Source organism: Lygodium microphyllum, chromosome 24, assembly GCF_053477565.2.
Source record: "Lygodium microphyllum isolate KBCC chromosome 24, Lygodium_microphyllum_v1.1.10, whole genome shotgun sequence".
Lineage (NCBI taxonomy): Eukaryota > Viridiplantae > Streptophyta > Polypodiopsida > Schizaeales > Lygodiaceae > Lygodium > Lygodium microphyllum.
This window is the reverse complement of record NC_141158.1, coordinates 56,655,358-56,799,536: the sequence shown is the minus strand read 5'-3', so window position 1 is coordinate 56,799,536 and position 144,179 is coordinate 56,655,358. Positions and strand designations below refer to the sequence as shown.

At 39.5% G+C, this 144,179-nt stretch overlaps 1 protein-coding gene across 4 annotated transcripts; it reads right to left on the bottom strand.

Annotated features, from left to right (window-relative positions):
- Positions 1–71,378: 71,378 nt before the first annotated feature.
- On the bottom strand, positions 71,379–141,224 carry LOC148015120 (uncharacterized). Of its 4 annotated transcripts, XR_015688354.1 has the most exons (16): positions 140,703–141,224; positions 105,382–105,492; positions 105,182–105,297; positions 104,902–105,089; positions 104,245–104,564; positions 81,564–81,643; positions 81,233–81,486; positions 76,716–76,832; positions 74,838–74,978; positions 74,212–74,489; positions 73,790–74,107; positions 73,400–73,691; positions 73,113–73,285; positions 72,788–73,022; positions 71,836–72,027; positions 71,379–71,598 (listed from the first exon to the last, which is right to left on the bottom strand). XR_015688354.1 is itself a non-coding variant. In XM_087665418.1 (15 exons), the coding sequence occupies exons 1-15, from the start codon at positions 141,114–141,116 to the stop codon at positions 71,960–71,962; spliced, it is 3,105 nt and encodes a 1,034-aa protein (XP_087521544.1). In that variant the 5' UTR covers positions 141,117–141,224; the 3' UTR covers positions 71,759–71,959. The 4 variants fall into 4 exon arrangements, 3 of the variants coding, with proteins under 3 accessions (XP_087521544.1, XP_087521545.1, XP_087521546.1); XM_087665418.1 differs by lacking the exon at positions 71,379–71,598 and having other exon boundaries at positions 71,759–72,027; XM_087665419.1 differs by lacking the exons at positions 71,379–71,598; positions 76,716–76,832 and having other exon boundaries at positions 71,759–72,027.
- Between the last annotated feature and the right edge of the window lie 2,955 nt (positions 141,225–144,179).

The following is a 144,179-nucleotide window of genomic DNA, read 5'->3' as shown; positions in this document are numbered from 1 at the left end:
AGAACCATCAGCATTGTGCTTCACCTTATAAACCCACTTACAGCCAATTGCATTCTTACCTTTAGGCAAAGGTACTAACTCCCATGTAGCATTTGCTTCCAAGGCATCCATTTCTTCATCCATGGCTTTCTCCCATTTTTCTTTTCCCATGGCTTGCTCAAAAGATGTGGGTTCTGGTTCCTGTATCACTTTGACCATATATGCATAGTGAATGGCTGTAAATCCATCATATTTCAGCCTATCCACAGGATACCTAGCTCTTGTAGACCTGCGCAAAGTAGGTTCACTCCCAGGTGCTCTCAAAACATCCCTGGTCTTCCTTACTCCAGGTGTAACAATAGAAGGAATACCCAACTCATCATCAATGCTCTGTTCTGAGCCACTGGATTCACCATCCACATAAGAGTGACCTGCATTCACATCAAACATGGGCTGATCAACCTTCTCTTTTCCTTTTCGTGATACCTGCATACCACTATCTGCATTGCTTTGAGAAGATTCTCCTGATCTCAATCTGCCTGTCCATGGCGAAGAATGTGAACCACTGCTAGAGGACGCTCCAGGTCCACTAATATTTTGTGACTGCTGCTGTGAATTCTGTGTAGCATTACCATTTTGTGCATCTTCATCATCAATCACATTTACTGGTTTATACCAGCTACTCATCTCATCAAAAACCACATCTCTGCTCACTGTAAACTTACGAGTAGAGGGGTTATAGCATCTATACCCTTTTTGCTGCAGAGAGTAACCAATAAAGATGCACTTCTCAGCTTTTGGATCCAACTTGGATCTCAGCTCATCTGGCACATGTACATAGGCAATGCAACCAAAAATTTTCAAATGAGAAATATCTGGTTTCCTACCAGTATACCTCTCCTCTGGAGTCATTCCATGTATTGCTGCAGTGGGAGTCCTGTTCATTATGTAGACTGCTGTAGCAACTGCTTCAGCCCAATAAAAATCTGGCAAGTCTTTTTCATTGAGCATGGCACGAGATACCTCTCCAATATGCTTGTTTTTCCTTTCTGCAATTCCATTTTGTTGTGGGGTATGACTGCATGAATATTGCTGCTTTATGCCATGCTCCTGCAAGAACCTTGCAAACTCATTTGAGAGGTACTCTCCCCCTCCATCTGACCTTAGGCATTTTATCTGCAGGCCTGTTTCTTTTTCAACCATAGCTTTAAGAGTTTTGAAATGCCCAAAAACTTCACTTTTCTTTTTCATAAAATACACCCAAACTTTTCTGCTATAGTCATCAATAAAACTGACAAAATAATGACAGCCTCCAAGAGATGCAGCTTTAGTTGTCCACACATCAGAGTGTATTAATTCCAATGGCTTCTCACTCTCTTGAACATGTCTAGGAAATGGTTTCCTTGCCTGTTTTCCAAACTGACAGGCTTCACATACCTTATGCATTTCTGCAACCTTGAATTTGGGCAATCCTGCAACAATATTTTGGGCCTGCATTGATTTAAGTCACTGTACATTAACATGACCAATGCGTTTATGCCAGATATCAATATCTGCAACTACACCGGTCCCATGTGCAAACATTGCTGCACTCAATTCAGACATGTCTGCATCCAATGTAAACATTCTGCCCTTCTTCTTTCCTTTTGCTATCAAGCGACCTTTATTTTTCATATCCTCAACAAAGCATCCATGAGGATTAAATCTGACCTGCAAGCCCTGTTCAACCATTTGACCAACTGAAACCAGATTCTTGGTGATATTCGGGACATGAAATACATCGGACAGGTATTTCTTTTTCCCACCCTGCATAGACAAGGGAATTTTTCCAATCTGCACAATAGGATGTGCAGTATCATCACCAGTCTCCACAAATCCTGGTTTTTCCATTTTCCTTGCATCCTCCATCCATTCTGCATGACCTGTCATGTGGTTTGATGCACCTGAGTCAACATACCATACATCATTGCTTTCTTCTGCACTTGTCATAGAATTGTTCATGTGCTGCACCATGAACAAATGCTCATTTCTATCATCACCCTGTCTACTAGAAGATGCATAATTCCCTTGTTGCAGTTTTCCATTCATGATGTCATTCTGCTTTTTATAGCAGTCTTTAGCCATATGACCCATTTTACCACAGTAGTAGCATTCAACATTACTGTTTGCATTTTGGCCTCTTTGCCATCCACCACGACCTCTTTGGCTCCCCCTACCTCTAGAGTTACCACGTCCTCCTCCATAGGACTGGTTTTCTTGAGTTTGCTGCATATTCTGATTTCTGCCACGGCCTCCAAATCGGCCTCCTCTACCTCTGCCTCTACATCTTCCAGCATTTGAGTAGAAGACAGCTTCTTTTGAAGTTCCTCCTGAAGAAGATGCACCACCATTTCTCTGTTCCTCAGAAATTAGAAGAGCAATCAACTCCTCAAAATCAGGAAATCTTTCACGAACTGAAATGGATGTCCGAAACTGTGCATAATCCTTTCCTAGACCATTCAAGGTCACGGAAACTAAATCATCATCTTCCACTGGCGACCCAATGGAAGCAAGTGCATCTGCAATCTTCTTCACCTTCATGTGGTAGTCGTTGATGCTCATACTTTCTCTTTGCACATTATGCAACTCTTGCTTGAGCTGCATTTTCCTGGCTTGCGTATTTGTGCTATACATTTTTGACAAAGTATCCCATGCCTCCTTTGGTGTACTTGCATCCTGAATATGCACAATCATAGAGTCTGAAATACTGATAGACAGCCAATACATAACTTTCCTGGCTCTCTCATGCCATGTTTTAAATGCCTGCATTTGTTGTTGATTGGGAACATCAGGAAGAACTGGTTCTTCTTCATTTCCTGCAACAAATTCCCAATATCCTTTTCCCATAAGGAAATTCGTCATTCTAAACTTCCATGCTTGGAAGTTGTTCTTGTCAAGCTTTTCAGTGACAATCTGTGAAAGAGAATCAGACGCCATTACAGAATACTGCAAGAAATTCTGTCACTGCAAAAAACACAGCTTCACCCTCACAAGGGCAAATCTGCAAAACTGGCGAAAGTGGTATTTGACCACACAGTCACTTCCTAGTGACGATTTTGCATAAACAGGAACCAAGGATGATTCTGAAACTCCCAATGTCTCTGCGCACAAGCATATGATGCAATTTCTACAGTAACTTTTCACCGACCTGTAGAACAGTGGTCACACAGCATAAAACTGAGCCTTTTCTTGAGTGCGTGCAGAAAACTTCCGTCTGCAAAACAGGCCCCGAAATGGCCTCAAATCAAAAAAACAAGGTCGCCGAGGGCTAAAGGGGAAGACACACAAGGGTGGAGGCTGAAAACAGTTTTTCTCTTCTTAGTTGTGTAAGCCAAAAGAACTCAAGTACAAAGAAATAGAAGAACCCTATATATGGGTCTCAAACCAAACTCAACTAACTAAGGTGGCATACTAACTGAGCCACGAACTAGAGTAGATAAGGATAGCTATCATGTAGCTATTATTCATGGGCGGTGTACCAACCGCGTCTGCAACTGACAAGTCGGTGACATAAATATACAACGGTCACCCTGGCGTATCACGAGTGGAGCTCGATATCTCAACAGGTGCATCATGTTGCCATGGTGAACCTTCTTATTTATGCCAATGCTTGAAGCTTTAGTGTGATTGCAACATTTCAAAATTGTAGGCCTTTTTGTTGTTCACTAGGTTTATATTTTCTGAGTATTGTTATGCTTCTCATGCTTTAAGTGGTGAAAATGTATCATTTCTTTTAGTGAACTAAGCTTCATATTTATCTTATTAGTCAAAAAATGTAGGTTTAGAGGTGTTAAGAGTATTATACTAGGTCTATTACAAGAGCTATAGATAGATTGCTGCAACTCCTATTGCCAATGTCGGCCCTTCCACGAGGAACTTTTAATCATTCCCTACATAAGAAAAAAAATGCATTCCCTATTAAATCCCTAATTAAGAATACACATAAGTAGGAAAAGTAAATGATAGGGAAAATGGAACATTTCCTAGTTAGAGAAAATTCCTACATAGAGAAAATTCCCTACTATGTACAAAAATTCCTACATAGAAAAATTTCCCTATGTAAGATAGGAAAATTTCCTATGGGATTGTTCCATTTTCCCTATCATTTACTTTTCCTACTTATGTATATTTTTAACTAGGAATTGATAGGGAATTTCATTTTTTTTCCTATGTAGGGAATGATTAAAAGTTCCTTGATCGATCTTGCCATGTGATGGTAAATGAGGTTTTAAGTAGTAATTATTGGTGCCTTATACTTTTATGATCATAATTGCTAGTTAAAATCTGTTTTTCATGGTGTAACATTCAAATCTTGTCATAGTGGAATGTAATGCTCATCATTGCCTAAAGGGCTACTATTCAATGGGTGGGATTATGTGGTGTTAGCTTCTTTTATATAAACTTGGGTCACAAAACAACTTTTTTGTGGTTTGTATAATGCTAGAGGAAAGATGAAGAGATTCACTTATGTTAGTGAGGATGTCTAGGGTATTGTGTGAATGCTCATACTAAATGCAAGGAATCTTCTTGGAAAAGGGGTTGAGCTATATGATTGATGGTTGAAGCTTGAATATAAGGGTAGATTATAAGAAACTCTTGCTTAGTGACTCTTACTTTAGGTCAATAACTTTTCTTCTTCCATCATGCTTTATCTCTTTATTCTCTATGGATTGTGGCTTGTCGTTGAACCCCACGATATTTCTAGTAAAAATGACATGAAAGCAACATCATTATTTGGCGAGATGGGAAAGAGTGATCATGAAGGAGAAACTATTAGAAATGAGGAAGGCAATAGAGGTAATGTCTTCAATAGGAACCTCAATGTCACAGATATTCATATGACTCATGAGATTAGTGACTTTATGCAAACTTTGTGAGAAAGTAGAGTTGCAGCATTGGAATGTGTGCATAAGAGGAAGGAGAGAGCTCAAAGTACAAGAACAATATATTGTTTACTAAGTTGCTTACAAGTACAACTTGGGTACACTCCCCCACACATGATAGTGACCCATAGGCTATTTATATAGCCTCTGCCAAGCTAGGATTAGGGTTTCCCCTGCCCCTAAGGCTATTCACACCCATCTGCCCTCATGCACCCTTGCTTACAGTGGGTTCTTATGCCTATCTTCTAACGCCCCCCCTCAATGCTAGGGTGGCATTGGATTACAAGGCATGTAAGATGTCCCCCCCCCCCCCCCCCTTTAAACAACCAGAATGCCTTTATAAATTAGGCCACAAGAGTGTTTTTAGGTAGATGGTTTAAAGACTCAAAAAAGTCTATCTTCAGATGAATTGGAGGCATAATTGGCCACTAGTTCTTTGGGTACATCAGGAGTGTTGGGGCATTTACTAGTGATATGCCTTGTCTTCTTGCATTTGTTACATTTCATTTTACTTCTTCCAAGAGTTCTTTACAAGATGTCTTTTTTTCTTACAAAAAGAACATCTAGTGAGATCTGTATGTACCAATACTTGATCACAGGAAGTTGAAGATGCTTGACTATTGCTGCCTTCTTTGTGGTTCCTCTTATCTTCATCCAAACAAGATTGGAAAGTACTTGCCAATGTAGGATCTGGAATGTTGGTAAGAGTGGTTACAAGAGTAGGAAACACCTATTTTACAGCTTTTAGGAGAATAGCAATATCATCTTCTTCATGTATTGGAGCTTGTACTGAGGCAAGCTGTACCATAAGTCCCTTCATGTGAGAGATGAATTTTCCCAAGTCTTCTCCTGATCAATATTCCAAGATAAAGAATTCAATTTTAATGAAGTTTTACCAGTGTCTCCATAGAGCTTTTCAAGCTCATCCCATTTTTCTTTAGCAGTATTTAGTTGATCAACATGATGAATCAATGACTCATCTAAGTGTAACATAATGATTGACTGGGCACGTTGGTCATCCTCTATATTGACTAGATTTGCAGAGTTAGCAGCTCTAGTGCCTTGAATGAGAGGCCAATACCCTCTCTCCATCATCTTATACTTGATAAGTACCTGCCATGGGTGGAAATCTTTGCCATCAAATTTTCAAATTTGAGGACGGACATTAGCATATGTTGTGGCCATTGGGAAGGTCTTATCACTTGTTAAAACAAGGGTAGTGTCTAGTCCTTTACAAGTTTACCACTAAATGCAAAAGCAATTCAAATTTGTAATGAGGAGAAAGGCTGAAAATCATACATATGTAATATTTCAAAATATGACTTTGGTGGTCCTTTCTTAGAAGCAATCTTCTTCCGAGGTTTAATGGTCTTTTTAGGCTTCAATGATTTGAATCTAGACTAGACTTCGGGCCCCTTCTTGTGGTATGGCTCAATGGATGACCCTTGTGTTGGACAAGGATGGTCTATGATTTCAATTCTTGTTGCTAATGATTCTGAGGAGAGTACAATGACATTCATCCCTCTAATCTCATTGACCAATATACTTAAGAAGAAATCACTCAAGATATGCAATACACTTCTAGTGTATGATGGTCTATGTGTTGTTGTACACATAGCCTTACAACTTGAAGCAAGGTACTTAGTTTTATTTTCCTGATGAAAAACTTTCAGATTATGTAAGTATTAGCAGAAATGATGATTAAGCAATGTGCCTTAGTGCTTACAAGCACTCATGTGTAGCTCATGTTGCTAGAGATTATAAATGTTGGTCTTAATGAGCTTGATGATGACCCTTCGAGTAGAGGAACCTCTAAAATGAAGTTCCTAGGCTCATAACTCACTCTGGAAGAGTTAACTCAGTGATTAAAATCATTGTTGATGACCAAACATTGAAAAAAATTCAAGATGGAAGAAGCTTGAAGCTCCTGGCTATGGCTGCCAGTGACTGAGGTTAGGGTTTGGCTTGTAGCAGCCAATAGAGGTCAAATTTTCCAGAGCCCTCTTAGGAATAGTTGGCCCACTAGGGGGGTTACAAAAGCCCTATGGTGGCCATCTCCCACAACCCGCGGTTCAATACAAATTGGCCGCCTGCCCAGAACTGTGTCGTTCTATGTTTATTGATAATGCTGCTCACCATGACATCCAATGTCAAGGATTAACGTGCCACGCTAATTTTCCCAGTGCTTAGGAGAACATATCCAAAAGAAACCAGAGACTGAAACCCCTTCTATTGCCCACACTAGCTCCTCCAAGGTCAGGGGGTCTGGCTGGCTATGGAGTTTGAAGGTCCAAAATGAGAGAGATGGAGATTGTCTTGTGCACTTAGTGGAGGTGAGATTTGAGGAAGCTGAGAGGATCAAAGGAGGCTCTGATACCATGTGAGAAAGCAGAGTTTCAACATTGGAATGTGTGCACAAGAGGAAGGAGAGGGCTCAAAGTACAAGAACAATATCGTGTTTACTAAGTTGCTTACAAGTACAACTTGGGTACACTCTCCCACACATGATAGTGACCCATAGGTTGTTTATATAGCCTCTTCCAAGCTAGGGTTAGGGTTTCCCATGCCCATACAGCTATTCATACCCATCTGCCCTCATGCGCCCTTACTTACAGTGGGTTCATATGCCTATCTTCTAATATGCTTATGAATAGATAAAGCATGATGAAGCCATGTCTAGGGATCTATAGGCTATTGTTACATAGATGAAGCAATTTGATGGCATGAAAATCTCTAGGCTTCTATGGGTTTACCAAGAGAAACTTGATCTCGCAAGTGTGCTAGTCAACGAGAAGACATGGTATTTCAATGGAGTTATAAGTTATGAGCTACTAAATCACATTCGGACTTCAAAAAGGCTCTGAAAGATGAATTTTCTTAGAAGATGCAAATTATGTAACAAAAAAAATATTCTTGGAGTGGATAATGAAGTGTGGTAAAGGAAATTCATTTCTAGAGATGCAATATGATTATGAACAAAGATACAAGTAGCTTAGTGCCAAGAGCAATTGCTTCTACTTCCCAAAAAGGTTTTGCTTTTTCTACAAGTTGTAGATCCTCCACTACAATCAGAGCTAGAAAAGCTTTTAGGAGATAATTCCATGGAAAATGGGCTGGGGCTGATGTATAAGAAGTAGTTTCAAAGTTAGTAAAGAGGAAATGAGGACATGAGCAGTTGATAGCTTCACAACCCATGATTCCTCCTTTGCGAGCCTTATACCTCCACCTAGACCTCAACCTTCCATACTCGCTCCTCCTGTATTGGTTAAGGATGATATTATTGATGAGCTTGTAAAAGGTATTAGAGATTTGAAGATTTAGGCATCTTTGAAAGATGATTCAAGGCAAGCTAGTCCTTCTCAAGCACCACCTAGGAGAGACTATGTATGCATATGTATGTGGTGCAATAGCATTGACCATGAGCACAAGGAGTGTGAGGCCTTCATAAAGGTTCTAGATAGAATTTAGTATTTTGGAAAGATAGGGATATTTTTTCTATAGAGACAAGTCATCCTTTTGCCCTAAACTTTGGTAAAGGAGATATGAAAAAGCTTTTGAGGATATGTTTATATAGATATCTTATGTAGCCACAGTTAATACTTCAACTTATGGTATTTAGATTGAGAAAAAACCAAAATGTAAGTTAGACTTATGGAAATTTGCTTTGTAGACTATAAGGGCAAAGTGCAACAAGTTGATTTATCTAGTGTAGAGAAGAGTATCATATTAGAGATTGGATGGGACTCTCTAGTTGATACATATTTGGTTTATGCTTATTTAGCAAAGACTAAAGGCACATAGGTGACTATAGAGGAGAAACAGAAGAGCGATGGTGTTCCTAGCATTTCCAAGAATACTAGAGGGGGTGATCCTACTGCACTGCCTTCTATACTAGGGCATAATAAATGTAAAGAAGATATACAAAAGTAAACACCATATTGGAGAATTTGTAAATTTTCCAAGTCTCAATTTCAAATAAGTGATAAATATTTGACCATGTTGCTAAATCTTGATCCATATTTGAAGTGGGATTTGGGAAGGTAGCTTATATAGTATTTAGGGTAGACTCCACCTTTAAGTAAGACAACAAGATTTGACCATGCTGTCCAATAATAAAGGTATTTGGGGGTTTCCAAAGTGCATGGAAATTCTTGAATTCCCTAATATAGTGCTAGAAGGAGAATGCTAGACCAAAGAAACAGCCAAGTTACAAGCTTGCTTTAGATATTGACTCCGTGACAGATCTTAAAAAGGTATTGGAAAAGAGAATCTTGAATAACAATGTTGAATTCACCCTAGGAGAGGTTTTGTAGATTCCAAAGAGAGAATTTCACAAGGAAACTATACATATCATTAAGAGGAAGAAACAGGTGATTCAGACTGTAGAGGAACCTATCATGTAGGGTATCACAATTGAGGAGCTAATACGTGAGGACCGTGATGATGATGTTCTTAATGATAATGTTGCAAAATGTTTGAAGATTGTAAAAAATGTGTAGCTAGGGCACTCTGCAAAGGATGATGTACCTAAATTTAGTCCTCACAATCATTTTTCTAGAAGTCAATAGTGGTTAAGATTGGAGAGATGGAGAACCATGTGTTACATTGTTAGATCATGGACTAGAGATAAATGTCATAGCTTGTAGTCTGTATGAGAGAAAAAAGTGGCCAGTAGATGTAAAGCATGGATGGCAGATGAGAGCTGCTAATAATGCTACATGATTGATATATGCAATACCTTCAAATATGAGATTACTATAGGGGAATGTATATACACAAGTTCAAGGTAAAGATAGAAAAATAGTTGTGTAGTTTATGATAGTCTGTGTGAATCACCCAAGAAAAAGAGATACATTGGGGGATTCCCCTCTCCCTACAAAAGAGCTAGATTTTCAATTAGTACCATTGTCCTACCAGATGAGAGTGGTACGAGGAAAAATAAACTCTCACCTCCTGGAAGCAATGTTTTTTCTTCAAGCTTTAGTACAGTAGTTGAGTGTTCTATTTTTTTTCATAAGGTTGCATAGTTGCCTAGAGTTCCCAGATAGTATGTAGGCAAAAAATAGAGGGAGTAAAGAAAAGTAGATTTATTGTTGGATGATGAGTGTATTCATGGGTTGTATGATGAGCTATATTGTACGGATACTATTGTAAAGATTGAAGCTATGCTAAAAAAAATGAGGTGTAGAGATTTGAGTTTTGTGTTGGTTCATTACTTGAATATGTATCATAAGATTACTACTTTTAGGTAGTAAAAATGATTGGATGTTGAGTATTTTCAATAAAAAGAGTCATTGGCTGATGTATTTTAGCAAACTAAAAAGAGGATTGAATTATTTTAGCCAGCACGATTGTAGGGAACTAAGTTATTTCTTCCAAAAGAGTTTGATGGTCGTTAATGTCAATATCATATAGAGTTTGGGGCTATTTGTATGTAGTCCAAAAGAGAAAAGGGATGATTCATTTTAGCCAACAAATTTGGGGTGCTATGCATTTGTAGTAAGAATTGGGTTTACTAAGGGAAAAGAGGGAAGCTAGGGTTTAATCCAAGTACAAAACAATTGACAAGGAAGTGTCTATTGATTATGCGATACTAAAGTGTATAGACGCTATCGTGTAAGAGAGGGAAGATCCTATGGTTGCAAAAGAAATATGTATTGGGAGAGCATTCAATTGTGCAGCTAGTTGATCCAACCATGGTTTATGTACGGGAAGTTGTAGGTATGAGATTTTGAAATGGGATTTTTGATTACCATTTGATCATGGAGGGCCAAAGAAGTTTGTGGGTGTGGTTGCAGAGGGGTTACATGATAGTTGGATGTCCTAAGGTATCAATGTCTCATGATCCAAGTGGGAATGTTTGGGATTACTATGCATTTTTGAGGATGCTTGTGATTTGGATTTATGATCCTAGTAGGAGGATGATTATGCACATGCTCATTTGGATAAAGATCATATGGGTGTCTGATCCTAGTGGCCTACATAGTGTGGCACATATGGGGGATGTGTAGGTTTAGAGGGGGTAGATGTTGTGATGCTACACGTCCACTCATGAAAAACCTTGGAAGAATAAACTCAACATTGTTTCTAGTGTGTTTTGGGTTGATATGAGAGATATCTTGTAAATATGTCCTCTGTGTCTTTCTTTTTGAAAGGGATACAAGAGATGTGAGAGAGAAGAGCACACACAATGTAGGTGTTGTCAACAATGTTATGAAAGCCTTATTGCACTTTCTTATATATATGAATAAAGAATATGGGCGGTCACTGTACACGAGCAAGCCCAAGGGCCTTTTACCCCAACAACCTCCCACTAAAAGGCCAATGGGCTAGGGAGTGAAAAAAACAAAACAAAACAAAAGAGATAGGGTGAGGAATCATGACATCTCACCCAACGCCCAATCGGAAAGCAAGCTATGTAATAAGTGTCAGGAATCTCCGAGTCCAAGACATCCAGGAGGCAAGTGATCCTGTAGCTCCATACAACGGAGCAATCCAGCACAACTCATGAGCGCAAGGTTGTACATCATCATCATCAGACTAGCACATAGCATCAGCATGGCGCATACAAGACAGCAAAGAGAATCCAAACTCTCCAGAGTCAGGCACAAGTCAAACGGGGTCTCAAGATAGTATGCGGCCTCAGCAAATCGAAAGACTAACATACGGATGTAGCATCAGCCATAAAGCGTACTAAACGCGCATCAAGAGGCATGAGAGGTGCCTGTGTCTCATAAAAGACATAAAAGACAGCATGACGGCTACATAGAACCTGCTGGGCATCTAAATCGCAAAACCTGTAAGCCGTAAAGTCACCATCTCCATAACCAAGGAGTAAGCATCTGTGTGACATAGGCTCATGTGGCATACTACTGGTAGCCAAACATCCTCAAGTGATCATAGGAGGGTCTCATGCCACTCCATGCCTCATGTGGAGTAATAACATCCAAAGAGAAACACGATGTCTGATTAACCAAGTAGACTACCATCATAAGGGCCTCAGCCCAAAGGCCATAAGACAACCTTACCGTGGTAAGCATAGAAGCAATCTTTGCCTGTAAAGTTAGGCACATGCCATGAGCAATCCCATAATACTGTGGGCATAAGAAATCAATGCTATATTGCTGACAAGAGATCCGTAAGCTAGGAGAGATAGCATGACTCTCATAATCCATCTGCAAGTATCTAGGCCTGCTACCAGCAAAATCCATAAGCCTCTCAAGCATAGTAACAGAATCCTCAATCCGTACCAAAGGGTAAGCCCAAACATGGTGGGTAGCATGATCCATGAGGGTCACAAAATACGACGCTCCACCAAGTGGCTGGGAAGGCATAGGTCCATATACTGCAACATGGACTAGATCTAGAGGAGCATGCCTCACACGATCACCATAACCCAAAGAGGCTCTACATGGACCGTGAGTACAATGAGGGCAAGTAGCATGGGGAAGAGCAAGCAATAAGCCCATATCACATAAAGCATCCATCTCAATGTGTTGTACATGGACTAAGCAACAATGCATATGGTATCTGCATAATTGCAACCATAGAATCTCCCACTACATAATCACTACCCTATCTAGCACCTCTGGCCAATACCAAGCAACCATGATAGATTTTCCATGAAGTATCCCCAAGAGAGAAATAATATCTTGCACCATGCAACTGACTGATAGAGATCAAGCTCTCACTGAGCGTAGGTATATGCAAGACATCACGGAGCATAAGAGAAGACCCATTTGGCAAAGCCAAGTGTATATCCCCTATACCAATAACATGACAATCCTACTCAAGGCCCAAAGAAATACATCCGTCAACCTCCCTGTAAGAAGAGAACCGAGCTCTGTGCGGAGTAACATAACAAGATTCCATACTGTCTAAAAGCCAATCAAAGGTATAGGCCATATCACTAAGGAAGTAATCTACAAGGTAGCACGATGTCAGGATTCTAGGCCAGCTACATCATCATGGGTAACTACATGCACCATACCACTATCAACAATGGTCTCACCTACTATATCACTGACGCTGGTCTCATGTCTAGTGCGGCACAATCTTTTCTACTCTCTAATCCACTTGAAGCATTTACGCTTCACATGCCTTGTCTTTCCATAATGAAAGCAAACAGAACCTATAAAACATGTAGAAGAACACAATTTCTCTATAATAGCATGAGTAGGGCTATCCAATACATCCAAGGAGCTCAAAGAATCAAGGGAATTCTCATCAAAGAGAACAGGCTCATCAAGAGGACTATCTACATGACTAGAAGAGCTGGAAATCGTCAAAGCATACTGCAAAAGGGACTCATCCAAACCAGAAGGGAAGAACACAAAGGCATCAACTACGAATGCAAAAGCTCCCACACAGACAAGCCTAGCAGACAAAAGCATGACATATCCAACTACTATAGCTCAATATAGCCATAAAATCATAAGCATGCCTGAGAGCCATAAAACATAGGAGTATGCATAACTTTGCAGTGTCTCATACTACATACTGGCATACATGTCCAGTCAAGAACGGCAGGTGGCAAATAAACCTGCAAGAATCAAGCTCCAATAAAAGCCCAAATATTTGTGTAAAAGCATCCAAGTAAGAGGCTCTGCAAAATACATAGCAGTAGACCAAGTGCATACACGGGTGGCCATAAAGATCAACTGCTCGTTGACATACATGGGCAATAGCAGCCCAAATAGCATAGATGCCATACAACAAAGAAGCAAGACAACCATAATCGTAAATCCCAAGCACTATCCAAGTCCACTGATCAGTAAATATCCTACATATCAAATGCAAATGAGCAATCACATCTCAATAGGAAACTACCAAAATAAGGGAGTAGTCACTGCTCAATACCTGTAAGTGCATCCATCCATAATCGGAGCATCAAATCCCATATAGCATCCAAGGTCGTAATGGAAAAAGCTAAGTCATAATGGAAAAAGCTGGAGTCAATGTCCAACTGCTCAAGGGGATACTCAAATGAGTGTCGAGATGAGGCTCAAACAACTGCATCCACAACCAACCAAAAGCATTTACCAAGACAGCATAATCCACATTGGGTAGCCTAGGCATAAACCATGTCATGATAGTGAAATGCTGGGTGCAAGGAAGTGACAGTGAACCATAAAATCGAGCTCTAATCTCAGCTCAAAAAAGTTTCGGAGCATAGAAGAACCATGTGGCATCATCCAAATGCGTGAATACATCACCCAAGTAGTTGGGAGCACCCCGTACGCAATAGGCACAACCTAGCAAATCATTAAATAGCTTCAACCCTGAAGTTTCCAACAGCATATAACCTTTGTAAACTGAGAAAATCAGTGCTCAATTCAAGCTCAAATCCATAGGCAAACCATATACATACATTCCCGTATGTATAGGCACCAACCGGGCATAATCGGCCATCAAATGCCAAGACCTATAAGCATAAAATTGAAGTAACAGGTGGCTGCCCTATTTTGGACAAATCTGGGACTGTTCAAAAAAGTCAATGGCTGAGCTAAATCAGCGCCAAATGCGTCTCATATAAGAGGCATAATATCCACAAGTAATCTAGTATTAATAGACATCAGTAGAAGCATCACATAAGCCATAGGCATACAAATACATGCTATCTCAAACCTGAAATCTGTAATAGAATATTTTGTCATCAGAATTTGGCAAATCCAACATCACCATCACATCCGGAGCATGCCAAAATCCCAAGTTAGACTCTTACCTTGCCTGAATCGAGCTCTGAATGCCCAAGATATGACAAAATGAGTGATTTTTGAGCCATTTTTGCAAACATGCACAAATAAAATGTTGTTATGCGAGCGGTGATCGAGAGCAAGCCTCACTCACAACCCAATAACGAGACGTTAAGGAGTGCCGATTGGGATAATTTACTTTGTTGGATGCACAACATAACTTGAAAATTTCAAATATTTGACAATACACCACGAAAAACAAAACAATAAAGAACTGCCTCTTGTAGCTCAAACAACTAAAACCCTAATTCGGGTAGAGCATCACACAACCACAACTCAATTTTTAAAAAAATCCAATAATTTGAAAACAAACCAAGTGAAAAATATTCTCGTACCTTAACAACCACGCTCGGTGCTTTGACATCCAAAGGCTCTGACTTTCAAATTAGCATGACAAGAGCTCACTCTAGCATGCGACCCTCCTCTCTCCTCTCTCACAAAATACAATTGTACAAGAGGGGGAAGGCCCTTAACTCTCCATTCTCATCTCCTTATATAGTTTTCTATCCACACTCACATACATTAGGCTTTTTGCTTTCAGCTTTTGGCTTTTGCTTTTCTACTGCTTTTCACTATTTTCGTTTTTTTTGCTATATGCATGTTTGCAACTTGTTTGGATCATAACTTCGTCATTTGAACTCTGAATATAGTTTTTTAGACACTCAAAACGATTGGAACGCATCTAATCGACAAGCCAACTCGGGCAGAATTATGAAATTCCATCAAAAATGGGCAAAAATACCAATATTCGTAAATTGCAACATTTTTATCCATCTTTTATCTTGGACAACTTATTCCCTTCCTTGGCCTATTGTTATTGTAATTGCACACACTTTCAGTACACATGTCCTCTTTTTCTTCAAGAAATACTCGCCGACGATGTAAAACGTAAGATCTTTTCCTTTGATCCTTGAGTCTTCAAAATAAATATTCTCTAGATATGAACCTGTTTTTTATGCAGTGTGCCCTAGCAAGAATATGGTTTTTTGAAATGATCTCCGTACCCAATCATTCATGATTTGAAAAAACATGCAATGTTGGATCCATGATATGCAATCAATCAATCCATGCTCACACAAAAATAATGTATGCATTTGAAGAATTGTGCCTAGTCTATCTACATGTGCCAGTGCATCATGTAAGATGCAAATAAATTTTCTTGATTAATTTAAAATTCCTTATCCTCACCTCTCAACTCTCATCAATAAGATATGATATACTCCGCTCCACCCATCCAAAATCTCACAATCATTCTAGAAAATCATGGTCCTCAAGATGTTGACTAGATAAGAACAACCCATCTCACAATTGATGGCGTCCTTCACGACCCTCTAAACTCACCCAACCTCCTTACACACTCAACCAGAGGTTCCTAACTTTGTGATGCACATCCCAAATATCGCGCGTGTAAGTGTGCTCAATGACAAGTGCTCTCTCATGTGCGCGTGCATCTAAAACTTACTGCATATAGCTGCAGCGGACCTCATGCCATGCTAGTGCTCAATGATGGTGCAAAACATGCATAATCCCAACCCATGGCATGGAAGTATTTGATAAGAACAGGAGACAACCCCCGAGTGTAGTGTATCAACAAGTGCAATGTGAAGTGCTCGTAAACCCATAATCCCAATGATGTGCAAAATTCTCGACAAGAAATACATACCTAGCTCCTCACTATTCGGTAGCTAATAGCAAACTCCAACTTCAACCTATCCAAAAAAATACCAAGCTCAACCAAGGCTATCAAATATCACACTCAACAAATCAAACAAAATAACATAAGCAAATCCTAGGCTAAACAAATACAAGAAATCCAACTACGAAATAACAAAACAAACTGTCACACAAACAACCAAGCTAGCAAAAATCAAACCTAACTACAATTTGACTAGGGCTTTTCAATTTTCATAAAAACACTTGACATATTTAGCCATTCTCGTAGTCTGCAAACATTCATGTGCAGCAGTTGCTTTCATAAAACGATGCAACATTTATGAGCCAATCAAAAATCAAATCCAATGATCTATCCACAATCTTCTCAACAAACACAAATTGCACATTTCTCTCAAACAACTCCTTTACAAGAAGACAAAACTTATCCATGAAATTCTCATCAAAATCCTTGAGACAATCCTCTCTATCTAAGGAAAATACATCATCCTCCAAATTCTTCAAATCCCAACCATAATCCAAAATCTTCATATCCCACCCATCCTCCCTAGGAAAAACCATGTTACTTCTAGAGTCTCTAAATAAAGTTTTGACCCTTTCTTTGTTGCCAATGGCAAATTCATCCACTAATTCATCTACAACTTCTCCTAAAGATACTATGTAAGGATCTCCCAACTCAATCTCCAAATCAAACACAACATCAAAAAGAGTCAACTCCGGACTCGTATCACCATAAAAACCAACAACATCCACAAATGGGGTCACTCCAGGACACCCAATGACATCACTCAACTCATCAACAATACAAGACTCCATTGAGTCTCTCACACACAAAGAGTGGTAAACACCTTCCATAGTATCCTTACAAGAAATTGAAGAAACATTCACATCTTCATCATCACAAATAACATCTTCATAATACAACAATTTTGGGTCTAAAACCTCAACCAAAGACTCCTTAGCTACCAAATCCCCTACTACCTCCTCACAAACCTCTGCCAACTCTATTTTCTTGATTTTAAACCGCTCTTCCCTCAAATTCTCAATTTTTAAAGCCTTACTCAAATTCTCTCTCACATCCTTATCAATGTCACTCTTAAGATCCTCAAAACCCCAATCGGAATCATCACAAACAACATCAAAACCTTTAGGAGAACTCAAAGAAACTAAAAGACTATCAAATGAAGTTTTCTCTTCGTCATTGTTGCCTAAATCAACCAAACAATTATCTACACAACTATCAAGAAGCATGAGGTTAGGTCTACTCAAAACCACATCATCAACACCACAAACAAAAGCCTCTCCAGGGATACTCAAAACATCACCAACCAACTCACAAGACTTATCAGAGTCAACAACACCAACACCAAAATCACAACATGAGTCAGAACCTAAAACCTCCATACTCTTTTGATCATCAAACTCACAGCAAATCTCCACAAACTCATTAGGCAACAAATTTGAACCCTTAACTTCATCTTGAAAACTTACAGTTTCTAAGCCCTCTCCCTCATAGTCTTCTAACAAACTTAAAAATTCATCCTCTATTCTCTCTTCATCTTTCAAGCAATCAGATCCATCTATACTATCACCAAGGCAAATAAGCTCACTCTCTAAATTGTCTTTACTCTCTTCAACACTGCCATGACTATCAGAATTTTCATCACACCTTCCCTCATCGGAAATATCAAAACTTTCTTGACTCTCATCCTCTCCCAAGGAACATGAGAACTCTTGGTCCTTAAAACAATATGGTCTCTCCTTTTCTTCTTTACAACTCAAATCCATCTCTAGCTCATCTCTAAAATACTTAGGCTCCAAAGTATCATCAGTCAATCCCTCTTCTTTAGTTAAATCTCTAATCACTGGACTAGAAGTATCTGTGGTCAATGGGTATGAATCCACACTCCTAGACTCTTCACTCCAATCAATCAAACAAGTATTTTTCTCCTCAACCACCCTAGGGAGTTTCTCCTCACAGGCTTCAATTGATTTCTCACAAGTCAACTCATCTCTCCTAAATAGAGAATATAGTATACCTCTCTCAAGATAGGCATAACTAACTCTCTTCTCCTCAAAAACTTTTCTCTCAACTCGCTTTGAACTCAACCTTTCCCTTGGTTCATCAAACCCTAACTCTTTTTTTCTTTTGGTCTTCCTCTCTTGATATTGAGCTATCTTCACCACTTCTTCAAAAGTCTTAGGGTTTTTTACCTCTAATTTCACTCTCCAATCTTCTAATTTCAACCCATTTACAAAATACATTATCTTCAACATAACTAGGGCTATCTCACCTTCTAACAATGTTAAACTCCATCAATTCCATAATCTTTCAAACTCCCTAGCAAAGTCCTCAACACACTGATCATCTTTTTGAACACAAGTTTCTATTTTCGCCCAAATCTCACTTTGACTTTCTCTTTTTTAAAAAGCTAGATAAAAAAGTATTTTTAATGGTCTCATAGTCCAAATTTTGTCTCTTAAATTGTAGGCTTCTCTCAAAGTCAAGCAACCAATTTCGTGCTTCTCCCTGCAATTGATATCTAAAAATTTAGAGTTTATCCTCAAGATTAGTCACTCTCTCTATCAAACAACACAGCTCTATTTTTTCTAAAAAACTTTCGAGATCTTCAGTATGATTACCATGGAACTCAGGAAATTCATTAGCCATTTTCAACAATCACAAGAAATCAAAAAAAACTCATATTCAAAACAACAACAATGTCAATTTCGTTCACTCCTCAGTGGGGGCACCAAAAAAGAGATGTTATGTGAGCGGTGATCGAGAGCAAGCCTCACTCACAACTCGATAACGAAACGTTAAGGAGTACCGGTTGGGATAATTGACTTTATTGGATGCACAACATAACTTGAAAATTTCAAATATTTGACAATACACCACGAAAAACAAAACAATAAAGAACTGCCTCTTGTAGCTCAAATAACTAAAACCCTAATTCGTGTAGAGCATCACACAACCACAACTCAACAAAAAAAATCCAATAATTTGAAAATAAACCAAGTGAAAAATATTCACGTACCTTAATAACCATGATCCGACGCTCGGCGCTTTGACATCCAAAGGCTCCGACTTTCAAATTAGCATGACAAGAGCTCACTCTAGCATGCGACCCTCCTCTCTCCTCTCTCACAAAATACAATTATACAAGAGGGGGAAGGCTCTTAACTCTCCATTCTCATCTCCTTATATAGTTTTCTATCCACAATCACACATATTAGGATTTTTGCTTTCAGCTTTTGGCTTTTGCTTTTCTACTGTTTTTCACTATTTTCGTTTATTCTGCTTTATGCATGTTTCAACTTGTTTGGATCATAACTTCGTCATTTGAACTCTGAATATAGCTGCTCGGCTACTCAAAACGATTGGAATATATCTGGTCGACAAGCCTACACGGGCAGAATTACGAAATTCCATCAAAAATGGGCAAAAATACCAATATTCATAAATTACATCATTTTTCTCTATCTTTTATTTTGGATGACTTATTCCCTTCCTTGGCCTATTGTTATTGTAATTGCACACACTTTCAGTACACATGTCCTCTTTTTCTTCAAGAAATACTCATCAACAATGTAAAACATACGATATTTTCCTTTTATCCTTGAGTCTTCAAAATAAATATTCTCTATATATGAACCTGTTTTTTATATAATGTGCCCTAGCAGGAATATGGTTTTTTAAAATGAACTCCGTGCCCAATCATTCATGATTTGAAAAAACATGCAATGTTGGATCTATGATATGCAATTAATCAATCCATGCTCACACAAAAATAATGTATGCATTTGAAGAATTGTGCCTAGTCTATCTACATGTGCCAGTGCATCATGCAAGATGCAAACAAAATTTCCTGATTAATTTAAAATTCATTATCCTCACCTCTCAACTCTCATCAATAAGATATGATATACTCCGCTCCACCCATCCAAAATCTCACAATCACTGTAGAAAATGATGGTCCTCAAGATGTTGACCAGATAAGAACAACCCATCTCACAATTGATGGCGTCCTTCACAACCCTCTAAACTCACCCAACCTCCCTACACACTCAACCAGAGGTTCCTAACTTTGTGATGAGCATCCCAAATATCGTGCATGTAAGAAATGTGTGTGATCAATGATAGGTGCTCTCTTATGTGTGTGTGCATCTAAAACTTACTGCATATAGCTACAGCGGACCTCATGCCATGCTAGTGCTCAATGATGGTGCAAAATGTGCATAATCCTAACCCATGACATGGAATTATTTAATAAGAACAGGAGACGACCTCCGAGTGTAGTGTATCAACAAGTGCAATGTGAAGTGCTCGTGAACCCATAATCCCTGTGATGTGCAAACGTCTCGACAAGAAATGCATACCTAACTCCTCAATGTTCGGTAGCTAATAGCAAACTCCAACTTCAACCTTCCAAAAAAATACCAAGCTCGACCAAGGCTATCAAGTATCACACTCAACAAATCAAACAAAATAACATAAGCAAATCCTAGGCTAAACAAACACAAGAAATCCAACCACGAAATAACAAAACAAACTGTCACACAAACAACTAAGCTAGCAAAAATCAAACCTAACTACAATTTAACTAGGGCTTTTCAGTTTTCACAAAAATGCTTGACAACGTGAGCATGATACTGTACTTGAGAGGCCAAATCACAATGGGTAGGGGATAAGCAAGAGCCCAATGAAGGCCTACAATAGGCCTACACAAGCCTAGGACAAGTCCAAGCAAGAGGTGAAGAGAACAAGCTTCAATGATGGAAGCTATGGCTACCTCTTCCTGAAACCCTGCTATTCATGTCAAAGAATGGCTAAGAATTGAGTGAGAAGTAAGCTCTCATACCTCGTGTAGATGCCAAGTAGAGCTCGCGAAGGAGTGGCTCTGATACCAGTTGAAAGGGATGTAGGAGACGTGGGAGAGAAGAGCACACACAATGTAGATGTTGTCAACAATGTTATGACAGCCTTATTGCACTTTCATATATATATGAATAAGGAATATGGGCAGTCACTATACACTGGCAGGCCCAAGGGCCTTTTACCCCAACACTTTTTGTGTGTTGGAAAAATAAGGAGATACCCATTGACAATGTGAACTAGTCATGCTTAAGTGGGATAACTTGGCTCTAGTACAAACTAAGTAAATGACAATTAATCATTGAACATGATTACAAAAAAGGGAAATAGTTTAAACATATGCCTATATAAAACAAAAGACACCACATAATGCATATTCTCATGGATATGCTAGTGGTATTGAAAGATTTTTATATGTTTTTGAAGCTAAGGGACAAGTATTATATTTAAAAATATTGGGACTTTCCATGCTTGGGATGTTTCTTTCTATTCCAATAACTTTTTGAAAGGGGCCGTCTAATTTTGGAAAAGCCTACACTACTTTTGGGGTGGCCATGATGACGAGGAGGGGCATATCTATGAGAGCAGAGGGTAACAGAGAGGGATAAAGCCGAGAAGGAGAGCAATTTTGAATTGGAAAAATATAATCATGAAGAGGCCACTACTAACTGAGGGATGTGGATTGTAGTGTTGTAGTGGGTTTTGTGAGGAAGAAGGAAATTGCAGTATTTCATCTTATTAGGAGTGTTCATATCAAAACTGATGTAGATTTGGAGACAACCGAACATATCATATCCATAGCTGCTACAAGTTTTGAGCTTATGGTATCATATGGAAGCATGCCACATTAGGAGATATCTCGTGTGATTGAAGTGATGGGTGTCTCATCACAAGGAGTACGTTGCAGTTATCATGATTCTAGAGGCTTCGTAATCATCATGCTAAATTGTGTCATGTGGGCTCTATATTGAGTGCAAGATTGTGATCACGTTTAAGGAGGCCACAATAGGAGATATCTCCTGTGATTGAAGCGATGGGTGTCTCATCATAAGGAATGCGTTGCAATTGTCATGATTCTAGAGCCTTCGTAAACATCAGGCTAAATTGTGTCATGTGGGCTCTATATTGAGTACAAGATCATGATCATGTTTAAGAAGAAGGTCTCTAAGGAGAGATCCTCATCAAGAAGAGGGATTCATGTTGAGGGGTTCATCATATAGGAAGTACATTGCTTGGCTATACTACAAAATGGATATTGCAAGCTCAATATAAGTTATTGAGGGATCCACTTACAAATTATCTTGCCATGAGATGGTAAAGGAGGTTACAAGTAGTGATTCTTGGTACCTTATAGTTTGTATGATTACGATTCCCAATTAAAATCTTATGCACATGGTGTAATGTTGAAAGCTTGGTACATTGGAATGTGATGTTGTGGTGTTAGGCTCTTTTATGTAAAGTTGGATCAAGCAATAAGGAATTTGTGGTTTGCATAATGTAGGGGGAAATATAAAAAGATTCACTTATGTCAGTAAGGAGGTCTAGGGTATTGTGTGAATTCTCATAATGAATACAATGAATCTTCTTGGAAAAGGGGTTGAGCTACATGATTGACAATTGAGGCTTGAATATTAGGGGATTTTTTAGTGATTGCAGATCATAAGAACTCTTACTTGATGTCAATTGATGTCCTTCTTCCATTTTTCTTTATCTCTTTATCCTTTGTGGATCGTGGCTTGTCAATGAACCCCAAGACAACAATGCACTTGGTTGCTTGAAGACTTGAAGCATGGGTGTCAATTTGGATACATGAAAGATACTTTACAATTTTTTCATATCTTTAAATCAATGCATAAGAATGCACCCTGGAAAATATTGTTATAACCATTAAATGGAAAAGAGAAGAAAATTTTTAAAAAGTGAAGCTAAATATATTTCTCTATGTAAAAAGGAAACTCATGTTGACATGAATAGAGGAGAGGGCTATTACGTGTATGTTTGTGTGCATGCATGTGTGTTGAATGAGAATGCTACAATAAATTTTCTACTTTGTAGCACTTTTAAAATTTGTAATAAGTTTGAGCAACTTTCATGTTTTTGGAAAAATACGATATGTATTTTTAAGGTTGGTACCAACTTTTGAAAATTTTAGAAATAAATACTCAAAATAAAATTTTGAAAATATTTTAAAATCTAACATTTGAAACCAATAATGATGTACCTTAGATTTTAATGTAAGAAAATTAGATCAATTTCAAAAACTACAAAATCATAGTATCTTATGTATGAATCACACTATAAGTTAGTTGCCACATTCAATACAATTTTACTAAATGATGTCACCTCTACTATCACCTCTCTTAAGAGATAATTTAAATTGTTTACCAAAAGAACCATGTTCACAAAAACCAAAATAAGAAAAGTTCAAACATGAAAGATAATTCAAATGGCACAATGCATTCATTCTACTAATTGACATATGCCCTAAACATTGATGCTATGAAGAAACTAATCATTGTTTGGTGCTAGTTGCAATGGTGGTCTATAATCAAAGAAACATGAAAATGACACAAAGCACTAGATTTATAATCATTGGTGACAATGAGAGACCCTTTGTAAATCTTTCATATATGATCCACAAATAACACCCTATAACCATAGTCATCAAGCTATGCAATACTAATTAGACTCTTAGTTAAGTTTAGAATGTGTCATACATTCAGTAATACAAAAGAAGATCCATTAGGCAATGACAAATGCACATGCTCTTTACTAATAATGCTATATGCATAATTGTTACCAAGATGGATGTATCCCCATCTCCCAACATCATAAATAGTGCACAATTCTCTATGAGAAGTGACACGAAATGACACTCCTAAGTCCAAAATCCAACTCTATGACATGCCATTATCGATGGAAACAAAGAATAAATTACCAAAGTAAGGACATATACAAGATATCTCCATCATCACTAATACATGCATTAACCTCTTCTAACTTTGCCTTGGTCTTCTCTTCATTTTTTTCATCGTCCTCATTGTGCTTTTCTTCCTTGTACTTGTCCTTTCACTTATAGCAATCTTTTTTTATATGTCCCTTCTTATTTTACAAAAGAGAAATTTCACATCCTTCTTGCTACAAGCTGACTTACTCCTTGCATTAACTCTCTCATAGTGAGTATCCTAGAATCTAACCTTCCTCTCACACTGAGTATATTACAGTTCTTTCAACTTGCATTATTCTTTCAATTTGTCTCCTTAGTGAGCAAATTTCTCTCAACATTAGCACCTATAAGGCCACCCATTTTGGTGCTACTAATGGTTGTTTTGAAATTATCTCAACTCTCGCAAAAAGGTGACCAACAATAATATAGCCTTAAAGAAGCATGAAAAGTGATATTCTTTGATGTCAAATTGATGAAAAGTGAGCTTTTTCCCACCTAGAAAGATAAGCCATTAATATGTATAGTGTTTTCCTTACTATGTGATAAATAGAGTACCAAGGCATCAATTCCCCAAGTTCAAAAATTTCATAAGCGAGGATAGAGTCTTGCAACTCATACTATGACCGATAGAGTGACAATGGGAGGAATGCCCCACTTTCAAAAATTTCATAAGTGAGGATGGAGTAGCTCATAAGAAGATGCCACCCCCCATCTTTTGGAATTGTAACAAGACTTCCACCAATTATTTCCATCCCACTGTAGGCTCAACTAGACATAGCCTTCTTACAGGATCTTTTGGAGTGCAGTTCTAAAATCATAATGCCTTCCACTAGTGCAATCATGGCCTTGTTTCAATATATGATGGATTTTCTCCTTCCAAGGGACCCTTATAATATCTTTCATAGACAACTCATTACTAAAATGATTAGAATGTACTTCCTAGATATTCTTTCAAAAACATATATATCTTTTTTAAATAGTTTTTTGAGAACCCTTCCAACTTCTGGGAACTTTTCTTCCTCTTCCAATATTTCTCTCCCTTGACACATTTGAATTACTACGAAAGCACTACAAGTCATAGTATGAGCAGCTTCATGAGCTTCCACATTTTGATACCTTTCAATATGTTGTAAGATCAAGCCTTTGAATTTTATTGCACTTTAGAATAAGCTTTGCATCCTTAACTTTCCATATCCTCAAAACTTGTTTTACAAATTAATGTCCCCTTTAATTCTAATTCTTTTCATTCCCATGGCATGGACTGTTTGTAGGGCCTTTTTCATTATAACATATTTGACTTTGTGGTTATTACTATATGGACTTCCAACTTAAAACCTTGCTATTTTATTAGTGCACCATTTTCATTGTATCAAACAAACCCTATTGAAGCTTGATTGTGCACCTTCTTGTATCAAATAACAAAGCATCTTCAATGTCTCCTACTTCTAGAGGGGTTTGAGAATCTCTCATTCCTTGATCATCCGCACACTTTCTCTACAAGTTAATAGATTTTCCAAAGTGGATCATGTACTCTCTTCCACAAAAGAGTTTTTAAGATAAAATGGGAAAAATCCCATGTTATGGGAAAATTAAAATTTCCAAGGTCAACATTTACTATAGTAAGTTTGTCTAGTATTTGGGTCTAGGAAGGGATAATATGGTTGAGAAGTACCATTTTTAGTATGTTTATTATTCTCTTTTGATTTTGAGCTTGGCTATGTGACGAGGCCATACATCTATTCTTTGAGTATGGTTAGCCCACTTGACTATTACTAGCTATAATATTGTTATTTTATGGTGAATATCAATATTAGCAAGGTCATTGATGATAGTATATGATAAGAAGTATATTAGACTGGCAAGACTTGGTTATTCTATCTTTTAGTAATAAATCTCAAGAAAAAATGGGTGGTGTTTTAAAATGTTGTTGAAACTCCTTCCAATTAGTCGTGAGTATTGGTTTAGGGTTAAATTGCTAGACTATGTCATACAAAGTCTTCACGACCCAAAAGATAAAATAAAACCTGGAAAAAAAACTAATAAATCAAATGAAAACTAAAATTTATTTAATGAAATTTGAATGTACTTGGCATCTTTGTAGTCAAAACTCAGTAATTAATAAAATATAATTTAAGGAAATGTGACATTGAAGGCATTGTTACTCACCCTTCATGTGCTCGTGAACTAAAGTTGCATGGTTCGTAAGCTTGATTATGCCTTCTCACATGCAGCCTTTGGTATGTTCACTCTTTTATGCTAAACTTGTTCATTTGGTTTCCATGCCCAAACAATTGAATCAATATGTTCCCATACATTTGGGTTTGCCGCCTTATTCTCCATCCAATACTTATTCCAACAAACATGATAAACCTATGCATCACTCATACCCTTTCTTTTTGCACATGGTTCCTAATACTGGATTTAAAAAAATTAGTAGTTTGGTGATGTCCTATCCACCTCAACATTTGACTCATCAACCACACAAGCCAAATGGGATAGATGTTGCTATCATTTGGACATAGTAGGAGGAAGTCTCCATGTTGCACATCAATACATGGCTTAAATTCTTCCTTTGGTTTCAAAGAACATGCCCCACAATAGTGTTCATTCCATTGCTCAAATCCTTACCATCTTTCATCTTTTCTTGAGTCTTCATTTTTAGATTTGATGCTAAAATCATGTATTTGATGTATCCTTGGCCAAAAGTCTGCATATGATGCAAAGTTTTGCTTTGCTTGACTAATAAGACTGTCAATCTCTGTAATAACATTATCCCCAAAGTCAATAACATGCTTGAAGTACAAAAGGGATATCATGACCCTTTCATGTGTTCTTCCAAAACCTCATATGAGCCTTTATTCATGATATAACTAACTCATGGTCCTTGACAAAACTAGCCATAGGAAACAATTTAGGACATTTTCTCGGAAGTAGTGATCTACCTTCAGCATCCTTCTTCCATAACTCTATGCCCCCATCCTTGTGCATCCAATCAACTCTACTTTGATGCACTTTATATTCTATGACTACACTAGTTCCCTGCATAAAAAAGTGAAATTGGAGTGGCTTTGAGTGGCCAACAAGGGCAGTTGGTCCATCACAAAGGTATCCATCAACAAAATTCTTAAAGTTGGAAACTCCTGTAAGTAAAAATAGGGCTAGCATTGATGATATAGATGTTTGTAGTACCTCCATCAAATGTGGGAATGTGTATACTATTTATGTTCTCAAGGCTTTTTAATATCAACCAAACATTGTATCTACATCCTCATGTGTATGACCTACCATCAAAAAACCAAGATGTATAGTTTTGAAAACCCCCCTTGCAACAAGAAGTGAGAGATATGATAATACATATCTATTATTATTCTCTGATGCACAATTGTCCATTTGTAGTAACAAATTTTTTGGGAGCTTACAAAATGAGTGCTCCCAGGTGGAGGAAGTACTTTGTTGTTGTTGCTGATCTTTCTTGATATTAATCACCATATTCCCTAGGGAGGTGAGTCATAAATATATGTATGTATTACATGGTTTCAACATAAGGGATTATTAAAATACAAAATTTAAACTTTTTACATACAAAAGGGTCCCATATAAAGGGATTACTTATAGATTGAATAGAAAAGGGTTATGTTTTATTAAGGGAAAATTCTCAAATAAATATATTTATAAATAGGCATTGACGCACGTGATATAGAGGGTATATATATAGTGATTTACCCAAGCAATATCCTCTCCATTTGATGAGCAACCATTTATATATGGCTTAGCACTACAAGGATGTTTATTGGGTGGTTGCAATTGTCATTTGCCACCATGAGCTATATGGTAATCTAGTGCATTTCTACGATTCAAATCATCAAACAAGGAATTTTTACCCCTTTTTAGACCATTGGATACTAGATCCCCAAGCTCATGTCTATCTCCTCTCTCTAAGTTATCTAAACAAAATTGAAGAGATTCAATTGTGAGATTAGGATTAGAAAGCCACAAACCATTTAGTACAAAGTGCCCATAGTCACCTTCTCCATGATTATGAGTGATTCCTTTGTGGCTACTAGTTGAGCTTTTAAAGAGCTACAAATAGCGTGCTTAGAAAAATGACTAGACCCACTCAATGCCACATGGGGATACTCTTTATTCCAAATTCCATTGAATGTTGACTTTGACATTCCTTCTTTCTAGCCTAGTTGTTGCAGTGATGAATTCACCTCACATAAAATGTCAACTTGCTTATATGTGTCTAGAATAATTAATTGAGTTTCTTTGACCCGATCAAGCAATGTCCTACTTTTTTTTGGCATGTGTTCTCCATTTTTTTCAACAAACTCTTTTAAAAATGACATTGCCATCCCCAAATATGCTGGAATTCTCTTCAATCTTTGTACATTTCCATTGACATAACACCTTCCTCCACTCTCAAATTTACTTCTATAATTGGGAATCGCATGCACTGTGTACCATGCCTTGCAACATACTGTGGAATGATCTATCTTGAAAGTGTACTTGATCTTCATTGTATTGTCCATGTAGCCAAGCAGTGAAAAGCATATCATATACATAATTAATTCGAGATTGAGAGTTTTGCTCCCAAAAGTGTTTGTGCATTTGCATCACACTATCATGATTTGTATATTGGCAACATCTATTAGAGCAGCAATCCACAATAGCTACTTGTTGTATTGAACCAAGTGAAGTATATGTGCTAGCAATTGTTGGAGACATGTCCATTGGAACCCTCTTGATGAAAGTATACTTCCTTATATTAGAGAATGGTTTATTAGAAGCCATATCCAGAATTCCACTAGTTAAAGTACCTAAGTTTTCTACTAGTGATTGATCCAAAGAAGAACGTGGTAGTGGACTACCATTCAACAAAGTCACTTGATCAATCATCCATCTAACTATGTCAAGAGTATTCACAACATGCCAATTCTCTTGAGAACCTTTAATGAAAGTATACTCTAGGCTAAACCCAATACAATTCTCTCTCAAAAGCGGTTAAAATTTATAGTGACATGATCAGGATGCACAAATAGTATAACACCCTCATGGCATTTGTGAACCTTAGTCTCATTCCATAGCATGACATGTTGATCCTTCCATGATTGATTAATCCTTAAATCATCTTCTTGGAGTGAGATAGATGACATTGCATCATCTTGGTCTGAGATAGGTGACATTGCATCAAGCACTATAGAACCATTAGAGGGTGTACTTTATCCATACATATTCAAGACATGCATATTTTTTTGTAACACCACGGTGCTTTATTTATTCACAATCATCAATTAGAGATGCTAAAGTTGTAGTATTCTCTTTATCAACTAATAGATTTACACCCAACAAAGGCCATCGAATAGCTCTCCACACAACATGTTTCAACTCTTTCATACATTTTTGAAGCATGCATTCACTATCACAAAAACCTTGCCCCCATCCCAATCTTTGATCCACCATAGATTGCATTTGGACAAGTTGATAATATGGAACCAAAACCAACTTCTAAATTATGCAATACCAAATAAACGTTGTCTCCACCTTGTAAGACATAATCTATAAAACACAAATAATAGTCTTAGACTATGCTAGCATGAAACTAATATAGATATGCAAAACTTCTAAATAACCAAATATAGAATATCAAAATACAATTATTCCTATCATGTTGTTTTGCAGGCATTCGTTGTGATTGTCTGTGTATGTGGTGTGTGTGTGTGTGTGTGTGTAATACATCTAAATGGCACCTCGTACTCCTCCTACAATTTAGAATGTTCCATTGGTATCTCATGACTACTCTTTACTGGATTCAGATCTTATCAGCAAGGCAGGCTTAGCCAAGTTTATAGCACTTTCATTGCTGCTTATCTTGGAGGATATTGATATCTGTGAATCAATTTCTAGCTTCTTATAGTAAGTGGTCTAGTTTCGTAAGAGGAACAGTTATCCAACTAACACCTAAAAGCTTGGGCAAGGCTCTATCTTTACCCTATTGAGGAGACTCTTTCCCTACTACTCAACATTTGTTCTTGAATGATTATATCCTTAAGTTGTTGCAGAAGCAGACACAGGATGCATTTTATCCTAAGAGAGTTATTACTACCTCAGGCACCAATGTCTCCATGATCTCTAATCCTATTTGGAACCAATTTATCACTGCCAAAACACCCTCTAACTACCTTTCAAAGGAGTTTTTCACAGCTTCTAGAATGGTGTTGAAAGGCATTACTATTGATTGGAGTTCCTATCTTTTGTCAAAGATGGATCAATATTTTTTCAGAGCCACAAGGGGTAATGTAACTAATGTTACATTTGGTTCCTACATTTTTGTCTTCTTGACATATGTTGCCCCTCCGAAGGAAGTTCCTACCTTACCACTTGATCCACCAGAAGCTCCTCCTCCTACTACTACTACAAGCACTGATGTTGTCATTGAGGATCTTGATCCCATCCAACCTGTGATAATTCAGAGGAAATGCCTTAAATGAGTGGCTGAATCAACCCCAATTCCTCCTCTTCTCTCCATTCATGTTTGATCTAGCAGTCAACTGCCAGCTTTCCTCACAATGCCGAATCTTTTCAGAGCACATCGTGATGGTACTCTAGAGATTTCTATTCCTTCTGTACAAGAATTGGTAACATGAGATGCAATTCCTTTCTTATGCAAAGACATGCAAAGTTCTATTGAGCTCTCTATGAGACTACCTACATCCAACAACTCTATTCTTGAAGAAGTTCAATAGACCAAAGAAGAGCTGAATAAAGCAAATGATGAGCTAGCTTCTGTTCAAGAAATATTTTTTTATCTTTGTATTCAGATGGAGCAGTAGACTAAGATTATTCATGCTCATAAAGTGGAAATTTCTAGTTTGCAAACTTAATTGGTTGACACTAAATCCCAAGTGGTTAATGTGACCAAGGAGAGGGATAGATTATTGAAGGAATCTCAAGAGCTTCAAGATTTGATAGCTGTCCAAATGAAGGAGATGGGTTCATGGTGGTTGAATATTCGATTTTTTCAAAAGCTATATTTTTGGAGATTGTAGTGATGGTGATGGTGGATGGATAGCCCAATATGAAAAGATGCAAAACCTCTTATATCCTTTACGAATTTATCATGATTCTATGTTTTTTATAAGATATGTTAATGCATAAAGGGTTTTTCTTTCATTGAATTCTTTATTAGATGAAGGTTATAAGGTGGGGTCATGGTTGGATGATTTATTGAAGATGCTAAAGTAAATCCAGTTGAGCTCTTTGATGAACTTGTATTCTTTTTTTCTTAGGTTGTGAGGACACTCCCTTATTAAGTGTGGGGATATGTTGAATGTTGAAATGACTTGATTTTTTTGTTGATTTTTGTTGTTTTTGAGAGCTGAATAGTTGATTTTACATGATGATTGATTGGTTTGGAAGTGGTTTGAGAGTGTTTTGGATAGGGTGGAATGGTTTTGATAAGCTCATGATGTTTTTCAGTAGAGATATGAGGTTCTATTATGTTCTGATGATGTCTTGATAGTATCTAATTGGTTCTGATAGCTTTTTTTTGTTCTGTTTTTCTTCTGTATGAGGGGTTGGGATGATGATTGATGAAGTTTGAGGTTTTTTGAAAGCTCATTGAATGGTTTTTTATTGGTTTTAGTTGAGCTGGATACTTTCTATTGACCTTTTGTAACCCTCTGTTGAGCTTCTGTTGAGCCTCTATTTCTATTTTGTTATGTTCTGTATGCCTCTATAAGTGTTCTGTTGGATGAGAGTGTAGTATGGGAAATTTTTCTAGCATTAGAAAGAGGTGAATGAAAGTTCAAAAGAGCTCAAGAAAGTAGAAGAAGCAGTTGTTGAAGACTCAAGAGAAGGCTGGAGTGAAGCAACAGTAGTGAGCTATGAAGAGTCACTGTAGTGGCTCTGGTCACCTTTCATATCAAGCACACCTCCTGGGAGGGGCATCCATGACCAAAGAAGGATTATTGTGAGTGATTATTGAGCATTGTAGTGAGGATATGATGTACTATTGAGAGAGAGAGAGAGAGAGAGAGAGAAAGAGAGTCAGAGATGGCCAATTCTATGCCAAAAAATGTATCTACATATGAGAGATTGTGAGAGAAAGCTATGGAAACTATGAAGATGAATCATATGTGATATCTTTCCATTAAAAGTGGCATATTCTTTTGTTTTCTCCATCTCTATCAAAGAATTCTATGAATAATATAAAGAGAATGATGGATTTTGTTAAAGTTAAAGTCATGGGAGAATTATTTATATGAAGCTACGTGAAGACTTCTTATTCTTGGTGTTCTTTTCCTTGTTCTGATACATAAAAGATGAAAAATATGGTTGTTGATGATACAAGATAGATTTTCTTGTAGCAGAAACCTCATTTTCTTGGTGTCTCTCTTGGGGCTCCATCTCAATACAGTCAAGTTCATTTGGGAGCATGTAATCTCATGGTTTGGTTGCCCCATAGAGTTGGTTAGTGAGCAAGGCACACATTTCATCAATGAAGTGATCGCTCACCTGTTATCCATCTTTTTAATAATTCAAAAACATTCTTTACCATATTATCCTCAAGCCAACATTCAAGCCAAGTCCACAAACAAGATCTTGATAAGTGTCCTAGCAAAAATAGTCTCTATCTCATGTAGGGAGGACTGGGACAACAAGCTCATGGCAGCCTTGTGGGCATATAGGACGGCTTACAAAATAGCAATAGAACAAACTCCATTCAAATTGACTATGAAACCAAAGCTATTCTACAAGTAGAGTTCTTTGTTCCAATCTTGAGAATACTAGCCTAAGAGAAATGGGAGGGCCAAGAAGCATGGACAAATGTGTTAGTAGATTTAGAATACCTATGTAAGAATCATCTCATTGCAACCCATGCTCTAAAATGTGAAAAGGAATGACATAATATTTGGTTCAACAAACATTTCAAACATCAAGACTTTGGATAAGGAGACCCCGTCATCTTGCTGTACTTTGTCAAGGGACACGAGTAGAAAATGAAATTTAGGAGATTGGGACCTTTCAAGGTTCACAATTTCAGTAGAATGGGGAATGTAGAACTTAAAACCCTAGAAGGAGAAGGCATAGGTTTTTTCAATGGAAGTTACATAAAAAAATATTACCCTTCATTGCATCCACTTCATGAACCTCCAATGATAGATCCATCGATGAATGTGAGAGTTATAACCATCATTGAACTAGAGGAGGAGAATGAGGAAGCAGTAGCACTAGCCTACCTACAAATAACTATAACGTCCCAAAAGGCATACACCCTTGATGCACTAGTTGATGAGAGAGCCAACTCAAATATCTTAATGCATGAACAATGGAGCACCATGGGTCCACCCAATTGCAACCAACCAATGCAAAACTTAGCCCGTTTGGGGGCAGTCCTATCCACTATTGGGGAATTGCAAACTAATGATTTCTGTCGAGAGATTGAGAGCCTACCCATCGTCTTTTACATACTACCTAACAAGAAAAGTGTGGCCAAGGAATCACTATTGGGGTGCATGTTCAAAAAACAAGCTCATTGTAATACTGACTATGCATTGCAGCACATCCACCTTGCCATCGATAATGTTAGAATAGTAATAGCTTTCAGCAAAGGGCACCATGGCCATCCAAAAGCCTGTAGTACCACCAGTAGCTAAATCTAGTATCAACCCTAAGAAGGGGGTAGAACACCACAATGTACTCCCATTGCAAAGTACCACCACCCTCTAGAAACCACACACAAAGCTACAACCCAAATACTCAAGTGGATCCCCAAGCATAGACCATAGTCTCACAAACATCAATCATTGGGAATACATAGTTTCTGTGCCTCAAACTCTAGACCTAGATGGCATTGTTGGTATTCATATAGTTCACACACGATTGGGCATGATGGGTTCCAAAATCCCTATTGTTGCAAGCCCAATGCTAGTACAAAGTGTTAGATATGCTCAATGCCCCACCCTCATAAGGTGCCACCAATGATCCATGGTGCTCAAAGTTGTAAGGCTCCCATTATGAGGAGAAGCTAGATGTGAGCCCGGATATTGACTGAGTTCTAACTTGTATGTCATCAGATGAGGTCCATGTGACCAGATGGAAAAAAGGTGACCATTGTGGGTCTAATCTTTGGGTTAGACAGAGTAGTTAAGCTGGTAGTAACTCGAGGCACATTGCATCGAGTTGCAGGGTAAGGGAGTTATGAAGGGCCCTAGCCAACAGTAAAGGGAAGCCTACTAATGAAGGTGCACATGGAAGGTCAACAAACACATGTGCATATGGAAGGTCAAAAGACACATGTGCACATGGAAGGTCAACATACACATGTGCATATGGAAGGTCATCCATCATAACCCCCTTCACAAGCTATAAAAGGTAAAACCCTTCATAGTTTTCATCATCTGTCTTTCACCCAGTCATCAGTGTTGTTCCTCCACCAAAAACGATGTTGACAAAAAGGAAAATGGAGGTAAGAAGATGTTTCAAGGAGAGTGCTTCTATTGCAAGAAGAAAGGACATGCAATCGCAAATTGTTGTGCAAGAAGGCGGACGAAAAGAATGGCACCCTTAAAAGTAAAGGGAAAGAGACAGCCAATATGGCTTAAGTAGAGTTGGAGTTATTCATGGTGACCATTGAGAAAGTGTGCTCCTCAGCCCAAGAAGAATCTACCACTGACACATGGGTGTTGGATAGTGGGGCCTCTCATCATATGACCACAGTCATATGACCAACAAGAAATGTCTATATAGTTTTATGCAACCTCTACAAGAATCCATCATTGTGATGATTGGAAATGATGCAAAATGCCCTACTATAGGCATTGGTACTATTTCTTTTGTTGTTGCAAATGTTGAAGTCAAAAAGCTTTCAAATTTGTTGTATATTCTCGAAATTAGGAGAAATCTATTATTAGTTGCTGCCATAATTGATATTGGTCATGAAGTGAGGTTTATGAAGACAGGTGCAGAAATTATTGACAGTGCTGGCAAAGTTGTTGGCAAAGGAGAAAGAAGGAACAACCTGTATGAGCTAAGTGGTCTTACAGCCACCGCTGGAGTGGACACAAGTAAGCTTTGGAATAAAAGGGTTGGACACATCAGATTTGCACTATTGAAGGAGATTCACAAGCAAGGTATGGTTTTTCACCTACCTGCAGTGACTCAATTGAAGGAACCATGTGAAGCTTGTATGATGGGCAAGCAACAAAGAAAGGCATTTCCATAGGAAAGCAACAATAGAGCACACGCTCCTCTAGAGTTGGTGCATGTTGACTTGTGCGATAAGATGCCTACACAGGCCTTGGGGGGATCTTCTTATTTTATGTTGATTGTCGACGACTACAGTAGGAAGATGTAGGTGTACTTCCTTTGTGATAAGGCTCAAGCTTTTGTGTAAGTTTAAAGAATGGCTAGATGCATGCTAAAGGGCAAGGGATTGCATTGAAGCTGTTAATACTACAGACTACATTCTAAATCGAAGCTATACAAAGGCTCTCAAGGAAAAAACACCTCATAGGCTAACATTGGTAAGAAACCATCTGTCTCACATTTTAGAATTTTTGGATGGGAATATTATGCACAAACAAATTATGTGACCAAGAGGCAAAGAAGATCATCACGAGTCGTGATGTGGTGTTCAAGGAGCAGCCACATACAGTGGAGGAGGAGAAGGCAAGTTCTTCCACTTTATCATCAAGTGAAGAAGTAGTCCACTATGAACCTGTTCCGAGAGATGTCCCTATCCTTAAGGAGGAGGAAGCATCATCTTCAGATGATGAGGAAAAAGTTCACCAACTTGGCATCACCCCACCAAAAAATCCATTTCCACATTGGGTGAAGCAGCTCTATGACCACAATAATCCTATGCCTATATCTACTGAGGAGAAGGTAGACCACCAAGGAGATCTTAGAGAATAGAGGAGCAAAGTAGGGCTTCTACTCACAATATGGCCTTGATAGCTAAGATTATGAGTGAAGTAAAGGACCCAACTGACTTGGAAGAAGCACTTGCATATCCAGCATGGAAGGCAACTATGCAAACCAAGTATGACATCATAATGAAGAATGACACTTGGTGGATGCGCCAACAAAGGGGAAGGTTATTGGCACCAAGTGGATTTGGAAGGTAAAGTACAAGGCTGATCGTACCTTAGAAAAGTACAAAGCTAGACTAATTGCACAAGGATTTTCACAATTTGAAGGGTTTTATTTTCAAGAGTCATTCACCCCAACTACCAGAATTTTCACTATTCGCACAGTACTTGTAGTGGCTGCCCACAAGTAGTGGCCAGTTTACCAAACGGATATTAAGTCAACATTCTTAAATGGTGACCTCAAGGAGGAGGTGTATGTGGCTCATTCACTAGGGTTTGAAGCTTCCCATTCTAAGAACAAAGTGTGTAAGCTGAAGAAGGCATTGTATGGGCTGAAACAAGCCCCCAAAGCATGGTACCAGGCAAATAGATAAGTTCTTTTAGCTTAAACTTCAAAATATGTGCCTTAGATACTAACTTGTATGTTTAGAAGGATGGTGAAAAGTATGTAGTGATTGTCCTATATGCGAATGACCTTCTTATTATAGGTGACTATGAAGATATGATCAACCAAACTCAAAAGGCTTTGAGTTCTGAGTTTGAAATGACAGACTTGGGCTTACTACACTATTGTTTGGGGATTGAAGTTTGGCAAGAGCCAAGAAATAACTTCATGTCTCAAAATAAGTATACATGTGAGATCTTGAAGGCATTTGGCATAACCGAGTGCAAGGAGATAGCTAGACCTATGCCCCCAACCACCTAAAACCAAACGCACCAAGGGAGACCTACCAGTCCACCTAAGGTGCAGAATGTTGAAGGAGAGAAAAAGGAAACATCCTAAGAATTTGCAAATCGAGGAGCAAAGAAAACCACAAGACATACCAAAGAAATTCACTCAATTTAAGAAAGTCAAGAGAATAGTGGTCTTGCTAGGAGCCAAAAGACAAGGGCAAGTGAGCAAGCCCATAGGAGGACCCGCCAAGGTCAAGGAGGTCAATCTAGCTAAGGAAGGGGAGATGCCCCAACCTGTTTTTATGGTTGATGACTTGACCAAGGAAGAGGAGGCAACCCTTATTGCTCTCTTGCGAGAGTACATGGGCATATTCGCCTAGTCTCTCAATGAGCTAAAAGGGGTAGATCCAAGTATAGTGACTCATAACATCCTAACGACACCTGATGCAATGCTAGTCAAGTAGTGACCATATCCAATGAATCCTAAACACGCTCACGTTGTCAAGGAGGAAATTAATAAGCTACTGAGAGCACGATTTGTTTATGAAATTGAGCACATGGACTAGGTATCACCCGTAGTGATCGTGATGAAGAATGGGAAAATCAGAGTGTGTGTCAATTACAAGAAAGTCAACATTGCCATGAAGAGAGACAATTATCCACTACCATACACTAAGCATATGCTCAAGAGGGTGGCTATTAAAGAGTTCTACAATTTCCTAGATGACTTCTCTAGATACAACCAAGTGCATGTGCATTCGGATGATAGGCACAAGACTGCTTTCACTATAGAGTGGGGTGTCTTTGCCTACATAGTCATGCCCTTCAAGTTGACAAACGCACCAACCACATTTCAAAGGCTCATATGTGCCATCTTCAAACACATGCTTAGGCAAGAGTTAGAGGTATTTTTCACCGATCTGTGTGTCCACTCCAATTGAAAGGCACACCTAAGCAAGCTCCAAGAAGTCTTTGAAAGATGCAGACTATATCATCTCTCGTTGAACCCCTTAAAATGCCAGTTCTGGGTAAAGCACAAATGCATCCTAGGGCATATGGTGTCAAATAATGGCATTGCCACCAACTTTTTGAAAGTTAGAGCCATCTTTGATCTTCTTCCACCAACTAACTACAAGGGAGTTCAGTGCTTCCTTGGCCACACTAGGTACTATCGATGATTTATGTTAAACTATACATTAATTGCTAGGCCTCTATACAAATTGCTGGTGATATTTGAATGGACTGAGGAATGTCAATGTGCGTACAAAGAGTTGAAGAAGGCTCTAACCATAGCCCCAAAATTAAGAGCCCTAAACTATACCATAACCTTCCATTTTCACATTGATGCATCGAAGTATGCCGTGGGAGTTGTGTTGTGCCAGCCTGGTGAACACAATTTAGACTATCCAGTGAGCTTCGCTAGCAAACAACTCATGGATACGGAAATGAACTACTCCATGATAGAGAGAGAGGATTTAGACATGGTGTTTGCCATAAAGAAATTTTGGCATTACCTTTTGGCTACACCTTTTGTCTTCTTTGTTGACCATCAAGCCTTGCTTTATATTACTAACAAACCCTATGTTATGGAACACATTACATGGTGGCTACTTCTGCTTCTTGAATTTGACTTCTCTGTGGTTGTTCACAAAGGGAAGTAGCACTACATGGCCGACCATATGTCTTGCACACCCATAGTAGAAGTCACTAGACAAGGCATTACAAATGACTTGACTAACGCACATTTGTTTAACCTATCTAGCAAAAGGAACTTGTTTAGAGCTGACTTGACACCATACTGGGCTGACAACATAGTCCATGTGATTGAAAATAGACTACCTGAAAGACCCATTGAGAAGGTCCAACATAGGAGACTCATCCTTAAAATACAACCATATCAGTTGATAGCAAGCCAACTCTATAGGTTAGGGTAAGATGGATTGGTGCATAGATATGTATGCAAACATGAGATGCATGATGCACTTGTAGAAGCACACAATGGAATTGTAGAAGGGCACTTCAACGGAGACACGACGGCCTGCAAGGTGCTAGAGTCTAACAACTATGGTGGCCTACTCTTTTTTGAGATGCAGCATGATTTGTAAAGCACTACGATGAGTGCCAATGGACCAAGGTACCCATTCGCAAGGACAAAATGGAGCTCAGTCCAATCATTGCAAGACAACCATTCAAAAAATGGAGAATTGACTTCATTTGGACTATCAGTCCTATGGCACAATACTCGCAGGTCAAGTACATAATCATTGCTACTATAGACTACCTCACCAAGTGGACAGAAATGTGAGCCACTAGGAAAAATGATGCTAGAACCACTGCTAAGTTCGTGTGGGAGCAAGTGATCTCACGATTTGGCTGCCCCATTGAACTAGTTAGTGATCAAGGCACACACTTCATTAATGAAATGATCACTCATCTCCTATCGACCTTCCTAATCATCCATCGAAAATCCTCAACCTACTATCCTCAAGTGAATGGTCATGCTAAGTCTACTAATAAGATCTTAGTGAATGTCGTCACCAAAGTGATCTTAGCCTTGCACAGTGACTGGGACAACAAACTGATGGCAGCCTTATGGGCCTATCGAAGAGCCTACAAAATAGCAATAGGACAAACTCCCTTCAAGTTAACCTACAGAACTAAAGTCATCCTACCTCTAGAGTTCTTTGTTCCAAGCCTGAGAGTAGCCATCCAAGAGTATGGGATGGAAAGGAGGCATGGACAAATTGCCTAATCTAGCTAGAACACTTATTAGAGACTCAACTTCTAGCCACCCATGCACTGATTTGTTTAAAGGCCCACCACAAGAGTTGGTTTGACAAGCACATCAAGTAGCAAGAATTCAAATAAGGTGACTTAGTGTTGTTGTACTCAATCAAAGGGCACAAGTAGAAGATGAAGTTTAGAGGATTATAACCTTGTTGAGCCCACACTATCAACCAAATTGGCAATGTTGAGCTCGAGGCCCTAGATGGAGAGGGCATAGGCTTCTTCAATCGTAGCCGCATAAAGAAGTACTACCCTCCCACGCATCCACTACATGAACCTCCATGCTAGAGTCCCTGTGAAAGTTTGAGTTGCCACAATAACGGAAATTGAGGAGGAAGAGGAAGAGGCAGTAACATCCACTCACCTGCCCAACAAACACATACCTTTGACGCATTGATCGATGAGGGAGATGATTTCAATAACTTAACTCACAATCATTGGACTCAAATTGGCCACCCACAAATACAATCTACTAACGCCAAACTCAATCCATTTGGGGGTCAATTGTATGCACTTCTAGGAAGGTGCAAAGTAGCAGCCCCTATTGAATCTGAAAGCATACCTATAATCTTTTATGTGTTTTCGAACACAATAGATGTTGGTCAGGAATCATTTTGTTAGGACATTCATTTAAAAAGCAAGCACATTGCAATGTCCACTATGTGTCACAAGGTATTCACCTTGCTATCGACAAGGTAATGATAGTCACAACTTTCAGTAAGGGTAGCACGACTCCATCCAAGCTCACAAAGTCACCGGTAGAGAAACCCACCACCAAGTCTTAGAAGGGGGTCAAGACTTATCACAACCCACAACACTGCACTATTAGCACACCATTGAGATTAAAGCTAAGGCCCCTGAACCACAATTCAAGTGAGTGCCTAAACTTTAAGGACTGCCACCTAGGAGCCACAATCATCATGACCATGCAAGTCTAGGAACTCATACTCAAAACCTAGGAGGCAACAAGGAAACTATAGAAACTGATGAACATTCAAGCTACAATGGGTCCCCGAGACCTTGTTGCAAGCACAAGGCTATTACGAGGGCAATCCTTGGATATGGGTTCCTAAAGCTAAGTTGGCCAGCAACACTATTCAAACGCCACCCTCAAACTTAGGCACTAAAGCCGCACAACAAATTAGGCACTAAAGCCGCAAAAAGCTCAAGTTGTGAAGCCCGTAGAGCCTAGCACCGTTGGCCCAAAACCTCAATGAGTCTACTGATCAAAACTGTAGCTTGATGACTCCAAACCAACTCAATCCATCACTATTAGTGCTACTTAAGCCACACAAACATCTACTAGTACAAATTCCAAATCCCAAACCAAGCCTTAAGTGCACAAGAGGCCAAACTACACACTCTAGAGTAGCCCCAACCGTAGATATCACTCGACTGAGTTATTAATTCTAGTCAAACCCCAGCCCCTAGTAGGCCTTGAACCTTCTTACAAACGATGTTCCATTCTTACCTTGGCTGTAGACTTAGATGAAAATACAAGGGATGACTTAGTTTTTTGCCTTTTGTGTTTGGATGCCACAATTACCACACTTGCAAAAGCTACAAGGGATGACTTAGTTTTTTGCCTTTCGCGTTTGGACTCCACATTTACCACACTTGTAAAAGCTATGATCGATTAGACCTAGGTCTCTTAGATGAGCCTTCAACACAACGGAGGTACACACATTGACTTGCTCATGGGAAGAATCGGAACTTGTATTCATCAAGGCTCCCTAGGCAGCTAAAAAATGCATTGCCACTAAGATTTCCCATGAAGAAGCACACAAGCAATGTCTCATTATGTCTTACAACAAAGGCACGATCCTTGCCCCCATCGACTAGAAAATTGAGGAGTTGAAACAACTAGCTGCCAATGACTCCTCTTTCTTGCGACAATGGTACGATCTCAGACTCCAATGGGAGCAAGAAGGCTACCAAATCATGACCAAAGCCGTTGAGCAAAGATGCACAATCAAAACCTCAGAATATGACCCAAATTATGTAGCCCCAACCTCTGCCCCTCAAAGAGCACATCATGACTCACCCCTACTTAGATTGCACATTGACCAAGGAGGAGATACACATCACCATCCAAATGGACTCTGGTGATTTCCTCGTGGATGTCCTCACTTACCTCACCCATATAAGCATCCGACCTATTGACATGGACCATTATGCTCAAATGGAGTACAACCCGCACTTCTACACTTGGCTCTTGTGAAAGTGAAACACAATGAGCACGCGGTGCTAAATGGTCTTCCCCATTCAACCTCTAATCCTAGGAAGGATTCTTCTCATCTCTAAGGGAGGAGGGTGTGAATGATAAAAGGTATGGAACATAAAAACAAACTCGAAAACCTCAAACCTTTAAAACCAAAAAATAATGCATAAAATCAACTCATGATTAAGGATAGGTGCTAAAAAGTTTTGCGAAATGCGTGTATTGTTTAAAGAAAAAATCTATCTTTATATTTAAGCATTTCAATTTTCATAAGCATTGCTTCCATCTTCTATGCGTCTTTCCACAAAAATTATCTAAAGAATACTAATGGTGGGCTATGGCTTCATGTGACAGGCACCTATAATGATAGGACAGGAGGAAACCATCAAGTTGTTGTTCTCAAAGGAAGAGTAGGCTAAGTAGGGCCTCTCAGTGGAGACAAGGGCCTACAGCCAATTCAAATTCAAACACGTATTGAATTTGTTCAAATTCAAACACGTACTGAATTTGGAAGACATAGTCATGGAGGAGCCATCCATCAAGGGACTCCTAAAGCAATGTCAGCTATAGAAGTATGTGGAGAAGGTGGGCCAAGCTATGGACTATGAGAAGTGCGTAGAATTCATCTGAACTTTTCACAAGAACTGTGCACCATCACGATGTGTCAAGAGAATGAGGTCCATCGCGGAAATCAAGCTAAGTCTTGAGTTGGTGCAAAGAGCATCGGGCCTGCCAAACAAAGTTGAAAGATGGCCAAAAAGGGACATCTACAACATGTTGGGAATGGACAAAGTGATGGTCCACACCAACGATAACATCAGCCTAGCTAACATTCCCAACCCCAAAGTCCAACTCCATGAAAAAAATGGTGCACGCCTTGTTCTCTAGCCAAAGGTACAATGCATTGATGAATAGAATCAATATGCCAATGCTGGAAAGCATCGTTGCCAAGTCCTTCGATGAGGTGAACCTAACAACTTCATGCGGAAGATGATAGAAAACATCGACAAAAGCACTCGTCACAAATGAAGACCCGCGGGAGGAGAATCCTCGGCCTCCAAAGCTAGGAAGTTGTCATTGTCAAAGGGCCTCTACCATTAGCTTCAGAGGGATCTTGATGACGGCCATCATAAGAGAGACCTTGGGGGAAATGCAACAAGATGAGGAAGTCCGTGAGATGCCAAAAAATTCTCCTCTGCACCAAGAATAGGATCAATCCAGTGAAAGGACGATGATGAGTGACAAAGAAGGAGATCGAGAAGCACAATCTAGCCAAGGAGGGGCCAAGAAGTCGAAGAAAAGGACTCCACAAAAGAAGGCTAAAGAAGAGAGTAGGAAGAAAGAAAAAGTAGATTGGACAAAAGCCCAAAGTGAGTCCAAAAGTGCCAAAGAAAGAAGAAAAAGAAGAGAAAAGGAGGAGACAAAAAGAATAAAAGAGGAATCCAAAAAATCAGAAGAGGAGAGAAGGAGAAAAGCAAAGCAAGAGGCCGAAGAGTTGAGGAGGAAGGAAGAAGAAGACATAGCCCTCGTCATCTACCTCTCAGTGGAGCAACCTTCAACAGAAAAGGAGCTGGCATCCATGAGCCCCTAGGAAGAGGAACGTCCTGGCATAAGCTCCTAAGCACCCAAGAATATGCAACCCCCAATAGCAGAAAGCAAGGGCAAGGCCCTAATTGACCCAATGCCTGCCACCCCAGTCTCTATGCCCACCTAAGGCTCTTCTACCACAGTGGATGCCAGCAATCTTGTGGCCTGGGTGTAGTTTCTAGTTGACAAGGAAATAGTTTAAGGCAGAAGTGGAGGAACCTCAATGACTCAAACTAAAAGACTAGCAGCTACAGATGTAGAGTCCAAACAAGACCCCAAAAGGCAGAAAGTAGAAGCATCCACAACAATTAATCCCACCACCCTACTGTTGTCTACAAATTACGATGAATATGTCAAGGAACTTCATTCACAGCTAGAAAGGGTGAAAGAAGAAAAGAAAATCATTGTTGCTAAGCTCGAGGCTGAAAAGGAGGCTATGGCGACCTTCCAACTAGAGAAAACACGCCAAGTAGCAAGCTACCAAAAAGAAATAAGTGAGCTAAACGTAGAGCTTAAGGCTAAAAAGGGAGAAGAAGCTAAGTGGCAGAAGGGGCTTGAGGAAGAGCATCAGGAGTTGATCGGCCTACAAAGGCAATACAAATGCCTCATAGTACAAAATTAAGAATTGATAGGGCGAATGGACAAGATCTAATAAGCCATGGATCAACTCGCAGCAGATGAAGCAGCAAACGCCCTAGAAGGGGAGAAGCATCAAAAACAAATGGATGAAATGATAGGTAGGCTGATGATGGAAATGGAAGACCAAGGGAGGTTAGAAAGAGAGATTAAATATTTGAAAAAGGAGAAGGAGACAGTAACTAAAAAATGGAAAGCATAAGAACCGACCATAGTGGCCCTAGCACAAAGACAGAATCAGAGCCTAAAGGAGATGCAACAAAAGGCTAATAAATGGGTGGTGAAGAGAAAGAAAAGGGTGAGAGACTTGGCGAGCCTCCTAGCCATTGCAAAAGGAAATAGAGTGTCTACAGAGAGTAGGAAAGAGGCCGTACAAACAATACTAGAAGCCCAACGGTGTGCCTTCCTCAGTACTATAATGGATGTCACACAATCAAAGAAGGATGAGGCCATTGAATTACTAAAGAAAAAGGTGGAGATCCCCCACAAGGCTTCAAAACATGGGCTACATGTTGTAAACCAGAGTTGCAGCATTGGAATGTGTGCACAAGATGGAGAAGAGAGCTCAAAGTACAAGAACAAAATCTTGCTTACTAAGTTGCTTAGAGTACAACTTAGGTACACTCTCCCACACATGATAGTGACCCATAGGTTGTTTATATAGCCTCTGCCAAGCTAGGGTTAGGGTTTCCCCTGCCCCCTAGGGGTATTCACACTCATCTACCCTTATACTCCCTTGCTTATAGTGGGTTCCTATGCCTGTCTTCTAACACCCCCCCTCAATGCCAGGGTGGCATTGGATTACAAGGCATGTAAGATGTTCCCCCCCTTCTTAGGATGCCTTTATAAATCAGGCTTACAAGGTTTTTTTTAGGTAGATGATTTTAAAGAGTCAAAACAATCGATCTTCAGATGGATTGGAGGCATAGTTGGCCACCAATTATTTGGGTATATCAAGAGTGTTGGGGCATTTACTAGTGATATGCCCTGTCTTCTTGCATTTGTTACATTTCATCTTCTCGGGATACTTCTTCCAGCAGTTGTTTACAAGATGTCCGTTTTTCTTACAGAAAGAACATCTAGTGAGAGCTGTGTGTACCAATACTTGATCACGGGAAGTTGAAGATGCCTGACTGTTGTTGCTTTCTTTGTGGTTCCTCTTTTCTTCATCCAAACATGATTGAATGGTACTTGCCAATGTAGGATCTGGAATGTTGGTGAGAGTGGTTACAAGAGTAAGAAACACCTGTTTTACAGCTTTTAGGAGAATAGCAATAGCATCTTCTTCATGTATTGGAGCTTGTACAAAGGCAAGCTGTGCCACGTGAGATAGTATGGCTGCAAAAGTTATTGGGTGATTTGGATGTGCAAGAAGATGTTCAAGTTGTCATTCACTATGACAACATGAGCAATATATAGTTAGCTAGGAACCAAGTGTTTTGTGCTAGGACAAAACACATTGAGGTATGTTACCACTCTGTGAGAGAGAATGTACTTGTAGGATGTTTAGATGGAAAGCTCAACATGTGTGGACATTAATAATGGACCACATGGTTAGATGTGTCTACATGTCTATACCTAGCACATGAGTGGTCATTATGATCCTCACATGGCCACCATTGACTTATCACTTATTATATTTTGTTGTTAGATATATCTACAGCTGGCATAGTTATAGGGTCAGTCAATTATGCACTATTTGACTTAGTAGAACACTTTCCTTTATATTATATCTTATCTATACTTTTCATACATTGCGTTGTATAGAAAATAAGGAAAAGAAACTAGCAAGAAAATATTTTGGTCTCTATCTCTATTCTTATGTTTTTGAGTGAGCTTTTTCTTGTGTGTATGGTGTGTGTTTGGTATATGAGCTCAAGCAAGTCCCCCCCCCCCTCCTGCCATTCACGACATGGTATCAAATTGATGCCACTCAGAGATACTAGTTATGAGGGATGAAGTGAAGGAGAAGATACAAGGATTTGAGCAAGCAAGAAATGGGTGAGAAGCTCTCCCATTCCTCCATTCTTTCTCTTGGATTTTTCCTATAGAGGCACTAGAAACAAAGCAGAGCAAAGATCTCATATTGCTATCAGATTTGGTGTACAAGTAGAGTAATATATATTCTACCGATAAGCCCTTTGTGTGTCTTACTGCTACTTTTATTTCCATCTAAGACTGTTTTGGGCTTGATTTTAGACCCGCAAGATTGCGGACATCAATTTTAGGGTATACTACAATTCCAATTATATCGATCGAAAAAGTGAGTATACATGTTACAGATTTCAAATCTATAGTTTCTAAGGTGGTTTCCATGAAGCAAACACAAGTTTCATCTACAAATAGGTTATAGATTATAAATAAATGGCTTGAGACCTACCTATGACACTTTTTCCATGATGTACAATACAATTGGGATATCCAACTCCACTTGGCTGAATTTGCATATAACAACTCCATCCACTCTAGCATTGTGGTTTCTCGTTTCGTTTTGAGGTATTATATGAGTATAAGACTCTCCTCACTACAGTCTTGTTCAATGATAAGATCAACCCCTAGAGTAAAGAGGAGTTAAAGCACATGCAGGCACTACTTCAACAATACAAAATGAATCTTTAGAAGACACAATGCCACATGAATCTCTATATTCATAAGAAAATAAGGCATTTGGAATTCCAAGAGAGAGATGTCCTCTTGAAAGTGCCCAAGTCTCATTACTCGACTCTCAAGGAGGGTAGTAGTAGCAAGTTGGCCCACCACTTCTATGGCCCATGCTAGATCCTCAAGAAAATTGGCAACTTGGCTTACTGATTAGAGCTCCCCCCCACTACCAAGATTCACAATGTGTTTTGTGTTAGCCAGCTAAAGCCTTTCATTGACACCTTAGTGGACTATGTGAAAGAGTTATCTCCCATAGACGAAGAAGGCATCATTTAGTATAGAGGCAATCATTGGGCGGTGAGATAAACACTTGAGATCTCAATCCATCAAGGAATACCTCATCAAATGGCAAGGCCTACCCTTGAACGAAGCCTCTTGGTGCCCAACCACCATTGTGGAAGAGTTTTCTCACCTCCAAGAGGCCCAATGCCCGAGATATATCTCATTTTGACCCCACACTATCTACAAACACTGCACCATTTTAGAACAATTTTATACTTATATTAATTACAACCATGTGCTCCTACATAGGTTGAAAGTGCTCATTTGTAAGATCAATTTCAATATGTAACATACCCCATTTGGAGTAGCCTATCAAAAGTTATGGCAAATTTACCTGAGTAGGCCTATAGTGGACAGCATGTTATCCATAGTCTTCACCCAATGTTTTCATTATAATGTGGATCAAAATAGTTTTCTACGCCCCCCACTCCTAGTAGGCCTATATTGGACAGCATCTTGTCCATAGTCTTCACCCAATCTTTTCATTATAATGTGGATCATAGTAGTACTCTACACCCCCCACTCCTTGGCCACTCTATTAACTTTAAGATCTAGGATAGAATGTAATGAGTGTGGGATACACAAGAACTAGGGGTTAAACTCCCAATCACACTGACTAAGGTATACAAGGTATAAGAGAGACCCAATTTAGGGCATCTAGTGTAATAAATCAATTTTTCATGCTACTTTAGTTAGGTAATTAGCCTATTTTAAACCAAAGTATAAAAGGCAAGAGGGTGCCACTGTAAATCATCTTTTAATCTTTTTCACATCTCCACTTCTTGGAGCTTGAAGGTAATTCCTTCCCCACCATTGTAAGGGGTGAGTTCCTTTCAGTAGCTATCATCAAATGATTCTCAAGCTTCCATGGCTTCAACATCTCTTGTAATTCTTGGTTGTAAGACATCCTGAATTAAGAAATGGCAAGCTATGGTTCTCAACATTTCCCGTTGTTTAGCATTTCTTGTTAGTCTTTGTATAATTTCCATTGAAGAGGCAACCTTCATTTCATTCATATCAAAGCACGGACTTTGATCCATGGGAAGAGTCGCTTTCATGGAGAATTAGTCACGAGGACAGGTAGCAGGTAACTGGAGTACCAAGATTTGGTCACAAGGTAAACTGTGACTAGTCGGGATTCTCTGCAACAAGTCGTGATTAATTTTGGAGATTTCCTAAAGGAGATCTTGAGGAAGATGGAGGTTCTTGGCCAAAATAGTAGGTCGTGGTCCAAATGGAGGCCCATTTTAAAGGTTCTTAATCCTAACTGGAGTCTAAACAAGGATTACTATAGTTAAACCTTGGTTATCTTTTTGAGCCAGCTTCTGTCTCTTCTTTCTCTCAAGCTTTCATGGTATCTTGGCTTTTCCTTTCTTTCAAGCCTTTCAATGGCTCAAGTAACCTCTAGGGCTGAAATCTTCATGGAATAAGCTCTCTATAGAGTAGCTTTGAGCTTGCCTTGCTTACTCCTCATTTTGAAGTAGGGGAGTATGTGTTTGCATTGAAAACATACTCCCTTACCTCACGAAAAAATTCAACCATTTAAGCCTTGCCTATGGCTTTTGGCTATGGATTTAGCAAGCTTCAACAAGGATTCATCAAGCTTCCCAGCAAGCACACAGAGCTATTTCTCATTCTCATGATCATTCTTGATCTCCCAAACCCTGGCTATGGAAAATTTTATGATAGTAGTGAAATTTCTTGAAGAGATCAAATGGCTTTTACTCTACCAAGCTTCATGGAGCTTTCTCAACACTCAAGGGACCAACATTGAACCATTCTTAGACTTGAAGCTTCAAGGATAGTTTGCTATGGATTCAAAATAGGGCAGCAAGCTTTAGGCATCAAGTTCTTGGATTATTCTCTTCCATTTATCTTTACGAATTTTTTTGACCCTACAATAAGCAAAGTAGTCAAGTGCTTAGGGTATGAATATTTCTATGTTTAGATTGGATTGGATATTATTTGGAAGGTAATATTAATCGTCTTGTCACAGTTTTGCTATCCTTGTGACAATTTACTTGTCAATCAATACAGTTCAAATTAAACTTCCTTTTTCCTTGCAGATGAACTCATGCCAAATAACAAACATTTCCCTCGCTACGATGTGCAATTAGCAATGATAACTTCCTAGTAATTTGAGCAACGAAAGAAACCTTTCATGAATTTAATCATTTACAATGATTCGTTGCGAAAGGAATAAGACTAATGGTGCAAGATATAATTTCTATACCTTTAGGATTTAACTAAAATATACTACTATAGTAAATGGATAATCTTGCTCGTAATTTATAATGCTTGATGCAATTCGAAGGAAGCTAAGTTCTATACATTATCATTCCTTCAAATAAGCTAAACTCCTTCATTACAAATAACTCGGACAAATATATCCTATCCCTAACAATTTCTCTTTGCATGATCGACTTAAAACCGAATTAAAGCAAAAAAGAAAAACCTGGTTTTGGGGTGAGATATCCACATGGATACCGGGAGATGACCCTCCCGCGGCTACGCCTTGGACTTTCTTAGGAGGCATCACAATTGTAGTTTCATGGGGTTTTTTCTCTAAACCACTCCAGGGACCTCTCTTCTGCTTCAAGTATTCAAGATTTTGAAGAATCCAAGCAATGCATTCAAGATTGAAGGAACTACAAGTATGACATGGATTGAAGAATTTCATTGAAATCTCCATCAAAGAGGTTTCAAATTCCAAGGATTTTTATCTATACTACTCATTGGAGGTGAAGACTTTATGTAGACGTCATTCTTGAATCATATTTGGAGCTAATGTATGGGATTATGGAGTCTATTCTTCTCTTGATCATTTGTTGGATTCAAGAAGACGATCTATCAACCTTGATGGTGGCTGAAGTTTGACTCAAGCAACATCTTCTTCTTCAATCATTGAAAGAGGTACTTCTATTACTCTTCTTTAATCTCTCCAATTCCTCATTCAATTGTTGTTGCATTTCCTATTGCTAAAGGAGAGGTTAAGTAAAGTACTCTTGCATTGAGCTTCAATCTCAGAATTGATTGAATGAACCATAATACTCAAGTATTTATGGCATTGAATCTTGAATCCCAAGCATGAATTGATTGATGAATCGGCCCATTAAAATCGGTGCGTTGAAATTGAGAGTATTATTACTCTTTCCATTGTTTGATTGGTCATTACATAGCATAAACCATGCAATTTCCTTTCAATTACGCTAAAGGATTACTTAACCTCTAACTTTGGGTTCCTTTATTATTCAATCTATTGAGAATACCCAAGAAATTTGTAAAAGGTGAGCACATGATCCCATTATATAGATTATCATCACATTTTTAGCCTTATAACATACTAAAAACTCACAAAATGATATAACAAGTCAACTCCAAAATTGAGAGCAAGTAAGAAGATAATAGGCCATATAACACAGTCAACTCCAAAATTGAGAGCAAGTAAGAAGATAATAGGCCATATAACACTTCAACAAATGCTGCACAAAAATTCTTTTCCATGGATCTCTTTAGAGAGAGGAAAGAAAAAGGCATATGCTTTAACTATAGGGAAAAGTATTTTAGCTGATCTTGCTTCTACAAGAATGCCAAGGTAAAGAATTATAATATGATTTTTCTTAAGGATGTGGAAGAAAAAGTTGAGGATCCAACTGTTGTAGCACATGCTAAAAATAAAGATTATAAAGAGGATTTTGATCAAGACAAAATTTATGATCCTTTGCATGGCTTTCATTTTGATGCAGGTGGGTATGTACCTTTTGATCTAGGTGGGATTAAGTCACATGTTGCCGCCACTACATTGTATTTTGCCTCTATGAATGCATGGACAAGTTCTAGGAGCCCGAATATACTCTAAATTCAGGGCAGCATCCATATGAAAAATATCTTCATTTTCATAGATAATAACATTTAGAGCTTTGTTAAAAAATCAATCATTGAAAGATTTTGTGTTTCCATTGATTTACATCAGCACATTAAGGTACAAGTAACTTATGGAGAAGAGGAAATCAACACCCAAATGCATTCACAAGTTCCCATAGATTTGGCCAAAAACTATGATGCATGAGTGAACTCGATTACTTTGAAAATGGGCCCCATAGATGTGGTATTAGAGTGCAATTAGCCAATGATATTGGGCAAGATTACTATGGACTTGTCAGTGCTTTATATGGAGTTTTTTAGTAGGGGACAACTGATCCCTAGAGTAGATGATTTTCTAGATGAGTTGAAGGGGGAAATTTATTTCATGAAGATATACTTGAGATCAAGCTATCACTAAATTTATATGAGAGAGGGTGATGAAATCAAAATAGTATTCATGATTGATCAAGAGCTCTACCATTTTTTGTTATACCACTTGGATCCAAGCTACCTTCCAAAGCCTTATAAATAATTTAATGTAGCCATTCCTCTTCAAATTTTTCTTTATATTCTTTGATGATACCATTGTTTATAGTAAATCATTGGAGACTTAGTTATACCACATGAGGAAGGTATTTGATGTATTCACACACCACATGCTCTTTGTAAGAGCATGTGCATTATTAGAGATTAGACAACTCCAATAAATACTACTCTCCTTCATGGATTTCTTGGTCTATTATTATTCTACCATAGATTTATTAAGCATTATGTGACTATTGCAACCCTTTTGACTGATAGACTCAAGAAATAAGCCTCCTTTTGGGATACCATTGTAGATGGATTCAACTGAAGGATTTGCTCATTTTTTTCTCCCATTTTGATTTTCCCAGACCTCTCCAAGGAGTTTACCATCAAATGTGAATCCAATAGAAGAGGCATATGTGCAATCTTGTTAGAAAAGCATGAATTTATTGCATTTAAGAGTCGTAAGCTTACAAAGATGGAAATAGCAATGAATGTTTATGAACAAGAAATGTTGACTATCCTCTAGGGAATAAAGAAATTGCTGTCAATTTAGAGTTGAATGATCACAAGGTCCTTACGCATTTCCTCTTCCAATCAAATTTTACTCCCAAGCATCATAAATGGGTGGCTACTATTGAGATGGCAATCTCAACACATGCAGACATTGATGATGGACCACCTGGCTAGATGGGTTCTCACGTCTAGACTTAGCACATTGGTAGTCATTATGATACTCACATGGCCACTAACTTATCACTTATCATATTTAGTTTGTTACACCCACCTACAGCTGGCAAAGATATAGCACCAGTCAATTAGTGTAGTATATTATGCACTGTTTGACTTAGTAGGTCACTTTCCTTTATGTTGTATCTTATCTATACTTTGTGTGCATTGTATTGTGTATGGAAGAAGAAGAAGAAATCAGTAAGAAAACGTTTTGGTCTCCATCTCTCCTCTTGTGTTCTTGAGTGAGCTTACTCTTATGTATACAGTGTGTGTTTGGCACAACAACTCAAGCAAGTCCCCCCACCACACGATTCTTGACATGGTATCAGAGCCACGCCACTAATAGAGGTTGATCTTGAAGGTTGAAGTGAAGAAAAACAAGCAAGGTTCAAGCAAGAAAGCAACGGGTAAGAAGCTCTCCCATTCTTCCACGCCTTCTCTTGGATAGTGCCTATGGTGGTGCGCAGATCGGTCGCAGATAGCTCACGTGGTGAATCCCGGAAGGTCCCCAAGAACAAAGTACTCTACCTTTTTGCACAAAAACCCATGTAAAAGCATGCACGACAAGAGGCAAGAGACAAATTGGGTTCAATCTCCCCCATGCCTTATGTGAGCGCTTCACAAAGCATGTATTTTATGTATATTTCCAATCTTCATGCTCAATAATAGCCCAATTACAAAAATATGACAAGATTTTAGCTTTTGAGTTTGCTTTCTACAAAAATAGGAAAATAAAGCTAATGGACGGTGCCCATAGTGTCTGGCACGCCCAATCTCAATGTCCAAATAGAAATAACATATCCGGGCGCATAAGCGCATACAAAATAATAATAAATAATCGATGTCTCAATAGACATAACAAAATATAGTCGTGGCGCCTATCAAAATCTAGTCCAAGAGTCGAAAACCCGCTAAACTCCAATGCTTTCCTCCGCCATTGCTGCTATCTCTACACATCAACTGAAGCATTCACCTTCGTTAGTAAAATAATACAATTAAACCGACAAAAGTGAATACCTAGCAGTCTTCAGCTACATAAATAAATTAACTGGTTAGAAATAAATCCTAACCTTAATTTATTACGAGTGCGCACTCTAAACTCATAAACGTTTATTAATTTAATATGCATTTTTCGGAATCACCCGCTATGGAATCACCCATATACACACTAAATTAATGAAACGCCCGAAAAGGACAGGCGTCCCCATCAACTTCTCGCACAAAGAATCCTCTTTGTGTATGAGCCCCGGTCATCTAAGTTTACAGAATCCACCGTAAAACCTCACGGAATCCACCGTGGCACGGAATCCACCGTGGAATATGCCTCCTGGCATCATATGGAGGCACCGAAAGCAGGGTAGAGTGAAAATATCAGATTGCTGTGAGATTTGGTATGCGAGAAGAGCACTATATATTCTGCAAATTAGGCCCTTCAGGGATTTTTCACAGGTTTCTTTGGAAATCTGAGGCCGTTTCAGACCCCGTTTTAGAGCTACAAGGTTACAGATAACAGTTTTAGGATACATTGTGATTTCAACTGTGTTGACCGAAAGTGGATGCACAGGTTACAAATTTTGAATCTCTAATTTTTTAGGTGTTTGCTAGGAAGCAAATATAAGGTTTATCTACAAAAAAGTTGTAGATTACATGTATATTGAGCAATCAATGAAAAAGGTTGTTTGGTGTGTTATTGTGCACGTGTTGTGAAAGGTTGTAGAAGAATTGCTTGATGTGTTGTATCCTTTTTTGTGATAATGGGAGAGAATAGTGGAAATCCCATTATTGAGAAGATCGACAAGAACAACTATCCTTTATGGAAGTTTCGTGTGACAAACTTCCTCATTAGAAAGGGCCTTTATGAGTTTGTTTCAGGTGAAGAAAATGAGCCACAGCCAGGTATCCCTCCGACTGCAGATGAATTAAAGACATGGAAAGAATGGAATACAAAAGACAAAAAGGTGATGTACTGGCTATCTACATTCATTGATAATACTATGCTGACATATCAGGAATGTAGAAACTTCACATGTAGCTTGAACAATTTTTGAGAATATGTTTTCAATAAATACAAAGGCATGAAAGATTCAACTCAAGCAAGAGTTGAATACCTTAAAGAAAGGGAAAATGTCTATCAATGAGTATGTTTTGAAGGTGATGAGCATTACAAATGCTTTAGTAGCAATTGATGCAATGCCTAATGATGATGATGTGGTTTCATCCACTTTGAGTGGCCTTAATAATGAGAAGGCATGGAAATCATTTGTTACTTCAGTATACATATGGCAACCATTTCCATATTTTGATGAGCTAGTCTCTCTCATGATTGCCAGAGAGATCAATATGCAGGGTGACTCATCTGAAAGAATTGGTGAACAGGTCAGAAAGTACTCACGAAGGAAAAGAGTAATGTATTTGAGCACTTCAAATCTTTCAAGTCAGTTGTTTAAATAGAAATAGGCTTGAAAGTGAAGTGCCTGAGATCATATGGAGGGGGAGAGTACCTCTCTAATGACTTTAGTGGGTTCTTGAGGACTCGTGGGATAAAGAGACAATTTACTTGCAAGTATATCCCACAACAAAATGGGGTTGTAGAAAGAAAAAATAGGCATATTGTAGAAGTTGCATGGGCATTAATGGCTGAAAAGAATATGCCAAATAATTTTTTGTCTAAAGCTGTCCATACTACTGTCTATATTATGAACAAAACTCCCACAACTGCAGTTCATGGGATGACTCTCGAAGAATGCTTTACTGACAACAAGAAGCCCGATGTATCACACATAAAGATACTTCGATGTGTTGCATATGTTCATGTGCCAGATGAGCTACAGAAGAAGCAAGATCCAAAGACTAAAATTTGTATTTTTATTGAATACTCTTTAGAGCAGGAAGGGTATCGTTATTATATCCCTGTCACAGGTGAGTTCATAATGAGAAGGGATGTTATTTTTTATGAGATCAGCACTTGGTATGCACTTGCTGGTGATGTATTAGATGATGATAATGATCAAGATAGCTATTTGCAGAAAGAAAAGCAAGAATCACAGAGTCTTAGTGGACCAGAAACATCATCTAGTATTACACCTATAGTGAGCCCTTGTTCTGGGAGACTAAGAAGTAGCCCCACATCTTCAGGTGGATCTATAAGTGTTATAGGCAAAGACAAAGGAAAGAAGAAAGTGTTAGATGGTAATGATGCATCTACTAGTCATTTGGGATTTTATGAAGATTATAGTGATTCAAAGAGTTTGGATGATGAGCTTGGTATTCCTTCACTCAGGACACTAGGTGTACAAAGAGCTCATAGTAATATAAAGGCTCCATTGAGTGATCCAGTGGTACGCAGTTATAGCAAGGTGAGATATCTTGTTAAAAGATTTGGTTTTGAAGGTTATGCAGCCCACCATTATGCTTATATGGTGAAACTAGTTGAGGATGTTGAGCCCACTTGCTTTGAGAATGTTGTTGGTCATGCTCATTGGGATGCAGCAATGGATGACGAGATGGCTGTATTAACCATGGATTTCATTATTGGCTTGCCTATGGCCAAGAAGTAATGGAACAGTATCTAGGTAGTGGTGAATGGACTCATCAAGGTAGCCCATTTCATTTCCACCAAGAGTCAATTCATGGAGCATATCATTAAATTACATGGATTACCACATGTCATTGTTCATGGTAGGGTGGAACTAAAATTATGAGTATTTTTTGGCAGGTATTTTTAGCTCAATGGGCACTAAACTAGCACCATCTAAAACTTATTATCCTCAAACTAATTGCCAAATAGAAAAAGCCAATAACTGGCTAGAAACTTATCTTAGGCATTTTTGTTATGATGTGCAGCATACATGGGACTCATGGCTACACCTAGCTGAGTTTGTCTATAATAAATTTACCAATTCTAGTATTGGTATTTCTCCCTTCGAGGCCTTGTATGGCTATAAAGCGTCCCTTTCTATAGTTCTATTCAATGAGAATATTAATCCTCATGGAAGACTTTGAATGTATGGAGGCCCGCTTTGCTCCTAATCTATCATTGACTACTTTATCAAATGGAAGGGTTTACCACTTGAGGATGCTTCTTGGAGGCCTACATCCATATTTGAAAATTTTTCCTATCTCTAGGATGCACTTTTGGCTAAGGGCTAATCACCACATTGTATTGTAGATAGCACCTAGACATCATTCTATTTTTTAATAAATTTTATTCTGCCATACTTATAGCAAATAGAAACCTACATACACTGAAAGTACTACAAAAGAGCTTTGTTTTAATGTGTACCATGCCTCATTTGGATTGATCTGTTAAAACTTATGTCAAATTTTGTCCAACAAGGTTTATTTTATGCAATAAGTTGTCTACTAGATGCATGCATTTTTTCATGAAAATTTTGTGGCCAAGAATTCCTTTTGAATACATCTAAATATTGTACACCGAAGAGGCTTATACTTTAGTCTTCATTTCTGTCAAAATTATGTAAAGGACTAGAAAGTTTTAATATTTGGAAAAAATAAATTACCAAGTCACACTTACTAGGCATAAGATGTAAGAGAGACATATGTTTTTCATCACTCATGAATAATTAGAAAAGTCTCTTTAACTCTCCTTCTCTTGTAGGTTTCATGGCTTCTCTCTAATTCTAGTCTTTCTCTCTCCTCGTTAGTCTTCCTCTCTTCTCTTTTCTCTCTATTTTACACTCTTCTCTCTTCTCTCGAGTCCCCCTTCCTAACATGATTAATATATCCATTGGTTTGGAAGTAGTTACTACACAATCAATGGTTTTAACTATGATAGCAATTGAGATTAACTAGTCCTTGGATAGTTTGGAAGTATTCTTGAGTCGACAAGTTTTTGGCATGCATGTGGTGACATATTTGGCTTCTTTCTATTATATGTCCTACACTTGTTTCCCTTTAGGATCCATTTTGATGGATTGAGTAGCAAAATGTTGTTGGTCATTTTTGTTTTTTGATTTTGTTTAGGTGACAAAGGTTTTGATTTAGAAGAATTTGGTAGTCTAATTGAAGTATCAACTAGGGTCAATCAACTCTTGGTTATCCAGATTTGATATTTCTACCATCTTCTTATCTGGTTTTTCTTGACTAGACTAAATGGTATTGTTGGCACTTAAAAGTCTTGTCTCTTCATCTTGAGGAGATGATTTGTTAGAAATTTTAAGCTAAGTAGCATTATTCAATCCAAATAATGGCTTCTAAATATTTTCTACATCTTTATTTAGAGTTTTCTCACATTTTGGTCAAAGATTTGTATTTAACACTTTTTTATTGAAAGGTTTTTTATGAAAATGATTTAGATCAAAAGACTTTCAATAGAATCAAAATTAAAATCATTTTGATTTTTTTGCTCACCTCTTGGTTTCCAAGTCTTCCCATCCTCTACCCTCTTTTAATGCACTAGAAATTTTTACTTTTTTTTTAAGAATTTTAAATTGTATGTATTATATTAGATATTTTATTTTATTTTTTATTTTTTATTTAATCACCCATTCTTTGTGTGTTTGAGGCTTGCTCACACTCCACGATCAAGATATTAGGATAAAAAGTTTTTTGTTTTTTATTTTTTCATTCTATGTGTATTTAAGTCTTACCTTACACTTTAGAATTGGGACATTATGATAAAAGTGTTTTTTCGATTTTCTTCTAGTTTATGTGTGTTAAAGGCTTACCTCATACTCCAAATCTAGAATATCATTAAAAAGGAATTTTTATTTTGTCTTTTAATTTGTGCATATTAAAGGCTTGCCTCACACTTTGGACTTAGAATATTACTAAAAAGTATTTTCTAATTCAATCTTCTGTTCTATGTATGTTAGAGGCTTGCCTCATATTCTAGAGCTAGGATCTCATGACAATAGTACTTTCTAATTGACTCTCCCATTGTGTGTGTGTTAGAGCTTGTCTCACACTCTAGAATTGGAATAATAAGATTTTATAATGTAGTCCCATGTTCTATATGAGGCTTGCCTCACACCCCAAACCTAGGATTTCATGGCAAGAGTATTTTTGAATTTAGTCTCCCTATGTGTTAAAGGCTTGGCTCACACTCTAGAATTTGATCAAAGGACCAATCACTTGTGTTGTGATGTGTTAGATCTTTGTACTTACTCACAATGAAAGCAAAGAAGTTTCTTGGATTTGCTATCGCCAGTACTAGAGGCTCACAATTGCACTTTAATAGTAAGTTAAAGTAATCACATGTTTACTTTTACATGCATTATAGGTTCATTAATTTAAATACTTGTAGAAAATTATTGACTACTTTATCTAACTATTAACCAATTTAGTACTTATACTAATTTAATTATTTAACTATTTTAATTATTTTGCATAACTATTAAATACCATTTAACACTGTATCCAAATAATTAAAAAAACCTCACTTAAATTTAACTAGTTAGCTATTTTAGCTCATCATATTTTTATTTGAAAGTGTTAGATAACATCTAATATAATAACCAAATAATATTAAAAATCCAATTTGGATTTTCCAATTTGTAAGCTTCATGCCAATTCAAGCTAGATGATTGAATATAAGTGCTTACAAATCTTGCCAAAATACAAGTTTTCTACTATAACACATAAAGAGCATTATTCAATCGAAAGCTTTTGGATTGAAAGGTTTTTAGTTGAAAATCTTTTCAGTCAAAATGTGAGCATTATTTGGCCACTTTTTTAAAGCAGTGCTGTGACACCAAATAATATGGCAAAATTTTAGGGTCTAACGTAAACTTTGACACTATTCACATAAAAAAGGCTTTCCAAATAATGTATAATGCAATCTAGATTTCAAGTGTAAGCATTATTTGGCCACTTTTTTAAAGCAGTGATGTGACACCAAATAATATGGTAGAATTTTAGGGTCTAACGTAAACTTTGACACTATTCACATAAAAAATGTTTTCCAAATAATGTATAATGCAATCTAGATTTCAAGTGTAACTTTGTATACTCCTAGAGAGAGGTCATTTATCCATGGAAGCATCTTCGGCTATCCCTTGCAAATCCATTATCTTAGATTGAGCAATTGTATTAGGATGTTTCTTTTTTGCTTACATGATGAAGGTTTCTTGGATTTTGGGCACTTTGAGATCTTATATTGACTAGAACCACCTGGAACTACTACCCGTCTTCCTTGGATGGCTCGATCCTCTCCTCCTTTGGACTCACTTTCTTAGCTTGAACTCCATCATGAAGGTATCATCTTGTCTTCTCCTTCAGAGTTGATGGCTCATTAGATACCATTAGTTTCTCTTTTGAATTGGCAACTACATCACAAGATTGCGCCCCAATGGTTGTAGGTGGAGGTGTCACCTATCAATAGATAAGATTTGGCTTTTGGGTGTCTAACCTAGTTGGTTTGGTCTCCTCAATTTTGGTCCTTAACCTTGATTGATGTTTTGGTCTTTTTCTTCTTTTCTTTGTTTTGGGTAAAACTTGGGCTAAGGTCAACGGAGGTTGTTGTGTGGGAGGTTTTGGTAGCCACATTCATTGATTTTCCACATATTACCCTTAAGCACACAATAGTGCTTTGAAAACCCATTGTAGTGTGGTGGGTAACTCTCCATCGATGCTTCCAATTATATGCCTTCGGTTTTTTCTACCTTATGGCTGAATTTCTTTTCTTGATATTCATAGTGTTGTGCTTAGAAGCTTTAGTCTTCTCTCTTGGACTTAGAGGATCCCTACTAAGGGGTTCCCTTTTCTTCAACTATGCCTAGAGCAGTTTGTTAAGAACTTCCTTGTTATCCTTTGTCACGCATTTGTTCGAGTCAAAGGAAGACTTCTTACCCTTTCCTTGAGGATTGGAAAGGGTGCCTTTGATGAGAGTCATAAACTTTTTAATTTGAAGCAAACCTAGCAGTTGGAACTAAAAAGGATCTAGACAAGCCAGACACCTTCTCCTTCTTTGTTTTGCATCTAAGGTTTTGGAACCATAATCAAGTGAAAACACTATAACCATTGCAAAAGGGCTTACATCAACTTGCATAGGTGGCAACGAGAGTTAGAGATGTGGCTATATATGAATTTTCATGCATGAAATAAGTCATAAATTTGCACAAATGCGTGCTGGGAGATACTCTCAAAGTAAGCTCATGGCTCCATGGAGAGAGGTGATGCAATCAAGTGAGACCTTGTGGATGCATGGACAGGATTAAGTTCAAAGGAAGGACAGCTAGAAGAGCAGGCTGGAGCAGACAGCGCAAATCAAGTGGAAGCTGCCATCATGAGCTGCTTGAGGGGAGGATTTCTACTACTGAGAGAGCTGGGCATTCCTGCTCTCCGAGCTTCTATGCTGTGGTATGTGATTGAGGCTTATGGTTACCTCCCTTCTCTCACTTCAGAATTGTAAGGTGATTTTCTTGGATCACGCCTCTTGTATACGCAGTGAATTCGAATACTGTTACTGCCACAGACCCATTCTCAGCTTGAACGGAGACTAGTCACAACAACAGATTTTGGGGATCCACAGGAGTTCCTGTAGCCGAGCATTGCAGGAGCAGATCTGAGCGGTAGCCATAGCAGCGACAAATTATGCTGTATTGCGCTCCAAATGTGCATGAAAAGGCAGGTCTGCTTATGGGCTGACAGCAGGAAAGATCTACAATGGGTTACAGCAGCTACAGTAGATCCCAGTGGCAGCAATAGAGGATAATTAGGTTCTGCCCTCTTCTTACAGGAATATCTGAGCAGATCGGAGCAGTACAAGATTGACTGTAGGGGCATACATCAGCTGCAGCATTGATCAAGATCATCTAACCAGCAGCTCTGTCTGTTCAGGGTTTGCTACTAGCCTTCGCATCGGTCTTTTATCATTGCCTTAACATCAGAATCTCCAATAAACGTATGAATATTGCATTTAAGCAAGAAAATCCGCCTAGTAACCTTATCTGATGTGATCGTGCTCCATGCCATGCAAGCATAGTAAAGCTTTATTGATTGTATGTGATTATGCTCCACTCCATGCAAACATAAGTTTTTGTATTATATTACTCTTTCAGCTCTGATCTCACCTCTCAATTTGACATGCCAGGGAAGAGACACCTCCATTACCACCCCTCTTGCATCCACTTTCTACATTGAAATGAACCCTTCACATGACAAATCATACGACCCTCCAATCACCAACCACCCCTCATTCTCAACCCCTAGATTCCTACACTAGTGGCAAACGACCCTAGTCTATGATCAAATATGAGCGCTCATTGAATTGAATGGTGCTCCCTCATTGTGCACATTATTCTATGCTTCTAGCCCCAAGGTCTCTAATATGCCACACATAAGCTTTGCAACCTTAAGCTTGTGTTTCCAATAGCATGTTAGAGACAATTAGAGATAAGATTTATGCTAATGACAATATGGCATGCACACCAAAAGAAAAAAAGGAAACCTTAAATTATGGGTGCAATGAGTAGTCCCTCCAAATTTATGCAAACTAAGTAAACATGTTTTGTTTGTGCTGCCAATTTGACCCTAGCTATTGAGAGAACATGTGTCTCATATCGAACATGTATAATGCCTATTACTAGTATAAGAAACTATGTAAAGAGCTCTAACTTAACCTGTGTGCGGTGCCCTTAAGGCAACCTACAATGGTGTACCTAGACTAGTTTATGGTAGCTTTGATATCTATAGGAGTAAGATATACTAATTTTTACGATAAGATATGAACTTGAATATGATTATTACATTATATGAACTTGCACATGTGGCAATCCTAACCATATCTAGTACATTAATATAGTATATCCATAATATGTTCTTGTGCAACACATCACCAAGTGTGTGCCTTATTCAATGCTTGTATTTTCCATTTTTTGCTTTGTATTTTCATAGTAGCTTCAAAGCAACTTGTCACTAAAATGGTGACAAAGCAAAAAATGTAAGAATAACATTAAAGGTAGTCCAATGGAGTACATAACATAAACATGGAAGGTCAAACATACTAAAACTATTTGAGCTCAAATGTTGGAGGTAAATTGGTGGAGTCTTTCCAAAACATGTCCTCTTGCTACACCACCAAAATTGTTAAAATTTTTGCTATCATAACAATATGTATCCAATAAATTTATTATTTTTCCAGCTCTATCATAAATTTCCCATCGTTAATAACCTTTAAATGCCCATGCAAACCGAATGAGATAGTGTGCCCCAACAATATAACCTCCCAAATTGGCAAATGAAGGAAGGATTAAGGTGACCTCCATCATTATTTAACTACTTTTGTTTTATCCTTGATACTCTTGTTTATGCTTTGCATTGTCTTGTTATTAACTAAGCGCATGTGCTTGTGATGTTGTAAAAACACACCTTCTCTTTTGCTACCAACCTCTCTTGAGCCTCCACCACATTTCCAACATGGTATCAAAGCTTTTGGCTTTCAATTCTTCATGCAGAAAAGATTGGAGTTGAGTTATTGTAGTTTGCTTCATTATTGCTTCATGCGGAAAAGTAGAAATCCAAAGCATGGAGTCAAACATCACTTACAATCTCTGATCAAATACACTTGATCTTTTAGGAGTGCCACAAAAACTTGAAACCAATGTTTCAGAATTGCCCTCTTGTTGTAGCTTTCACAGAAACAAATGTTTCAGAATTGCCTTCATGTTGCAGCTTACAATTCTCTGATGCAATTTGAGTGATTGATTACTTGTTGATAATTGGAGTATTGCCACAAAAAGTGTCCTTCAATGCTTGATAACAAAACTTGTACTGAGCAGTTGATGACTACAACACAAGCGTCCATCCCAGGCAATCGGGGGGTGTGGTGAACAAGGATGATATTGTGTACATGCAAGAACAATGTGTAGTAACACAAACATATAGATGCAAAGCTCACAAGGTCATTCAATCTACAATTGAACTTCACTTTTCTTTTTCTTCTCATTATTCTGACATGGTTTTCATGCAAAAATGCATGCTTATGATCTTCAACTTATGCATGAATTATCGTTGCTCATATTTAGATATGGATTCAGTCTTACTGCGTATTTTTTTGCATTCCACCACAACACAACATGATTTATGCATAGTCTTTACTACATATTTAGTCACGGATTCAATCTTACTACATATTTTTTTTCATTCCGCCATGTCACAACATGATTTATGCATTGTCCTTACTAATACTAGGTTGTAGTCTAAAATGCAGTTTGTAGTGATCCAACAAGCAATTCATGCCTACACTTGTCACTTGTCATGATCACTCACATAATAATCTAATTTGTAACCTCATATGTCTAACAATTTCTCTCTATGATATGAAGTGAACCAAGTTTTGGAACGCCCACCTATTTTCTAGATAAGTAGTAGGTTTATATTACACACTTAGAACCATAGGTTTTATTATCTAAGGATACCAACTCTATAGGTCTAGGTGAAGTTGAACCACTATAATACAAACATTTTAGGTAAAGTAGTGAGGGTAACATTACATATTTATTATGGTTTTGAAAAATAAAGTAATTATATTCAAAGTCATATAATTAAATTAAATTAGTGGACAAAGAGAATATTGCATTACAAATTGGATGAAGAAAATGTCATATAGACAAACATAAAAAGTGTTAGATATTGTGTCATCTAGATATTCACTGGTACTAATTGTCATGTTGAGGATGTTGATGTTGCTCTACTAGTGGTCAAATGAATGTCGATGTGGGCGATTGGTCAAGTGCTAAAGATGCAACTGTGATGTCACTACCTTTGTTTTATCAAATGATCCTGCTAGTAGGGGGCCTAAATTTGACAATTGACATGCTTATTCTTGGCTATTTTGCCTATCAAAACAAGTAAAAACATTTTGTATCAGTCAACAAGATGTCTTATTAAAGATGTTGATTGACATTTTTCACACTATTATGTATAACATATTTGAATCCTACATAGTTTGAGATTCAATAAAGAAACATATGTCAAAAAACTTTGTTGTCGAACGAAATATTGGGTACCCTATCAAATTTAGGTCTATGTTGCTACACAATATGCATTACTTCCAAAAAAAGGAGAATGGAGTCCACCATCCACCACTAAGCATTACCTTAGCACAATGCTTTAAAAAAACTTCACCCCATGGATTTTAGTTTGCTAGTTGTATTGAGTCAACCAAGATTGAAACAAGTTACATTTGCTATGTTTGATGCTTGATGAGAAAGAAAGAAAGAGAGAAAGAAGAAAGAAGAAAGAAGAAAGAAAGAATGTTGTATTAACTTCTTTTAAGATATCTCAAAAGTGCATCTAACAAAGAGACACACATCCAAATTTTAGATACAATCCACTTAGATGTGCCTTAGGCACATAAAGAAAACTGTCTACTAAAGCTATAAAAGGCACTTAATACATGCTAACCTTAAAGCAACTCAATGCTTAAGACTCCATAAGCTCCTCTATGATGGCTTCACTACCTCAATAGACTACCCATTTCCCTTTTCTCCAACTACCTATATCTTGGTGATTTCATTTGGTTTTGCTTTAAGTCATGCTAGTATAAGTTTATTTGTAATCCAGCTTTTTTTTGTTTCCTTGAACATTTTGATTGCTTTAATACTAGAACTTTACCTTCGATATCTCCAAACACCTTAATTGCTTGATTATTTTCTTGCTTGGTGATTTTCCATGTCACCCTACTCCCTTTGTGTTTCTTCATGTCACCCATCAAGGAGGCTACCTAAATGTTCATGCAATCCAATCTTCCTTTGCAATGTAGCTTCATTAACTACTAAAATGGTAATGTCTGCCAAACCTTTTGAGCTATCTTCTTCTTGTTTCAATTACCTTATATACCTCCTCTTGGACTTTGTTGTCAGATTTCCTTAACTTCTATTCAATCTTCTTATTGGCAATAGCCACCTTTGTTGCTTTCTCACTAGGTCTATCATGCAAATAAGCACTTTGGTAAGTGATGCCTTCAAAACCACATTCTACACTTCTAGGTTGCAAACTCACTAGCATAGGTATCCCTCCTATGGGCTCAACATCTCGAGTTGGTTAGGAGGTCTTGCCAAGACTATTTAGAAAGAATTTGGATACATCTCGTTGTTAGGACAAGAGCTCATGTCTAACCCTTACCCGTAGGTGCTTACCAAAACTATTGATAAAAACTTTAGATACATCTCATTGTTAGGGCAAGAGCTCATGTCTAACCCTTACCCCTAGGTGTTTCCTTTGAATTATGAGGAGGTGATTAGAAGAATTAGAAAAAGCTACTTGTGCATGCAAATAAACACTTATGTAAAGGATGGGATAAAGTGTGAGATGCTAAAGAAAAGGACTTTGGTTAGAAACACATGTACTAATGTTGGAAATATGCATCTGACTAGTATTAGATTCTTGTTAAGAGCATTGATTGGTGCAAGAGGAAGATTGACAAGTTGAAAACTTTTGCTACCACAAGAGGGAGACTGATGCAATAGAAAGATTGGTTGTCATCACAAGAAACACACACACATAGAGAAACAAAGTTGTATTAACATCTACAAAAGGTCAAATGACCTAAGAGAAAACTAAAATCTATTTAAACCATAAATAACTAAAAGGACTAAAAAATAAGGGATCTAATATAATGCAAAACCAATATGACATGCTAGAAGGAAAATATGAGGATCAATATCATCTCATAATCTCTCTCATGGTCTATCCAACATAAATAAGTTGAAGCTTCAAGGTATGGCTCCTAGATCATATACCAGATCATCTACTCAATGGTCTTATCTAAAGGAACTCCCCATGGTAGAACTATAAGCTAAACTAGAGTGTGCTCTATAATGTCAAATGAAGCTATACCTCTAAAAGGATAGTGAGAATATCCTACTACATGTTCTCAAGGTGCCTCCCAATGGATGGTAAAAGATATTCTCTATGTCAATGCAACTCCAAGCAATGTTGATCATGGAAGTCACCCTAGACAGTGGTCCAAATCCCTCTTAAAATAGGTAATGGGAATGCCCTTTGATTGTATAGTATATTGAACACCTATATCTGTAGTACTCCTCAATCGACAACTCAAGCTAGCAAAGCTAGCAAATCCACTCCTCCAAGTGGAGGAAATCTGCTCCATAACAACTAATCTCTATTTACAATTGATGTGAGGGTGTGTGAAGGTGACCAATGGTATACAATATTCATGGAACAAGTGTGTGTCCATATATCTTGGTCAAATCACAAAGCCATTATGGGGGATATGTAGAAGATCCTTTCAATAGAAAGCCATCTTCCTCCCTAGATATGTGATAGGTTTCAACCAAGTCATAGTTGTGTATAGCTAAATAATGCCCATCATAATGTTATTTAGCTCATCTTGAGTAAGCTCTTAAAAAATGAGGTCCAAGTACTATTATAACGATGGAAGGTGATCAATACATTGCCCATGTAACTATAACCATGTGGTCCTATAAGCATACCAACACTCAAAACCACCATGCAATGCTAGATGTCTAATTGACTAAGAGCAAGTCTAGAGTTTTGTCTATCTCAGAAGGCTCCAAAGCCTAGCATAAATATCACCATCTAGAAAAGAGTCTCAACCGTAATCAATGGTGCTCCCATCTCTACGTAATCTCATGTGGCATTGATAACCACCTACACCTCCTATGCAATGGTGACCCCTCCTTAACCAAAAAAAAAAAAAAGATCAAGGTAAGAGGCTATAAGTATCTCTCTTCTACCTCTAAGCTTGAATGAGTTAGAATAGAAAGTAGACAATAAGAAAAAATTACAACATTTAAGGACTGGCGAGCAAAGGAGCCAACTAAAAAATTATATACACATCTATATAAGATTCGATTGGGTTCGTGAGTCCTAGTCTAAATCTCTTTAAGAGAGACTTCAATAATAATGGCAACTACATCTTCAATCTAGATCTCTTCCACCAAGCTAGCATGATGATGCTCATCTCTTCCACCAAGCTAGTATGATGTTGCTCCTATTGCTCGATCAATACTCTTAAGCATTGAATTTCCTTGTGCCCAATGCAACCACAATAACAAAACTTGACCTCTTATGAACCCTTCCAATCTAACAAAGTGACAAACAATTTTTCAACAAGTGTATTATACTATAGAGCCTCATGTCTCTTTCATGCACCTATCTTTCTCAAGAACTAAAGCCACCAAATTTCAAAGTGTGGTTAAAACCAAGCCCAAGAATTCAACAATTGATTGAAACCAAACAACATTTTGCATACCTTTGTCAACATGGTCATATTTCTTTATCATCATGTGTACTAGAAGGCCAATGAGTTGAACTAAAATATTGGACTTAGTAATCGCTTAGTTTCTCATTGTTATCCATGAAATTTAACCTAAGATTTTCCATCACTAGAGATACCATCTCATGACTTCTCACATGAGTAATAATCATATTTTTGCCTACCAAGTTGGAAACTCAATTCCTAAATTCTTTCACACAAAGAAAAGGATACATGTTGATGGTGCAACCATAAGAGGAAAGCCAAGTTAAAGAAGATATAACGTTTATTCAAAGATAGAGCCATGCTTTTATGTGTTAATGGCCTCAATGTATGCCTTGTGTTAAGGATGATGTTGTTGATTGTTGTTTTGAAGAGGTGCTAAATTTAGCTTAAAAAGTGTTTCATACTAGCAATTAACTTATTGGTGCATTAAGGGACAAGTGATAAAGAGATTTGCAAAAAGATGACTAAAAATGTTAAACCATCTGTGATCTAGAGACAAAGGCAGTCATATACAAACACATAATGCATAACCCTGCACCCTATGTGATTACATGGACCTACTTTGTGGATCTGCAATCAATTGGGATGCTAATGTGACACAATGTGACGCAAGATTTGAATATAGAAATTCTAATATAGGCAATCAAGGCTAATCACGCCATGTAGAGAGAGACAAAAACAAAGAGTTGTTGTGACTTTGAGATCTCGGTAGGCAAATAGTCCTCTGCATCTCAATCTTATGTAGCTAATACAGATCAACGATGGTGACAACAAGATTAGGAAAAAACAATGGCTGGCCTTAAAACGACCTTCATAAACCACGTGGTGGAAGCCCTTAATCCAAATTCTAAAGCTAAAGAACAGTACATGGTTCCTTACACAAACGAGATGGCGCCTTGTTCTGATATTTTGTTTGCAAGTAAGCACCCTAAACATGCTTTGGATGAAACTATGGACCAAAAGTTCACTCTTGTATGCAAGATACATCTACTCCTAATGAATCTTAGGGTTTAGACAAGGAGCACCTATTGGAGTTTGCCAACACATGGCCAAGTGAGTGTGTCCAATATAATCAAGGAGTTTTTTCTTATTAGGATAAAGATGGTGCCTTGGATGGTACTGCAGATAAACAAGATGTCCTACATTCTTTTTCAATGTTTTATAAAAGAGGAGTTATCCTCTTTACACAAGTAAGATCATGATCCCTTCTTGGATCTATCAATGGTTGCAATCCTTGCAAGGGGGTTGTGTGAATGAATTTTTTGTAGGACCAAATTTTTTATAAGATGTGGCTAAAATTAGCAAAGTATATGTGCTCTCTAATTCGCATTTAGTATATGTAGGACCAATTAAAGAGCCACATATACTTTGCTAAAATCTACTATTTCTTTAATTGGCATTTAGTATATGTGCTCTTTAATTGGCATTTAGTATATGTGACACGAAAGCCAATCACGAATTTCCAATGTTTGCTTCAATGGAAAAACCCGGTGTGAGTGGAAGTGGAGGGTTGTCAGCCATGTATTGGCCTCTGCGAAAAGATGCTATGGCAATTGTTGGCATTATCTTGGTTTCCCCCAATTCGAGGGCCACAAATCACAACCATGTGTGCAATATTGTGGGCTACTTCTCATAAAAGGCCTATTTGGTTGCATCTAAACTATTCCACAATGCATCCTTTAAATTCTCACTTGAAACAGGACATTGTTGTGCTGAACTATTCCACAATGCATCCTTTGAATTCTTGCTTGAAATGGGACACTGTTGTGGGCCATTTGCTTCTCTTTTAGAAAGTTGGACCGTTTTATATTTGAGTGTCTAGACGAAATGCAACTTCAAATGCCAAGATTGCTCAACCCGTGAATGAAGATCTCATGGTTGAAGGGTCTCAAGACGATGAGGCCCCTTTATGTTGAAAACTCTAGATAAAGAGAAAGAGACTGTGCAATCTTTAGACCATCTTTAACATGTTGTGTTGATATTCCTCCTAAAAGAAGCAAAAAGACTAGATGGTCTCACTAATGAATTCTTTGAGGCTTATGTTGCTTGCTTGGTAAAACCCCTTGCAACCATGTGTCAACAAGTCTGGGAGATGGGAATCATGGATGAATCTTGAAAGGAAGAGGTTATCCGAAAGTCATCTCTCTCTCTATGTTGAAGCGTTGGAAACCAATCTCTTTCGTGGGATCTACATATATAACTCTTTCAAAAGTCATGGCTAATCGTCTTCATAAGCATCTTCCTACCATTATGCATCCCCATCATTATCACATCATCAAGGTTAGAAATATTTTGCACAATGTGTTGAATGTGCAAATGGATATTGACTAAGCAAATAATTCCAACTAAGAGGCGATCATGGTTCAACTAGTTGGAAAAAGCTTTCAACTACTTGGGACTGGTCTTTTCTTATGGAACTTATGCACATCATGAGCTTTAATTCACATGTATTGCAATTGATTACACACTATTAGTGTATATGCTTTTTAGTATATTTTACTAAATGGTGGTATCATTGAGCCCATTGCCCTTGCACACTCCATCGAATAGAGTAGTCCTTTGAGCCGTTGGATTTTTACTCTTAGTGGCCCATCTAATCCTCGCCGTTTTATCTCATCCAACTGATAATTGGACAATTGGTTGGCTCATCCCATTCTTTACGTCAACACTTTCTTGGCCAATCATTGGCTAAAGATACTTTCATGATCTTAAAACTAAAAATAACCATCTTCTCAAGGAAATTGGATGTTTGGAACCTTTTGGGGCATGCTTTTGGCCTCCACATTAATGCAACAATATCCTCCATAATCAATTATACTAAATGGGACTTCCAAACATTGGAATGGTAGGGCATAATGATGCCCCTTGGCAATGTCACCAAGCATCTAGGGCATTCTTTTGGTGTCGATATTCAACCAAAGCACTTGCTATAAAGGATTTTGCACGATTTGAAGGCAAAGTCTATTCATTACAAGTCTTAGACCTAGCCATTGCATGTTCATCTCAAAGCCACCCACTATCATGTTACTTATACTTGCTTATTATTTGCTACAACTACCTTGAATGACCTTACCCAACACATCCACTTCATGCTATTAAAAAGAGACCTGGCATGTGAGTATTTCTTGGATTCCTTGGAGCCATGTTTGCACCCCTAGAATCATGGGAGGAGCTATTTTGGATGGCAACTCGTATGGTGGCTATTGGTAGGTCACTTTTTCAAACCATATGTACTATTCATCAACCTTGGGTCTTCCATTGTCCATTTCTTTCTAGAAGACCAATGACTTATGCATGATAATACCATCATCCAAGGCTCATGGTGACATCCTAAACACTATTGGTCAATTTTTCACATCTCTTTCTTAGTGAATCATTTGATCTCCTCATGAAAGTTGGTCCTATAGAAAATGCAATGAAGCGCAATATAAGATCATTTGGCTATCAACTCTTTTCAAATGAAATTGCTAGTTGTGCCTAGGTTGCTCTCTTGGGATGGGAAACATGAGGTCTAACCCAAACTTAACTACATTGGTGCATTTGGGCTTTAATTTATGTCATTGATGCCACCCTCACTTCACTAGAACGTTCAAGTGTCTTGATGTTTTTCCACAAAGTGAAGAGGCTTCTTCGAATCCCTCGAAGATACTGTGATTTATGGGGTCAAATTTTAATGATGTTGCAATATAAACACCCCTTTTTCCTACACTCAACTCTTATCCTCCTCGGTTGGATATTATCTAGACATTCAGCCTTATAGAGGCTATTCGTGCACACAAAAAACAACGAAAAAGTACACTCTAATGTCTAGACCAATCCACCACCTTACATGTCCATAACACTCCCATCTACGCTTCACAGTTTAACCACAAGAACCTCACGTTCATCTTCATTTAAATGCTTGTTTGCAACTAATGACTTGTCTAGATCGTCAACCTGCTTCACGACCAGGAAATTCACTAACTGTTCCGAAATCAGGTGCCCGGTTTCTGTAATAATAACTATATAATCCACAGATGACATTTCAATAACCTAAAGCCAAAAAACCACAAAAATCATACAGCTAACTAAAATCATCACATAAACCTAAAGCCAAAAACCACAAGATCATACAGCTAGCTACTGACTCGTAGGAGCACAGGACTTTTGTACAACCCACTTCCTTCTGCCCTCTGCACATTGAACAACAAGAATATGGAAAATCTGAGTTTCAACTCAGAAAATAGACCTTACTCCTAAATATTTTACTCAATGCAGCTCAAATTTCCCTGAGGCACTACCTCGACATCTATGAAATGGCAGAAATACTAATCTACCCTTGACCATGATATCATAAGGCACGAAACAAGAGGATTTTTCATATTGCATGAACCACATCCATAGTACTGCATGAAACAAAAAATACTTACTCTGGCACCAAAAAAATATTAACTGCATAATGTTCTCTCCTTTGGAACAAATGCTCGAACCCTAAGATTACATGCCGCAACAAATATACAACTGACACCTTGTCATAATTGATGGTGTCGACTCTCAAAAACTTTTCAAAGCTTCAGCAGAAGTCACTGTTTGGCAGACTCCCGAAAAAACTCTCATCAAATCTGCAAACGACAGCATTCCTCAGAATTGAAACCACATGCATGTTGCTTAACCAATGGAGCATCAAAAGAACTTTCCCAATTTATTATGTTTGCGAAAACCAGAAATCTGCCAAGCTCTAGTATTTAGTTGTGAAAGATGGCAGTCCTTTAAAGTTGTTTTTTCTTATTACACATGCTATTCCTAAGCACCTCTAGATAGGAGCAGGCATTCAGTTTTACTGGTAGAGAAGCAATGCAAGTAAGATTACTAGATGACAAAGAAAATATTAGAGCTACACCCCCTTTCTAATAATGTGTGGTGTGCATGAGACACACACACACACACAAGAATGAGAAATACTCAGCCTAAAGTAGCTATTTAAAATATAATTCGCTTATAATCCATCCTAATCAGAGATGTTCATCTTTTCTTTTCAATGTACCATGAACAATGGAAGAAAATGAAGGTGTCAATTTACAGTAACTATCCAAAATACTATACCATCAAATCCTCAATGACACTTCACTGTTTATGGCTTGCACATCCATAATGCCACAGCATGATGTGTCAACATTAATTATGCTTGCATTTTTCATGACTGAAACTTTGCAAGATCTCATAATGCCCAAGTGCTGACAACATCATATCATATCAAAATATTATGGAAATCCTTTTTTTTTTAAAACACACACACACACGATTTGCCACTCTGCAAAACAAGCCACACAAATCTAGGAGACAAAATAAGGTCACTCTTCACTCGAGAGTAAAGAACTGCACCTTGAAATCTAACCCTAGGATGGGTGGGCTGACGAAGCACTGCAGCTAGAAATTGCTTCTTATCAGCATCAGTTGAGAATCCCAGTCTTCCAGGGAACTCAGGTGCATTCAATGTGGAAATCAATGCAGCTTCTGTAATTACAGGATAGCATATGCAAAGTCCATACAGAACATCAACAAGGGCTTCCTTCAAAGATTCCACAACTCCACTGGCAGCAAGCCTTCTTAACAATGCCTGCAAACAGCAAAAGCTTGGAGTCAAAAAGTAAATTATCCGAATCAATGAGCTTTATTGATCCATTTTCATGATAAGTTACTCCAGTACCTGAACTATTAAAATCCCATAATAACCAACTACTTGATCCACCTGAACCATCAAATCTTGGGAAAGCTTCCATGTTCTCAACCCCTTCTCTGCCCCCTCAGGACCTAAAATACTATCTAATAGAAAATTTGATGCAGCAAGCGCTACATCTGAATCTGCTCTACTCAAAGAACCTGCACTTGGAGGAAACATCATTACTGAAAGTTGCAACTCCTACTCAAGTGAGGGTTTTTCCAGCTGTTTTGATTATAGATAACATGAGGCACGACTGAAGGAATGCTTCTAACCTGTTGCCGAGCAGAACACCTGAAAAAAGGAACCTGATGCTAAAATTAGAGCAGGAAAACGCCGCAGAAATTCCCGCCCTAACTCATACACCATACACAAACTGCTCCCTAAATCAAAATATTGACTCTCTTCTTGGTTGTCAGTATCAGCTGTCCCTGTTGCATGCCTGCGTTGATCTGCTTCATCCATTATCCTATCAATACCCTGAAGCATGCTTGCAACATCCATCAGCATTACTGACAAACATTTCTCCAGTTCTGGTGTGGACCTCAAGAACACGACATCCACCACCTGTCAATTGAACATATTCTTCTATGACATCAAAAACATCCACTCAAGAAAAACGCACACAACCTTGGTACACAAAATCCCTTATGCCAGAGACATACTTTCGACAAGCACATCAACGGTGATGCAACTCGATGTAACTTGAACATTGAAGAAGCTGTCCCAATGATTCCAGGCAGAACCTCTACAAATGATACCCCCACTTTGCTTGCAACTATCCCCCACAAGTCACAGAGTGCTGCTGCAACAACAGCATTTGAAGCCCAGGTCACAGTCAAGGACTCTAAAACTGGCCAAATGTCTTGTAATAAGTGCAGTGCTGGGTGTGCTCCTCCAGCATTTCCAAAAGCAAATTCAACAGCAGCTGAAACCACCCTCAATGCAGAATCTAAAGCGCCAACCATGTGGTCATGATTTCCCTGCATTCACCCATGTTCTTAAGAAAGCCATCACACAGTACACTCCAGCAGAAACAGCATGACAGAAAAGCAGGTACACAACAAGCAATTGCCTCTTCTGCTACCTTGGTTAAATCTATGTTTTTAATCATGGAAACTGCACCAAACGTCAGTCTTGCTAGAGATCTTTCTGCATCAGTAGACGGCAGGGTAGCAATCACAGAAGCAAGCCCTTGAACCACTGCAATGTGCACCTGATGTTCTTCCTCTTTTGACAATTCTGTTGGCACAGATAAGGCTGCTTCACAGCTTCCTATAAGCATATCCAGTGGCCAGGAAACAGCAAGATACTGAGCAGAACTGCAACATATTGTCTTTAACACACAGGCTGCTTTCACTCGAACTGCACAGACAGTACATTTCATTATAAAAGCAACATTGATAAAAAGGCCGATCATCTTTCTTCTCTGGATTACTTTATTAGTTGGCCATTCTTAAAGTTGCTTGAAGGTCTTTTCCCTGTAACATGATTGCATGTACATATATTAGCTCACATGCTTGGTTCAAATTGAAGACTATCATTGGCTGACAGTTCCTATAGATCAAAAAAATACAATAAAGCAACAGAGATACTTTGTTGTCAGTATATGTTTATCTAGAAAGATGCATCAGCATATCCACTTGTCTTTTGTTCTTTGAATACTTCAGCCTCTATCCCTTTGATCATACAAGACATCAAAAGCAGCCTTACCTTTCTCCACAGACAAAGCGGCAATCATGTATTGTATAGTTTGTTGTAAAAGGCTTCCCTGGGATGCAACCCATTCCGCATAGCTTTCAAGCAATGTAATTGACGTCTCCAAAAAATTCTCATTCTGGATGTAAGGACAACCTGTCATGCAAAAAGTATGTATAATGTGTGAATTTTCCCCAGAACTTAACAAACAGTTTGCCCTTCAGTAAATGTGAACTACAAGGAATTCCAGTTCTTACAAACTCTACAACCTCTAAGATTTGTGAACAACGGATGGCATTGTTACACAGTCAGCTGTTCAGAAGGCTTTAACCTTCAACACATTATCTCAGAAGTATTTGAAGTCTTTGCACTGTGAGCAGTCATTAGGGAGACTATTCTGGCTTTTCATATGATGATCAAATGAATTCTAAGGAATTAACCTTCATCAATTACACAGATTATACACACACATTCCACCTTAAACTTGTTAATTCCATTATGTCATATAACATAAATAAGAAAGCAAATCAAGTTCCAACTTTCCCACATCATGACATAAATTCTAATACAAAAAGAGAGCTAGCCAAGTTCCAACTTGCCATTGAGTAATTGATTCATAGTACACCTGAAAAAGAGAAAAAGGTCTTAAAAACTCTGAAAACAGCTTTGAAAACGTTTACTTTTTCGGACAGGCATGGTCAATTTTTTGAAACAACTATATTGTACAGATTGTACAGAATGGCTTCAGATATGTATGGAACACAACTATCCTCCTGTTCTGCAGAAGGTGAAGGTTTCTAAAAACCAATATAACATTCTTAATGATTAGCAGGTATTGGTTTGTGCAATTTCCCACCTTAGCCTCAGTCTTGTCTCGTAAGTGTAGCAACTATAGGACCTTGCATATGCTTTCATGTTAACCATCATTGGTATCCAACATTAGAAGAAAAGTTAAAGATGATATCGTATTCCTCAAGTCAATGATATATTGGCATCCTACCTTAGAAGAAAAATTCAACATTCAAGATGATATTATATTCAGCAAGCCAATGATCCCCATGGCATCCTACACTTCATGATGTTCTTACAACACTCTTTGTGCTCACTTCCACAGATGTGACTACATCATATGCACTGGCAAATAATCCCTTTGTACCATTTTGATGGCTGGATTCACAGTAGACTCTATTGATTTTGCTTCAAATTGCAGTCAAGCCTTACTTCAAATATGACTCGCTTTCACTGTTATTTGGTGGATGATAAGACTGAAATGTTGGTTGTCAAAGAAATACAACATTTATGGAAAGAGTATAAATTTTACCAGCCACATGCCCCAGCACAACGCTGAAGGGATCCTAAAGAGAATGACAATCTCGTGCATGGGCAATTCATAAGAACTCTTCTGAGCTTGGATTATTGACTTTTCCAATTTAATTAGAAAATGGTTGACGCACAAGGGCATCAATGGCTCTCTTTTTTGCAGATCATGGTTCCATAGAAGCAACATTGAAAACAAGCAATACATACAATTCTTGTATTCAAACATGAACCCACCATTACTATTTGTCCGTAAATTATCGTTAGTGGTAAACTATCGGTAGTAACACAAACAACTGTTTTCGCAATTATCCATATCTGTGAGAACTCATTGGATAGAGTTGATGCAAGATTAAACAAAGAATTTACCTAACAAGGGTAGATGCTGTGGTCATTAGCAAATAACATGAACTTTTTAGTGTAGCAAAGATTACAGAAGATATCTGAAATGATGAATCAAGCTAATTTTTCACCACAACATCTCAGCACGTAAAATTTTTACCACTTAGAAAAGAGGAACAAGAAGGTTTACATCTAGAACTTTAAACTGAATGCATAGAGGTGCATGCATCTTACCTAGCTTGTGGAGAAAAAGGTGAATACTGGAGAGATTCTTGTAAGTTGTGCTGACAAGGAAAATCAGATAAGTATGAGCCAAACGAAAGACAGCCATGGGAGCTGCTTTGATATGACCTGCAAATTCTAGGTGTCATGCCCCCATACACTGCATGGTCCAAGATACATATGAACTAGTTTGACCTTTACTCTATGTGGAACCAGCCTTACTTCTTGGCAAGGGTGATGATAACCAAATTTAACTCAAAGTTGGACAAGTGTCATCAAACAAGTGTTAAATACACACATCTAGAAATATACACTTTACCACTTAGCCTTGGACAGCCAACACGCAACTGGCCCCAACAATTGACACCCCTTGCCGTGTTTCTCTATCTCATATTCCTATGATTTTGTACACTGAGATATGAGATGATCTCCTTCGATCTTCAATGCAATGACTGTCATAAATGACCAGCACTTCTTGGGCACAAATTGCCCCTTGATTGTACAACAATCCGGGCTCATTTTGAGTCTCCAATCTCTTGCATGCAGGCCACAATAATTCGAGGATCAGCTACCCCTTGGATCAGCTGCAAATTAATGCCTTCAGCTGCTATATGGAGTACCTAGGTCTTAACTAATTGAGCACAAATCCAAAGGTGGCAGTGCAAACAATAATGGCTACTTCAAATTAGGGTTTCAGCAACAATTTCTTCAATTGCTCTTCACCATGATTGAAATATGCAAAGAATTGCTGAGGGTTGAGAGAGAAAATCAGCTGAAAAGAGTAGGTTTTGAATGGTAGCTTTAATGGCAATTCTGATGGTATCAACAACTTCAAAAAGGGATGAAATCCCAATGCAATTGACGAGCCCTTCTCCTCTACCACCATCTCTCATTGAGGTGGAGAAGGAAACCTGCTGCCCCCATCCTGTCACACTGCACGATCAACTCTCACCTCTCTTGGAGCTCATGCAGTGGCAGCTCCTTCCTCCCTCTGTCTTTGAATCCTGGAATGACCCTCAGCCAACCCTCTCTTAGGTTGCAAGGGTAACTTTGACAAGTGGCAGCCTCTTTTGCCACTTAGCAACCGTCTAATTGTAATTTCTAACTTTAAGTGATTAATTTTCAGAATCTAAATTCTGAAAATTAACTAAATATCTATTTGACCTGCCAAGAACTGGCTAATGCCCATTGCCTGTTCACAATTAATGTGCTAGCCCCCATGGAACATTTAATGGTCCCAACATTAATTGGCCTTGGACTAGCATTAATTTATTAATTTATGCCTAGTTCAATAATGTCACCATTGGACATTTAATGGCCTTGATCCCAAACTGACACCAAGTACCCACAAGTACATATCGAGCATAACTTTGTACAACTTTTGACAATGTCGCCCACTGTTCACTAGGGTTACTTAGGTTGTGACCGTTGACTTGATTGACTTGCACCTCACATGTGCACAACTTAATCACACCATAGCTAAGCATTAAAAATACACATTCTCATGACACTATGCATCTAAGAACATGTGAAACCCAAACTTAAAAGCATCTTCACGCACAGAAGTAAGATTACACACTCTTGGAGACTAACACGCAAATAGAAGGGGATAGAAAACCCAAACTTAAAGGCATCTTCACACACAAAAGTAAGATTACACACTCCTGGAGACTAACACACAAATAGAAGGGGATAGATCTTACTCCCAATTGAAGCTATGTCCATTCCCAATTGACCAATTGACAAGACAAGAAGCTTCATTATGGTGTATTCATTGAAAACGGTATTACTTAAGTTCACAAGTGCCTTCTGATTGAAAAGCCTCCTTCCCCCTCCTTAAACGTTTGTTAGTGCATCCAACATCTGTAGCATCAAAATGCAAACTCTTTGATACATCGTTACTGGTGATCTCCATGACGTCATGAGAAATGGGGACCCTCAAAGAAGAATGGAAATCGAAACAGAAATGCAAACAAGAACGAGCAAAAAGGCAGAGTTTTAGTAATAACTATGGGACTCCATGCTGATGGTCAAATGAGTGATAAATGATTGACCAACTAGACGCATCATTTAGAGGTTGAAATTCAAGTGAGCCACAAGTGAAGGACATGTAAAGAAAGAACATTCTTCAAGTCGTGATTGGCACAGCACTAGATATGTTGTGCCCCCTATGACCTCACGTTGTGCCCCTTATGACCTCTCAATAGGTCATAGGAACTTGAATTTTAAAGCACCCCTGATGCTTGGAGAGTTTGTATCTTTTACAACAAAGTGCCATGGCCAATGTTCAACCATACTGCAATGAACACGCTTTCTTTTGTAGCTCTAAGATTAAGTGCGAAGGAGCAAGTCATGCTCTATCATGTCTTCAGCATCGATTAGTATTCTTCTTTGCATCACATTAGATCCTATAGCTTTCTCATATGATTGCTTAGAATAATAGAACATTCCAAATCACTCATAAAATGTATCCCTACCTCAAATATAGGTTAATAAAGCTTCTCCCTTGGAGTAGAGCATGCGGCCCTAACAAGCCACCTCTTAGCCCATCTAATACATTCTAGTATCTTCATCTTGCATTTCTCAAATAACCTGAATTAGGAAGACAATTACATGATTGGCATAACTTCCATAGCAAGTGTTTCACATCCTTGCAAACATCCATAGAAAGCGCTTTCAAAACTCAATCTAGACCCAATGGCTCTCATAGAAATTCCAATTAAAATGGTCATTACATGGTGCTTTGATATTGGATTAATTAACTGATTCACAATGTTAGTTCAAAGGTTGTAGCCATTTAGTCATAAATGGTTTGAGAATGAAGTGAGTCCGCAAACTATTAGTGTGAGGGAAGTGCAATGAAAGGATTTTCAGACATCAACATAGACAGCATGTTGCAATGAAGAATACACAGTCTTGCAATAGTATAGTAGACCTTTAGGGCAGTCAAGATAGATACAATTGACCTCAACTATCTGACCTGTTATGGGGCAAAATTATTTCAGTCTTGCAATAAATCACAAGGATCGCATCCATTACATCTCTTTTGGAGGCTGACGGATTCAAAAGATCCCTTAGGTTTCAGATATGGTGTTAAGGTCTAAAACAGCATACTAGGCCTATTAAATAGCACTTGTTTGCTTCCTAGACCTTGTATTGTAAGGAAAATGAGATGGAATCAAGAGCTTGCTTGCACTCTCTTTTGTGCACTTGTGCTTCTTGAGCTTAAGTGTGAAAGTGAGGAAAGCAGTGAGTGGAGGTCTCCACTCTTCTCTTCATCTCTTCTCCTTCTTCCTACATGCATACATAACACTTGGAGGATCATATGCACAAGAAGCTTGCTCAAGAAGATCCAAGCGAGGAGCAAGCTGAGAAAGCAAGAATTTAAGAAAAGAGTGATATACCACTGAAGTTGGTGAAGCTGTTGGTGAAGGTAGGCTTATCTCCCATGCCACACCATCAGGAGGTAAGACCTAAAGGATCACGTGTACTGGATCAGCTTAGTGTGCTTGCAAGTACATGAGGAAGCCATCCAATAGATGGTAAGAAGTAGTACACACTCGTATATATGAGAGGAACACAAGTGCAGAGCACAGTCGCCAGCCATTGGCATCATACATTGTCTTAAGAATTGAGTTATAAGCACATTGGACAGAAAGAAAAACTTCCAAAATTCAAAATTCAAGCCCCATCACTACCAAGAGATGTTTGCTAACAACTATGTGCAGGTGGTCTGTAAGGACATTCCTGGTACATAATTGCTGCAGTAAGCACTGGGTCTGTAAACTTCACTTAGGATGTGTTAATTATCTGGGAAGAGAACTTTTGACTTGGCAAGCACGCTATGTTTGAAGAAACTAAGACGAATGGTTTAAAATCTTGTCCTCGCCACCTTGGTGAGCATTGGGTCTCTTGGCTCTCATCTTCCCTTAGAACATGTTAATCATTCTAACAGCCTTTGGAATGCCAAGCATCCCTCACATACTCCTTTTTAGAAACCAAGATAAATGGTCTTTTTCCAAACAGAACTAAGATAAATGGTTCAACCCCACAACTTTGGTGAATTTAGAAGAACACTCTCAAATCACATCGGCAATCCTATAATGTCATATGTGTAGCTTTTGCAAGACACTTTTGGGAATGTAACTAAAGACTCACATTGTCAGATATTCTTTACTGAAACGGCTGATCTTGCATGCCCTCGATGTAATGTGCAATCGCAGACAGTGTTTCATCATATGTGGCATTTCTACGGATCCTTTTCTTGTATGAGATCACTGCTGCATTTCTTGAAAAACTTCCACAGGTCTTATTGTTCTCACACTAAAGCTACTTAAGTCACACTTGCTTCCCTCTGGATGCATGTTCAAGTGAGCAAAACATCCATTTTTCTATAGCTCCAAATACCTACACTTCCATCTAGCAAAAAAACTTCGCTTCCAGCTCAATAGCACTCAAATTAACATTTCTTAATCTAGTATGCTCAAGCATTGTTTCAAATAGTATCATGAGGAATGGGGACAACACACCTCCACTGGAGGATAGACCCAGCAACCAAGTAAACATCCTTGTTAAAAAGGATGTCTCAACAAGTCCATTGTGATTTTGATACTTTAGAATGGCCATCACTTCCTGGCTTATAGATGTGGTGGCGAAAAGACAGACTTCTGTTTCTTGCCATGTGGTTGCACCATTGAGAATCTCTGACAGAAGAGACAAAAATGTTCCACCAAGCTCTTTAAATACGGTAACCAGAGCACCTTCAGCAATTTGAAGGCGAAACCTGCCAGACATGCATCTCTTGTTAAGAGCAAACAGTCTCTTTATTCAAGCAATAGAGAATATAAGGAAAAAACTTACCGAGAAAAGTACTCCTCCTCAAGTGACATATCATCCCAACTTTCAAAGGCTTGTGGATATTTAGCAGCTTGCAGAATTGCCTGCTTTGTTTGCAAAAATGTGAGACATCAGAACACCCTCAAGCACCCCATCATCAAACTCTATACAATAAATGACCCCTATAATATGTTGTAAATAATGAGACGAAACATAAGGACAAAATGAAAGGCTAGCTAAGGTTTCAGTAAAATTCTATATGTTTTACCAAAAAGACTATGATTAAAAACAGAGTTCCATGTGCAACCTTCTGACATTGGAAGAGACGACATCTGGCCTTTAAAATTCTGGAAATGTTTTCAAGCTAGCATCAATGAAATACTTTGAAAGTCCTGACTGGATACTAGATGTGTTTCATAAGAATGAAAGTTTCTGAATGTTTGATACAAAGTCAACCAGCATCAAAACCTATACACACAAACATGAACAGCAACAAGGCGCACATCCATACAATGACACATGCAGAAAAAGGTCCTATCCCTACCCAGGACACACATTACATGTGGAGAGTTGTAGCTTTGTAAAGACCAACACCGCATGGTTCATAAAGGCAATAAAAACACTTAAATGATCATATAATCACCATAGCAGTGGACATGAAAGACATCACATTACAGATGTTCGGTGCTGTCCTCCATTGGACACCAAACAATTAAAAAATAATTGTTTCACTCTTGAAGTGTTCTAAACTGCTGGAGTACTTAGAAGTTTGATGGCACCTTGAATTTTAGAGCATTTCTGCAGTCCAGAGCCTTCAGACTTGACGACCTACAACACAGATTTCACCTACTCAATTGTTTCACTCTCAAGATCAAAAGTACTTGAGTACTCAAAAGTTTTATGGCAACTTGAGTTTTAAGGGTTAAGGGCATGCAGTCAAGAGCCTTCAGACTTGAAAAACTACAACACAGATATCACCTACTCAACAGAGCCCATTCATGCACAAACTTCAAAGACCCTTTCACAAGCCAACAACTCTAACACTGCATAGAATGGAGATATCCAGACCATTATATAAAATATAATATCATCACCAAATGGAGATATTGCGTGGTTCATGTCAATCATACCTTCAATGAGCAATGCTCGAAAACCTGGCCCTTTCTCTGTTTTTTCAAGAATGTACATATATAAAATCAAAGTAAAGGTGAAATTCATGTGCCAAGTGACTGGAGATCATCAAAAATAGTGTGGAGATCAAAAGGGAGACTCTTCCTGGGACCTGAAAGCAAGATCTGAGCTTTCGTCAAGGTCTATGATCAAAACAAGCATGAAGAGAACCAACTTCCAGAAGACTCCCCTGATGAAGAGGATTATGACAATTTAATCCAAAGTTGGATCTTGAACTTTGCAAAGAGAGGTTTCCAAGTTGGATCAAGGATAACAAAACAAGAGTTGCATGGGAAAAAGGAAAGAAGTCCAAGTTGGATCAGAAAGAGGAAGCAGGTCTAATTTCCTGAAAGAGGAAAGATAACTATTGTGCTATTTGTTAGATATACACTTCACCTAAGCTTGCAGCTCATGAAATCCTAGAGGTGACACTAAAATCAGCTAATCTTTTCAGAAAATAAATCACTTATTTAGAACTGAAGGTTTCTACTACAGAGAGAATTGAAATGATTGCATTGATAATGTTTTGTAATAGCCAATACTGCAGGTGGAGATACATCTCCATTATTTATCAAGATTTACAATCTTTCTTTTAGAAACCCATCAAAGACTACTACACAATGTGAACTTACAGCGAAGCTAACCTTCCTTCTCAGATAGGATGGTAAAACCTAATCAAGCACTTAATTACAACAATTAATAATTGAGCATAAACTGAAATGCACACATTACTTTAACAATCTTGGACAATCAACACCTTGTTGGCCCCAAAATTGGCACCCCTTTCAATATTTCTTTAACTTCGATTGCCAATGGATCAATTAAAGGCAAGATTCTCTGATCTCCTTGGCTAATCCAAAAGCCCCTTGCTATACAAACAATCAACAAGCAATTTGGGTCAATTGCCCCTTGATTTTAACCCAGGGCTTGCACAAATGAAACCACCAATTGGCCAAATGCTGCCCCAATTCAGAATGGATGGCCTAGCATCTGAAATCCGTGTCAATACAACAAATTGCAAGTGCTGAATTCAATGAATGATGCCTTATCTTGTTGGCATGGTTGCCAAGGTGGCTGTTAAAACCTAATTTCTATAAAAATTCGGGATTTACAACAAAGATACCTTTGTTGTCCAACCAATCTGGCTGAGATTTGCTCAAAATGGCTGAGAAATGCTGAGATCTCTTGAGAATGGGTTGGAGGAGGAGAGAGAACGCCATGATGAGATAGAAATCTGATTTTTAACCCTAAAATTTGCTTGCAGCCTGCTCCAGCCTACATGTATTGCAGTCACCTACTACCACGCACCTCCAAAATGCTATCACCTAATTGATAATGTTGTTGCCAACCCCTAGAAGGCACCTCCTTGTTGCCCCGCTTGCTAAGGCCCCCAAATGGCTATCTTCTGCACCAAATTGTTGTTCTCTGATCAAAAAATGGACCAACAGGTCCATCTCTCTCCCCCCCCAAGTTGTAAACTATTTGAATGGTTGTGACCTTTTCCCCAAAAGCATTTCATCAATTCGTATGGGCATTTTTGCCAAGTGGCAACATTTTAAACCCATTTTTCAGCATTATCCAACCATAATTAATTTTCAGAAGTAAATGATCCTGAACATTGATTTCAGCCCTTCTAACCCTGCCCAAAATACGCCCATCATCTATAATTATATTGACCATGCCATTTGTAACTTGAGTGGTCCCCAACCTCTATTAACCCTTAGAGTAACATAAATTATTTAATTTATGCTAGACCCTGGTCTCACAACTGACAGTTATTCGCCAAAAAACTATCCTAGGGTCAAAACTGACACCACCTGACCACCAAAACCCAATTGGCATGACTCATCAAAACTTTACCTTTGACACCCACTGTAGCCTGGAGATCCTTGACCACCAAAACCCAACTAGCATAATTTATCAAAACTTTTGCCTTTTGACACCCACTGCATCCTCAAGGTTCTTGGCTTATTACCATAAAATAATTGCCATGTGCATCACATATGCTAAACAACCTTGCACATGAGAATAAGGTATGCACACTAGATTAATAACTTAATCAAATATTATCGGCAAGATTAAAGCATCTCAAAATTTAACATCCCCATGATAGAGCTACATACGATACATGTCCTGACAAACTGCTCTACATCATGTCTCAAAGCTGGCCAATAAAAGAAATGCTCCACTACCTTGATTATGGCATCAAATACCTCTATGTTCTACATACGGAGGAGTATGACTTTCAGTGATAACTCTACGCCTTAATTGCTTCATGTCACACAGTCATCTATGCATCATCAAAAATCCACCTCTAAGCACAAAGTGCTCATGCCTCTAGCCTTTACAAAGTTAATCATAAACATTAGCAAAGTCTAAATTAGTAACATATTGCTCTTTCATGGCACGTCAGCTCAGTGTAATAAACCATGCTAATGGCTGAAACTTGTGGCTTACGTAACAGTGCATCAGCCACAACATTCTTTTTACCATCAATATGTATAATCTGAAAATGAAATATAGAGACAAACTTTGTCCATCTCATATGTTTCTCTGACAACTTTGTCTATGTCAAAAAGTACCTCAAAGTTTGATGGTCTGTCTGCACTATAAAATCAGTCCCCCAACATATAATATTTCCATGTAGACAATGCATGAATTACAGCCAAGAGCTCTTTCTCATAAACTTGCAAATTCTTCTCTGCACAGAGGAGAATTCGGCTCTCATATACCACAACTCGACCATCCTGCATTAAAACAGCCCCAATGCTATTACCACATACATCATACTAAATGACAAATGACTTCCTTAGATCGAGCAACACAAGTACAGGATCTGAAGTCATCTTTTTCTTTAACTATTCAAATGCTGAAATTCCACTTCTATCTATCTAAATGGCATGTTCTTCTTCTGTAAAGCATGCAATGGAGATGCAATTTTTATGTACATACTTCATGTAGTAAGAACATAAACCCAAGAAGCTACGGATCTCATGTACATTTCTCAAAGGTAGACCTGATTGTATTGCCTCAACCTTTGCAGGATCCATATGAATACCATCAGCTAATACAATATGCCTTAAAAGTAAATTTTATGTAAAATTCACTTTTCTTGTCATTAATAACCAATCTATGCTTATGCAATTCATTAAACACAATATCCAAGTATCTTCTATGCTCTGCCTCATTTTTTGAATAGACGATCATGTCATCAAACAAAGCTCCCACCTTACCAAAGCAGATACACAAATCCTTTGTGCCCTTAAGGTACCTCATGATACCCTTCACTGCTTCCCAATGCTTTTTACCAAGATATGTCATATTTACTAACCATTCCCGCCGCAAATACAATGTCAAGACATGTAGCAATCATAGCATACATCAAGCTACAACACAGCTGAAGCATAAGGCATCTTCGCCATTTCAACATTTCCATCACCACATGTGGAGCTATCATTTACACTAAGTTTCACATATAGAGGCGATGGTACACCCATGGCTTTCCCCCCTCCATATTGAAGCACTGCAAAAGCTTAGTGACATACTCTTGCTGTGACAAATAAAAAAGACCCTTCAATCTGTCTCTGAATATACGCATGCCAAGAATGTGATTGGCCTCACCAAGATCCTTCATATCAAAACTATTGTGTAAACTCTGCTTCAAGGAGTCCAAGGCATAAACATCCTTGCCTACAATCAGCATGTCATCCACATACAGAACCAAGAGAATAACCTTCCATCTGCTACATTCTTGGTGTATAAGAAATGATCAACTTAAGAGTGATGAAATCCTTGAGATTGCACAAATGTATCAAATGTATGATATCATTCTTATGGTGCCTACTTCAACCCATACAAACTCTTGTTGAGCTTAAATACTATGTGCTCTTTCCCCTCTGCAGTAAAACCCTTAGGTTGCTGCATATAGATCTCCTAATGCAAATCACCATGTAAGAAAGCAGTTTTCACATCCATCTGTATGAGCTCCATATCTTCAGATGCAACTAGGCCCAAGATGGTTCGCAACATAGTCATTTTGACTACATGAGAAAAGATTTCATCAAAATCAATTCCATGTTCTTGCTTATACCCTTTAGTAACCAGCCATGCCTTGTAGTTTGGCAAAGAACCAAAAGTGACTTTCATTTTGTAAACCCATTTGCATGGTAGCACTTTCTGCCCTTTAGGCAACTGCACTAAATCCCAAGTGTCATTTTTCATAAGAGATTCCATCTTTGACAACATAGCCTTATGCCATTTCTTGCTATCTTTTCTGTCCATTGCTTCCTGGAAGCATGACGGCTCGCCACAATTTGTCAACATGACATAATCAGCCCCATAATTGACACCACGAACAAACCTATCTAGCTATCTTTGCACTCTGGTCGACCTACGGACCCAATGGTCAAGATTTGCTAGCCATTCAGTCTGCAAATCTGCATTAACTTCTTGCTGTTCTACAGGTTCAACATGTTATACAATCGGTTCTGGTTGTTCCAAAGGCATCCGTTCTTGTTGAATTTGTGGTACATCATGGGCAAGATCTTGTTAAAAATTTTCAGCATCATTCCCTGCATTTTCAGGGACATTTACCGCAGGTATTTGCTGTTGTCTAATGGGCATTCTTTGTTGTCCAATCGATACATCCTCCCGGAATACAACCCTTCTAACCTCCTCTATCTTTTCAGATTGTTTATGCATGCGATCTTCCCGAAAAATAACATCATTTCTACGTATTTTTCTTTTCTAGGGATCCCATAATCAATACCCCATCTCACCTTCATCACCATATCCTAGAAAAATACATTTACAAGACTTTGGCTCAAGTTTGCTATGTTCTTCCTTGCGAATGCGCACAAAGGCCTCACAACCAAACACTCTTAAGTGAGCATATGAAGGTGGCTTGCCCGACCACACTTCTTGAGGAACACTGTCCCCCCTCCCCCCCCGCCCCAAGCCCTGTTTGGTGATCGATTAATCAAGTGTACGGTTGTCATAACAACCTTTGCTCAAAATCCATGGGGTAAAGCAACATGTGACAACATTGTACGGACCTTGTCTTGAATGATCCTGCTCATACGCTCTACAACACCATTTTGGGATGGATTATGAGGAGCAGTGAGTTTCCTTTTAATCCCTTTGCTGTCACAAAACTCTTGAAAGACTTTGGACACATATTCCCCACTATTGTTATGGCGAAGACATTTTAATGTCTTGCTGGTCTAATTTTCAACAAGTGCCAAGAGTTTTTTTAATTTATCCAAGGCCTCATCTTTGTGACAAATTGAATAAACCCATACTTTGTGTGTGGCATCATCAACAAAGGTAATGAAATACTTCTTCTCCCCTAGAGATAATCCTGGCATTTAACATACGTTTGAATGTACCAACTCTAAGGGTGAAGTCTTTAGAGAGAGATTTTTTATGTGACGTTTAAGCATGTTTACCATAAATACAATGATCACACTATTCAAAATCAACATATCTCAAAGATGACAAATAACCCGAGCGAGAAAGCACTTTCATTCCAGTTTGACTCATGTGTCCCAACCGGCTATGCCACAAAGAAATACTTGGCTGCTCCTCAATTATAGTGACTACATGGTCATGCACACTAGATACATACAAAGGATACAAAGTATCACTTTTGAGCCCTTGGCAACAATGCGAGAGCCCTTACAAATTTTCCACTTGCTATCCCCAAAGGTGGTGTGATAGCCTTCATCATCTAGCTACCCTATGCTTATCAAGCTCTTCTTGAGCAAAGGTACATCTCTCACATTATGCAAAACAAACATGGAGCCATGCTGAAATTCTAGTTTTACACTATCAATGCCTGCAATTTTATATGCATAGTTATTCCCCAAGTAGACAATACCGCGTGCACCACCATTGCAGTCAGAAAACCACTCATGATGTGGTGTGACATGAAATGACGCACCTGAATCAAGTATCCAATCCTCAGAATTTGCAATCAATGCATGTGCACTCAAAGAAAAAGCAAGGCATACATCACTGTCACTGTCATTCTCATGAGTGACTACATTGACCTCTTCTATTTTTACATTGCTCTTCTTTGAAGGCGGCTATCCTTTTTCTCAGCCTTGTTGTCTTCAGTGTTTTTGTTTTTTACCTTTCTCTTTCTTCAATTGAAAACATTTCCGTTTATAGTGCCCTTTTTTGCTACAATGATGACACTCCACATTTTTGCCACGATACTATTTTCAGAACGCCCTTTTGCTGAAATCTGCCTCTAGTGTGCAATGCATTAGAAGACTTGTTTGCTAAATTATTTTGCCTATTGAGTTCTTCCATCATCAGAATATAACAGTTGAGCATTCAAGTTACTCAAAGTTGTCCTAAAAGTATCCCAACTTTCAAGCAAAGTGCATAGCAAGAAAGTAGCCTTGAACTCATCATCAATATGGAAATCCAAAGCAATCAGCTGACTGAAAATTGAGTTGAACTCGTTCAAATGTAACCAAGTACACTGTAAGTACCAACCAGTAATGAAAATCTCGAGATTGCAGAAATTTCAGATCTGCAAATGCATTTTCAGAATTAAAGTGTGTCTGTTGCTACACTCATCAAGCAATAACTGACACATTTAGAGACCAAGGCACCAATTACATGCGAAATCCCCAAATTTTCATTGCAATTTCTACTCTAAAAGCATTACCAAGCACAAATTGACAATTTTGATCAAAAGCCCCAATTTTTCAAAAAGAAATCCATCCAGATTGCATCAATACATGTACCCAAAGCCCCAATTTTCTTAAGTCAAGCACAGATTTTAGTGAAATTAAAGAAATTCCACTGTAATGTGAAAAACCCCAAAATTTCTCTGGCAAATGTGCACCAAATGTGCAATTTCTGAGTCAGATCGAGAAAAGCCCTAATTTTCTTGGTCAAAATTGCACAGTGTGCCTATGCATGTGAATGCCCGACAAAGGGGAGAAAGAAAAATGGCAGAAATGTAAAAAAATTTGTGGAAAAAAAAAGCAAGTCTGTATTGGTGTTAACCAAGACCCATCTCCCGCCAATCGGATCTGCTCCTGTTGTCGTGCCACTATACAGACACAGTGTGAAAAACTCTAGAGTACATCATCATCCAACTTTCTTATTGATGTAGAGAGTCAATGTGATCTGAGTCATTAGTGCTAGTGTCCCTAGCATGGATGGTCCAAAAATACTAGATTTTGGACAATTTTAACCTATTTTTATATTATTTATTGTAAAAATCCTAAAAAGTTAAGAAAGCTTCTAGATTAGGATGGCATCCAAAAAGCAAGTTGCTTTTTCATCTAATTTTGGGATTTTTCATAAAAGAGAAAAGATGGGCAAAATCGCGCGCGTCGTGATCACAGTTGACACGCCAAAATAGCACTTTGAACTGGAAGGAGGAGTGAACTGAGAGATCCTGGACCAGGTGTCCTAGAATTTTTCCTCCTTTCGAAGCCAATGGAGTCATCACATTTGGGTTCCAAGCAGCAGAGAGGAAGCTATTGTATGATCCACGTTTTTGGTCTACGAGGGAGCTCCAAGAGATCTAATGCTTAGAGATTACTTCTAAGTACTACCAGACAAGGGATTTCAAGTTTTGTCAATACATATTAATTCGATTCATTGTGCTTTGTCTTTATCGTGTTTACCTCTTGTCTATTCTTTTTCTTCTCTTCCATCTCCTATCTATACTTCCTTCTATCTCTGATCCCCGGTGGATACGACCTTTCAACAAAAACCCCTCCGACATTGGTGAACCCAACGTGAAAGGTCATTCAAAAGGAAAGACAAGATGGAGAAACTGTCAAATACAATTTCTAGTGATGTTTTGCAACAGTTAATGCAGAATATGAATATGCTTATGCAGGTACAACAATAACATCAAGTGATATAGGCTTTTGCTCAAATGGAAACTGTTGTGATGAATGCTTTGCAAGCCGTTGAGCGTGAGATGAAGTTGTTCAATGGCAGGAATGTTATCTACATATATACATACCTATGCTCAAAAGATGAAATTCTTTGGAGTGGCTCAACTTGCATGGAGTTGTATTTTGTTCGGATCACTGTAGATAAACTGAAAGCGCGAATTACTGAATTGTACATGCATGATGTTGACTGGGTAGCTTTCAAAAAGACACTCAAGGAATAATTTTACATTGAAGACGCCAATTTGATTACGCACAAGACTTTTCAATGATTCGTGATGTACAAGAAGAGCAACACTTCTTTGTACAAGATAATTCCTCGTATGCAGTGATTTTGGGACAGCCCTATATTACAAGAGTGCATATGGAAATAAAGGTACTTGATGATGGTTCTGCTTATGCAAGAGTTAGAAGCAAGGATGGGATAATTCTTCAAGAGAGCTCTATGTTACATATCCTAATCTAAAAGTGATGATTCGTGATATACAAGAAGAGCAACACTTCTTTGTACAAGATAATTCCTCATATGCAGTAATTTTGGGACAGCCCTATATTACAAAAGTGCGTATGGAAATAAAGGTGCTTGATGATGGTTCTGCTTATGCAAGAGTCAAAAGCAAGGATGGGAGGAAGGCAATGCAATTTCTTACTGTTTGTGTTAACCATCCCAGAAATCGGGATACGCTTCGAGAGTCTTCTTTGCCTCCAAATGCAAGGGAATTCAAAGACCTGGATTTCCATTAAGCACTGCTGTAATGCGAGGCTACAATAGTGTATGTATTCGCCTCTTGATGGAATGAAGCATGTATTTACTATTGGTTATTCTCAGTTTACAACAAACAGTTCATGTAGTTTTAAGCCTATGGAAGCTATGTGCAAGGCTGAACGCATATCTATGAAGCAGGCTACTAAGGAACTGAGAGCATTGAGGCTATTAGTTGAAAATGAAGGCATTTCAAGCATCTTTTATGGGCTGAATATTAATGACACTATGGCTGAAATTTCAACAACTATACATGCAAAAAATGAGGCTGAAAAATGTGTTGGCAGTATGTTCTTTGGACATGTATGATGTTATAGCATTGTGTGCTCGGGAGGAAGGATTACAATGGGCTGAAGCACTTGTGGAGACAAAGTATAAGACAGTTGACAAAAAGGTAAAACCAATTGCTTTGCCGCTTCTACAAGAAAGTGAGGGTCTATGAAAAAGTATCAAGACAGCCAAGCTTACGGGATCCTAAAGATATAGGTCATCAGTTTACATCTGAGACATTACAGGAATTGAACGTTGATACAGAAGGGTTTCTTTTGCCTGCTGAAAGAGACTATTTTATGCAGATGTTGCCTAGACATGGAAAGGCATTTGCATTCCAACCAACTGAAATAGGTTGTATGGATCCAAATTTTGTCTCTCCTATGGTAATATTTATTGTGCCACATGTACCATGGAACTTGAGGCCTATTCCAATGCCTAAAGCTTACTTGCCAAAGCTAATGGATTTGCTAAATGAAAAGATTCGCATGAAGATCTTGGAGCCCTCTTCAGTCCTGTACTCAAATCATTGGTTTACTATGCTCAAAAAGAATGGGGCTTTGAGATTTATTCAAGACATGCAACCGGTCAATAAAGTGACTATAATAAATATGGGCGCATGTCTTGTGGTTGATGAATTTGCAGAGGCTTTTGCGAGCAGAGCGATCTATTCTTTGGGTGATCTTTACTCGGGGTATGATCAATTTCAGCTTGCAATTGAGAATAAGGATATCACAACCATGAAGACTCCTTTGGGGTTAGTACGGATGTGTACTCTCCCGCAAGGTGCAACAAACTCAGTGGCACACATGACAAATGCTATGAATAGGGTACTCATGGATTTTATACCACAATTGACAATGCCCTTCTTGGATGATGTTCCAATCAAAGGGTGTGCAGTGGATGAAAAGAATGAAGAGATGGATGCTCATGGGTGCAGACAATTTGTTGCAGACCATATTGTGGATTGTGAGAGGATTTTGACGCATCTAGAAGAGGTGCATTTAACTCTTTCTAGACAAAAGTTTGTCTTTGAAGTTGAAGAGGTTTTGATTGTTGGGCATATGTGTGAGCCCTATGGGTGAAGACCATCACCAACAAAAATAGATGGGATTGATAGAATGCAAGATGTATGCACGAATGTATCAGAGGTGCGTAGATTCTTGGGTGCATGTGTGTTCTATTTGATATGGATTCCTCACTTTCCACATGTAGTTGATGCTCTATATCAGCTTCTAAGGAAAGGTCAGAGATTTCATCGGGAAAGGAAGCATCAAAAAGCAATGAAGAAATTGAAGCAGCTCTTAAAATCTGTTCCTACATTGAGAAAGGCCGATTATTCACATGGAAAGCCTATCATTATTACTGTTGATACAAGCCCAATTGGGATTGGATGGGCAACTGGACAAGATGATGAGAAAGGGCAAAGATATGCAATTCGCTTTGGTACTAAAGTATTGACTGAACGACAGAGAAGGTATCCACATGTAAAAAGAGAATTATGGAAAATTGTGACAGCACTTAAATGTGATAAGGAGTATTCTATGGGTACTCTTGTAGTCATTGAGACCGATTGTTTGCCGATATTGGGTATGATTACTAGTTGTGCTACCCCGGACATTGCTATGCTCCAGTGGATTGCATACATCAAATCTTTGAACCCTGAATTTCAACATATCGCAAGAAGAGATAACCCAGTGGCAGACATGTTATCTCGGGCACGCTATGAGAATGAAGATGGGATGATGGATGAGGAGGAAGAAGATGACTTTCTTGCGGCTGAAAATGATGTTGTAAGAGTGAATTTAGCAATGCAAGGAGTTGCTACAGCATTAACAGAAGCTTGGACAACAAAGAAAAGACACTTTAGATGTTTTGTATCTTGTGTAGAAGTGCTTCTGGAAGACAAATATGCAGGAGAATGGTTAAGAATTGGTTAATACCTCAGTACATTAACAAAGAGAGACGAATGGTTAGATGAGGAGTTTAAGAAGATCAAGAGCAAAGCCTATGGGTTTTTCTTAAAAGATGGATACTTAAGAAAACATGCTAAAAAGAAACAGGGTATGCCATTGCGAGTTTTTGGTGACAGAGCTTCACAAATAAATGCTATATAAGAATTTCATAAAAGCTTGTGGGCTGGCCATAGCGGTGTTTGGGGTACTTTTGCAAAGATCAAAGAAAGATATTGGTAACAGGGTATGTATAAGGATGTTGCTTACTTTATGGAAACACATACGACATGTCAAATGTATTCATCTGTGGGACATTGAGATGGATTGCAGTCCACATATCCATTGTCTCTTCATTTTAAGTGGGTGGTGGATTTAGTCACGATGCCTACAGGTCTTTGGCAAATGAGATATCTAGTATTTGCTCGTGAAGACTTGATTAATCAAGTAGAAGGAAGAGCTCTACGTACTAAGATAACAAATGCAGTGTGTACCTTTCTCTTAGAAGAGATCTTTTATTGGTATGGCTGTGTGGGAAAAATTACAGTAGATAGGGGTGAGATGCAGATGAAGCTCATGATTTCTTTGCACGGTTGGGGATAAAGCTTGCCTTAACTTTAGCTTATAACCCTAAAGGAAATGGCAAAAGTGAAAGAGGCCATCCACCTATTGTGAAGGCATTGGCAAAAGCATATGGAGAGAAGGTAAAAGAGTGGCCACGATTGCTCCCTTATGCTTTGTGGGCTGACAAAACAACTCATAGTGCCGTTACAAGATATATGTCTGCTGAATTGATACATGGTCAAAAACCTATCATGCTGATAGAAGAGATGACACTCACATAGAGTGTGCTACCTTGGGAAGAGGAGTTGAATCGAGAGGAGTTGTTGGCCTTGCACATTAGACAGTTGCAAAGACAGTCAGAAGACATAGCGGCAACAATTGCAAAATTAAGGGCAGCAAGGATACAAAACAAGAAACGGTTTGACAAAAGACATAGACTGAGGCCAAGAACCATACAAGATAGGGATTGGGTATTGGTTTATGATAGCAGTTTAGACAACCAACATAGTGCCATGCGTTAAGTTTCCAAAAGATGGTTGGACCCTATGTGGTAAGACACGTGTTTGATAATGCTACTTATGCATTAAATGAGTTGGATGGAACAGCCATAAAACTTCCGATAGCAAGGAAAAGAATCAAATTATTCAAGAGACGGGAATCTACTACCTATGAGTTGCCACAATTGGAAGAAAATAGTGGCCATAATACAAGAGCTAGCCAGAAAAAAATGAGAGATAAAGAAGCAAAGGATATGGTTGCAGAGGAGGATGAGGACTCAGAATCTAGTGACAACTAGGACTTTGGCACATACCGAAGGATGTGCAAGTTCAGAGGGGATGGATGTCGTGCCACTACGCAGGCACTGTGTGAAAAACTCTGGAATACATCATCATCCAACTTTCTTATTGATGTAGAGAGTCAATGTGATCTAAGTCATTAGTGCTAGTGTCCGTGGCATGGATGGTCCAGAAATACTAGATTTTTGGACAATTTTAGCCTATTTTTTATATTGTTTATTGTAAAAATCCTAAAAAGTTAAGTAAGCTTCTAGATTAGAATGGTATACAAAAAGCAAGTTGCTTTTTCAATCAATTTAGGATTTTTCATAATAATAAAAATGGGCACAATTGCGCACGTCGCGATCGCAGTTGACAGGCTGAAAAGAGCACTTTGAACTGGAAGAAGGAGGAGTGAACTGAGAGATCCAGGACCATGCGTCCTAGGGTTTTACCCCCCCCCCCCCCCTTCGAAGCCAACGGAGCCATCAGATTTGGGTTCCGAGCGGTAGAGACGAAGCTGTTATTTCGTCCACGCTTTTTGTCTACGAGGGCTTGGAGATTGCTTCTGAGTACTGCCAGACAAGGGATTTCAAGTTCTGTCAATACATATTGATTCGATTCATTGTACTTTGTCTTTATCGTATTTACCTCTTGTCTATTATTTTTCTTCTCTTTCATCTCCTATCTCCTACCCGACGATCCTATGCTGCGTGTCTGCCAGTAACCTGTCACCTGTGCCGGACCACACTTCGTCTCCTGCTAGTACTGCACGTTGCATGTCTACTCGTCAACTACTCGCCTGTCTGCTCCCACAACCCATCACATGCTCGCCTGCACTCCGCTATGATACCAATTTGATAGCCTAGCTAGGATAAAGGCTGAGTGCTATGCAGATTGAGTGCAAAAAGAAAAGTAGAAAAAGTGAGCAGCGGGGGTGAGAGCACGACACAATCAGTACTTGGTACAATGACAGGTGTACCACTTTAGGTTTAGATAATATATAAAGTACAAGAGCGTAAGGGTGTGTTCACACCCGAATACCCTAAAAGGCACAATGGAGTCTTTATTTCCAACATGCCCGATACCCTAGCTGCTTTGGGATGAGACGCCTTGGGGTAAAAGAAAATATATATCAAAGGCTTATTTCTCATGGCTCAGTCTTGGGCTTGAGAGGGAATGTTGAGCCTAAAATGTATTAGTCTGCCTTAAACGGCCTAAAAAACACTTAATTAATGAAGAAAATCTCTTATTTTTTAAAAAACGTGATCCTAGAGTGTTATTGTATCCAATTGCAAAACCCTTATTTGGGTGTCCCAAACTTTCTATAAATAGGCATGCAACCCACCACTCTCCCTTAATCTCGTTTTTGCAAGTCTCAAGAACTACATCTCTACTATCCATACCCCATTCGCAGAGGACATTGCAATTAGAGCTTCTACCAGCCACCTGCTACCACTGATTTCAGCTTTCCATACCTATTTGCAGCTATTACAAAGTTTCAAGAGCTAACAAGTTGTTGTCGTCGCCATCAACTCGCAACTATCGCCTGGATCTTCTCTCTCCTCTGAATGTTGCATTTGCAATTTCTCACTGCCACCCTGACATTCTCTCACCTCTATCTGCTACATTTTGCACCTAGCAGCTATCATGAAGATTTTCTCTCTCCTCAAGTGCTTGCATGTTTAGTCTCTCTCTCTCTCTCTCTCTCTCTCTCTCTCTCTCTCTCTCTCTCTCTCTCTCTCTCTCTCTCTCGTCTACATCAAATCCAACATTCCTTGGCTCCATTTGCTAGTATTTGACACTCATAAGCTGCCTTTGCTGTGATTTGGGATCTCGGAGTAGGGCACACTCTACAACTCATAACCTCTGCCCTGATTCCAAAGATAAGAGAGTTCAAGGTTTAGTATTCAATGCATAGTGAGTTTGCTACATGAGCACTATATATTCATTATTCATTCACTTTATTATTCATTGTATTTATTGTCTCTGAGTTACCCTAACCCTAACTGTGTTCCGAATTTATTAGTATGTGCTTTGTTGATTGCTTTTGTGCTTTTTGTGTTTACCAGGAAAGCTAGCATTTATTAGGGCAACTTGTTTTGCATTTTTTTGCCCAACCTTACTTTATTGTTTTGTACAAGTCAGCCAACAGTTTACTAGCCAACTGCAACTATCAACCATATTTAGTTGTGGGTTGTTACGAGGTAGTTTCCTACGTTTAGTACGATACATTCAGTACGACAATATGTATGGTATGGAACATACACAAAAATTTTGAAAATAAAATACAATGTTTCGTACGTTTATTTAAAAAATACAAATAAAACTTCATATATAATTGTATTCAGCCTTCCATTCAGATTCAATGCAAATTTATCACTTCATTCTCTTCTTTTTTGTTATCTCTCTCTTCTGTTTCCTCTTTGTGTTGGTGTTTCTCTTCCATTGAGCACTCTTACACAAGATCCAATTGACATTCGAAACTAGACTCGTGAGAATATAGTGACAAGGTTGTGTACAAAATCTAGTTAAGACTTTCTATTTGCATAAATGAAAGGTTTTATTGAGAACTAATAGTTCAAATGCCAATTTTGTCAAGCTAACAAGGCCAAAGAAAGACTCAAGTAGGTTGGGAATTTACATCCTTCAAAAATTCAAAAAGATGATTGGAAATGTTTCCATGGACTTATAAAATAAAGCTCTTAGCCATCATATTTGCTTCAATACTTGTTGATAAGAAGATATTTGCAAACTCACACTTGTAATACTTACAAAAACAAGATCTGATTAACTCGAGAATCAATTATCTAAGCTTTAGATTGTATGGGTTGCCTTCTGACACAAGGATTCTAATATAAGTTACTATTGAAGGCTTTTGATTCAAAAGCTAAAAACAACTTTGCATTTGAGTTCCTCAGATTACCCTCTAATTAAGTAGCCAAATGGAGAGAACAAATCAAGTTTTGAAAGATATGCAGCATGCTTCATACATATGTGTCCAAGAGACAAGAGTGTCAGAGTGCAGCAATGCATAAGCGTAGGACAAAGACTGAGAGAGAGTGAACATAGAGAGAAGAGAGAGAGAAAAGGAGACAGTGTAACGCAAAAAATCTGCAGTGTAGTATGTTATATAGGAATGCAGAAATATACATGGGTGCAGAGAAAATATATATGTGTGTCTCCACCTTGAGGACCTCGATCTCCATCAGCCCGGGTGCAGTCCGTCTCTACAGTCTGTCTCTGTCAGATCTCAAGATGTCTGTCTCTGTCAAATCTCAAGATCAAAATATGTGCAAGTGCTGACCAATCTGCTATAAATAGCATAAAATACCACAAATATAGGCAGAAAACAGGTTGGCTGCAATTAATGCAGCCAATTGCCCAAAAACCTGTCCGACTACTGATGTGCCACGTGGCACCTGTCCGACCTGCTGACATGGCATCCTGCGCTGCTGACGTGTCCTGCTGGCATGGCTCTTGCGCTGTCCGTACTGCTGACGTGGCCAAGGAATGACTCTCTAACACCCCCTCTCAAATCGTGGACGGGGCAGAAGACTGAGGGATTTGGAATGTTGCCGAAGAGGAGCATGGGAAAGCGCCTTCATGAACAAATCTGCAAGATTATCCTCTGTCTTACAGTACTCCACATCAATGGTCCCATCCACAAGCTTCTCACGAATGAAGTGACGTTGGATCTCAATGTGCTTCGTCTAGGCATGGAATACAGGATTCCGTACCAAAGCAATGCAACTCTCATCGTCGCACCGCAAAAGAGTAGGACGAGTCTAGAAGTAGCCAAGCTCCTCCTCAACAATCTCTGAAGCCACACAACCTCACATGTGGTAGAAGACGCAGCCCGATACTCCACCTCAGTAGAAGAAAGGGCTACCGTGGGCTACTTCTTGCAACTCCACGAGATAACACCTATACCCAAGGTAAAGCAATAGCCTGTAGTAGACCACCAGTGGTCCACATCACCAGCCCAATCCAAGTCACTCCAACCTACAAGAACAAGATCTAAAGCACTTGCACTTGCTAGATAAGAAATCCCTAAGTCAGAGGGCCCCCTCAAATACCGAAGAATCCTTAGGGCAGCCTGCCAATGCACCTGTTTGGGTTCACTCATGAACCCCACCAAAAGACTCACAGCAAATCAAAGATCAACACGAGTGTTGAGGAGCCAAATCAAGGATCCAATCAACTGACGGTAGCAGGAAGCATCCGTCAATGGAGAATATGAGTGTGAAGTGGCCTTCCAATTTGCATCCATAGAAGTAGAAACGGTCCGACAAGTCTCCATCTCAAAAGCCACCAAAAGCTCCAGAATGTATCTCTGTTGAGAGATGAAGATCCCCCTCTGAGATTGATAAATCTCGTGACCCAAGAAGAAATGAAGAAGCCCCAAATCTGTCATCCAGAACGTCTGATGTAAAGTTGTCTTGGCCTCTTGGACCTTATGTGCATGATCCCTTGTCAGAATCAAATCATCAACATACAACACAAACAACACATGACCAGCCTTGGAAGTGTGCACATAAAGCTACGAATCGGCCTTGCAACGCCGATATCCCAACTTCGACTGAAGAAATGAGTTAATCTTCTCGTTCCATGTACGTTGTACGCGGAGCCTGCTTGAGGCCATACAAGGCCTTCTTCAACCTATGAACTTTTCCATCCGGGGATCCAAAGCCAGGAGGCTGCTCAACATAGATCTCCAAAGCCAGGAGGCTGCTCAACATAGATCTCCTCCTGCAAGTCACCATTGAGAAAGGCCGACTTCACATCCGACTGATAGACAGGCCATCTCCTATGGCCAACCAAGGCAAGAATAGCTCAAATAGTCGCCATACAAGTAGTGGGGGCAAAAGTATCATGGAAATCAATGCTTGGGTGCTGAGCAAAACCTTTAACAACAAGACAAGCCTTGTGCTTGTCCAAAGAACCATCGCTAAGGTACGTGGTCTTGAAGACCCACTTAATGCCAATCATCTTCTTCTAAGAGGGAGGAGGCACAAGTGTCATTCCTCTTAATAGCCTCCAACTCGGCTTCCATAGCCTTCTGCCAATGGTCAGACTGCAAAGCCTCCTTCACTGAAGTGGGCTCTTGATCTTGCATAACACAGATCATCAAACAATAGTTAGAGCAAACAATCTCCGTAGAGTATGCCTGATTCCTCCGTGACCTCCACAGTCCATCCAACGGTTCCCACTCCTCAGGAACCACCTCGATCCCTAAATCTCGGAGTGTGTCACGGGCCCAACGAGGAGGAGACCGGACCTCTCCCTATCTCTCTCCAACTACTGAAGAATCACGTATATCCACCGGCAGAAGCTCCACTGGGGTGGCCGGTGGAAAAAAAGACTCGAAATCAGAAGAAGAATCCCCATCAAAAGGCTCTGGCTCCAAAGGAACTGTCTCGGGAGACCAACTCTCCCTTGGATCTCCAAGGACGGGGTGCTCCTCACCCCCTTTTGTGGCCAAAACTTCCATGAACCGCACATCTTGGCTTGTGTAGACATCCAGCTTGACGGGATCAAACAGACGATAACCTTGGGACTAGGAGTTGTAGCCAACAAAAACCTGTCGTCGGAAAGCCGCCTTGAACTTGTCACGCTGCGTCTTCAGGATGTGCACATAAGCGTCACACCCAAAGATCCTGAAGTAAGAGACATCTGGCTTAGTCCCAAAGTAAGTCTCAAAAGGTGTATCCTGTCAATAGCCAAAGTGGGAGATCTATTGAGGATGTGAACTTTTGTAGCCACGGCCTCGGCCCACAGAAACTGAGGTGTCTGTCAGTGCTCCATCATGGTACGCCCCTTCTCAATCACACTTCTATTCTTCCGCTCCAAAATGTCATTCTCTTGGGGAGTATTGGTATTAGCAAACTCCTGGTGAATGCCCCTATTTGCACAAAAATGAGCAAACTCATTAGACAATTTCACCACCCTTGTCTGAGTGCAAGGTCTTCAGGCGCCAGCCAAATCGGTTCTCCTCAAAGACAAGCCAACCCTTGAAGTGAGAGAAAGCCTCTGACTTCAATGTCAAGAAATAGACCCATGTCGTCCTGATGTAGTCATCTATGATTAACATGAAGTACAAGCTCCCCTTCAAGGACTCAATCCTCATCAGGCCACACAAATCCGTAGATGTCTGAGAGGTAAGAAGAAGAGAGGTAAGAGCTATAGAAGACTTCAATTTGTAGATGTCATTCTCTTCACGATCAAAGACTCAAACAGTATTACTGTCAAACTCCACTAAGAGACCAAGAGCACAAATCTTATGGACCGAAAGCAAATGATACCCCAAGCCTGGCACATGCAACACCTTGGAAGTGTGGGTACCACCACATCCATCTGGAATCAGCTGCATCTCACCCCGCACAGCAATAGATACAAAAGAGTTGTCACCAATGAGAATCTGCCCACGCGAAGGACACAAATGGGCAACACCAATGGGAGAAAGAGTCTTGTGCCGTGAGGCACTATTATCCACAATCCACTCTCAAGCCTAGAGAGTTGTCATCGCAGCATCAGAATTCTTCAGTGTAGAGTTCTCAATGACTCCTAAGTGAAGAAAAATAGCAGATGAGGGTGCAACCACCGCTCCAGAATCCTTCGTATCCTTCTTCTTGGTGTCCTTGTCTTTATCGAGGCAATCTTTCTTCCAATGACCGGTCTTATCACAAATATGGCAAGTCGATTCCTTCTTCTTGTCCTTCTCGGATTTGTTGTCCTCCTCCTTTTTCTTTTGGTCCTTCCCCTTCTTCTAAGAGACTTGACCAACCAAAGCCTCCGATTTGGAAACATTCTGTCCCTTCAATTATTCCTCTTGGTCCAAGACCATAGGAACCAACTCTTCCCATCGAAGAGTCGAATCCCGCCCTGATGCAATAAGAGCGGAATAAAAAGTACCGAATCGTAACGACAACTGGGACAATAAAGTAATCGCCATGTCTTCAGAGAAAATAGGCTTCCCCGCATTTTAAACCTGCATCTGAAACTGTCGAAGCTTGTTGATGTGTTCCCGAAGCGAAGAAGACTTATTCACAGACATGGTCCACATCTGCACCTCCAAAGAAACCCTCTTCATCAGGGTCATCCGGTTATACATTTGGTTGAGCTCCAACCATATCTCTCGAGCCACCGTCAAGTGCTCGATGTGAGCCATCACGATTGCAATATAAGACAAAAAAAGAAAAGAACAAATCCTAGCATTCAATTTGTCCCAATGAGACTACGCCTTGGTCAACTCCACATGAGTATTGGAAGAGATTTTGAACTCATCTCTCACCGAGGGCCTATTAATCTCCTCCATCACAAGCTCCACCAAATCATAAGACTCCAGAATTTCCAACATCATCACTTGCCAGATGTAGTAATTGTCACCATCAAGCTTCTGATCTGATGGAAGAGCCAGTAGGACAAGCACCTTCGTGTCCATGATCGCCCGGAACTCCAAATCAATCTCTATAGACATGTTCACTTGCAATGCCTGCACAAACGCAAAAGCAACTCCCTCTGACTGTGTAAATGCAGCCTATTAGGGCTGTTTGCTCCGCTTCCCGAACCTTCTTCAGTCGCTGGAAGCAATGAAAAGGTAAAATCTGTAGTGGAAGGCCTAAAACACAACCTTCCTCCCCTTTGAACAACAATAACCTACAGCAAATTCACCAGCTGGACTCCTTTCCAGCACGCTCACACTCGATTCAGCCTTGTTCCGATGCGCAGCCCTCCTGCTCGCCCTCGAATGCTGAAAACGCAGCCTTGTGTCGCGGTAAAATCTCCTCTTGAGGTAGGTGCTTCAATCAATCTGTCCGATTTCACCGCTCTGATACCATGTCAGAGTGTAACGATGCAGAAGCATAGGACAAAGACTGAGAGAGAGTGAACACAGAGAAAAGAGAGAGAGAGAGAGAGAGAAAAGGAGACAGTGTAACGCAGAAAATCTGCAGTGTAGTATGCTATATCGGAATGCAGAAATATACACGCGTGCAGAGAAAATATCTGTGTGTGTCTCCGCCTTGAAGACCTCAATCTCCGTCAGCCCGGCCGTCTCTGCAATCTGTCTCTGTCAGATCTCAAGATCAAAATATGTGCAAGTGCTGGACCAGTTTGCTATAAATAGCAGAAAATATCACAAAAAATAGGCAGAAAACAGGTCGGCTGCAATTAATGCAGCCAACTGCCCAAAAACCTGTCCAACTGCTGCTGTGCCATGTGGCACCTGTCCGACCTGCTGACGTGGCATCCTGCGCTGCTGACATGTCCTGCTGATGTGGCTCCTGCGCTGTCTGTACTGCTGACGTGGCCAGGGAATGACTCTCTAACAAAGAGTTCACAGAAGGAAATGTCACCATGTCACAAGTGCTAATGGGTTCACATGACATCATGAAACAAGCATGTGATGTAATTGTTACATAGAACCTTAACAACTTGTTTACATTTCACAAACATGTTTTCTATTTACTAGCACCCCTTTCAGGTTGGAAGGTCTATCGAACTATCGTGAATTATCTAAACAATTCACAAAAACGTTTTCTTTTTTTAGGAGTGCTCTCAGGTTGGAAGGCTTGCCAAATTTCAGGGAATCATCTAACTCTTTGATTTTTCCAAGTGGGCTAATTAAGGTAGATTGCCCAACTTGGCAAATTCGATTGAATATATGGGAAGTTTGCCAAGATGCTGATTCATAATATTGTGACCCTTTCAAGGCTGGAAATATTTTACAATGGAGAAATAATTGTCCCAAGCACTCCAACTGACATGTTCATGCTGACATTGAGATGTCTCAATATGACCTTAATGAGTATATGTATAACAGTAATTAGCCAACCTCATGGAGCTAAAATAAGATTGTTTGTCAAAATCTATGTGCATCTCAAGGACAGAATATTGGATATATTCACTATACTAGAAGGCATTTCTTCAAAAAATACATGGTCTCTAAGTAACAGCTGCCAATCAAACCTAGCTCTTGAACCATAAAGAGTCTTGAGGAGATACTTGATCAAGCTATGCTTTCCAAAATAATAAAGTGTTGTGTACAAGTTTTCTTCGAACATTGCATGAACTGCAAAACTCTTGTTAGGAACATGATTTGATTCTTTAGTAGCCTCTTTTTTTCAGTCCCATGTTCCTAGCACACTTGCACCATTCAACCTCCTCAGTAAGCGCACAAAAAATCTTGACCTTGTAGATGATCATATCTCATCATTCAACACAGATTTGAGCTCTCATTAAGCTACAGCAATAATCATTTTGGTAGGTTAGACAGCTCACCTGTGCAACAGCTCCAAAAAGGGAGGCTTGCAGCAGCTCACCACGCCTTGCATGTTGAATAGATGCAAGTCGAGGCCAAGCCTCGACAGCCATTAAGGCACCTTCTAAGCCCAAACCACCACCTCCTCTGGAAGCATCCACAAGCCACTCTAGAATGTTTACTCCATAAACCCCTGACCTGCAAAGTAGTGCACCTTCTATCGATCCAAGCTCGCTTACCAATAAGCAAAAACCACGAGCACGCACGAGTAATCCTGCTCTTTGGTCTGTGTCCTGTGTTCTAGCTGCAGCATCATACTGCCACTTATTTGCGAGAAGAGCTGCCAGCTTAACAGAGCAGAAGCATCCATTCCATGACCATGACAGCCAGTGCAAAAACCATGACAACAAATTTCAAAAAGCCATGATCAAACTCTAGTAAAGAAACTGCATGACAGTATAATGATAAAAAATCAAAAGTGTCCACATCAAAAGAAAGTTAATGTCACTTATTTAAAGATAAGGTGCTCCAAAAAACAATCTCCCAAGGTAATAAGGTATTTGGCTAGCTTTGGAAAAGGTCATATGAAAGGATAAAAATATAGTCGTGAGAGAGAGAAATCTTCAAGACCAAATTGGCCTGATAAACACATTTAGTTTTGAAGCACACAAAGATACCTTTAACAATAGTAGTAATGGCTGCTTCTCTGCCAGGAAGAATGTCAACTTGGGATATCAGCTCTGAAAGAGCCCACACTGCTGGTTGGAATACAGCTTCAGCAGGGGATCCAAAGCTTTCCAATAAAGAAGTAAACAATGGCATATGCTCATTGTACAGTTCTGACAGAACAACACCTGCTGGAATCCTGAAACCCCCTAAATCAAAACCATCAGTTCAGTTCACAATGAAAAGGTGGAGACAACTCAAGCTGCCTATCACAAGGACCCAAAATCTCACCAGCGTTCAAAGCAAGTAAAGACATGGCCCAAAATCTCACTATGCCCACACGATGCTACAACTGACTTTAGAAAGCCAAGAACTTGGGGACAACAATCTTGCATGCAGTCTCTGACCTGTGAAGTGAAGGGATAACAAGTTTTGTTACTTTCTTTTCCAAAACATAGCATCATTCCCATAGTATTACTGCCTAAACTCACCATCCATGACAAGCCATGTCCCCGATGCAAGGTTTCCTCAGCAAGAGCAGTTAAAAGATCGACCTTCAGGGCCATTTCAAGCTGAGACTCTCCAACAGCATTTTCTACAAGCTGCAGACAGAGAAAACGGATTAATTATAGCAGCTGCACATTGCCTGCCATTGATGAGCGTTCAATACCAACTTTAGAAATCTAATAAGAGCTTGCAAAACTGCGAAGATTGTAAGCACAATAAATCACTCTCTTCGTGAAGGAAAAGGTGGTAAAGTACTCAACATGGAGAATACATACACTTAACACCTCAGTATAATAAGATGGGAGGGCTTTGGGGACAGGGACGGGAATGGGATAGGGGACAGGGACAGGGACAGGGACGGGGAGGGGGAGGGGGATTGCCATCCCTGTCACCATCAGAGGGTTTATGGATATGCACACATAAGATATCATGATTTTAGACCATGAAAGCAGAAACCTCAGCGCTACAACCCACCTAAATAACCAATTGTTGATCATGAAGGGACTTCAATACACAAGACTGGCCAGTGCAGTTAGGGGAAAACAGGTGAAAACAGTTTTGCTTTGCTTGGATACCTAGAATATCTTGATCCTTGAAATGGGACATCTAGATTGAGATTTCATGTTTTCAATGCTCATCTAGATGTAGATTTTCTTTCACCCTTGCAGATACATGGCATTGATTCGGTAATGGCACTTTGACTAAGCTATTCCCAACAAATCGGACTATTCCCAAGAGCCCAATGCATGCAGCATCGGTACTTCAAATTTTTATGCTACTGAGTTGGTAATCGTTTTTATGTCCAACCTTGGCAAACAGGTTTAGTTTTATGAATCAAGAAAAAGCATATATTTCCAAGATTCAGAGACCACCAATTTCCAGGGTTTGGGAACAAACTTGTTCCAATTTTGTTGGACAATATGCAAAGCTCTCATATGCACGAGAGAGAGAGAGAGAGAGAGAGAGAGATCTCCCAATTCAAGGTGGTACAGTACAAGGTGTTCCATACATTAAGTACAGCATATGGAACAGTCCAAGATTTTAACTACATAAAATTTGGAAGGTACATAGAATTTATTAAAATACATAAACCATATGCATTGTAAATACTATGCATGTGAGAAAAAGAGGAACCATTCCACATTGTGTCTAACTCTTTTTTTTTTTTTTAACATCATTGAACCATGGCATTGCTACCAGAGTAGTAGTGACTCTGAGCCCTACTTGGTTTCCACTCTACGTGTGTTTCCCTATACCCAGTGGTGAACCCTCTTATGTGCGACATCACGAGGGTGTAGTCCTGGGATGTGCCTATGTTGTACCATTTCTTTGATTGAATAATACAAGAGTATACATTGCTCTCACATAGTGTTACCTTGCTATGTCATGTTGAGTGAGTGAACGCGTACAAGTGCATCACACTTGGTATCAGAGCAACTCTTGCTCGAAGTGAAGGAGTGCTGAAACCAGCCTTCCTCCTTGGAATGGGTGGTGATAACCTGATTTAAGAGTTAATTACAGCAATAAATAAATGCACATAAAATAAACTACACACTTTACCATAACATTCCTGGACAGTGGACACCTTGTTGGCCCCAAAATTGGTGCCCCTTAAGGTATTTCTTTAGCTTTCATTCAATTGGAAGGAGTACAACTTGAGATTCTTCAATCTCCTCCTGCTAACCAATTGCTCTTGCTGCCATAAATGTCCAGCAAGCCTTTTGGGTCATTTGCCCCTTGTTTCACCCAGAACTTCTTCTCCAATTTGACCCTTGGCTGGCCAAATACTGCCCCAAATCAATTCGGGATGGGCTAGCTCCTGAAATCCCTTGATAATCTTCAATTATCAGCTGCTGATTTCAGTCCCTTGAGCTTTCAATCTCTGGCACGGATCCCAAGGTGGCTGCTAAACCCTAATTTCTGCTGTGAATTAGGGTTTACTGTAGAAATTACAGATCAGCCCACCAAAAATGGCTGAGATCTCCTCCGAATGGCTGAGAATTGCTGAGAATGGCTGAGCATAGGCTGAAGGAGATGAGAGAATGCTGTAGAGAGAAAATTTTGAGATTTGTCGCGAAGAACTGAATAAAATCAGTTGCTGCCCTGCTGTACCAGCCCCAAACGGATGCACCAACAACAATAGGAGCATCAAAGACTGTGATCTTCAAGAGAAAGTGCATCAGCAGCAATTGTCAGCTTCCCAAGGTCAAGAATATGCAATCTCCATCACCAAAATGGTCTCCAATGGCTGGGAATTGGCCCCAAAAGCTGGCAGCAACAGTCCAACACCTCTTTCCAACAGCTCCAAAATGAAAAAAACGACATTGCCCTCTCCCTTCAGCCCTATTTAGCCTTTCCCCCACTTGCATGGGAAAGTTTGCCAAGTGGCAGCTTTCTTAATCCATTTTCAGTAATTTCCAGCCATTTAATTAATTTTTAGAATTAATTAATTCTGAAAATTAATTCAGCCCTTAATCCATGCCCAAAAAATTGACCTTGGCTAGGCCATTTGCAACCCAAAGTGGTCCCATGCATTAATTGACCCTTGGACAAACATTAATCCATTAATTAATGCCTAGTCCCTAGTGTCACCAGTGACACTTAATGGCCAATTAATGGTCCTAGGGGCAAATTGACACCAAAATTCACCTAGAATCTAACAAGTGTAACTTGTTACAACTTTTGCCTTTGACACCCATCTTCTTCACAGGGTCCTTCGGTCTTCAACTATGAGAAAGTAGCTTGCACCTCACATGTACAACACATGTGCATCTTTTAATTGCACATTTGATTAATCCTTTAATCAAATGTCAATTAAACATAAGCAAAGCATCAAATTTTCACATCCTCGTGACAAGTGCTCACGCAAGCAAGAGAGGAGATCCAGTGACCCAAAGAAATCGTGCCGAAACGACCCACGTCGTGTCGCCCCATGTTGCGACGCCCCACAACACATCGACCCCCTGTGCGGTGACCCCAACACCAGCCAACACCTAAAGACGTGACACAACTTTCCCACGGCACAACCACCGCCCGAAGGCAAAACACAGCTTCCTCAACCTTGAAAGCTGAGGCACGACTCCCCACAACCACATGGAGGACGACAAAGAGAACGCACCCATCCCAACAATGGAAGAGAGGAAGAAGAGCAAAGGGCAAGAATGGAGATTAGCTCAAGAGGAGAAGAAAGTCGGACTGGAGAGACAGTTGGAGAGCATGTTAGGCCTATTGGACTCAATTTGGAGGAACATGCAAATGAAAGAGAAGGAAAAGGAAAGGTTAAGGCTACATTCTTGCTTTGCACTCTGCCAGAGAGTTGGGATACATTCAAGACCGCTATGAGCAATTCTAATGCGATACTTTTGTATGCTGATGTAGAGAGTGCTCTACTCATGGAAGAAATGAATCGGCAGAACAATGCATCCAGTAAGTCTTCCAGGGCTTTGCATACTAGGAGCAGATCACAGCAGAAAGGCAAATCTGATAGCAAGGGACACATTAAATCACATGGTAAGGATGTTGAATGCCATCATTGTGGCAAGAAGGGTTACTTTAAATGTGACTGCTACAAATGGAAAAAAGAGGAAGGAAAGGGCAAGAAGACAGATGATACCAAGGAAGAGAAGAAAGAGAGTCAACCTAAAAAGAGCAGTGTCAAAATTGAAGAGGTGAATGTAATCACTCATGACAGTGACAGTGGGAATGGCATACTCTTTATCTCTTTACACTTTAGTACACACGCTTTACTTGCAGATATGGATGATGACATGCACACTTGGATTCTAGATTCAGGTGCTTCCTTTCATGTCACCCCTCATTGTGAGTGGTTTTCTGACTATACAGGGGGTCGGTATGGTATTGTCCAGCTTGGGGATAACTATGAATGTGACATTGCACGTATTGGCAGTGTGTAGTTGCAGTTTCAACATGGTTTTGCCTTCACACTTCAGCATATACGGCTGTACCTCAGCTCAAGAAGATCTTGATAAGCACAAGGCAACTAGATGACGATGGATTTTATACCACCTTTGGTGATGGGAAATGGAAGATTTGTAAGGAATCTAGAGTGATTGCCAGAGGTTGTAAAAGTGATACCTTGTACCCTCTCCATGTATCTGTTGTTGCCGTGACCGAGCAACCAAGTGTTTCTTTGTGGCATGGCCGGTTGGGACACACGAGTCAAACTGGAATGAAAGTGTTTTCTCATTTGGGTTACTTGCCTTGTCTTCGTTATGCTGATTTTGAGCATTGTGATCATTGTGTTTATGGTAAACATGCACAGACATCTCATAAGAAGTCTCTTTCATTGAAATCTTCTTCTCTAAAGTTAGTATATTCCAATGTATGTCAAATGCCAGGGTTATCTTTAGGGGAAAAGAAATACTTTGTCACCTTTGTCGATGATGCTACACAAAAGGTATGGGTTTATCCTATTCATAGCAAGGACAAAGTGCTTGACAAGTTTCCAAATTTCTTGGCATTGGTTGAAAATCAGACTGATAAGACACTTAAGTATCTTCACTCTAACAATGGTGGAAAATATGTGTCCAAGACATTTCCGGCATTTTGTGATAGCAAAGGGATAAAAAGAGAGCTCACTGCACCTCATAATCCACCCCAAAATGGAGTTGCAGAGCATATGAATCAGACCATACAAGATAAAATCCATACTATGTTGTCTCATGCTACATTACCCCATGGCTTTTGGGCAAAGGCTATTATGACAAATGTTCACTTGATTAATCGATCACCAAATAGGTCCTTCGGAGAGAGAATCCCTCAAGAAGTGTGGTCGAGCAAGCCACCTTCATATGCTCACCTGAAAGTGCTTGGCTGCGAGGCTTTTTTGCACATTCATAAAGAAGAACGCAGCAAACTTGCGCCAAAGTCCTGTAAATGCATTTTCCTAGGATATGGTGACGAGGGTAAAATGGGGCATAGATTATGGGATCCCGAGAAAAGCAAAATAGTACGCAACAATGATGTTATCTTCTGGGAAGATTGCATGCATAAATAGCCAGAAAAGATTAAGGAGGTCCGTAGGGTTGTATTCCGGGAAGAAATACCTTTTGGACAGCAAAATGTGCCCGCTGTACAGCAACAAATACCTGCTGTAAATGAAACTACAAATCATCTAGGGCTACTAGACAACCTGATAGATTCGTTCCTGGTGCAAACAATGTGGCTGCTTATGTCATGTTGACAAACTGTGGTGAACCGTCTTACTTCAAAGAAGCAATGGACAGACAGGACAGCAAGAAATGGTATAAAGCCATGTTGTCAGAGATGAAATCTCTTGAGAAAAATGGCACTTGGGACTTGGTGCAGTTGCCTAAAGGGCAAAAAACCCTTCCATGCAAATGGGTTTACAATATGAAGGTCACTTCTAGTTCCTCGCCAAAGTACAAAGCAAGATCGGTTGCAAAGAGATACAAGCAAGAACATGGAGTTCACTTTAATGAGATCTTCTCTCCTGTAGTCAAGATGACTACATTGAGAACCATTTTGGGGCTTGGTTGCAGCTGAAGATATGGAGCTCATACAGATGGATGTAAAGACTACACTCTTACATGGTGATCTACAATAAGACATATATATGCAACAGCTTGAAGGGTTTGTGGCAAAAAGGAAAGAGAAGATGGTATGTAAACTCAAAGGGAATTTGTATGGGCTGAAACAAGCACCAAGAGAATGATATCATAAGTTTGATACATTTATGTAGTCTCAAGGTCTTCATAGAAATCAAGTGAATCACTACTTGTACACCAAGAAGGCAACAGATAGCAACCTGACTATCTTGGTTCTGTAAATAGATGACATGCTGATTGCCGGCAGGGATACTCATGCCTTAGACTCACTGAAGCTAAATCTTCATGGCAGCTTTGACATGAAGGATCTTGGTGACGCAAATCACATTCTTGGCATGCGAATACTCAGAGATAGGTCAAAAGGATTCCTCTATCTATCTCAGCAGGAGTATATCTCCAAGATTTTGTAGTATTTCAATATGGAGGGGGAAAAAACAATCAGGGTTTCATTACCTCCATATGTGAAACTCAGTGCAAAGGACAGCCCTATACCTGATGATGAGAAGGCTGAAATGGCCAAGATACCATATGCTTTAGCTGTTGGCAATTTGATGTATGCTATGGTTGCTACACGTCTTGACATTGCCTTTGCAATGGGAATGGTTAGCAAATACATGGCAAACCCTGGTAAAAAGCATTGGGAAGCAATGAAAGGTATTATGAGATACCTCAAAGGCACAAAGGATTTGTGCATCTGTTTTGAAAAGCAGAAGGCATCTATCATTGGTTTTACGGATGTAGACTATGTTGGTTATGCGGACTACAGAAAGTCCACTTCTGGGTATGTGTTTACCTTCACAGGAGGAGAAGTCTCTTGGATCGCTAGGCTACAAAAGTGTGTTGCATTGTCTACTACAGAGGCAGAGTATGTGGCTGCTACTGAGGCATGCAAGGAGGCTTTATGGCTTTCACGTCTGGTGGGAGATCTTGGCATTACAGAGTTACCCGTTCTTCATTGTGATAGTCAGAGTGCTATCATGCTAGCACGGAATCCCGTCTTTTCATGCAAAGACGAAGCACATACAGGTGAAGTATCACTTCATTAGAGATGTACTTGACAACAAGAGCATTGAGCTCATCAAAGTGCATACAAATGATAATCCTACAGAGCTTCTCACGAAGGGTCTTCCAACAAAGCCGTTTGCTCGTTGCCGACAAATGATGGGAGTTAGATAGGTGTATGTATTTCAACCTTGTACATACCTAGACTTAGCTGATTCTTTTCTCCTCTTAAGACACATTGCCTTTAGGTGGGAGGTTGTTGGAAATAAAGGGCCATCGTGCCTTTTATATGTACACGGGTGTGAATACACCCTTAGCGCATTTGTACTTTCATATATATCTATCTAAAACCTAAAGAGGTACATACAACAAATTGTACCCAAGAACATCGTGCATCTCTCTCTCTGACTCTGACTCTCACTCTCTACTCTTGCTCACGTTTTGCTCTCTACCTGATATTTTCATCGCCGAACATTGTATCGCCACTGCACATCACTCACTTTATGTGTAGATTATAGGGCCCTTAATAAGATCACTATAAAAAACAAATATCCCATGCCCTGAAGTGAGTGATGCGCTGCGGAGATGCAATGTCCGGCGATGAAATGTCAGGTAAAGAGCAAACACGTGAGCAACAGCAGCGAGTGAGAGCGAGAGATGCAAGATGTTCTTGGGTACAATTGGAGTGTGTACCACTTTAGGTTTTTAGATAGATATATATGAAAGTACAAGTGTGCTAAGGGTGCGTTCACACCCGTGCACATATAAAAGGCATGATGGCCCTTTATTCCCAACAACCTCCCACCTAAAGGCAATGTGCCTTAAGAGAAGAAAAGAATCAGCTAAGTCTAAGTATGTACAAAGCTGAAATACATATATCTATCCAACTCCCATCATCTGTCGGCAATGAGCAAACCGCTCTGCTGGAAGACCCTTCGTGAGAAGATCTGCAGGATTATCATCTGTATGCACTTTGACAAGCTCAATGCTCTTGCTGTCAAGTACATCTCTGATGAAGTGATACTTCACCTGTATGTGCTTCGTCTTTGCATGAAAGACGGGATTCCGTGCTAGCATGATAGCACTCTGACTATCACAATGAAGAACGGGTAACTCTGTAATGCCAAGATCTCCCACCAGACGTGAAAGCCATAAAGCCTCCTTGCATGCCTCAGTAGCAGCCACATACTCTGCCTCTGTAGTAGACAATGCAACACACTTCTGTAGCCTGGAGATCCAAGAGACTGCTCCTCCTGTGAAGGTAAACACATACCCAGAAGTGGACTTTCTACAGTCCGCATGACCAGCATAGTCTGCATCCGTAAAGCCAACGACAGATGCCTTCTGCTTTTCAAAGCAGATGCACAAATCACTTGTGCCTTTGAGGTATCTCATAATACCTTTCACTGCTTTCCAATGCTTTTTGCGAGGGTTTGCCATATATCTGCTAACCACTCCCACTGCAAAGGCAATGTCAGGACGTGTAGCAACCATAGCATACATCAAGCTGACAACAGCTGAAGCATATGGAATCTTGGCCATTTCAGCCTTTTCATCATCAGATGTAGGGCTGTCCTCTGCACTGAGTTTCACATATGAAGGCAATGAAACACCAATTGCTTTCCCCCCCTCCATATTGAAACGCTCCAAAACCTTAGAGACATACTCCTGTTGAGATAGAAAGAGTAATCCTTTGGACCTATCTCTGAGTATTCGCATGCCAAGAATGTGATTTGCATCACCAAGATCCTTCATGTCAAAGCTGCCATGAAGACTTTGCTTCAACGAATCCAAGGCATGAGTATCCCTGCCAGCAATCAGCATGTCATCAACATACAGAACCAAGATAATTAGGCTGCCATCTGCGGCCTTCTTGGTGTACAAGCAGTGATCCACTTGACTTCTTTGAAAACCTTGAGATTGCATAAATGTATCAAACTTATGATACCATTCTCTTGGTGCTTGCTTCAGCATACAAACTCCGTTTGAGCTTACATACCATCTTCTCTTTGCCTTTAGCCACAAACCCTTCAGGCTGCTGCATATATATGTCTTCATGCAGATCACCATGTAAAAATGCAGTCTTTACATCCATCTGTATGAGCTCCATATCTTCAGCTGCAACCAAGCCCAAAATGGTTCTCAATGTAGTCATTTTAACTACAGGAGAGAAGATCTCATCAAAATCAACTCCATGTTCCTGCTTGTACCCCTTAGCAACCAATCTGGCTTTGTACTTTGGCGAGGAACCAGAAGTGACCTTCATCTTATAAACCCATTTGCATGGAAGCGTTTTCTGCCCTTTAGGCAACTGCACCAAGTCCCAAGTGCCGTTTTTCTCAAGAGATTCCATCTCTGACAGCATGGCTTTATACAATTTCTTGTTGTCTTGTCTATCCATTGCTTCCTTGAAGCATGACGGCTCACCACAGTCAGTGATCATGACATAATCAGCCACATTATTTGCACCAGGAACGAATCTGTCGGGCTGTCTAGTAGCCCTAGACGATCTCCTAACCCAGTGATCATTGTTTGCTGGCTGTTCAGCCTGCATATTATAATTTACAGCTTGCTGTCCTGGCTGTTCCTGCACATTTAGTGGCTCATCATTATGGGCAATGGCTGGCTGATCATTTCCAGCATCATTTTCTGCATTCGCAGGTTCATTTACAGCAGGTATTTGCTGCTGTACAGCGGGCACATTTTGCTGTCCAAAAGGTACTTCTTCCCGGAATACAACCCTAAGAACCTCCTCAGTCTTTTCGGGCTGTTTATGCATGCGACCTTCCCGGAAGATAACATCATTGCTGCGCACTGTTTTCCTTTTCACGGGATCCCACAATCTATACCCCATTTCACCCTCGTCACCATATCCTAGGAATATGCATTTACAGGACTTTGGCTCAAGTTTGCTGCGGTCTTCCTTACGAATGTGCACAAAAGCCTCGCAGCCAAACACTCGTAAATGAGCATAAGAAGGTGGCTTGCCCGACCACGCTTCCTGAGGGACTCCCCCCCCCAAAGACCTGTTTGGTGACCGATTGATCAAGTGAACGGCTGTCATAACAGCTTCTGCCCAAAAACCATGGGGTAATGCAGCATGAGACAGCATAGTACGGACTTTATCCTGTATAGTCCTGTTCATACGCTCTGCAACTCCATTCTGGGGTGGATTATGAGGGGCAGTGAGCTCCCTTTTTTATCCCTTTGCTGTCACAAAATGCCTGAAAGGCCTTGGACACATATTCCCCACCATTGTCCGAGCGAAGACACTTAAGTGTCTTATCAGTCTGATTTTCAACCAATGCCAATAAGTTTTTAAACTTGTCAAGTACTTCATCCTTGCTACGAATGGGGTAAACCCATACCTTCCGTGTAGCATCATCGACAAAGGTAACAAAGTACTTCTTCCCCCCCAAAGACAATCCTGGCATCTGACATACATCTGAATGTACTAACTCTAGAGGTGAAGATTTCAAAGAAAGAGATTTCTTATGAGATGTCTGCGCATGCTTACCATAGACACAATGATCACAATGCTCAAAATCAGCATAACGGAGACAAGGCAAGTAACCCAAACGAGAAAGAACTTTCATTCCTGTTTGACTCATGTGTCCTAACCGGCCATGCCACAAAGAAACACTTGGCTGCTCGGTTACTGCGACAACATGGTCACGCACACTAGATACATGAAGAGGATACAGAGTATCACTCTTTGAACCCCTGGCAATGACTCTAGATCCTGTACTGATCTTCCATTTTCCATCGCCAAATGTGGTATGATAACCATCATCATCTAGCTGCCTAGTACTGATTAAGCTCTTCTTGAGCTCAGGTACATGACGAACATTCTGAAGAGTAAAGACAGAACCATGCTGAAACTGAAGCTGCACACTGCCAATGCCTGCAATATCACATGCTGAGTTGTCCCCGAGATGGACAACACCATGTCGACCGCCTGTATAATCGGAAAACCAATCTCTGTAAGGGGTGACATGAAAGGAGGCACCCGAATCTAAAATCCAGGTATGCATGTCATCAGCCGAATCGGCAACCAATGCATGGGCATCAAAACATGAAGACACGAAGAGTACATCGTTCCCACTGTCACTGTCCTGAGTGACTACATTCACCTCTTCGATCTTGACGCTGCTCTTCTTGGGCTGGCTCTCTTTCTTCTCTTCCTTGCTGTCCTCTGTCTTCTTGCCTTTCCCTTTCTCTTTCTTCCACTTGTAACAGTCACGTTTGAAGTGACCCTTCTTGCCACAGTGGTGGCATTCCACATTCTTGCCGCGAGACATGCTGCGACCCTTGCCATCAGATTTTCCCTTCTGCTGTGATCTGCCCCTGGTATGCAAGGCACTAGACGACTTACTTGATGCATTATTTTGCCTATTCATCTCTTCCATAAGCAAAGAGCTTTCCACGTCAGAATACATAAGCATAGCATTCGAGTTACTCAAGGCAGTCCTGAATGTATCCCAACTCTCTAGTAGAGTGCAAAGCAGAAAGGTAGCTTTAAACTCGTCATCAATGACAAACTTCAAAGCAACCAGCTGGCTGAAAATTGAGTTGAATTCACTCAGATGATTTGACATAGCAGTTCCTTCTTTCATCCGCAAATCCATAAGCTTTTTTAGCCAATACACCTTACTAGCTGCACTCTTCTGAGCATACAATTCCTCCAATCTAGTCCAAATGGCATAGGCAGTGTCCAAACCCTCTATGTTAAACAGCAGAGCATCAGAGACAGATAGCTCAATGGTCGAGCGTGCAAGCTCGTTCAACTCATCCCAGTCATCTTGTTCCACATCTGCGGGCTTTACCCCTTTGGCCTTGATCGGCTTAGCCTGCTTCTTCTGCAACAGGATATTGTAGCATTGCTTTTGCCACACTGCAAAATTATGTGCACCCTCAAGTTTCTTGATGTGCATAAGATGGCTGCTATCGCTGCTGCCAGCCATGATTTTTAGTCCAAAATATGACCACAAATTCAGCAAATGCAGGCCCAAACTGTCAAACAAGTGACCAAGGTACAAACAAGTACCAACCAGCAATAAGTACCAGTTAAAAGCAGAAATTTCAGATCTGCAAATCAATTTTCAGAAGCACCAAATGTTGTGCTACAGCACTCCACAACTGATGACAGCTGTTCCAAGGACAAATACATCACATTACATGAGAAGTCCCAAATTTTAGCTGCAATTTCTGCTGTACATGCACCCACGGGCATAAAATTTGACCCGCACGGTCAAAAGCCCCAAAGTTTTGTGCTCAAAACATCAACCATACACCTGCACTGTCTCTGACATGCATAGAATAGACCAATTTTGCCAAAATGAAGCAATTTCAGCAAAACCCCCAAATTTTTCAAGTGTCGGGCGTCCAAATTGCATGAAATTAAACCCGCATGTACATAAAATGACCAATTTGTGCACAAATTTTGCTCAAACAGCAAAAGCCCCAAATTGCACGGGGTCCAATGTGCATCAATGTCAAGAAATTGGGTCAATTTCAGCCCAATTTTAACATGTACATGAAAAGCCCCAAATTTCGGAGGCAAAATGTCACAAATTCCTGCAATTTCTGAGACAGAATCTCACTGTGTGTCTTGCTCGTGTCAAATCCGGACAAATCCCCAAATTTGTGGCTCAAATCTGCCCAAAACACAGAACTGTGCTTACACGCGCGAACTCCCGTCAGTGGGCAAAGGGGGCAGCTTGCAGTAAACCTTTGAAAATTAAAAAATTTTGCAAGAGAAATTTGACGAAAACTGTCCCGTAACGTGACGACTGCTGCGTTTTGACCTGCCGCCAGCGTTTTGACCTGCTGCCAGCTGCACGTGGCCTGGAAAGTCACGAACTGACCTGGCGTGACCTGCATGACCAGCGCCTGTGCAAAACACGTCACTTCTGACCTGCGCCTGACCTGCACGCTGCCTGGAACTGCACGCCTGACTGCACACTGTCCAAGAACAGTGACGAGCTGACCAGAAAATGACTGACTGACCTGCGCACAACCTGGGAAATGTCGCCTGGCTGAAAAACGTGACCTGTGGACTGCGAGAAGCACGAACAACTTAACCGAAGCTCTGCACGGACTGCGAGAAGCGTGAACACCTTAGCCGAAGGTCTGATACCAGTTTGAAGTGAGTGATGCGCTACGGAGATGCAATGTCCGGCGATGAAATGTCAGGTAAAGAGCAAACACGTGAGCAACAGCAGCGAGTGAGAGCGAGAGATGCAAGATGTTCTTGGGTACAATTGGAGTGTGTACCACTTTAGGTTTTTAGATAGATATATATGAAAGTACAAGTGTGCTAAGGGTGCGTTCACACCCGTGCACATATAAAAGGCACGATGGCCCTTTATTCCCAACATGCCCCTAGTTGAGGACCTCTTAGATAGGCTACATGGAGCCAAATACTTTAGCCGCATAGACCTTAGATCAAGGTACCATCAAATTCGCATAGCAAAAGAAGATATCCCCAAAACAGCTTTCCATACCCGATATGGCAATTTGAATGGCTAGTCTTAGGTTTTGGACTGAGTAATGGGCCAAGCACCTTTTGTGGCCTCATGGATGAAGTCTTTAGGTCCGAAATAAATGTCATCATCATTATCTACATCAATGATCTCCTAGTGTATAGCAAAACTCTAGAGCAACACAAAATACACTTACACCTAGTTTTTGAGAAGCTAAGACAACATAAGCTATATGCCAAGCCAAAAAAATGCGAGTTTACAATAAAGGAACTAGAATTTCTAGGATTCATTGTAGGAGAGGCCGGTATTAAAGTGGACCCCAGGATAGGCTTCACAATATTTTGTAGAAGATTATCAAGGATTATAGTCTCATCACTGCACCACTATCCCACCTCACCAAAGAAGATAACACATTTGCATGTGAAGCAAGCAACAAGCTACTTTTGCACTGATAAAGAAATGTATAAGTCAAACCCCTATTCTAAAAGTACCCAACTTCACCAAGCCCTTCGAGATCTCCACAAAAACATCAAATTATGGCATTGGAGGCATGTTGGTGCAAGAAGGCCAACCCATAGCTTATGAATCCAAGAAGTTCACAAATGCTGAAACTAGATGGACCACACACGAGAAGAAGATGCTAGCAGTAATCCATTGCCTTAGAAAATGGAAACATTATGTCTAGGACAAATACATAGTAGTCTTCATTGACAATAGACTCCCTGTTGGCCCCAAAACTTGCTAGCCATAAATGCTGAGTTATCACCATAGGACAAATACATAGTAGTCTTCATTGACAATAGACTCCCTGTTGGTGATAACTTTACTCCCTGTTGGCCCCAAAACTGGCGCCCCTTGCGGTATTTCTTTAGCTTTCATTCAATTGGAAGGAGTACAACTTGAGATTCTTCAATCTCCTCTTGCTAACCAATTGCTCTTGCTGTCATGAATGACCAGCAAGCATTTTGAGTCATTTGCCCCTTGATTCACCCAGGACTTCTTCTCCAATTTGACCCTTGGCTAGCCAAATGCTGCCCCAAATCAATTCGGGATGGGCTAGCCCCTGAAATCCCTTGATAATCTTCAATTATCAGCTGCTGATTTCAGTCCCTTGAGCCTTCAATCTCTGGCACGGATCCCAAGGTGGCTGCTAAACCCTAATTTTTGCTGTAAATTAGGGTTTACTGCAGAAATTACAGATCAGCCCACCAAAAATGGCTGAGATCTCCTCCGAATGGCTAAGAATTGCTGAGAATGGTTGAGCATAGGCTAAAGGAGATGAGAGAATGCTGTAGGAAGAGAAAATCCTGAGATTTGTCACGAAGAACTGATCAAAAATCAGCTGCTGCCCTGCTGTACCAGCCCCAAACGGATGCACCAACAACAATAGAAGTATCGAAGACTGTGATCTTCAGGAAAAAATGCATCAGCAGCAATTGTCAACTTCCCAAGGTCAAGAATATGCAATCTCCATCACCAAAATGGTCTCCAATGGCTGGGAAATGGCCCCAAAGCTAGCAGCAACAGTCCAACACCTCTTTCCAACAACTTCAAAATGAAAAAAACGAGATTTCCCTCTCCCTTCAGCCCTTTTTAGCCTTTCCCCCACTTGCATGGGAAAGTTTTGCCAAGTGGCGGCTTTCTTAATCCATTTTCAGCAATTTCCAGCCATTTAATTAAATTTTAGAATTGATTAATTCTGAAAATTAATTTAGCCCTTAATCTATGCCCAAAAAATTAACCTTGCCCATCCAAAAATTAATTGGCTAGGCCATTTGCAACCCAAAGTGGTCCCATGCATTAATTGACCCTTGGACAAGCATTAATCCATTAATTAATGCCTAGTCCCTAGTGTCACCGCTGACACTTAATGGCCAATTAATGGTCCTAGGGGCAAACTGATACCAAAATTCACCTAGAATCTAACAAGTGAAACTCGTTACAACTTTTGCCTTTGACACCCATCTTTTTCACACGGTCCTTCGGCCTTCAACTGTGAAAAAGTAGCTTGCACCTCACATGTGCAACACATGTGCATCTTTTAATTGCACATTTGATTAATCCTTTAATCAAATACCAATTAAATATAAGCAAAGCATCAAAGTTTCACGTCCTCGTGACAACCCAAATCCCATGGATACACCATCATTTTTGTAGTGGTGGACTATTTCTCTAAGCAAGCTCACTTCATACATGCCAAGCCACCATTGAATGTCAAAGAGGTAGCCCGCCTCTTCTCTTCACACATGTTTTCAAGCTGCATGGTCTACCCTTAGCCATCATGTTAGATACAGATGGAAGATTCATGAGTGGCATGTGAAAGAAACTCTTCAAGACCTTGGAAACACAATTGAGATTCTCATCATCCTTCCACCCCAAGACAGATGAGCAAACAAAGGGAGTCAACAAAGACATTGAAACTATCTCAGGAGCTACGCCCGGGTGGACCAAAAGGATTGGGCCTTGTGCCTCGATGTGCTAGAGTTTGACTACAACAACTCAATCCACTCCACCACCCGCTACACACCCTTTGAATTAGCCACAGGAAAAGAAGTTATCACATCCCTTGCCTTAGCCTCCGAAGCGGCCAAAGCTAAAGATCAAGATGCAAAAGAATTCTTAAAGAAATGGAGAGACCGCAATGGTGCAACTAAGCAAAGCCTAGAACCGAGCAAAATCATCATGACAAAACAAGCCAACAAAAAGCGAAAGGCAAACTCTTTACCAAGGGAGACGTGGTCCTAGTCAGCTCCAAGTATATGTCACTCCCAAAGAATATGAGCCCCAAATTCAATCACTGCTACTATGGACCTTACCACATTACTCGAGTGTTGAATGAAGTCACATACAAAATTGACCTGCCTAAAAGTATTTGTGTTCATAAAGCATTTCATACTCGACTTCTACGCAGATTCTATCGACAACCAATGGGGGCAGCATATACCAAAGCTTCATTCCAATGGCCCCTTCAAAGTAGAAGTATTCCTTCGGCGTAGGGAACACAAGGGATACCCTGAGTATCTCACCAAGTGGAAAGGTCGCCCTCTCAAGAAAGCCACTTGGATTTCGAAAGTGGAGGTGCACAAATGTGGCAAAGACGCCTTCGCCATCTAGATCAAGGAGAATCCCACCAATTCTTCCAATGTTCCTTGAGTCATCCTAACGGAACTCATCATAGGCCCAATAACACCTACAATAGCAAACAATAAATGTAAATCTGAAAATACAAATTTACCTGCTGATCTTGGACAATGCACACCCAATTGGCACCCATTTCGGTATTTCTTTAGCTTTATTGAAGAAGAAGTTGATTTACAATGGGATTCTCCCAATCCCCTTCGCAATCCAAACTCCCCTTGTTGTCCAAAGTGACTAGCAAATCTTCAATCTGATTTGCCCCTTGATTCGGGCATTTAATTGGCCTTTACCCCCTTCATAGATGATGGAAAATGCCCTAAATTCAATGGCTTGCTAGTCCTCCACCTGAATTTAGCTGAAATTCATCTTCAGCCCTAAAAATCCAAGTCTTTCAGACTCCAATTTTTGGCAGGCTTCCCAAGGTTGCTGCTAATCCCTAATTTCTTACAGTAAGTTAGGGTTTACAGCAAAGAAATATGCAATTTCTTAGCCTCCAAGGGTCCAAATGCTAAGATCTTTAGAGTAAGACTATGAAATGGCTGGGAGATGAGAGAGAAAGTTGTAGAGAGAGAAAGTTGTAGAGAGAGAAAATTCAGAATTTTGTCGCAAAGAATGACTAAAAACCAATCAAACACAGCTGCTACCCTGCCATAATAGAGTTAATTGTTGTCGCCTACAGCTGAGACATCCAAATTAGCTGTCATCTTGTACCTAGATGCAATCACCCAACTGTGGAGGGTCCAAATCTGCAATCACCTCCCCAAAACTCATGGCTGGCTGCAATGGCTGAAAATAGGCTGGTCATGGCTACTCACAGCTCTCCCACATTTGCTACAATAAGAATGATCTCGTTTTTTCTCTTCTTTAGCCTTTTACCAACCTTTATGGGCAAGTTTGCCAAGTGGCAACGTTCCCAAATGGTTTTTCCAACATTATCCATCATTAAATATTAATTTTCAATCTTTAATTATTGAAAATTAATCTAATAATTATTTCGATATCCAAAACAATAATTTGACTAGCCAATAATTAAATTGGCTAGGCATCTTCCACTCCCAAGCCTCTCTGCGCCATCTTTGACCATTAGATCGGCATTAGCTACCATTAAACGCCACATCTCTAATGTCACTAACTGACACTTATGGCCAAATGAATAACTTAGGCTAACAACTAACACCAGATACCACTAAATACTTGTGCAACATAACTTATAGCAACTTTAGCATTGACATCCCGTGATTTTCTCAAATCCCAGACTCGTAAATTGACTCTAATCCCAATTGCACCTCACATGTGCAACATTTACTTAATCATGTGACTAAAAATTAATCCACATCTTAAGTGAGGTTTTAAAAATACATGTCCTCATAATAGTAGTCCTTGAATGTGCCTATGTTGTATTGTTTCTTTGATTGAGTAATACAAAAAGTATACCTTGCGCTCACATATCCTGTTACCTTGCTCTCACATATCCTGTTACCTTGCTATGCCATGTTGAGTGAGTGAACAAGTGCAAGTGCATCACAGGGGAAAGAGAGAGAGAGAGAAGCGTATAGAAAATTTTATAAAAGACATCATCGCAATGGACATCTAACATATCAAAAAGAAGGAAAAACGAGGGAGAGCACTCCAAAGTCTTATCATACATATAGTGTTTATTAAGCTTAAAAATAGACGTTACACATTAAATCTTAATTGGCTCATTAAATAACCCCAAATCTCTTCATCGATTGATGCAACATCATCCACATCAACTCGTGATCTTTCTACAACTGTAACCTACTACCTTCATCAACAGATTGGCGACTTGTTCTACAGGTCTGTCAAGTTTAGTCGGACTATATATTAATAATCAATGCTTAAAAAGCAACAAATGCTATGAACCAAGGAACCATTAAAACGTGTCAATTGTGGCAACGTGGACTACTGCAATTCGTATGTTTGTGGATATGGATGTGGACAACATCAATCGACGATAACACAATTTTGCGACCAGTTGGTTGCGTGTACAGTGTGACAAGTGACAAGTCACAACTCAGCCCACAGGACAACAACTTGTCAATCCAAATTCCAACGTCCACCAGCTTGTGCAATCAAGTTGGCCCAATTTCCAAAAATCTCTCTCTCTCTCTCTCTCTCTCTCTCTCTCTCTCTCTCTCTCTCTCTCTCTCTCTCTCTCTCTCATATTCTTCAAATCAAAAACTTAAACATTTTGCTCCAATTACACCAAAATCGCCCGAAGTCTAATAAATTTAACTTTAATTTGATAATTTTGCTCCAATTTTTGTTTCAATTCTAGGAATTTTTGCCCCAAGTCTACATGCTTATGCCCAATTTTGCTCAAGTTTCGAATGGAAAAAAAAATTCCCCCAATTATTGAAATGTTGGTCCAATTCTTTTCCCAAGTGTGAAAATTGAACCTTTTGCCCCAATTTGAATGTTGCCCAATCTTATTTGTTGGCCCAAATTCTACCTGAAATTGCCCAAAATTTGAGAAATTTTGCTCCAAATCTTTGAATTTATTCCCATATGTGAAAACTTTTGCCCTAAATCTGAAATTTCATCTCAATTTCTTTCCCAAATGCTGAAATTTTGCCCCAATTCTTTCCTTAAGTCTCAAATTTGAACATTTTTCCCCAATTTGAATGTTGCCGAATCAAAATGTTAATCCATTCTATCTAGATTTGCCCCAAATTTGCAAAATTTAGAAATTGGACCCAAATCTGAACCAAATTTGGACTTTGAAAGTTTGCCCCAAATCTTAAGTTGATCCAAATTTCCAAATCTAAAAACTATATCCCAAATCTGAAAATTGTATCTCCAAACATTCCCAAATCTGAATAATTCAATTTGGGAATTATCTACAAGTTTCTCATTTCTTAAATTTTGTAGATGCTCTTTTTAAATAGTAATTTGTCTCATAATTTTTTTATTATTTTCATCTTTTGTTTGCTAGCTAAACATGGGTAGGGAAACTACTCAAGGGAATCAAGCAAGTGGCGTCCAAGACAATACTCCCGATGTTTGGCAAGAATTAATTGTAATTAAAAGGTATCCCAAATTCAACTCTAAGAAGTGGGTATGCAAGCATTGCAGAGAGGTACTTGCAAGTGGTGTCACTCGAACAAAAGCCCATTTTACATGGGTAATTGGTGAGCAAATAGGCAGACGCATGGGGGTCTCTAAATCCATATTTTTGGCCTATGGTGGAGAACAATCAAGGTGGTTGAGAATTTTGGGAGAGCCAAAAAGTCCTATTGATCAAGACAGTCTCAACATGATAGTAGAGAGAGAGTGTGTCATAGTGAGAGGCCAAGGTTCTCAAACTCAAACACAAGCAAGTGGTGAGGCAGTAGCTACATCAACTCATGAGCCTGGCTCTCCTAGCACTATGGATGTGTCATCAATTGGGGCCGATACTCCATGTGCTAATACTAGAGCACCATTAATTACCACTCTTGCTGGTTTAAAGGCTCTAGGGACCACCATATTGAACCGTGAGATTGATCAATTCACACGAGCTTGGAGGGTCATAGAGCATCATGGGAAAAATATGGATGCACAATTATCTTAGATGGATGGAAAGACACTTGTAAGCGTAACTTAATGAATATTTTGGTATCTTCTTGCACTGGAACAACATTTCTAAGATCTATCAAGCCATGGTATGCGGATCGCAGGTACTTCTACTCCCAACTTCTAAGTACACTTTAGTTTTTGTTAATTTCGTATTTAGCCTGACTGCTACTAAGTTATGTATAATGTAACAAGAGACGTAATATTTAATCATATCAATGAAGCAATCCAGGAGATTGAGCCAAACCACGTTGTACAAGTTGTTACAAATAATGCAAGCAATTGCAAGAGTATGGGAGAGCTTTTGGAGGCCCATTTCCCACATATTGTATGGACACCATGCACAGCCCACTCCATAGACTTGATGATGGAGGACATTGGCTTGATTCCATGGGTTGGATCTATTGTGGAGAAGGATTTAGGGCTGATCAACTTTGTTCTTTGAAAGTCATTTGTTCATAGCCTATTTAGACATCATTGCCAATGGGAGCTTGTAAGACTCACCAAAACAAGATTTTGCTATATTTTTCTAGTTTTGTGCAAGTATGTGAGTTACAAATTGGATTATGTGTCTTATCTTTATTACAAATTGTAATCATGATTTATAACTTACGACTATAACTTATGCCATATTCCCTTAATAAACACATGGTTAACCTCGAGTTAGTGAAATGCAAGGACACAATGAGACGCATGGTAGTGGATCAGGAGTGGCTGGATTGGTCAAAATGTTCCACTTCGAATACCTTAAATATTACGCACACAATCTACAACATTTGAGTTTTGGAGAGATACAGATGGACTCAAATGTGCACTACTTCCTATAGTATCAATGTTGCAAATGTGTGATAGTGAAGGAGCTACCATGGGCCTTCTATATGAGTTTATGGAAAGGCTTCGTAATGCTATCCGTGACTACACTGTATTGTCAACTAACAAGTAAGGAAATATAAGTTGTTCTTTAATTCTATAACATATGTCGTAAACTACCTCTTTAGTTTAAAAATTGAGACTTTATTCAAGTCTTGACGCTTGAGTCTTCCATCTTTTGACTATATGTACAATGTCTCCCAAATGACTCAAATCTTTGAGTGTAGATGGAATTGGTTTCAACTTTCAACGTCCCATCCATTCTATTGCACATATTCTCCACCCATAAATTTTCTTTTCTTAGGGGAAAAAAACATTGATGTTAGGGTGGACGCAATACCTGGAGAGAGTATATCCAACATCTACTATGCGAAATAGCATTGAGGATGACCTCCTAACTTATAGGGGGAATGCAAACTCACAATTTGCAAGACAAATAACAAAGGATGAGGATAATCTTCCCCTTCCAGTATCTTGGTGGGAGAAGTTTAGGGTTTTAACTCCAACCCTTCAAATGGTGGCTTTGCAAGTACTATCACAACCAGTTAGTTCTTCAACAGCAAAGCATCTTTGGAGTATTATGGGTGATATTCACACCAAAGATCACAATAGGTAATGGTAGATATAAAGCTTCAAAATAAAGTAGTGATTTACGAAGTATCCTAAACATTATAATTTATATGTATATCCTTTGTGTTTGCAGGCTTAGCACTGGCCAATTGAATAAGTTGGCATATGCAAATGCCAAACTTCAAGTGTTTGAGAAAAAAGGAGTGTTGGATGGTAAGGGATCAACAAGTTGGACACCACACAAGCTTGACCCTAGAAAGATTGTTGTGTGAGCAACAGATATGACTATGTTGCAACCTCAAACCCCCGAAGATGATGTCTATGACTTCATTCGTGAGGACATTGAGAGGATGAAGCACCAAATCTTATCCTCTACACGTCAGGGTCGTGAAGTTGCAGAGTCATCTACTGCAGCTACTTCTCATGTTCCTCATCACGATACACTAAGAGGCTAAGAGCCTTTGAGATTAACTCCAAGTTCATCTAAGTGTGATAGTGAAAGTGATGGTAGTTCTAGTGAGAGTACTAGAGAGCAGTGCTTTTGAGATCTAAGAACTTGAAATTAGGGATTTTGAACCATTCACTTTTTAAGAGATGTGTGCATTGTATTTTGTAGTTAATCATGATTTTACATTCTCACGGACTCTCTGAGTCTCAACTCTTGGCTTGGAAGTTGAAAGTATTGTTTATGATTTGTATTCTTTGAACCTTCGATTAATTAAATCCGTAGTGCATATGAAGTTTGAACTCGTAAGTTGCTTGATTCTTCAACTAACCAATTTAATGTCCGAACGCTTGACTCTCAACTCTTTAGCTTGTGATTGTAGTTTATTAAAATTTAAATGTTGTTTGTAAGTGTAAATTGGACACTTGCATGCCATGATTCTGGAGTCTTAGTACTTGTATAGAATACTATAGAGTGACTCATGAGTAGTAATATTTATAAGAAAATATATATTACATATATTATTCAACCATTTCAGTTCGTGTTCACTTGGGACCTTCTTGGACGTGAAACGTTTCGAAGTGAAATGTTTCACAATTATCTTGTTTTGACGACCCCGTCCAAATTTCCTATTCCATGTTTTATGTTTCTAACCAAAAGCTATCTATAGCACTTAATGTACAACCAAATTTAGTAGTGGACCAATACACCAAATTGTCATCCTTCTTGGTAGCCTAAAGAAATACCACAAGGTGCACTAAAATTGGGGCCAAAATTCCAAATCAATGCCTATGGTTGAGAAACCAAGTCAATTCCTCTACTTCATTTATATTTTTCCATTTAGAACCCCAAAAAGGCTTTATTTGGATCATTAGTTAGTGTATGCGGCGCCACCCAAGAGACTTCAATAGACACCACTCAAGAGAGTTGAGGTGCCACTCAAGAGAGTCTGCACCTATAAGTACGATCTAACCTCCCTCATTCTTCATCCCCCACATTCATTTCTTCTAACACTGTCACTCTCTTCCATATTATTCCCTCCTCCTCTAAGGGGGTTTCATAGGGGACTCATCCTTGTTTTACTTCAGGGGAATCCTAAAACCAACATTTCTCCTTGCAAAGAGTGGTAATGACCTGATTAATCAACAATTACAACGAGCACCAAATTCACATAAATTGAAAATCCACACTTTACTACTTTATTCTTGGACAATGGCAGCTTGTTGGCCCCAAAAGTGGCACCCATTACGGTATTTCTTTAGCTTTTATTGCAAACAAATGGAGTATATCTAAGACCTTGCTACCAGAACTAACCAACAAGCCTCCAAACCAATCAATTTACCCCTTGGTTTGCTAAGGGATTGGCCTTCATACTACGCCTTGAAAGAAACATTAAGCCCCAAATCAAATATTGGCTGGCTGGCCTTTTGAATCTCCCTAAAATTCTTTAATTTTAAGCTGCTAGAATTCAAGTCCTAGGCTCTCGATTTTGAGCCCATGTCCCCAGGTGGCTGTCAAACCCTAATTTTTATTGTAAATTAGAGTGTACAACAAAGATTGACTAAAACCTCTTCCTCCGATAACTCAAATAGCTAGAAAATGCTGAGAGGAGTTGCGAAATGGCTGGGAAATGAGAGAGAATTCTATAGAGAGAAATTTCAGAGTTTCATCATAAGAAAGACTGAAAACTTACTGCTACCTTGCTCAAACAGACAGCCATGGAAGCTGTCACCTACAGCTTAGGGCCACTAAAAAGACTATTGCCCCTCTTGTACGCTATCATCTACATCAAAAGAACCTTGGGATGTTGTCACCTATACTTAGGGGCTCCAAACAACTGTCACCTATTGTAAGACCGGTTCCTAGTGGCTACAAACTACATCAGCAGCATCTCCTTGCTCTCTAATAGCCTCCTCTCTACAATAGCTGAAATAGACTTCCTCCAACCCCCAAAAACGTTTTTCCCACTTGCATGGAGATGTTCTGCCAAGTGGCAGTCTTCTAATCTCATTTTTCAACATTATTCAACTTATTGAATTAATATATTTTAAGTTAATAATTATTCTAGAACCCAAAATAACAATTCCACTGGCCAATAATTAATTTGGCTAAGCTAATTTAATTATTATCCAATTCGTCTTCCAAATATCCTTGAGCAATTATTAGCCCTTACATTGACATTAATCAATTAATTAATGCCTAGTCTCTAATGTCATCACTGACATTAGTGGCCAATAAATTGGTCTAGGCCAAAATCTAAAACCAAGTACCACCTAGTTATTGAGCTAAAACCTGTTTTACAACTGATTAGCATTTTTAAATAGCCCCAAAACTCAATTAATGAAAAACACAAATTTGGTGCACAATTCGAGAGATTTTCAATGGTCTCCTGAAACCCTAATTTTTTGGGGCACCCTTCAACATCTATAAATAGACAGGCTGCTGTCCACTATTCAACCTCATTTCTTTGTATAGGTTTCTCATTCTTTTAGTGCGAATTTCAACCATCAACCTTCACCCACGTGGTGGTCTACGCTTTGCAATTGCTCCACTATTCCATTAGCCCTTGCAGTGCTTAGTGCCTTCCTCCCTGGTTGTTGCCCACTATCTAGCACCCTCCTCCCTAATGTGTTTGGACTCTTCTGCCATCACCAATACAGTGTGTCTCCAACTTGCGTTTGAACCCTCCTCTACCAGGCAACAGTGGACATTGATCTCCCACAGCTTCTGCAGTCCTTCTACAACTTGTGTTTAGTCTTCACCACTCCAAGCAGCAGCAGCTAGCGACACTCCTCATCTAGACATCTTCTACTCAGCTATGTTTGCAAGCTTCTGGTATTGCCACCTTCCTCTTCCATTAAAACAGTTGTCACCAACATCTCCAGCATTTGTTGGGATCTGCAATTAACAATCTTCCTCTCTTTGGCACTCCAACTAGTGGTCACAATACTTAAGATCTATCTTCGATGGACGTCACTCTCTAACATTGAATTGCTCTACCCTTGGCCATTTTGTACACTCTTACATTCATTTACAGTATTTGTTCACTTCAAAGTTTCTTCTCTCTATGTTTGAGTTTTATGCTTTGCGTTTAGGATTTGAGTTTTGCTTCTCTCTATCTGAGTCTTTGTATTTCAATCTTGGTCATACATGCTATGTTTTCTTAGTGCAAACCCTAGCATACATTCACACTAGTATCTATCAAACATAACTTATTACAACTTTTGCCTTTGGCATCAACTAATATTTTGGGATCCTAGATCCCACATTGTGAAATAATTAAGGTACGCATCCCATATGCAAGTCTCGTTAGCACATTTGACTAATCTTTTAGTCAAATGCTAAGCAAAGCAAAGCAAAGCCACTAGCTCGTGCATCCATGCTGGAAGGAATACGAAGGCCTTGTCACCAAGTCGCGGCTTAACCTCCGACGTCCCGATCTAGGTGGTACCTGAAGATCCTAGGTATCAGTAGAAGAGATGACTGGTCAAAGACAACCACCCCAAGATCCCGCTCTAAATCCCCCTCTAAAGTAGATAAGAAATCCAAAAACTCATGGATCACGGACACCGAAATGTCTGATGACGAAGGAAGTGCCGCGGGTCGTGCTGAAAAAGGTATCTAGGGTGCTGAAGAGCTCCCAGAGGTAGCCTCTCAAACCTGAGTAGTCGAGGGTGGGGAAGGGTGGGGATCTGAATGAGCAAGAGGTGGGCAACAATCGTTGTCTCTCAGTGGAGCGGACTAGGTAGCCAAAGAATAGAAAGGAGTAGAGCAACCACTGTCTCTCGAAAGAGCGGATTGACGAGGAGACCGTATCAAACAATCATCGTTTCTCGATGAAGCAAATTGTAGAACCGCGGACTATGGTAGCCACTATACCCGAAAATAGATGGAAGAAGATTGCCACTAGCATTGCAACGATCTCCAAGAGGTCGTAGCGCCAATCGATCCTCCATGTGCTCGAAAGAACCTAGTGCGCATCGGATCCGTCTTATGGCCTTAAGCATAGTACTCTGATACCCGATGCAAAACGATCTCTATGGCCCAGAAAAGAGAGGTGGCACAAGGAGCGCCTAGTGGAAAACGCATATACTCCCGGGGGTGGAGAGCAAAGGTTGATGTCGACAGTCATCAGTGGAATGACCGTTCTTGCCACAATAGGAGCACCTAGTAGTCTGGTCATCTGTTGGTAAAGAAGCCATGGATACCAGTGTGCCTTGATGAAGAAGAAAGAGATCAGCCATGAACCATGAACTGCAATGTCTGCCTTAAGGGTAGAGAGGGCAGTGGAAGGGCTAGAAGTGAATTGTCAGTGGGAGGATGCGACCATCAATAAGAGGTTGCAACCATTAGAAAAAGCAGGTGAGGAGAGAGAAATATTAAAAACGCAAGTGAGGAGAGAGAAAGACTAAAAATGTAGGTTGTAGGGGAGAGAGAGAGACTAAAAACGCAGGAAAAAAACCAACAGTAACAATCAGCATGCTAAAATCAGCTCCGAACAGTGTGTGGTAGGCTGGAAACAGGCACCAGACTGTTGTAAAGAGCAATGGCCAACTTGGACCGCAATGTCCTCTGCGTCCAAGGTGTGCGCAGCAAGCTGAAATACTTGAAATCTGCAAAAATGACATTATTTTCTAGATGGAGAGTGATCAGCAATAGTCACTCTACTGTAAATAGCTACAAACTGTGGGTGAAAGGCTGGAAACAGGCGCCAGACTGTAGATGACAGCAAGGGACAGCTGAGACTACGATGTCCTCCCCGAAAGGGGTGTGGGCAGTAAGCTGAAAACCTTGAAATTTGCAAAAACGAGATTTTGATGCAACGGAAGAAGGAGAGAAGCGGATGCCAAACCCGACACCGGTCTTTGCCTTCACTGGAGTGGAGGATCTTCGCTACTAGATGAGTAGATCAAGCTTTGTTACCATGTCAAAAGATGACGTACCAACGAGATAGTAGGGTTGCGGGGAGGAACACGGAGTGAGCTTGGTAAACACTAAGAAGAGAAGAGAGGGGAGAAGAAACTCTGATGAATGGAACGATAAAGATTTGAATCATGGAGTGAATGTGATACAAGGGAACAAGGGTGCCGTAGCACAAGGAAGATGATGATGACAGCCACGAACCACGAACCGCAATGTCCTCTTGAAGGGGTGTGAGGGTAGTGGAGAGGCTGGAGAGAAGAGGTGACGAACTAAATGAATCAGCCGTAAGGAATGAATGAGAGAGTAGCCTATCAATAGGCATAGTCAGTCTAGGATGGCGCCCCTTTTTGGGGCTACAAACCCTAAACACAAAACGCAGAAATGCAAAAACACAAACTGCATGTGGTAGGTTTCTCAATAGGTGGTTGATATCTCCATGCCATTTCACCCATTAATTCCCATTCCCATTGATAACCAAGATCTATAAGTCCTTCCTAGTTCGAGACTTTAGATGTTTCAGCAATAGCTTAACTAGGCCTTCATACACCTTCCAACATGGAGTAACAAAGCTTGTGGCTTCTCTCCTAAGATTGAGTTTCGAATACTATTAGCTCATCATGTCTACTATTCTTCACTATAAGTTACCTCTTTTTCCCTCCTTTTTGGGCTTGAGAGGGGGTGTTTCAACAATGGCTTGGTAACTAGGCCTTTGTATTCCTTCCAACATGGAGTAGCAGAGCTTGTGGCTTCCCTCCTAAGATTGAGTTTCAAATACTATTAGCTCATCATGTCTACCATTCTTCACTGTAAGTTACCTTATAAGTGGAATATCAAGATTTCATGATTGATCTTCTCTCTCTCACACCTCTTTTTCACTCCTTTTTGGGCCTAAGGGGGGTATTGAGAAACCAAGTCATTCAATATATTTTCTCTACCTATTTCCTAGTTTGATTTTCCATTTACAACCACAAAAAGGTTTTCTTTGGATCATTAGTTAGCGTGTAGGCACCACTCGAGAGAGTTGGGACATCACTCCACACTGTTTGTGCCTATAAATAAAACACTCACTTCCCACACATTCATTTCTTCTAACACTCACTCTTACATATTCTTCTCTCCTTTCTCCATCCTCTCCACTACCATTCACACCCTACAAGGAGAACATTGCACTTCATGGCTTCTGTTATTAGCAAATAAGACAATTCATGGTTGAGTCTGTGCATGCCAAAGAGAGCTAGGCACGTTCTAGACTATTTAGGCATTTTATCTAGCATTTTATATTGGCCAACCTGACATCATTTTTGCCTATTTATTCAAGCTCCTTCTCTAGAGTCATTATCGTCATGCATCATCTATCATTCATCATCTCGCGGGTTCTGGTGGAGGGAGAGAAGTAGATGCTAGTGCCTTCATAGTCCGTGACTCACATTGGTTCTATATTGTCCCATATCTTGGTATATGGATTCCATTTCTCAAGCATCTCTTTGCTTCTAAGTTCTTTGTGTAGCGTTCTTTTCTTTTGCAATGTTTCTCTTTCCTTTCTCTTATGTTCAACTATCTATTACAGCAATTTTCCATGCATCCATCGCTGCACCCACTTCTGACATGGTATTAGATTGCAGGATCCTTGTTCCTACTATTGTTTTACACTGTTTTAAGTCGAGTTTGACTTCTCGTCTGCTAATTAAACTTGTTTCTGACTGCTGCCCTTGATTTGCAGCCTGGGCAACCATCTTCTACTAATATTTGGTTTATTTTTCTGCTATTTTCTCAGTATCTTGCAATCTGCCATTTCCATTTACAAATTTCTAGGATTGTTTCAAGGCTAGGAACCTGTTATTGACTCTTCCAAATCTGTGTTTTGGTGTCTGCTGGCTAAGGCAACCTGTTTTCCTGCAAGTCGACTGAATTTACTACAGCTATTGTCTGCATTTTGCTCTTTTGCTTCTATACAGGGCCGGGCGATAGGTTATAGGTTGTTTTTTGGTTGTGATCGGTTTGTATTTTCCTTTTGTAATACACTACTCAGCTTTAGAGAGGGTTCATGTGCCTCCGGTTGTCGTATTCTCATCATTACACTCTGATTACTCTTGAACTTTTCTCTATGTGCTTTCTTTACTACAAAGAACTCGTGCAATCCTTGTGAGTTTGTATTTTTGGCATACTTTTCTCCCTAAAGATTCCTTTGTCTTTCTTCATCTTCTCTATATTTCCCTCATCATGGCTCCTCCCACGTCTTCTCCTAATGATCAGCATGCTGATATTATTTCCTCATCTACAAGTGTTATGTTGGAGACTTGTTGTGTTCAGCTTCAAGTTACTGTGAGGATGCTATCTCTTGGTGCTTTAGATGTTCCAATTTCAAAGAGGGGTGCCATACGGTGAAAGAAGAAGTCTTAGTGCTATTATTGTGGCAAGAAGAGCGGCCTCCAAAAGGACCATAGGACATTAGCAAATTTATGACATGTGCAAGCACAGATGATGATGAAGTGTGATGACTCTCTTGGCAAGTCTTCCTCACCTCTAGGTCCATGTTTAGGCCCTGATGATGGCTACAAGAGCCTCTCTTCCAAGTTGCTAGTATAGATGATGTGATCATCCCTCAACTCTCCAACGCCACAGGGGGAGTGTGAGAGGGTGGTGAGATGGGGTTGGTACACCTCAAATATACATGTATACAAGTGCACAAGTTCCCAAGAGGGTTTTCCCTAATGCATCAACCGAAGCCTAGCAAGTTCAAATCCTGGACCTAGGATTGACATCTAGGTTCATGATGAGCTAGTTCTTTGACAAAGAGCGGGATTGGCTCTCATTTTGAGCTCACATGAGGGGAAACTTTGGTGGTCTTGCCAAAGGTAGGGGATCCATGGTCACATATATTGAAGGCATTTTTGACATGATGGTCTTGTGTGCTACTGCAACACATTGTTGACAGATATTGAGAGGTGCTATGATTCTTCTCTATTTTTAGGCATTGATATGATCAACATCGACATTAGTTTCTTCTTTGCTTTTAGGCATTTATACATTCGACATCGACATCAGATTCTCTACAAGGCACCTTTGGTGGCTTACGCACCCACTACTTGGGTATCCATGGTTCTACTCCGGTAGTCCTTGTTGTATAAACTATGATGGAACATTATCATTGTATATTGTATTGTGTTAGATCATCCATGATCTAAGAGAGTATTAGCAAATTCGTAAATTCAAGGTTGAGACTGTGCATGCCAAAGAGGGCTAGGCACATTCTAGATTATTTAGGCATTTTATGATGGTCATTTTAGCATTTTATGTTGGCTAGCTTGCATAGGAACATGAAACGGGAAACAGGCACAGGAAACGAAAACAAGGACAAGACGGAGACCAATTAAATTTTTTTCATGAATTTTAATTTTTTAAATATTGTTCCCATTCCCATGTCATCGTTCCCTTTACTCATAGTCCATGTCGAGTGTTAAAACCAAGGTATATAATCCACAAGGACAAATCATTTTAAGTTTTTTAACTTTAAAGATATCATGCACCATTCTAAAACTAGTTGTTACAAATTGAATTACAACTAACAAGGCTCAAGAGTTAAGCTAGCCAATTATAAAACACATAACACATATGTCATAAAACAATGAACAATGAATTAAACATTAAAATATAAGCTAAAAGAGCATGCCCATTGCCAAAAAAACTTAAAAGACTACAAATATGAAGTCCAATCTTTGTTAGAACATGCTCCTTGCCCCAAAAAAGACTACAAATATGAAGTTTAATCTCTAGATTGAAGCAAAATGCAGCATGCCAAAATAGCCCAAAAGGCAACTACAAGATTGCAAGTATAAATATAATGTCGACATGGCACAACTGCCCAAGTGTTAGACTATCATCAATATCATAATATCATATACAATGTACATGTGTCATGAGATTCATGATAAGCAAACTAAATCAAAGATCGTCACAATCTAAGGCTGCTCTAGCTACGCTTGCAGTGCGAATCTCATCAACATGTGTACCATGAACAGTTGCATCTCCCTCAACATTAGAATGTATCTCCTCTTCTTGCTACATCTCCCACTCTGTGAATGATTCAAGCTTTGTTGTCGTACTGTTACATAACATCCTCAAATCAGCACAAACAAATACCAAATTGTTTGCCCTCTCCACACCAAGGTGGTTCCTCTTCTTTGAAGCAATGTAAGCATATGTACTCCACAATGTCAGAGTGCAGCGATGCGGAAGCGTGGGACCAAGACTGAGAGTAAACACGCAGAGGAGAGAGAGAGAGAGAGAGAGAGAGACACACAATAAAACGCAGAAAATCTGCAGTGTAGAATGTTGTATAGGAATGCAGAAATATACATGGGTGCAAAGAGAATATCTGCGTATGTCTCCGCCTTGAGGACCTCGATCTCCATCAGTCCGTGTGCTGTCAATCACCATCAGGTTGTCTCTGTCAGATGTCAGATGTGTGTGTATCCAAGTGCTGGACTGGATTGCTATAAATAGCAGTGAAAAAATACCAAAAAAATGACCAGAATCAGGTCGATTGCCTGAAACTGTCCAACTATTGTTGTACCTGACCAACTGTGCTAACGTGGCAACTATCCGATTGGTCTAGCCGTACTGCACCTGCCAACGTGGCTCCTGCGACTGCTGATGTGGCACTCTGGCCGTACTGCTCTACACACTACTATCCAAGGAATGACTCTCTAACACAAAATTACTCCAAACAAGAGAAGCTAACTCATTGACTCAAAATACAGATGGCTAGTAGTTGCGACTCAAGACCATCCAAACCATAGTCATCCCAACACAAAGCTATCCCAATCTTACAACGATCCTCCAATGCATCCCCACAACCAAAAGAACCCCGAAAGGTCCTATAACATGAAAGCTGGTCTATAATCTTTCGTCTAGTACCATGATCAAGCATTAGACGAGACAATACAAGCCTCCATGCATCCATAACCTCAGTGTCATTCTCCTGACCCTTGCCTTGAAACTCAGGATCCACAACAAATGCAACTGCATGCATGGGTGAGCTATAGGAGGTTCACCTTGTCACAACTAAATGGCGTGATCTCATATGTCTCATCATTTGGTGCCAACTCCTACAACTTTTCATTCAGCCCATCTATAGCCTCATATACCTAGCCAATGCAAGGTTGCACAACATCCATAATACTCAATAAATGCACAATAGGTGATACCATAGCATCTATCCGCTTTACATCATCCGAAAAAGCAAAGTTATTTGCTTTCTCCAAACATAAGATACCTGAAGGAGTATCTGCCAATGCTGATGAGGTGAACTCGTGACTAAGAAATAACTCCCTCAAGGCACCCCTGCATTCTCTTAATCTGCCTAGCATCAAGAAGTTAAAACAAATCTAATATCAAAGTATTTTAGAAGTGTCTTCTTCGACCGCAAAGAGAACTCATAACAAAGAAACTGGTGAATCAAAACAAAGCTAACCATTTGAGCTCCTTGGTCTATGAAAAGTGCAATCCATGACAAGTTACCAACATCCTTAGTAGGTTATTCAAGCAATGAGCTATACAATATGAAACTATGATATACAGATAATATACGTGGATAATAGCACTTGTTACCCTATTTACAAGCTCTCCATCTGCAATGAATCCCACAACATGCTCTGGGCCAATAAGCTCAATATCTATAACCCAATCTGCTGCAAGTACATTTGTCAACTTTCCTGTCTCCGATGCATCATGTGAAGATATGAAATACATTTCCCCTCAAGAATAAGCAACCATGCTATGAATGGATGGCTTGCGTGTATCATCCAACCATCAACAATCAACAAAACTCCATTTTTAGCTAAAAGGCTCTTTCTAGTCATTATTGCATGCTCAACAATGCACTTTTCCTTGTGGAGCAAAGTGGTGCGTAAGGTCTCCAATGATGGAGGTACATGCGAAGAGCCATACTCACCAATCTTTGTGCACATCAATTTAAACTACTCTGATCTGGCTACACAAAACTAAATATGGTCATGGTAGAAAAAGCATGCCACTAATGTATCCACTTCTTTCTTGGGATTCCAACTAGCATCAAGTATGCTCTATCTACGCGCAACATGTGACATTGATGCCATGGCCGATACAATGCCTACAGTGGGTGTGGAGGTAGCACTTCTTGATATTGATCCTAATCTAGACACATCTAATGGGGATGGTGTCACAAAAGTTAATTTCAGCACATCGTGGTCTAGACACAAGATAAGCTTGTTGACCTGCTACATGGTCACAAAGCTCCCTTTGCTTCTCCAACGTCACATTAGGACAAAACTGTAGCTCTAAATTTGGCTCATATAGGAGATGAGCTCGGACCTAACTATGCATAAGACAAAACAAGTGGCAATTGCTATTCTCTATTCTAATATTTATGTAACTTTGAAAAATTAAAATCAATAAAAATTCAAAATAGAAATACTCGGTTCAATGGATTATCTTGTTTGCTCCACTAGTTTGCTTGTATGGGCAAAGCTTGCAAGTACATGATCAAGATCCTTCACCACTCAATGAACAGTCAACATTTACTTCTTTCCACCATGACCAATCATCGGATCTTCTTTCTTAATCACTGGCACAACGAGCGAGGCGCGAAGATGAAGCCATTTCAAGCTAAAAACTGAAATAAAAATGGCTGAAGAAAATCCTAGAGGATTGGCTACTACGAAGAGACTCGAGAGAAGGGAGAAGGCTCAAGAGTGAGAAAGAAGTTGAGAACCTAGAACTTAAAAGAGAAAAGTAAAAAGAAGAAAAGGGAGAAGGAAAAAGAAAATAGGAAAAAAATGGAGAACTCGGAAGAGAGAGAAGAGGAAAGTATCGGAAGAAGAGGGAAGTTGGAGAAGCAAGAAGAGTGATGAGGTGATGGTGTTGGCCGCTACAAGCAGATGGGAGCAGACCGCAAGCAACGGGGGCAACAGGCTAGGCTGGAAACAGTTGCACGCGGGTAGGAGCAAACCGAACAAGAGCACCAGAACAGACCAACGAGGGTTGAAGGTAGAGGAGCAAAACAAGCACGTAAGAGCAAAACCAAGTGCAAGGGCGAGAGGGTAAGTGGCATGCCACATGGCATGCCCTATCCGAAATGGGACATACAGTGTTTCACAATTTGGAGACGCAATTCGTGACGGCGAATTCGTGCCAGGGACGACGTTGCGACATGCCAATCATCATGCATCATCTATCATTCATCGCCTGACAAGTTCTGGTGAAGGGAGAGGAGCAAGTGTTAGTGCCTTCATAAGCGATGACTCGCATTGATTCTATACTATCTCATATCTTGGTATATAGATTACATTTCTCGATTATCTCTTTGCTTCTAAGTTCTTTGTGCAACATTCTTTCCTTTTGCAGTGTTTCTCTTTCCTTTGTCTCTTATGTTCGGTACTCTATTACAACAGTTTTCCATGCTTCCATCTCTACATCCACTTCTCCACCTGCCATTTTGCAGCCTATATGATTTGGTATCAACCCTCCTCACTAGCACCACCATCAAGCTTGCATTTATAGTAGTTTTAGGCTGTCTACAACAAATTATGCTCTCTTTATCAACCCTGCACCAAATACTTGCGTTTTTGCAACTTCTTCACTCCTAAAGGGCTGGCTGCCCAACAATCACCTATCTATAGCCACTTACACAAACAGATTTTCATCAAATATTCTTGCATCTTCTTCTCCAATTGGCTACCCAACACTCGCCTTGATAGCAGCCATCATCTTGAAGAGATTTCAGCATGTCCTTCATCTCTCACAACTCTTGAGAACTACATTTTGCTCCCTTACAACTATCTTCCTTTCCTTTTACCATTCAGCATTACCTTTGACATCTTACTACCAAAGAACTACGTCATTCAAGTGCTACGGCCTGATCAAACAAGATAATGCAGTCATCTTCAGGGCTTTAGCTCTGCTGTATCAGCTTAATTCACTTAGCATAATTCACTGATTCATCATTCATCTTGTTCTTCTTCTGTTTTTTCTTTGAGTTTCTTCTGCTCTCAGAGTTTGTCATACATTCTGTGTTTCTACTCACAAACCCTACTCTCTTTGATATGGTGTGAATGCATACTGTTTCGTCACACTATTTTAACACATGTGCCTTGGACTAGGGCCATTCTAGCTCCTATGTTAATGAGCATTTCATTTGCTAATTTACTAGTTTAAGTTGTTTGAGCTTGCTAAGTCTTTAGTTCTCAGAAAGCCAGTTGCAATATTCATTCATACAAGTGATGTGAAGGAAATAATAACTAGCTACATGAGATGATGATGAGATCACCATCATCATGTTAAACTTATCAAGATGCTGCATATAGTCTAGTTTGGCCAAGAGGATCTAACTATCCTCAGCCAATCTGATTCGGGTTCTTTAGTTAAGAAAATGTGTTGAGATCCCTGATTGTTTGAGAAGGTGAGCCAAAAGTAGCCGAGGGTAACTTTATTTTGGAGAACAACCTCTTAACAAGCCTACATACAAATAAAAGTAACCACATTTTGAGATCGAATACTAGCTAGTCCTGATAACTACTTGACCAATATACAGAATTCCTCTCTCTTAATATGAAAGCAACGTATGTATCAAAGTTCTATATGAGATGATCAACAACTAGCTAATAAGCTAACGTACTTGGCATTGTTTAATGCTCAAGCCAATAGCTCAATGCTTCTTGCTGGACTCGTACCTCATAACAAGCATCTGCACCGACGAGTGCAGCAGCTGCTGCAACGACGACACAAAGCCTAGGGCCGACTATTTTATCATGTCTGTGGAGAGGCAACTGCCTTAGCAATACGTCGTAAATCTCCTGGGCATCGGCAGCCTCAATCTGGAGCCAATCGGTCCTGATTTTGGAAAGCAACAAGTTGAGGGAGAAAAACCGGACCTCCTGCTGGGAGCCAATGTCCGCTCCCTGGGGGGGAAACGCCAAGTAGAGCGAAACGGACCACGCCAGGGGAGAGGACAGGAATGTTGTGATCCAGCCATTAGCAGCTCGCAGCTGGCCAGGGTTGTTCTGGAAAAAGAGAACTGTGGCTATGGCGGTTTGAAGCTCCTCCGCTGTTTTGTAGAGGCTGTGCTCCTCTTCTCTTACGTCCATCTGTTGCTTTCTGAAAGGGAAGAAATGGCGTCTCAGTGAATGCCGAAGTGAAATGCTCTCCCCTCGGCGTGAGAAAACTCTGGAATTAGTCGAAAAACCCTACACGGGTTTGTTAATGCACTTTGTTACCTCAAAGGGCTCGTCTTGTAGCAAAGGCTTATCATATGGCCTAACCATTCTCTTAAACACTAGTGGGCCTCCAGCCAAAACCACTAACCATACCATTGCACGCTTGCAAAGCTCATGAGGTTTCATCTCACTCATTTTGTATTTATAAGCCAATGACAAAAGGGACGCGCTACAATGGACATAACACTGCACTTTGCATGTGCACGTTGTAATATCCCATGTACACATGTGGAAGTGGTTATGTGCGTGTGTATGTGTGGGCATGAAAAGGAGTGCTTATGTGCAGGTATGGTTGTAGATTTTTTGAGTGTGTCCATGGATATTACATGCATGTGCATTGTAAAAGAAGAGCATGATGCAACTTATAACACATTCCAATGCATACCATTGTCATAAACATATAGTCAATTTGATATGAATTTGATTGCATGATAAATGTTAAAGGAAATGACATATTCGAAAGTGAATCATACTACCAAATGATATTTTGAAGAACAAGTGATAATCAAAGAAATGCTACAAACTTGAAGCATTAAAGTGTCTCCCACATTTACCATTTGCAATTGTTCTTGTGTGTGAGTGATAATAGAGCTCACTTCCTCTCTTCTAGAATCTCTTCATTTTCTCCTAACTATTCTATACGCTCTACATGCATTGTCGTGACCCTATATATATTGAATGATGTTATGACAATCAAGCATTATCATATCCAACCTTGCCATAGTGGGATAATCGATTATTAGGACACAATTCCATAAGCTTTCCCCCTTCCTCTTCCATTGGGATAGTCGATTAGTAGACAAAAACACCAAGAATTGTGGGGTTTGGAAGAGACTTTGAAGGATCACCATTTTGTTTGGCTAGATGTTGCATTAGGCATTTGTATAAAATAAAGCATTTATGATCAATAATACTCTTATGGTACTTGTTTTTTTATTTTGCTTATGAAATAAATGCCTCATTCCTCAATCGTAAATTGGTACAGAGTTGAATATTCTCCTCCATGGCCAATAAAAAACTTTACTCGTATCCCTGTGTTATTGACCCTATAACATATTAGGGATTACTCAAATATGGCCTCCTTAACCTTAAAACACATTAGACATATGCAGACAAGCTAGTAAACACATAGATGAGTACACATGAAGCTTAACAAAGCACACTTCAGTTTGATGTAAAGCTTTTTATATAAGAGAAATCTTTAGGTACATTCTTACTTGTTAAGGCATTATCAACTCATAATGCATTTTAAAAACCAAAGGTATGTAGCTCATATTAAGCTATATCTTATCAATGGAAGCTCATGGGGTTGTGGCCTACTTTGTAGCTAATAAAGGATAACATGCCATTTTCCCTACTTCCCTTTTAGCTTAAAGAGCACATCAATCTCACCATACATTTGAGCTCATAAAGAATATACAAAATCATGAATTTATGTATTGACCTCAAGCAGAATCAATCCCAATCATAACCAATACAATTTTCCCCACCAAGTACACACTCTAGTCTTGCAAAATAGTTACAACCATTACTAAATATATGTGGATGTTATCCCTATGAAGTGCAATTCCTTGGTAAAGAGATTTCAAATATCAAAACATTTTCTATCATCTCCCTTACCACTCTTTCAAAATATTTGCCAAACTTTGATTAACTTTACATTGTGAAGGCTAAATAAGCCTAAATTAGTTTACTTGTGTTCTATGCAATTATTTGCAAAATTGCATCCAAATTTTGATTAAATTTATAGTGCAAAACCTAAATTGGTTTCTTTGAGGTTGCATGCAACAAATCGCACTCCAATAAATGTGAAATCAAATTAGCAAGATGTCATTAAACCTTGAAGCAAAAAACATTGAGACTTACATTAGCATGTCTAATTTTGTGGCACCAAATGTTTATTCTTCAATGCACCAATCATATGTCTTTTAAGGCTAGTTACACATCAAGCCAAGACCCTTGTGCCCACCCTCAAAATAGTGCATGATTTTGTTTGCATATCGGGTGTGGCTATAGTCATTTAAAAAAACCTATTTTAGCCACCATTTTAGAACTTCTAACTTGCTTTCCAGCCTATTTTAGCCACCATTTTAGAACTTCTAACTTGCTTGGAAATCAGTTTATGGTTCGAATCTTGTCAATTGGATGTAGGTTCGCCCCTCGGGTAGGGGATCTCCCCCTAGTCATATGCATCCATTGCATGCATTTTGTGGATTCAATCATCCATTTGCATGTCAACTCAACACCCCTACATTTTTGCATGCTCATTTTTTCATCCCTGCCTATGTATAGTTGGCCTAAGTCTTTGCCATGAAAAGCAAATAACAGACATAGAGAATACACAAAGTTATTAAATTTGACATATTGGAAGCACATTTCAATTCTACTATTAGGGCTTGAATTATCACCTTATGACCTTGGCCTTTATGCTCATATATGCTATGATGTAAAATAACCCATAGACTTTAGTAGAAAGTTGTCTTAATGTATCAATTGTGATGTATGTCTTTTAGGATTCTCAAATATTTATAGTATTCAAGATGGCACCCTTTCATGGATATTCATGAAGCAACCTGAATTTTTGTACTATTTTCTTGAAGATTAAATGTTGTTTTTTGTTGATTTTGATAGATTTTAGAAATTCAAATAATTTTTTAATCTCTAGGCATTTTGGTGCGTTTCTATGAATGGAGGGTATTAGTTCGTCGCTACATTAAAATGCCATGGATTCAAGTTATTTTAGGACAAATAGAGATCATGAACTTTCAAGGTAGACAGACATTCATGCAAATTCATACAATTCAAATAATTTCCTACACCTTGATTTAGGTGATTTTCTACAAATTAAATGTTTTAAGGTAACAAGCGTTCAATTTTTAGCAGTGTCCAAGTTTACAATAATTCGCTAAATGTCAAGAACTACAAAACTCAAAT

Bases quoted from the DNA above. Each gene is read 5' to 3' on its own strand.
- LOC148015120 (XM_087665418.1), bottom strand. From the start codon at position 141,116: ATGGACGTAAGAGAAGAGGAGCACAGCCTCTACAAAACAGCGGAGGAG. The intron at 76,833-81,232 runs GTGTGTTGTCCC...TAGAATTTGCAG, and splicing joins GGGTCTATCCTCCAGTGGAG to GTCATATCAAAGCAGCTCCC. The intron at 73,692-73,789 runs GTATGTCTCTGG...TTCAATTGACAG, and splicing joins CGTTGATGTGCTTGTCGAAA to GTGGTGGATGTCGTGTTCTT.